Here is a 144179-nt window from a genome sequence, read left to right on the forward strand (position 1 = left end):
CATGGGCTTGGAGGAGCTGGCGTTGATGCCCGCCTAGGGCGTCGCATGGGCTTGGAGGAGCTGGCGTTGATGCCCGCCTAGGGCGTCGCATGGGCTTGGAGGAGCTGGCGTTGATGCCCGCCTAGGGCGCCGCATGGGCTTGGAGGAGCTGGCGTTGATGCTGCCCTGGGGGCGCCGCTTGGGCTAGGAGGAGCTGGCGTTGATGCCCGCCTAGGGCGTCGCATGGGCTAGGAGGAGCTGGCGTTGATGCCCGCCTAGGGCGCCGCATGGGCTTGGAGGAGCTGGCGTTGATGCTCGACTAGGGCGTCGCATGGGCTTGGAGGCGCTGGCGTTGATGCCCGCCTAGGGCGCCGCATGGGCTTGGAGGAGCTGGCGTTGATGCCCGCCTAGGGCGTCGCATGGGCTTGGAGGAGCTGGCGTTGATGCCCGCCTAGGGCGCCGCATGGGCTTGGAGGCGCTGGCGTTGATGCCCGCTTGGGCGCCGCATGGGCTTGGAGGCGCTGGCGTTGATGCCCGCTTGGGCGCCGCATGGGCTAGGAGGCGCTGGCGTTGATGCCCGCCTAGGGCGCCGCATGGGCTAGGAGGAGCTGGCGTTGATGCCCGCCTAGGGCGCCGCTTGGGCTAGGAGGAGCTGGCGTTGATGCTTGCCTAGGGCGCCGCTTGGGCTAGGAGGTGCTGGCGTTGATGCCCGCCTAGGGCGCCGCTTGGGCTAGGAGGCGCTGGCGTTGATGCTCGCCTAGGGCGCCGCTTGGGCTAGGAGGCGTTGGCGTTGATGCCCGCCTAGGGCGCCGCATGGGCTTGGAGGAGCTGGCGTTGATGTTCGCCTAGGGCGCCGCTTGGGCTAGGAGGAGCTGGCGTTGATGCTCGCCTAGGGCGCCGCTTGGGCTAGGAGGCGCTGGCGTTGATGCTCGCCTAGGACGCCGCTTGGGCTAGGAGGCGCTGGCATTGATGCTCGCCTAGGGCGCCGCTTGGGCTAGGAGGCGCTGGCGTTGATGCCCGCCTAGGGCGCCGCATGGGCTTGGAGGAGCTGGCGTTGATGCTCGCCTAGGGCGCCGCTTGGGCTAGGAGGAGCTGGCGTTGATGCCCGCCTAGGGCGCCGCATGGGTTTGGTGCTTTTAGCAACACTCCTTAGCTGGATCATCACCCCGTAAGCTTGTTCCCACCAAAGAAAAACACGCAGGAGCAGGTATTGCAACTAAATCATCTTTATTGAATATTTATTGATCTCTACTGGTTTTTTTTTAATTGGCCAGCACCAATTAATTCACTTTACTTAGTAACTAACACATAGTCAATGATTTATAATCAATAATTCATCAATCAAATAATCAATGTCTTTAAAGTGTGAAATAACATCTTGTAATACGTCTCAACCTGCACCAACACATTCCAAGCCGTACTCAAAAGTCTCTCGGTTCCTTGGAACCCTCCGCCCTTTCACCCCCTTTCCCCTGCCCCTGACTACATGGGTGATGTCCTCATTACTTGAAATTTCTGAATGTAACACATTTTCATCATAAGCCATGTATGCAAATGCTAAATCAACCTGACAGCAGATCTGAGGCAGTCTGACAGCCTTTGGCTTGCTGGCGGTCAACCACTCCTGACACATCCAGATGCTGTGCATTTGCTTTGGAACATCAAGTGACATTTCTTAAAGAAGCTAAATAAAAAAAAAAAGTGATGTAGCCCGTCTTGACTCCACCCTGTTCATTTCTCTTATCGTTTCACTCTGCATCTAATCGTCAGAGTCAGAGTCTCCAGCAACCAGGTGAGCGTGGGCCGCATAGTTGAACGCAGTGAACCTCACGGTCAGCTCACTCCAGTTGTGGAACACTTTCTGGCTGTCCCCAAACTTCACAGTAAAGTGTTTAATGTGGAGACAAGGGCAGTCGATCCCCCGGTACAGCATCATAGAGCCCCACGTCTAGGCAAGAAAAAAAAAGACAATTATCTTTACAGGCCTTCAACAATGGTAGGTTTGGTAACCTTTCTGAGAAGCTCTTTTGAAAATGACTTGTATGGGACAACGTAATACTCAGGAAATCCCCATGAATTAATTAATCATTAAAAAAGTCAACGGCAGTATCATCCATCCATCCATCCATCCATCCATTTTCCAAACCGTTTATCCTACTGGGTCGCGGGGGGGTTCGGAGCCTATCCCGGAAGCAATGGGCAAGAGGCAGGGAACAACCCAGGATGGGGGGGCAGCCCATCGCAGGGCACACTCACACACCATTTACTCACACATGCACACCTACAGGCAATTTAGCGACTCCAATTAGCCTCAGCATGTTTTTGGACTGTGGGGGGAAACCGGAGTACCTGGAGGAAACCCCACGACGACATGGGGAGAACATGCAAACTCCGCACACATGTGACCCAGGCGGAGACTCGAACCCGGGTCCCAGAGGTGTGAGGCAACAGTGCTAACCACTGCACCACCCGCCCCCGGCAGTATCAGTTTTACCAAAATACATATAATGTTGGGGTGACGTCGATGTTTAATTATTTTATGCATCATTATATATTGAACTCAAATTGAATTCAAATTTATTCATATATGGATTTAGTCAAGGACAGTAGTGGATTCTGAGAAAACACTTCAGGTTGAAACTTACAGATCCACAGTCTTTGCAAGCGATGGCGCTGTTTGCTTCAAAGTCCAGTTGCCTTTCCCGAAGTGTTGGGTTTTTTCTGACTGTAAACAATTCCCTATAAATTCAGAGTTTGGAATTATTATGAACTGCTGTAGGTTATCTGGCTGGTGTGTTTTGTATTTTAATTTGTTCAATTCAGAGCTTTGGAGAGACTCACCTGAATTCTTCCGAAACATTCACATGGTGCATGGTTCCTATGATTTCAACATCCATCCCAGAACACACTGCTTTGCTGCAGTTTCGACAGCTGAAACTCACTTCACCAGGATCTAGATTCTGCATTAATTTTTGTTGCTTCTTTTTCTTGCGAACTTTTTTTTCCATTATTGTCTGCAGCTGAAATTCCCTTTTCTGACCAAGTAACAGGAGAATACATTTTTGTTCATCGTTAGACAAATGTGAGAGTGTAGACAATAATTTATAAATGCACGAGTACATAGTTTACATATACAGCTCTGGAAAAAATTAAGAGTCAACTTAAAAAAAAAATCTGCATTGTTAAATCCTGGTTTAACACTGGTTCTGCTGACAGAAGGCTACGCTGTGAGGCAGACTGCTTCCAGGCTCAAAGTTTCTCAGACGGCAGTACACAAGGACAAGGCGAAGCAGGAGACATCGGCAATGACCAAAAACCAGTCAAAGGGCTGAAGCAACGTTCTAATGACAGAGATGACAGTTAACTTATCCGACAGTTTCTCACGAATCATAGGACGACATCAAGTGACCTTCAAAAGGAATGGGAAACATTAAGTGCAGGTGTGAAGTGCACTGCTAGAGCAGTTCGTATCAGGGTCCTAGAAGCAGGACTGAAGTCCCATAAAGCCAGGAAGAAACCCTACATTAATGAGAAACAGAGAAGAAGAAGGCTGCAGTTTGCAAATACATATAAAACAAAAATATTATTCACAGATGGACACCCATAAATTGAGAAATGAGTGAAACAAAAAATTGTGCAGTGGTCTCTTAATTTCTTCCAGAGCTGTATAATTATACACCCAGTGGCTACTTTTGCCTCCAGAACTGCTTTAAGAATAAATGAATTGTGCATAAAAGCAAGGGTTTAGGTGAGGTTAGGGTTTAGGTTAGGTTAGGGTTAAGGTTAGGGTTTTGGTTTAGGTTAGGGTTTAGGTGAGATTTCAACACTCACAGGGACCAAATCAGCCCCAACCCCCCCTAAACACACTATCACTCCCACAATATCAGTAGGGACATGTGCCTACTGTCCAGACCCAAATCCATGCCAATGCATTCATAGAAGCCTTTCTGCACACCACTGTTGACCTGAGCTATTATCTGGTGCTTGTAGTCTTGCTATTAGCTTACTACTTCTGCACAGACCTCTCTCATTAACATAGCGGTCTTGGCCACAGAAATGTAGTTGACTTGCTGTTTTTTGTTCATCACACCATTACCTGTAAATTCTAGAAACTGCACTGTACAGACATCCCTGGAGGGTGGTTATTTTTCAGATGCTGGAACCACCACGTCTGGCACCAACAATCACATAATTTACAAAATTGCTTGGATAATGCATCATAGCCATTTTCACGCTTAACCACAGAGTAAGTGAACCTCTCAGCCTTGTCAACAAGCAGGGGTTCTAGATAAATTGGTCACTGAGTTGACATGTACACTATATAGCCAAAAATATCTCATTCTGAAACCAGGGGTATGAATATTAAGTTTGTTCATTCTTAATAACCTCTGCTCTTCTAGGAAGACTCTCCATTAGATTTTGGAACATTGCAGGAGGGATTTGTTGCCATTCAGGTTGACTCGCATGTTAGCTCATGTGACCAAACGCTTCACAGCTGAACTTCCTCCCAGATGTTTCGAGCTTCACTATCACCTCACCTACGGTTGACCAAAGCAGCTCTAGCAGGACAGAAAAGCGGCGAAGTGACTTGTCGGAAAGACGGGGTCCTATGATGGTGCCAAGCGGAACGTCTCATTTGCACAACCACCCATTCCGCTGCTAATGTTTGTTGCAGGAGATTGTCTGTCATAGGTGTGACTCAAATAAGCAATTCCACTAATTAATGGGGAGTGTCCACATACGTTTGGCTATATAATGAAACAATGTCATTCAGGATAATAAAACTCTTTTGATTCTCCTTCTGATCCAGTACCAGCTTACATACTGTGCAGTTTCAGAACATACCTTTCTCTCATATTCCGCTTGATCTATTTTCTGGATTTTCTCGATGGCTTTGCCCATCATATTCTCCCGAAACTCGTTCACAGTTTCCCGCTCAGCCACCCCAGATCCTTCAACTTGCACTACAGTGTAGCTGCTGTCCTCTGCTCTTCCACGCCCTCTGGCCTGAAGAAAATGTGAAACACAACAAACAAAATATGTAAAACCTCATAAATGACAAAATGATACCCAATTCATTGTGGTGATAAGTCGCAAAACTGAAACTGACAATCATATAATGTTGCTTTTTTTCACATTTTTGTTTATTTTGCTTTTCATATACAGTACGACCGTCTAATACTTAAGAAGAAGAAGATGATCACAGGATCTCTGTAAACCCTATTGTCTTGTGTTGATGGAAAGTCTGAAGAAACAGGAAAAAGCTTTAATGAACTTTGTTTGAAATAATATCTTCCCTATGAGATGCTGAATGGATTTGATTAATAAAGTTTCCAGTCTTCCAAATATTCCAGTTTTTGGTTAAGGTTGAAATGGGAGGTACTTGTCCTAAAGGTTTTTTCTGGCAGTACATCATTGGCTTTGTGTTAGATCACTCACCTGAATCATAGCGCCCTCATTGGTCACCAGGCAGTAACGGATGACAATATTAGACTCTGGGAAGTCCAAGCCCTCTTCGGCGACGGATGTAGCGATTAGTAAGTTGATCTCGCCTGTGTGGAACTTCGCCAAAACTTCCTTTTGCTCTTTCTGTTCAATAGAGAATAACAGTGACAAAGAAGTGAAAATAATAATGTGTTTACTTCCGTCGTTGCCTTTTGAATGTTTTACTGATTTGACTCACAGGAGTCATTGGTTTGACGATGCTCTGGTCTCCCCCTCCAATCAGGTGGCTCGCTCGTACTCCGACCTCCTCAAACTTGCTGTTCTCCTGGATCCACTGGCTCAGGGCAATGGCGCTGAGGCGCGTCTTGGTGAAAACGATGCCCCTCGCCTCTACTCTGCCAGTGAACTCCCGCAAGATGATCGTCTTCAGCTCGGCGAGAGTTTTGTTTTCGTACTCAGGGTGCTTTGCCAGCTCTTGCAGCTTTGCCTGGTTATCTTGACACAACACAAAACAAGACGACATTTAGGGCAAACAGCCGGGAATGAGTCACGTTCATGATGTCTACAAAGGGCCAAGATTCACTGGGAAACACGTGCTGCTGTTAGATGAATACCTCTGAACAACTGAAAGAGGAACCTATCCGTGTCTGTGATCTGAACGGGCACCTCTTCTGGAGCCATCTTCTTCTCAGACTCCTCACTGTAGAACTTCTCGAGGAAGCTGCAGGCATCTGACATCCGTATGGTGTTGCTCTGGTGGAGGGCCTCATTGTACTGCCGGAGGTGTGCAGCGCAAACCCGCACTTTCCGGTTTTCCTCTTTTGCCGCTGTGCGGGGGAATGACAGATCTTCAGTAGCCTGGTTTAGCACGGGAATGACTCTGCGAGCGTGAACACGAGCTACTGTGCGAATAAAATTTGTTCTTGCGACAGAGAACAGATCTGAGAGTCAAAGGGGACTGGGTAGATGGGACGCCCCCCAGGATATGATAGGTGCACACAAGAAAAACACAAACAAACAAGAACTAGAGAACTACTCCAGAACTCTCTTCTTCTACACACTTCCATAATACTGCTACCATCTTATATCATGCGAACGGAGGGGCTTTAAACCATGACCCTACCTTTTAAAGTGTGACAGGAACACTTATGAAGCCATTGCATAGATCACAACAGATCACAGATCTTCACTGCATTATATACCCACCATTCTGCTCTTTCTGGACCACCCACTGCTCATAGTTCTGTGTACCCAGCTCACAGGAGGGGTCCAGGTTGGCATGTGTGTGGATGGCATTCATGATGCCTTTAATGACATCACCAAAGGGGTCCTGAAATGCACAGGGACAGGGCTCTCAGATACTGCACATGCATACAGTGCACCTCGCCTATCAGTGTGGAACTACAGGGCCACATAGCTATTGAGATACGAGACCCATGTGACCTTATAACCGTTCCTATCCTGGTTTAAATATGATGCAGTAGGGTGTAAATATGACATAACACTATTAAAATACCATCCATCCCAGTTCTGCTACATTTTTACCGTAGAGGCATTAGAAGTACCACAGAAGAATGATGGGAAATAAAAGCTGTTGTCTAATGTGAACCTTGTAGTTAGATGCAGGCGGCCTTTTGGGAAGAGCCCATAGGTTTTCTTAGAGGAGGGTGCAGTCTACATTCCTGATGTCAAGATTACATCTGAGAAGATGGGAGTGAATTCCGAGGTTTTGAATACAGCCAGATGTGGATAGCGGCAGTGACCAGCGAAATGTAAACACTGCCGTGGGTGTAGATACCTCTTTCCTTTCTGCAGCGGTCGCAATCCTCTTGTATGGCTCCTTCCTGTGTTCTCCCAGGGAGCTGGTCATGATTCGGAATGCGTCCAAATTGGCACATATCTGTCGAGAAATGGAGTGCGTGAGAAACACTCTCGCGCTAAGCTAGTGGACCATGGATGGTGCCCCATCTTTACTTCCCCAACAGATCTATGCATCCACTGCTTCTGGCATCATGCTGGTCCTTAGAAACTGTCAGATGTTAGTCAGCTGCTGCCACGTTTGTCCAGTTCTCTTACAGTAAGGGTGGTTATGAAACTGTTTTGGCATTAGCTTGGGAGAGGAGGGTGGAAAAAAAAGATTTAATACAAGAAGCAGTGTTGCGTAACTGCTTTTTGTTGGGTGTTTATTTAAATTGTTTTCTTGTCTCCTTCTATTTGTTATTTGTACTTTATGAACAATCTACCAACTAGACTCAAGGCCTGTATGGAGTTACTCAGCACTTAAATCCTTTAGAAGAATGTGCTAAATAAGCGATGTTCAATATTCGACACTTGGCTTCAGGGAATTGTGGGCACTGTGTGGTTTATGGCTCAGGGGAACCACAGGAGACAGGCGGAGAACCAGTAGGGGTGTGGGTTTTGCTGGGTGGAGGTAAGCAGAGTATAGACTTAATGAGACAGGAAATGAGGCTATGGGGGCAAGGGAGTGAAAGACTGAGGAGAGAAAATGGGGGAGGGAATGAGTTTGAAGGGGGATGGGGGTGGGAATGAGTGTGCAGGGGAGAAGAAGGAGTATTCACTTGGAGGATGTGCTCCACAGCTTTGTCTACGGTTTTGGCCTCCCCCACGCCGGGCGAGGCCGTGAGCCCCAGGATCTGTGGGAGGGGCATCGGGGCGTTCTGCTCCTTCACAAGCTTCTCGTTCTTGATCTTCTGCTTCAGGTAGCGGAACATGATCTGGCTGTAGACGCTGCCTTTCTGCGTGTGGTGGCACTCGTCGATCACGGCCATGGAGAAATCTGGGAAGGCAGCAAGAAGACAGCGGTGCCTGGATGGTCATAGACCCGAGGGAGTAGCTTAGAGATGCTGCAATCTGTAGCGTTAGATAACAGTTCACTTGTAGCGGAGGGACAGATGCATCGTATTAGTAGTAATGGCAGTAAAACCTCTGTGGAAAAACTCCATATCATTGCCAGCACTGGAGGAACAGGAGACAGGCTTGTCATGAAGATCTGATGCTTTCTGAGCATACTAACATTTTCTCAGTGTTTTTCACAGTTTAGAGCAAACCCACTGTACAGACTTAACTGTATAGACTCATAGCTGATTGTTAAACAATGGTTCTTCTAAAAATGTTTAGGCTCCAAATAAATAGTTATGGTTTTTAAAAAATACAAATGCCAGTTTTTTTTTTTTTTTAAAGGAGGTCTGCCTGGGCCTTTTGAACAAACTGTACCAAGCTTGATTACCCAGGGCCTTGCAAAATTTTGACAGATGTAGCATTTGGATTCATGTCATTGACAGCAGTTCTTGAAGCACAGTTTTAAAATATATATAATCACTGGAGACCATCCCTCGAAACAAGGGCAGGGAAGAATGCAAATCGAGTTTCGTTTCCTGGTAAATGTTCAAACGGCACATTTCCAAAGATCAGCCCCAGAGGCAAAGAGTGGAAAAAACAGCCAGAGCTTAAGCATTCAATCTCCTGCTTGGCCAGTGACAGTGTCTCCCATGTGAATTGCGCTGCTCTCACACTGATGACTTGAACAGAAGTGGGGTCTGAGCGTTTTAACGAACAGCACATGTTACGGCTGATGGGAATTCCACTCTGGGCTGGATACTGCCAGCACGACCAACCAACTGGGAGAACTGATGGGTTTTGACAGAAATGCAGCCCGTCAAATGTTGGGGGTGTGGGGGGAGTTCTGTCTTACGCTTTCATCTGTGTATGTGCCTTCCCCAACTTCACATGGACGTCACATTATGGATAACAGGGACAGAATTAAAGGACACCATATACAGGGTGCTCCATGACTGCTCTCAGTTTCCTTACAGAAATACTTATTCTTGCACTCAGAATACAGTGCTACAAATTTAGATTTACCTTTACCGCATTATATAAAGACCAAAACCGATGCATTGCAAGATGCATGGTGTTACTGTACCCAAATAAATGGTTTATGAATGGTTAATAATCTGGTTATTAATTGGGTTGTAACACTTTGTAAATTATTAAGACAATTTTAAACAGGTTATAACCGTTTTTTTTTTATTAATAAGTTTACCATTTACAAGTGGCAAAAAGGAGAGTTATTGTAAAGTGGTACCATATTATCTGTAATAGATTCTGAATTTCCTGAGTGCATGTAAAAGCCCGATTTTGTCCTAGAGCATATTACTGCAGCCTGATTCTCTCTCTTTCTCTCAAAAACAACATATTTCTACATGAGAAGTATCATAAAATTCCCCAAATTCCAACTCCGAGTCCTCTGGTGCAGTGGGCTGTTTCATCTTAGTCAAGGGACTTTATTCAGCCTTCTGTGTCTGATTATGTCCATCTGGGCAAGAGCAGAGTAATATAACTGAATGACTGCATTTTACAGATGATGTATATTACCTGACAGGTTAACTCCTTCATCTCTGCTCTTTTCTGCCTTTTCCAGAAAGTTCTCCAGAATTTGGGCCGTGCAGATTATGATGTCATTCTTCTTGACGATTTCGGGAAAGGATATTTTGAGCTGAGAATCTCCGCTGACCTTCTCCACGCGGTACTGGCCTTTCAGGTACTTCCCAAACTCTTTGGTGTAGTGCTGCTCCACCAGGGGTACCTATTAAGGATGGAACAGCGCTAAACAAACAAACATCCCAACAATATGTGGATAACTTTACACACCCCTGTCGTAGAGGAATACTTCTACAGATTGGCTTCCTTGCTTTGGGTGGATATGTTTTTCCATGAGGAAGATGCAGCCAGAAACGTGACTGACACACACTGCCTCCAGCATCACGATGACCGGTGGGGTCACCTTTTAAGGTAATGACTCTGTATACCTTGTTAACCAGGACGACGACTTTCCCTGGTCGCTTCTCCTGTCTGCAGCCGTCCAGATGCTCCTTGGTGATGTAAACGGCGACTCTGGTTTTACCGCTTCCCGTCGGGAGGCATACGATGATGTTCTTCCCCTCCAGGGCCGGGCGGGCGACCTCCCTCTGATATGGCCGGAGGACTATCTCGGTATCCCTGCCAGCCCCAGTCATGGCGCCACTTTCGGCGCAGTCTGCAAGGCGAGCAGGATGCCAAGTCGTGAGCGTGGTCTGCACCGGATACGCCAGGGTCTGTCGTGTCTGTCGGGTCTGTCGGGTCTGTCGTGTCTGTCGGGTCTGTCGTGTCTGTCGGGTCTGTCGTGTCTGTCGTGTCTGTCGTGTCTGTCGTGTCTGGTCAGCCTCTGATTTCACAAATAGAGTTTTGCGCCGTGAACTTTGTTTTGATGTTAAAACGACCTCCGCTATGAGGATTTCAAAGTTCAAATGCTCTAATTTACACCTGCGGGGCACAAAACCTCAGCCCTACCTGGGGTGTAGCGCCCTCCATACTAGCCTCAGCACTTCATCAGGTTTACATTTCGATGTAGCTCATTCATCCACAACAACTTGCCATTTTAGGCCGAGTTTCTGGAGTGACACCAGCAAAGTACACTGGTAACGAGTAACACAAAGCCCCCATCCCAGTCCCAGCCATGGGATTTAAATTGACTAATTTTGTGTTACAAGACCATATGAGTAACGTTTACTGGTAACACTGTAGTTACAGTTATGTAGGCGTATGGTAAAACTATGAAAAACGCCACACTGAAAACCTTTCATGAGTGCTAAAGAGAAATAAACATACTTGATCGTATGTTATTATTTGCACATTTTACAGTATATGAGCAGCAAACAATACACATTAGAGAAGGGAGGCTTTTCAGATAATATTTGGGGGATTTCAAAAGTTAGGTTGTGGTCCAGAGCTACAGTGAGATGGTGTGGAACAACAGTCACGCTGCTAAGCGAAAGGGACCATTGTGTTCCTAGTGAGAATGATGATGAGCGAAGAGACGTGAAGAGACAAGAGCAGGAAAGCATGTAGACACACTGACACAGACACACTCAGCTTTGTAATTGTATCTTTGTGGGGACTCGCCATTCATTTCTATGGGGAAAACTCTAATCCCAACATGCCGACCTTAACCGCTTCCCAGCCCTAACCTCAAAGATAAGTAAGCACACTAAACACAAGTCTTTTGGCATTTTTAGTTTTTTGATTGAATTCACAGATTTTTGTGGGGATCCGCAATGTCAAAATAAGTTATCACATTGTGGGATCCCCACAAGGTAACATAAACATAATCCACACACACACACACACACACACTGCTGCCTGCTGTACCAGTTGGAGATCTTGCGTAAAATGTGTAGTTTCAGGAGGTTAAAAGTGAGCACTTTAGCTTGCTAGCACATAATAAAATTATGTGTGATGGATAAAGACAAAGTTATTCCTGTTTATTCTGCAACAGAGGGAGGGGGGGCACTGAGGGTGGCCGATTATATAGCACATTGCAATGACAATTCTAGTTTATTGCTTTTCACAAAAGTGAAATTAAAGCTCTTGTGTTTATTAAGTTCTCTTTGTTGATATTATTAATTTACATTTCACAGTAAAACAAATGTTATAAATTTTACAATTCCGGCGGAGGGGGAGTTGGGAGACCCAATGTAGTTTTTTATTTTAATGGAGTCCCTAGAATCGCCTCTGACCACAGTGAGTATAACACAATACTTAAGGACTGGGAGAATATTTTGTAGAGAGAAAAAATAAATAAAAATGAACTTTACGGAGGACAGACGTTACTACTAATTACAGCAATTTCTTGGGTTGTAAACCAGAAAGGGGGTGCTTTCCTTTTATTCTCAGTAAAACCGAAATTAACGAGCAACCAAAATCGGAAATTTCCCGTCAGCTGGGGAGACCATCTGCTGAGTGGTGGGCTGATGCTGTGCAGTGAAACTAAAGGCCGGCGAGCAGAACATCTTAAAAGCTCAACAAATAACAGGCTGCTGTATATTGACATGGTAGTGGCATAACTGTCCCATCTCACTTATGCCGGATTTCCTTGGCAAACAGACAGGCAACCGGTTTTATCCAGTGCATCTTACTAAGGCCGACGTGACAGTGACTGAGCTGTGTTTGCAGTGGCTTATGGGCGTTATTTTAAACACATTCCGTGTTTTATTGGAGTACCTTAACCTGTAGCCAGGTCATGCTGAAACTACAGACGCTGTGGAAAACACAGAGCTCTTCGTGTTCAAATATATTTTACGGATATGCGGTCATCCTTCCTGCATTATGTTTTTCCATGGCTGCTTAAAGCTGTTTGCGTTTTTTTCCCCTATTTCTGAAAGCAAAGCCTTGAGCCGTAAACATGCGCTTCATACGTTATACGCTATAAAAATTTTGCAGATATTTCCCGTCATCACAATTCCGGCTCCAGGGAAATATCCCGTTTAAAATGTGCATGTGGCGTACAGTGTAATTATATCGGAAACTAAAAATGTGTTAAATGATAAGAAAAGCAGGGTTATTTCCATTTACATAAAATAGTTTCTTATTCTCAGTGTCTTCTTCTTGTAATTTTGCATGAAAGATGTCAGACCTACTAGTGCAAAAATTAAATTAAATACGGGCCCAGCAAATACACAAACCGACCGATTTCTTCGTTTAAACCACATATGTTTGTAATTTTGGGGACTGGCTCCACTTTTATTTTTTTTTTACCTTCAGGAGACAGATGGAAAATACTGCTGTCTGAGCGCTTTAGGGCAAACCCACAAGCGCCTACGGAGTGTTTCCACTCACTCGCCTCAAACCTCGACCAAAAGTTCACAGGTGATGAGAGAGCTTGGTCATTTCCTACATTCACTCACTAGACCCAAGAATTATATTTATGATGTCGTTAGTAAGGTTAATTATTTAGTAAACCTGCACCCGTGTTTATATGATTATTTCCGTTTCACACATTTACCGAAACACTCTTGGTTTATGTATTATTTTAGAAAATTACAACAAAACAGGTCCACTTGGGAGAAAACTATATACTAATTAATAACTAAATATCCAGACTAGGCATAAATGCAACATTACTTTCACATAAGCCCCTGCACTAGTTATCTGTATATTCTTGCTTACATTGTTATCCACTCCTTCGCCTTTCCTCATTCCTGAAGTGCACGAGCCGGTTCATCGACAGACTCCGTGCCTGACAGAATTGAATGTGCATGAGCATAGCCTACTGCCGTCCACTTCTCCATAAGTCAGAGGCCAAGGATGAACGCACGCATGCCACCCATACAAAGTATTCAAAACTGCATGTTAAAATGACATTTGCCTACCGGGTGTTCGCCGATTCGACTCATTCAAGGTCAATCCCAATGGAGACGCACTGAGGGACTCACCGCCAGAACTATAAAGGTCCGAGTCTGAAGCAAAATATATATTTCACAGTTAACTTACTGCAGGTTATTTTACATATACAACATTACACTTTGTATACAAGCTTGAACTGGTATATACTGATCGCTGAAATACATTTCCCACAGTGCCCGAAACCCAGTCCAAGTTTAGACTTCCGACTTCCTGACTGATTTTAATGTAACAAATGTAAAAAAACATATCAAAACATACGTAAAAATATAGCAATACGTAAAAATGAAATGTATTGAAAATATGTACATATTCGATCTGTAGTATATAGCCTAGCATATTACATATTTGCAGAATATTGGCTTCTACCCCGACATGCTTTTAACATATTCATCTTTTTAAGCAGTTGTTTGGAATTTCAATTTTTAATTCTTTTAATGTTTACAGAAGATATTCACAATTCATAAACTCTAAGGGGAAATCATTTTCGTCTAATTGTGAAGCAAATGACCCAACAGCACCCCCTTCTGATAGTTTAAAATATAACTTTACTTAAATATGATTTACTCGAAGGAAATAATTGCTTTTAATGAACTGCTGAAATGAAGCTAATCATGAAAAAATATGGTAATATAATTATAAAAATATATAAAAACAATTAAAAATAATTTTCTAAGCATTCCTACCTAACGAGTTCGCAGGATGGGCATCAGTAGATCCATTCAGTGTAGTGTCGCAGCTGGAGTTGTCCAAACTTGTGTTTAAAGTTTCTTCTCCATTGTTAGTGCATTCTCTTACACTCTGGTCATTATCGTTATCATTTTTCTTAAGGTCTGGCTCATGCGTCATCGCCTCAGGTTTGACATTCCCCTCACAAACGGAATCTAGAGGGCCCAAATTAATAAGTGTTCAAGAAGGAATAAAAAAAATGCCAAAATGGGTACCAAAATGCAGGCAAGGCCTTTAATACAATGCAACATTCCAATAGTACTCTTACCATTGTGATTTTCGGTGGATTCAAGTCCAGTGAGTTCGTGGACCAAATCGAAATGCTCTGTTTGTCTCAAAACATCCAAAAATGTAGAAAACCATCCAGGCGGCTTCTGCACAATTTTTCTGAGGAGTTCTCGGGCTCCTGTTCTGTTTCCATAGTTTGTACATGCTGCCATAACCTAGAACAATATACAACAGATTGGAATTGGATCATAATGCAAGCTTACTGATCACTGTTTTAAAAGTAAATGGGATAAAGTAGGCCAGTGGTTCTCAACTCGGTCCTCAGGCCCCACTGCCATGCTTGTTTTCCAGCTATCCCTGCCCTACACACTGCTGATTACCTGGATCAGGTGTGTTCAGTCGATCAGAAACTGAAAGACAGCTGGGGCAGGGATAGCAGGAAAACAAGCAGGGCAGTGGAGCCCGAGGACCAACTTTGAGAACCACTGCAGTAGGCCTATATAATATTCCATCATGAACTTTAACGCTGCTCTTTCCTTACCTTAGGCTGCCCCCATCTGGTTAACATTGTGAATTACCTTTAAACATCCATCCATCTATGTTCTACCCTTATCAAGGGGTCACTAAAAGTTAACATGTAAACCACCACCAGAGGCGCCACTAGGCTGGGACATTTTGGGCTAAAACCTCGAATTAATTCAAAGGAGCCTTGAATGATTTCTTGCTTAGCCGGATAATTTATTGGATTTAAGGTACCCCAGTTTAAATGGACTTTATCTTTGTTCATTTACATTTGGCCCAGACTGCCTTAAATCCGGCAGTTCATCCAGCTAAGTGAGAAATCTGGGGGCTATTCCATGTTATCCTACTGGACAGTTACCACGTTCGGCTTAAGATATTCAGCTAACTGGAAAATCCTGCTTTGTGGAATATCCCTCAGCATTTCTCAGTCAGTTGTATTAACTTAAGCTAGAAGTCTGGATTGTCCAATAGAAATGTTCCTTACCTAAACTATTATTGAACAATCATGACTTCTAGCTTAAGTTAACCCAGCTAATGGAGAAATCCTGCTTCGTGGAACACCCCCCAACTTCATGATACAGTCCCAGTTTGAGAACCGGGGATAAATCCCAGATGACTTAAGATCCTAGCAACACCACTTTAAACCACTGTATGCAATATACGTTAACATGTGAAGAGGATTTAGATAATGAGACCAATGTAAGTCATTTCTTTGATTTTGCCAAGTTCAACGTGTCATTGTGTCAACAAGGGTGGATCTTTTGCTTCACTTCTGTAACCAATCACAGTCTTCACTGTATGACATCCACATATTGGTCCATTTTTTTCTCATTTTCAAACTCAAGGCTTCCAGCTATTCAGTCACCAGGGGTGCCGTTAACCAGGTTGGTTAACATAAGCCAGAAGTTTTGATTGTCCAATAGGAATTATCCTTATCAAAACTTATCCTTATCCTGAGTTCCCCTGCTGCGTTAATTGGACAATCACGACTTTTAGTTTAAGTTAACCCAGCGGAGATACCCTGCATCATGTTACATCCCCTCCTTTCTGGCCTGGGGTAGTATGTGGTTCAGCAGGCTAAGCCTCTGTGCTTGTGATCTTAAGGTTATTAAGTCTTATTATTTTTGTTGTTATTATCATCATAATGAAATAAAGACACTCCCATATATTACTCCATACAGCCTTTGTAGGCAAGTATATTTCTAAATTTTGTATCAATGACATACACAATAAAACTGTTACATTATATGTGTACCTTGCTAATGCCTTAACGGAAAATACTGGTTTTAATTAACATGGTGATGTCATACATTGAAGACTCGTATTGGCTGAAAAAGGGAAACACGAGTCCCTTTCTTCCTGATCCAGGGACGAGTCGAACTTGTCAAAATCAGGGCGTGTTTATATATAACCTACATATATAGGACTTTACATACATATAGATAAACGACAATAGCAGCAAAAATAAATATCATTTTTAATAATAGTTGCACATGCATTAAACTCACAATGCAACCACACCGCGTTTTTATATTCTAAGGTAAATAATCGTAAAAAATACAAGTACTGGTTTGTTGATACATCTCATATTCAATTCCCAATATCAGAATAAACACAACAGCAAAACTAAACTGCTTCATATCGTAACCAGGCATACGCACAAACATTTCAGCGGATGTTGAAATATCAAATAATGTATTTAATTGGTTTAATTTTTATCCACTTACAATTTCCTTGTCATCTTCAGTCAAAATGTTTTGTGCAAAACTCATTGTACAGACGTCAGGTGTTTTAATCTCCTGAAGACTGGGAGCGAGGAGATCAATCAGTTTAACGCAGTAATCATTTACAGCCTCCGACGAAGCACTAGGTAGATTTTCTGTTTCCATGTACATGGCAGCATGTTGGCATCCAGCAGCATTAAGTGCGTCAGTAAGTTCTCTATACCAGCCGGGTGGCCGGGGACCTTTATGAATCGTATCGATTAAAAGGTCCACTGCTAATTGGTTGCTTTCCTTTTTCGCTTTATTTAAGATTAAATCTTTCTGATCACGCTCAATGAAAGTCAAACGATCTAAAACAGGTTCGATTTGAATCAGAGACCTAAGTCTATTACGAAAACAGTCATATATAAGCCAAAGGAATACTTCATCCGCCGAACTCTCCATTGTCGTGTTGCTGTTTTCTGCGTATAGGAGAAATGCGTATTACCATTAAAGTCTGCTCGCGAAATGAAATGATGTCCCTGCAAACATAAGCTATGCAGGCCTACAACATCATAGGCTATATAAGTTTCGGTTTTCCTTTCGTTTTAGATCCCTAACCTCACCCAAGTGTAGAAAGCAATAAAATTAGCGTGGGCTTTCCCTTACATTCAATGTAATCCATTTATTTGTTTGTTTGCTAGTCCTTACGCATAGTTTACGTAAAGTGAAATTATGTTTTTCAGTTTCCCTTGAAGATCCAAGGAAGTAGAGTCTTATTTAAAACGCAGCACGAAGGTCACATGACAGTATATATACAGTAGTCAAATCAGTGTATAAAAACACAAAATTATATAGAACTATTCCAAACATAACTATTGTCATATTAAGCAATACTAGTGCAAAATGTAACCTTAATATACAACTCAATACAGACGTTTTCAATCCCAAATGAGAATAAAATGTTACAGTTCATGCATAAAAGCCTGTTTCTATTGGATGACCCGACAATCAGTCACTGACTTCCGCTTTAAGTGATAGTTCACGTACGCGCTCGCTACACACTGGCGCTACATACTGGGTACAAGGAAGTGTAGGAAGTTGCATGCTCAGATAGCGCTCGTCTCCATATAACTGCAACTGGAGCATTTGAAAAAAGAAAAAGCTCATCTTCCATTTGATCCGATCTCCCTTAGCTGCGACAGCCGGAGCTTAAGATGGCATACCCAGGATACGGCGGAGTAAGTGCACTTTCCAGGGGACGCAAGAAGATTTCCAAGTGAAAACAAAAAACACCATATAACGTTTCGTATCAGGGAAATCGGAATTCAGGAACCGGTTTATATTTTGTACAACCGATTTACTACATTTACAATAACTGCGATCGCCGACTTCTGTAAGGATGACTGGCAAAATGATCTTTGATCGAATGCCTGCGCTACGTAAATCAATACGTATTTTACACTGCCTTTGAGAAAAGGTGTATTTGGCATTAAGCACATTGCGGTTGTACGTGTTACAGGAAGCTTTGCTTCTGTGGATAGAACACTCCGGGTTTGGCATTTGGTGCGCTTTTATGATATTAAAATCATTCCTGGGGTTGCACAGGGTTGCTAACTTACTGTTGGAAATGTTTCCTCTGGGTTATGGAAAATGGAGAGTTACTGATTTAAGCTTCTTTTAAAGATATGTTTATGCCTCTGTTGAATATATTTTTTAGCTACTCGGTAGTTAAGTAACCAGCGTTACTAACGACGGGAATAAAGACAGAATTACGTCCCCAGACTTAATCCCAACGTGTGTTTCATAAAATGAAATGTTTTTATTGTTTCCAGTGTATTACCGATTAAGGATATATATTTGTTTTCTGTTAGGAAGCATGTGTAAGGAAATTTGTATTTTTTTAGTTAATGTTGTGAAATCACAGTAGGCGTGTTTCATCAACTTGGGACAGTATGAAATATAACTGTTACTGAGGCGGGGGGGGGGGGTTATTTTAGCGAGAAGCTGTTGTGACTGTTATAGAACAGTGATTAGTGTGATTAGTTAATGGCCACTTATTTGTCTAATAAGTCATGGCTTTGGTTGGAGTTCACACTTGTAAAAACATGGCTGCATTTGTTCCTTTTTAGTATGGGGGTCCACCACCAGGTGTCCCAGTCCAAGGAATGTCTATGCCTGGAGGCCCCATGGGAGGCCCTATGGGAGGCCCCATGGGGGGGGCGGGTCCTGCTGGATTCCCTGGCTATGGTGCCTATCCTGGAAATTTTGCCCAGCCCCCTGTCAATGACCCAATGTGGAGTTATTTCAGAGCAATAGCGGGGCAGGTGAGTACTTGTCCCATTGTCTTTACAAGTAGTGTAACCTGTAATCTGCTGACATATCGTCTATTTCTGTGAAATTCTGTTTTGTTCTTATAATTCCGGTAGCTTCTCTGTACCGAAGGACAGCCGTCTTTAGCAAATGTCGGGCAAAACTGTCTAAAATCAAATGTAGTTTTGTTTTTGAAGGCATTTTCCTTGAGAAGTAGATGAGGCAAACGAGGGTATGCTGCCTGAAGGTTTGGTCTTGGGTGGTTGCTGGGAAGAACCTTGAGGAGATGTAATGTAAGACGTGCTTTCTCAGGACAGGCATCTCTCAGGCAGCTAGGATGGATTCCAAGGAGCCTCTTCGTTAGCCAGTGAAATGAAGGGAAAACAGCGCTGTCAGAAATTAGAGCGAAGCTTCAGACGTCTTTGTGGGTTAACGGAGCTGAGCAGATGTGTTTGACGTTAATTGTTAGGCATGTGTTTTTTTTTTTTGTAATTAGCAAATTTTTATGTTCTTGCCTTTTGGCCCTTTCTTTAAACATTAAGTTACTGAGGTGTTGCGTTACAGGATGGTGAAATTGATTCTGAAGAACTTCAGAGGTGCTTGACACAGACCGGGGTCAGTGGGACTTACACTCGTAAGTCACGCTTCTCAAGCTGAGTCTTTGCATGATTAAATATTATTATCAATGGTAAGGGCTGTGTGGTATATCAAATTTTTACAGTTTATAATGATGTATTATTATTGCACGTTCTATTAAAATGTTTTTAATAGACCAGCATTATTCCTTGCTGGTTGTAAATGGTGTAAGAGCTTCAGTCATTGTTGACGTTGCACAGAAACCCAAAAATCACAGGTGAAAACATTTAGCATCTCACAGGGAAGCTGATGGGCTTGGTCTCATTTAGTTTTATTTAGTTTCATTTCAGTTTTGGCTGAAGGCTAGTGCCTTAAAATGAGGATCTTTTCCAGTTAAGCATTCAGTGGTTGTTGGGCTTCTCTGTTGAGTCATTCAGCAAATGCGTTTTAGAAAAACCAAATTATTATTTTATTTTCTTTTTTAAGAAAAACTTTTTCACCTTCTGCTTTCAGAGCAATACTATAAACGGAGAAAGTCCATAGGTGGACACAGTTTATTTTACAACACTGTCTTGTCGTAGCTGCTTTATTTGATTCATGAGAGTATAGTTTATTTGTGTCTTTTTTTTTTTTTTGAATCTCCTGTTTGGAATCCAAAACATGCCTGAATAATGCAGTTTTATGTTTGCACATGGGGAAAGAAACACTGTTTGCATTTTGTTTTCACCACACTCCGTTTTAATAAGACATGACACACTTGGTTTTGACCTACAACTGCACATTTAGCCCAAGATATGTATCGAAGATATATATTATATATTAGTATTCTGCCTAAAAACGCAGAGATGGTTTTTCGGCCATATCACCCAGCCCTATTAATGGTATTTAATTTGTATGCTTAGATGTTTAATTTTTCTCCCCCTTGACCAATAGCATTTAGTTTGGAGACCTGCAGAATCATGATTGCTATGCTGGATGTATCCTTCACAATAGAAGAGTTTTGTTCTTGAGGAACTGGAGGTGAAGGCTACCAGAAGTGGGTGGGAAGTAACCTGTGTAATTTTCTGTCTTTCTCTCCAGGTACCCTAACCATGTTACAGTTGCATCCCTAATTTTTTTGTGTTACTGATCTACCTTGTTACTTAACGCTTGACAGTTGTCCCCACATAAGTTTTTAGCTGCATACTGCAATTGCAACATGCAAAGTTGACCACGGCTAAAATTGCCTATTCCTGTTTTGTCTTACAAAAATTTGGGCCCTGGATAAGGGTAGGCCAAAAAAAAATTTGAAGAACTTGAGAAGGACTCCTTGTCTGTGGACGTACTTAACTTGCATCCTCCAGGTGGATATGACTGGGAAGATGGGATTCAATGAGTTTAAAGAGCTCTTCGCCGCTCTTAATGGCTGGAAGCAGAATTTCATGATGTTTGATCAGGATCGAAGTGGCACTGTGGAGCCTCATGAGATGGCTCAGGCCGTCTCCTCCATGGGTAGGTGACCGAAGTCCTGTCCAGGTCGTTGTTTATTGATTCTGCCTTTTATACTGGCTGATAACGTGCAGTGCACTCACCTTTGTGGTTACAGGTTACAGAATAAGCCCTAATACACTGAATGGCATCATTAAGCGCTACAGTAAGGCTGGTAGGATCGCTTTTGACGATTATGTGGCCTGCTGCGTTAAGCTGCGGTCTCTCACAGGTATGGTATTCTCCTCTCCCGTTGGTTAATTGGCTGAGCGCTGGACTGAGTTCTAATACCATCCTTTCAGATGCATTTAGGAGGAGAGATGCCATGCAGCAGGGTGCTGTGAACTTCCAGTACGATGATGTAAGTAACACAGATCCCGAGTTCCCCTCCATTTAACAACTTGTCGCAAAATTCGTTCTGTCTTGCATAAATGTGCAATCGTCCTCTCTCCTTTTTTTGTTGGTTAAAGTTTCTCCAGTGCACAATCACCATCTGAATCACCTGCGGAGGAATTTGTGTGGAAGCAAGAATTGACGAAAGGGCATTTCAGGATATTTTTAGCTACTCCTTGGTTGCAGAAACAAGAGAGATTTTTCCCACACTGCAGATGCAGATTTCAGAATTTTTAAATATTGATGTATTAATAAGCACATTAATTGTAATAAATGGCTGTGTCACCACCTTGCATTATAATAACCTTGCATTTGAAAGTGTAATCTTAGGTTTAGCTTCACCGTACTAAAATTGGTTAATTGCAATGAAAATGTAAATAGCATAGTGAAGTGTGTAGTAACCTTTGGCGTTAAAAGACGGACACAGACACCTGTGTGCTAACTTTGAATATTTTTGCCCAAGACCATTTGATTTCCCTTTAATCCCAGATTAGTATCTTCCCATTTATATAGTGACGAGACAATGGAAATTGCCTATCGAGCAAGGTTACATACTGACTGACCTACTAATATACCCTAGATGTTATGCCCTGCAAAGTTTCCTGCAATTTTAGTGATGAAATTCCTACATTCTCTTTAACAAAAGCCAAATGTGTCTTTAGTGTCCTGTAACATGATCATAAAAATCAGCATAGATTTGTTCTACATCCAGGGATAGTAGTGTGGAGATTTGTGTAGGATGTAAGTAGGTAAATGCAAGTGCCAAAGTGAGTCCAGTGGTTGTGTTTACCCAGGAAATATTGCAGATGAGCATGAAAGTACAACACTTGCTGTGTGCACTCATTTAAAGGAAAGGTCTTCACGAAAACTGCATGTGTGTCAGGCACGTATGGCAAGTACTGTCATGAAATGTGTGTCTTCTGCCAACACAGGCTGCTGGGGTGTTTTTGTAGCATAATCAGTTACAGTGCTAAGAATTTTTTGCTTCAAAGTTTTTAAGCCATAAATTGACACATTTCATTTTAACAGAAGATTTCTGTGCCATTGTATTGACATTTCACTGTCTTAAGCAAATTAGTATTAAGACAAATTGCCAACAGTGTGTCGTTTCATTAAAATTGGACAATTTTTGGAGATTAATATAGGATCTTCTGTCAGATGTGCTTTGCTCTGTCCCTGTATGTTTCTTTCATTATACAAAATATTAAAAGTCCTTTGTATTTGCCAAGCTTTTATTGCTTCAATTTGTACAACTTCTATAACCTAAATCATAAACCAGCTTTATGTACACTATATGTATATTAATATCTGTAAGAGGAACATTCATCTCTGCCATAAAGCATTTTGCATTGTATAAAATATAGTGGCAAACTTTAAATGCATAAAAATAACAATGAAACAGGAGAATAAGAATTGACATCTTCCCCTCGTTAAGAGGCATGTAAGAAAGTTACATTGAGGTTTTATCAACCATGTAATATTTGCTCTCAGAAGGCTGTGAAAATAATTTAACGTAGCTTGGTTTTCAGTATAAATAGTACAGGTACCAGATGTACATTTTTTTTTGTTTTAATTACTACACAAGTTAAATTTACAGCTTTTTATATACCGCAAAGGAGAGACAAATTCTGATCAAGAAGTAACAAGAAAAAGTATAATGGGGATGTCTGAGTAAGGAGGTCAATTCAATACATTAGACAGTATTGCTCTTTGTAAAAACTGTTGTAATGAAAAGTGGGGAAAAGCAATCAAAGTCTGACTGTAATACTGGTTTAAACTCATTCTCCATAAGGTGCCTTAATTGAATTAGTGTCAATTACCAAATTTGTCTGTCCATCCATCCATCCATCCATCCATCCATCTTCAAGCTCCTTTTCCTGGTTCGGGTCATAAGGGAGTCTGGAGTCTATCCCAGGTAGCTTAAGGCACAAGACAGGGCACCATCCAAGCCTCACCTCTAGACGGCTGCAGGGCCTACACACGCAGAGCAGGGCACCATCCAAGCCCCCAACCATTGGAGGGGCCAGCAGGAAGTTATGGAACCACCATGAGATCCCAACACCTTGCTTATCAACACATTGGTTACAAAAAACCCCATTTCTCATCCCAATATAACGTACAGCAATATAAATGATTTCCAGTACTAAGAACCAAAGGTCCATTTTCAACATTATTAACCAGTAACTTCGGAAACAGACTTTTTCTTGCATTTGTTTTTTTGCAATGTCCACTGGACTGTAAGCTTCAGAACACAAGCCTGTTGATGAGAATCAGAGTTTGACACTATTAATTATGGGGGGAAAATGAAATGCCACTAATTATGTTTAAATAACAGAGCTATTTTCTTGCCTTCATATACATATTGTGCCTGATGATTTTTTAAAATTGTTTATTTGTATAAATGACGAAACATTTCACTTGAAACCCAGACCTCAACAGCCACTGCAAATTCTCTATAACGATTTTGTAAAATTTTCTCTATATTATTACTGCTACTGTTGTTGAAGATGGAAGCTCTTATAACAGTTCTTTCAATTATTATTGGATTTTATACTTGTATCAGTTCAGTAATTATGAGTTTATTATGTAACAATAATCCCAAGCTATGCACCATCCAGTTTGTATATCAAATTAAAAGTGCAGCATTTAAAATGAAACAGAAATCCATATTAAAACGCTGTGCATGTACTCTATCAAAAGGGTAAAAAATATACCCTAAATATTTAACCCTAAATTATCCATTTAGGGTAGGTATGTTGTTTTGATTGTGTAGATAAATATATTAAACTCGATAGGTGGAAAAACAATTGAAACAAATGTCTGAGAAAATGGACAAATGGAGAAACGCTTTTGATTTTGAAATATTGATGCAAAATCACATCACAAGTTGATATTATTGCTGTTAGATCAGGACATATTATTCGTATGCATTTTCCCCTTAAAGCAATCCCTAACTTTGTATAAATTTCCTGGTGTTTGAAAAGAATGAAGAGTTGCTTATACTTAAACAACTATTGTGTATGTGCGCAGTGTGACTTGATTATTGAACAATATGCTGAGCCTGTGTATGGATGTTTTGTATTTTACGCAGAACCTTAAAGCATTTTTAGTGGTGTGTTTACATTTTGCAGTCAAATTGAATGAAGACATATTGTGATACCGCAGTTTATAGTTTATCAGCTTCATGCTGTGCAGTTAGGTTTGTCTGAGTAAGCGTCATCTAAAAGGAAAATGTTATTAAACATGCATTTTTTTTTGGGACGAGTATGGTAAGGTGCCTTGTGCTGCTGGCAGTGTACATGATATATAAAGAATGTGTTCCCTTTAACTTGACTATTTGTTGAATCAAGTGTCTAGAATTGTATATATGAATGAGGCAGGTAAGGGGGTTGCAGAATTCCTTGCATATGACAATACAGTTTCCTTCTAGACCCTGAGTCAAACATCAAAGGATTTTTGTTGCGATGGAGGCGTAATGATGATCCTCAGGCCTGCTTCCCAGGAAGACCGGGATCCGACACTGGCCTGTAGAGCCCCACAGTTCCTACGGTGCTGAGCGGTGAGTCAGGCAAGGAAGGGTGTCGCTTCGAAAGAGACTGGGATTTGGACTGATGCTGGTTGAGGGAAGCTGGCCGGTTCTGCTGGCTCCTGCCGCTTCCTTCTACGTGCAGCTGGGATAGAGCCGGGAAGTTGTCTCCTGAAGCTCCCTCCATATCGTCCATACCTGATAGAGATTCTTTGGGCTTCTTCATGGACATCTCCAAGGCGTGCGATTCTGGGCCCTGAAAAACACAAACATAAGCATGGTCGTTGACACGGGCTCTACTGTGGACTACAAAATTAATTTACGATTATTACTATGAGTGTAGAAACTGTAGAGAATAAGCACACCCCCCCCCCCCCCCCCACCCATACACACACACACGCTTTTCCCAACAGTTTTTTGCTACATGTCTGTGTTTTTTTTCTGGGCAATTCCCACTTACGAGTTCCGAAAAAAATAAAAAAATCCAGGTCAGGATTTTCCATTACCCTTAAGAACCCACCGGTCCCACTTTTCAAGAATCCAGCGAGACTTGTTTAATTTCAAAATTGCAACAGCGCTAAACAGCAGTGCTGAGTGTACATGAAACACGGAAAAGCACAGAAAGAGGAATCAAGAGTGTGAAAAACAGAAACTGAAATGATAAACACAATGTGCCAAGTTGACTGACATGACACGCGTGCACAAGCTGTGAATGAGTGCAGGCGATGCAAAGTGGCTGGGCGATAGGCCCTAAAAGGACATCATGGTATTTTTACAGATTTTAACAATATCAGTATTTATTAGGATATTCCAAAATTCATACTGTATATAGAAAAGAGTCAAATATGACAGGTGATTTTGAGTTTTTTCTGATTATAATGACCAAATTGTTCTGCTAATGGTTATGAAGCATGTAACAGGTATTATGATAAATTACACCAACAACAGAGCACTAGGTATGGACCTAAATCATGACTCCTGGATGCTAAAAACACCAAGAACAGAAATGAGGAAGGTAGCTTGTCTATACTTTGACACTTGATGATGAGAAAAAGTGTAAGAGGGGGCAGGATACTGAGAAGTTGTGAAATTAACTTAAGAAAGGCCGATGCTGTTTCTTTAATAAGTTGCTATGTTGAAATTGAAGCAGACTAATGGACATTTACAAAAGCCGTGTCCTCATGCCCCTATATTCCAGACACTAATTACAGTTCTTGTGATTATGGCAATAATTAATATTTCTCACAGTCACAGCCCAGGACCTTTGCTAATTCTATCATCTTTGATACTGAATTATTATTATTTATGACAATTGAAAAAGATTTTAGGCATAATTCATTAAGCTTTAATGGTTAATGCTGTACAACCACCTTTGTCCATCGTTCATGAAAGAGAAAGAAGTGTTACAACGGTATTTGCATGTTTACATATTGTGAAGGCGATTCATAGAAGATAGCATTACGTACAAATTAAGACCAGTTTCATTCTGGTGGTAAATTTCAGTGGTGTGACATCTGGGGATATTTTAAGTGTAATTGCTAGTGTTAGTGTGTAAGAATGTTGTGTTAGTAATCAATAAATTTGACAGCGATGTCCATTCAGCCAGTTACTATGTTTATTTGAATGACAGTTGGAAGTGGAATTTTCTCAACATTGTAGCAAACTTTCGCAGTTTCATTTGTGAAATCGTGTTCTGCTATGCATTGTTCTCTATGTTTACACGAGTATTTTTACATTTTACTTCGGTTTTTTTGTTTTCCGTTTTTCGATCATTTCGTTTGTACGGCACTTTGTGACTGTTTTGTCTGCCAAGTGTTTAATAAAGAAATGTTATTTTTGCCAAACAGTTTATATTTGACAATTTATATGAACATGGTCTTTTAAAATGCAGAGCTCTGCACAACAGAAGTTTCCTTTGACAATTTAAAATGCAGTACAAAGTACAGCTTATTAACGCACCAATCTGCACGGGCTTTTTACATACGATGCCTCTTACCAACAACGGCATATTCATCGGATCCCGCTGTGCTGCTTTCCTTTAGGAGAGCTTTAGGAATGTGCTTAGATTATCACGGCACTCAATTAGCATGACTCTGTTAAATCATTACTGTCGTTTTTCTATGAATCAGGCCCTTTGAGTTGTGACGTTAAAGCTTGTCATGAAAACAAGGAGCCCAACCCTGCAACAAATAATGATTTTATTTAATTAATTTAATTTCATGGTTGATTTTCAACTTAACAAATACTGCATTATGGTTGGCTTGGTAATATAGTCACAAAACGTTATGACTTATTAATTTGGCATATTGCCGTTGAGAGGAAAGAATCATCACTACACAACGTCCTGCAATAATCCAGGTAGCGCCATGAATCCATCTCATGATCTATAGAACTGATCCCTATTCTATTTTTGAAACTTAATGGATGGAATGATGGGATTGTGTTTTCTGGAGAACAGCAGGTCAGTTTACAAATGGGTCTCTATAAAGGACATTGTATTAATATGTTTCCATTTCTGTCTTCCACAACCATTTATCCAATGCAGGGTCTTTCTGCCAGCCCCATAATATGAGGGAAGGTGCGGTACACCCTGGGCAGAATGCTAGCCTACCATAGGATGCACACATTCTAGAATTTTCAGCATAGACACGCAATATTTTGCATGTCTTGATCCAGCTGTCAGAGAGAGGAGATTAATAGTGATGAAGACAAATGTGTCAGTACACTGGATCAAGCCAACACGTGGATCCATTGTTTACTCGGTTTTGCGTGATCTGAGGGTCCTGATGACTTGTCGCCTTGAGGCCGGACAACCCTGAGCGGAAAGGAAAGCAGAATTAGCTTATGTGTTGTCTTGATAATGACTTTTACATGAGTATAGCATATTAAAATGGTGGCAGATGGACAACATATATTCACGAGGAAGACCAAAGGAAGTCAACAAAGGAAAGCAAGGATCACCTGACAGGGGTAGCAACGTGCAATGTGAGTGTAACAGCACTTACTGAATAGCACGGATAGCTTAGTGGTCAGGAAGCATAGTCTGACCTGCACCTTTAACTTTAGGAGGCACTACAGAGCTAGCGATCTCCTCTAGGACGTCCTGATTTTGCCAAGTTCAATGTGACCCTTGGTCAACAAGGGAGGGGCTTGAGTTTAACTTCTTTAACCAATCACAGTCTTCATTTTATGACATCACCACACTGGTCCTTTTTGTTCCCTCGTTTTCAAACTCAAGACTGGAGGTTTTGTGTGGCTCGGGGGGGGGGGGGGGGGGGGGGGGGTTAAGCCTCTGTGTCTGTGATCAGCAGGTTACTGGTTCAGCATTGATGTTGTTGTCATTATTATTATGAAATAAAGACACACCCATATATTGCTCTGCACAACCTTTGCAGGTAAATGATTTATTATTTTTTCTGTCTTTGACGTCCCTTTAGAAAAAGCATACACAATAGAACAGGTATTGTACCGTGCTGCTTCACAAAAAATTCTGGTTTTAATTAATGTGGTGATGTCATACAATGAAGACTGGTGATTGGTTAAAGAAGTTAAACTCAAGCCTCTCCCTTGCTGACTCAGGGACTTGTCAAACTCGGCAAAATCAGGACGTGCCTCTTCTCTAGGCATAAATGTAGCTTGTTTCAATGCCAGAATCGAGCTTAGCTCACTCCCTATGAGCGGGATCTACCGCCAGTATGTTCTTAATATTTCGTACGAGATAAGCAGAATTTTGTGCATAAAGTCATCAGGCTGTGGAAGAAGTAAATCCCAAAGAAACAGGGTCTGTTTTAAAGGTGAGAAGCAGAGCTGGAAATTAAGCTCATCCAGTGCCTGAGGGAAGTTATTCAGATGAAGGGCAAGTACAAAAAACTGAACAGTAGCCTGCTGGCTAGTAAAAAAAAAAAGTTCTGGAATGTCAGAATACATGTTTTACCAAACTAGCCCAGTTGTCTAGTAGCAAAAAAGTTTAACCCCTGGTGAGAAATATATTATTTTATATTCTGTTCTAAAATTGATAACTAGATAGTGTAGAAATGCAGATACAGATTTAATAAGTTTACATTCTGTAACATTTGTCACCTAAGCAAAGTACTTGTGGAGCCAGAACCTGGAGTGTTACAATGTAATCAATGGATGGACCAGCTTTTCTATGTCATTGATTGACAGCATTTTGCAAACCTTGAATTTATCATTTAGAGAAAAGAAGTACACTTTGATATATTTCTAATGCAAGAGACTAGTGTCAACTGTAAGTGTCAGCTTGTCACTTGTAACACCAACGGTCTTATTAAGGTTTTCACATTCACTGAAATGTCATCCAGACTCAGTTTCAAGTCTTAGATAGTATATCCACCGTATTATTGTCTTATCAGAGAAAAAAAAAAATCTGTCATCCTGTATTTTGTCTTGAACTTAGAGAATTGATATATTTCACTTCTGCGATAGATACATAGAGTTGTTTCTTCATCAGCAAATACCACATTTATGGATGATATCCCCATGACATGGGATATATGAACAGTGTGACCAAGACTGCCTCGGGGAATGTCATAGGTGCCTCTCAACATTTTCATGACTCAGCCTTTATATTGACAAACCAGTAACAGTTAAGACCGCAGACGAGAAAGTACCCCACCAGAATGGGCCATGCATCGAAGGGTTAAAAGACTGCAGAGATAACGGAGTGCTTACAGTATCTGATAAGGACGTTCCTGTTACACGTAGATGCCAACATGATTGCAGAGGAAGGGGCCGGAGGGTGCTGGACCACTCCAGGGTTTTGAAACTTGACGTTCCAGTTATGTATAGCATTATTCCACTATGTAAGCAACTAACTTGTAGTTATAGTGTAGTGAGATATATTAGTGTAGCAAGAACATATGCCAAATTGCTGAGTATGTGTAAAGTGTTAGCAGTAAATGCAGCACAGGTCTGACAGTTATTGTAAGGTCCTGCTAACATACCACGGATCTTTTGTCTGATATTCATAAATATGGTTTTAAATCCACAATGTCATCAGTTTTATGTACAGTAAAGTCATTGTTAATTATTTGCTGCGAGATTCCAAGCCAGTTCAGCGAATTTATTTTAGGGATATGTCAAGGGCTGGATCATTACCATCAACTGCACTTGAGATGTTTGCTAACTTAGAGAGCATGCTTTTTATTTTATTTGCCTGTCATACAAATGAGAGGAGAGACCTCTCATTTCGTGAGAATTTACATATGTGTAAACGTGCAAATCCATAGTGTTCTCTGCAAGGCACTCACTGGCAGCAAGCGCGATAGCTAGCTTCTCAGTATCAGGGAGGCCTGGCTCTTTGAAAACGGTCGTTATCTGCTTTCCCAAGTCAATGATCTTCTCTGATGATCTTTTTTTTTTTTACACACATCACAAGTAAAAATCAACAAAAATAATACTGGACAAAGAAAAACATAACAGTACCCAAAAAGGTAAAACAAGTTTAGAAACTTACTTTTGCTGGGCCATTCAGCAGAAATCCAGAATGTTCTTGTTTTTGGTGTTGCCAGGTGAAATTTCGGTAAGTCCTGATGGTAAGTATCCAGTCTAAGTTTGCTTGTTTGGCAAAATATGCTGGTAAAAATGTAATATTTTGGTAAAAGAACTTGAATGAAAAACAGGAGCGTTCGTGTCGAAAATTTCAAAATGGTGGAAAAAAAAAAAAAGTCAGTGGAAAAAAAAAGAAAATCTCTTTTGTAGGATTAATGCCTTTCCTGCAGCCGGTAACCCCTCCTTCCCACCCTGAACACCAATGGGTGTGGACCTGCGCTAGAATCTGGGCTGTTATGGTGGCCACGGTCTGCTCTCGGCTCTCCCAAGAAGCGTTTAAAGGCTGCACATTGATTTATATATGCTACATACAAACATTATGTTCCCTGTGATACTATGTGCCATTATGCCTTTTACTGTCACTGTTAGTGTCACATCCGTAATAGCGAATGTTGGGAGGGGGGGTCTCCTTGCACGGTGTGAGCAGAGACCCCAAACCACTCCCACGGGAGGGTCCTGATCACAGCCGGCCTGTTTCTCGAGTCCCTGGGGAATCTTGTGGTCTTGCGGCACCCAACCAAATCTGTTCGGCAGCTGTTGCCCCAGACACGCGGCTTTTTGATTTGCCCCGTGGCTGTTTCTGGGTTTTGGGTACCATCTGCCCTCGGCCTGTGTTGGGAAGCGGCTGCTTTGCATCGCTGCTTTGATGGAGGTTGGACAAAATTTCAAACGAGTCTCTTCCCTAAGGTGTGGCTGTCAGGTGCCGGGACATTACAGGTAAATCAACTTTGCTCGTGCGCAAAGATGCACCTCAAATGGGATTTCTCTTTTCTTACATGCAGTACCCGGTCCCTGAAGATGAACGTATTGCAAAGCTTATTTATGGTGTGTCAGCCATAATACAGAGTTTAGCAGGATAAGAGCAATATTCTTTTTTTTTCTATCGAAATCCTATAGTGGATAAGGATTTATGAAGTTGAGATTTAACCAGAATTTAACCAGTATTTAATAGTCAGTCTATGTCGGTAATAGGTTGGCGTTCGCCCAGTCTTTGTGTTAGCCAAGCCTGTGACTGGATGGGCCTGACCTTAACCTACAATAGTCTCTCCATGGACCTGGGACTGTGGGAGAAGCTATGAGATGAAAACCCCAAATGTGCCCCTTCCCAGGATATTAACAGAAATCTATTGTAACATAAATTTTATGAAAAATATTTTATGCTCTCAGCGTCTAAGCCTCTGTGCCTGTGATCGGAAGGTCGCCAGTTCAAACCCGCCATCGGCACAGCTGTGGGCCCTTCAGCGAGGCCCTTAACCCCCCAGCTCCCAGGACACCGCAACAGGTGGCTGCCCTTCACTGCCAAGCTTGCTCTCACCTATGGAGATCATTTCCCCATGGGGATGAAGAAAGTCTAATCAAAAATGTAAATATGTGTATGCTGTGGAGCTACTGCCATGGTTATTGTTAGTTAGGAAATGAACATTCATGTCTAAGACATTAACCTGTTTATAAAATTATACTTTTAACTGCTGTCATTTTTAAAGTTTTGTTTTAAATAATCTTTTAGGACTTGGACACTAAACATCACGTGATTCCTTTCCTATTGACACAGGTCTGTAAAGAGCAAGATGCAAGATATACATGGGGAGTTAAATGAAATGCCTGATACTGGGGGGGGGGGGCAATCAATCCAATGCTTTGCAGTCACATTTTACAGTTTTTACAAATATGCACCTCGCTTTGATTTCTTGTTCAGACTATCTTGCATCCATAAACTTGATACTTTTTTTCCCCCGTCATTAAGTTTGATTTAGAGACTCCACTACCCAGTGCACCCACGTTAAGAATCCGTGCTTACGCTTGCGTGCTTACGCTTGCGTGCTTACGCTTGCGTTTCGCAGTGAACAACATTTGATCCCACATATATAATAATAATAATAATAATTAATATACTTATTTCAGACACAAGTAGCATACGTATTTAGGGGGGTCACAGGGGGGCATGCATGTTGTCATGGGGGCACTGACCCCTCCTGCCCCCACCCCGCAGAACCATCCCTGAATCAAACCCTTTCGACTTTCTCATTCAAGCATTATTGTAATTTTATATATTTAGTAGCCTGTCATAGTATGAAGTTCTATGTGACCAAAATTAAAACAGCATTAAATGGAAAAGGAAAAAGTGTTCATTTGCTGAACACTTCTAAAAGGGTGGGGGAGAATCAGTAGATCAGGGTCTCCCAAGGTACCTGCGAGGAGGCGAGGTGGCTGCTGTGTTCAGTCCGGCTGGCTGTAACAGGTGTCACCCTGATGGCGGGCCTTTGCTGCTCCACCCTGGCTGTGAGAGTACTGTAGTCAGGGGGTCCCACGGTGGACTGTCTCTGCAGGAGCTCCAGGATGGCCTGAATGTCCGACGTCATCTGGGACTCCAGCCTGCCGTGCCACATGTTCACTGATCAGTGCTACGTGCCTCGATTGAGGTGTCGTAGGACATTTTATGACAATTCTCTGTTTCGAGGAAGTACAAGAAGCTCAAGCTTTTTATGGGACCTTGGGAAGAAGCTGTTTGAGGGCAAAGAAATCGATGCATTACAATTTGTGGATCTCAAAGACACCACATTGCATGTTGTTTATATCCATAACCAGCCAAAATATTGTTAGAAACGATACACAGAATGCAAATAACTTACTGACCTAGCATTACTATTTGTTTCATAAAAAGTAAGGAGTTATTTTCACACTGCTACTCGATTCAAACTGTTCCCTAACCTGTGTCAATATCACAAATAACCACAAGGGGGAGCCAGTGCTCTAACAATTTCAATGGCTTCTCCTTCCAATGCCCTGTTCTATGATTCTGTTTTTTGGCAGATTCACTTACAACAATGCTAATTTAAAACATGTATTTTATTGTAACCCAAAGTTAAAAGTTATATATACATATAAGCAAATCCATCCATCTATCAATGCCCTGGATGGTATACCAGTCCGTCTCCAAACAGACTCTCAGAAACAGGCACTAAATGTACACCAATCAGCCACTGCATTTAAAACCACCTGCCTGATACTGTGTAGGTCCCCCTCATGCCACCAAACCAGCTCTGGTCCATCAAGGCATGGAATGGACTCCACGAGACCTCTGAAGGTGTCCTCTGGTATCTGACATCAAGACGTTAGCAGCAGATCCTTTATGTCCCATAAGATGTGAGGTGGGGCCTCCATGGATCGGACTGGTTTGTCCAGCACAGCATGTTTGTTCAGTCGGATTGAGATCCGGGGAATTTGGAGCCCAAGTCAACACCTTGAACTCCTTTTCATGTTCCTCAAACCATTCCTGAAGAATTGCCACTGCTACTGAGGAATACCGTTTCCATGAACAAGTGAGCATAGTCTACAACAGTGTTTAGGTAGGTGGTACGTGTCAGAGTAACATCCACATGAATGCCAGGACACAAGGTTTCCCAGTAGAACATCGCCCAGAGCATCACACTGCCTCCGTCAGCTTGCCTTCTTCCCATAGTGCATCCTGGTGCCATCTCCTCCCCAGGTAAACGACACACCTGCACCCGGTCATCCACATGATGTGACAGAACATGTGAGTCATCACATCAGGCCACCTTCTTCCATTGCTCTATGGTCCAGTTCTAGCACATGCCCAGCAAGCAGTGATGCGCTGTACGTCCTGTAACCTTTCTATCATAGCCAACATAAACCTTTCCTGTGATTAGCTCTACAGATTCTCTCCTTCGGGATTGGACCAGACAGCCAGCTTTCGCTCCCCATGTGCATCAGTGAGCCTTGGGCGTCCATGACCCTGCTGGTTCACCAGTTGGCCTTCCATGGACCACTTTTGGTAGGTACTGAGCACCACGTATCGGAAATACCTCACAAGACCTGCCACTTTTCTTCATCACAATTTGGCCTTCGTCAAAGTCGCTCAGATCCTTACGATTGCCCACATTTCCTGCTTTCGACATATCAACTTCAAAAACTGGCTGTTCCCTGGCCTAATACATAGTGATACTCTTGACATGTGCCACGGTCAGGATAATCAATGCTGTCCACTTCACCTGTTACTGCTTTTAATGTTATAGCTGATCGGTGTAAACTGGGGAATATATAAGAAAATACGCCATCATGTTAGCATTGTAGCCACTTGATCTCGGTAACTGACCTCTTTGCGTTCTTCATGTTTGCTTTCTGTTTTCTCGCCGGCATACAATCCAGTGATTTACGTTCTACGCCGGGCCACAGATTGAGCTTTGGGCCATGATTTAGTTTGCTGTGACAGAGGCACTAAAACAAGCAGGCAGGAACAGCCCCACCCCAGACTGCGGACGGCGGAGGAGCTGGCCGGGCGAGCAATTACCGCGGTGCCGTTTTTACCATCGCCGGCCATTATTCCTCCGGAGGTGACAAATAAAAGGGGACACGTTGCTAAATGGAGCCACTGCGGGCAGCCTCCAGCCTCTGCCGGAGAAAATGGGTGCATTTGGTCAGAGACGGTGGAGGGGGAGGGGGAGGGGGATGCAACTGGAACGTCAAGACCCTGCACGAGTCCGGCACCCTCCAGCCTCTTCCACTGCAATCACGTTGGCTAAAAATACCACCAGGCATCCCGTCACGAATCTACCGTTACATGAGCACTCAGCTGATTTCACAAAAAAAAAAAGAAAATTATATTTGATGAGCTGGTAAATATTAACTATGAAGAAAGTACTCTGTTGTTGTAATTGTCCATCCATCTTTTATGACCACAGTGAAAGAATAAAATATTCTATGGTACAAAGAAGAACTGCCACACGAGCAACAAGATTGTATTAATCCCAGAATTCCTCTGGTTCAAACAGGAGAAGGAGGAGCAGGCACGCACCTGTTCAGGTGCTCCTGCAGGAGGTCCAGTCGGTGCTCCACTTCCCCGTACGTGATGTCGCTCTCTGTCTCGTCCATGCCCTTTGAATCTTGGGATTGCCCCAACTCATCAATACGGCCCATCAGCCTCTCGCAAGCCCATTCTTCACCACGACGATCTTCTGCAAGAGTGAGGTGGAGTCACAGAAAAACTCTTTGCATACAGGCTGATTCGTGACCAAACAAGATGCCACAGCAATGGAGAGCGATTAATCTTCCCCTGTCAGCTTTATGTATTAGTCAGCCGACGGTAATTCGTTAAATTTTGCGCTGCCGTGTAATCTCAGTGGTCCCACGGACAGACCAGAGTCGTTATCTCTGCCAAACACCTGTAAACACTCGCTGCACGATGACCAATGGGATGAATTGTCCCCCTGCTGGTGACTGATGGCTCACTGCATGGCTTGTTTGTGGTGCCAAGAAATACAAAAATTTAAACAGCTGAAGTTAGTGCTAATCACACAATAGCTAGCGGCATGGAGTTCCCTGGGTACACTTAGATATTCACAGAACTTGTAGATCAGAGGACAAATACCAATTTCTTACAACTGCTTGTTAATTGAAAAGTTACTACACACCAAGTGCCTACAAAGTTACAGTACAAAAAGCAAGGTTAGGCATTTCAGGTCCCGAGGATACAAATTCAGACCAAGATTTCGTTTCTACTAACCAGCTGAGGATAATGAATCAGGGCCACAGAGTCCTCACTTGGTTGGTAAAAATTAAATCTTGATCGGAATTTGTAGCCCCTGGACCTGAAATGCCCACCACTGTGTACAAGATTGGTGCATGCAATAATGTAATGAGATATTAGTTATGTTTCAGAATCTTATATATACTCACACAACAGCATTCAACTAATGATGCTTTGATGATGCATTTACAGTTATGTAGAAAATAATTGTCCTGAGTCCTGGACGAAATGTGTGTGATTTTTTTTCTTTTAGATAACAGAATAATAGCATCATAGGGAGGGGCTTTTAGGCATGATTTAAGCAAGCAATTTCTTCGATGTATGAATACTGCACACAAAAAAAAAGAAAACGCAAGTGGAGTTGAACTGGGCAGCTCCTGTCACGGGGACTCTACTCTGAGGGTATTTACAAACGCGCTTAAATGACAAGATGGCATAAGTATTTTTAGGTCTTCCCCACATGCTTCTAGTCAAGGTGATTCGTTCTTCTGAAGACCTATTTATACTGCAGCAGCTAATTGTTCTGCTCAAGTTCTGTCCTGGAGTGCACGCACTGGAGGGCACGCACTGGAGTGCACGCACTGGAGGGCACGCACGCACAAGCGGCACGCTAAAAGCTGCTTAGGGACACCACACCAGCATGTGCTTGGGCTGTGGGAGGAAACACGGGTGATCATGGGAAACACACAAGCTTCATGTACACAGAGCAGGGTGCGGGATCCGAACCTACAACCCTGTCCCAGTGCATGTAATGTACAGATGAAATGAGCATATTAATAGTATGACACTAGATTTACAGGACAGATTTGGTCAGCATAAGCAGGTACAGCACTGCTTCTCGTAAAACACAATGACCACCATACGATGTGCTATTTCCCTTGCTTGTAGGTCGCTTTGGACAAGAGCATCTGCTAAATATGTAAATGTACTCATTTTAATATCCACTAATTCTGTTTTGAAAGGGGTCAAAAGATTTTGCAGCATGTACTCTGTCTTTTGGGAACAGGTTGTACTTCTCCACTGCAAAGGTAGTTCTGTACTTTGCTGCCATCGGAGGGCCGCTGCTTGTTAGTGGTGATGCAACATTAACGTTCCCAGATAAGATGGAATTGGGACAGACATCAGGGGCGATTTTGATGCAGGGGGCAAAATGGCAGATTCTCTTAAAGCCTCTGAAAGGAGTGTGCGGTGACTTAAGCTTTCGTAAGAGCTGATTCCGCCGAGGATTCTGCATGCACATGTTTCGTTTTACCGTGCGATGCCGGGGATTCTGCCGCGGATTAACGGCGGGTTTGATCTGTCCGATGGCTCCCACTACTGAGGTTTGTGATCCCGCATGCAGAGACCGGCTTCATCTCAGTCAGTCGGCGAACTCTGCAGTCTTTGCTGGGTTTTTGGGACTTGGTGTTAAATATATTTACTGCAAGATGAAGTCTGTAGAGCGTCTCAGTGGATAGGGAATTGGCTTCGAGCCTGCAGAGTTGGTGGGTTGAATTCTGCCCTCAGCTGGGTGTGTGTGGATTATGTTTATATTACATTGTTGCGAACAAATGTCCCCCACAATATAATAAAAGCCTGTAATTCTGACATGGAGGGGATCATTTTTCAGGTCCCCACAAAGATCTGTGCATGCAATCAAAAAACTAAAAATCCCAAAAGTCCTGTGTTTTGTTTGGCTACTTATGGTCAAGGTTAGGGCTGAGTAAGCATTAAGGTTATGTTGGGATTAGAGTTTTCCCCATAGATATGAATGGAGAGTCCCCACAAGGATATGACTACTAACCTGTGTGTGTGTATATATATACTGTATATACACACATACACACACATTACATGTTCTCTCAGATCATTTGATTTTCCTCCCAAGGTCCAAAAGCATTATGCTGAGTGCATTGATGTCTCTAAAATTACCCTTGGTGTGTGAATGAGTGCCCTCTGACGGACTGGCATGCCATCCAAGGTGTGCCCAGCCTAGTACCCTGTGGTTCCAGGGACAGGGTTCCAGGCTCACAGCAACCCTGTATTAGATAAACAGGTACGGCAGATCAATGGGTAACATCTTCAGCTAGACTAGGAGCTTTTGTCCTGCATGTTTCATTTCTATTGGATGTAGATGTCTGAGAATCATATAATGATGTAATAATACTGTTGTTGATCCAGATGTTGAGGTAGACAACAAACGTTACCCTTGATTGTCAAGAAACAAGTGTCCATTTTGTGTTCAACATGGGAAATTGAGTTTGAGTATAAACGGGAACTAGATACCTTTGCATAACTGACTCGGCTCCAGATGGTGCTTTGCATGGATGTCAGTGGTGTACTTCAGGTCCGGACTCAGGCTCTGGTCCCGTACTAAAGGGTAGCCCTGGATCCCGGTACACAGAGGCCTCTGCTCCACCTCCTCCTGGCCGATGTCTCCTCTTTCCTCGGAGTCCCTCCTTGGGTAGAAGTACTGCCCTGCACTGGCCTCCCTCAGTCCATCTTTGTTTCCTCCTAAGGAATGACAGCCAGCATGTGTGTGGATGAGCCTCACCACTCGTGACTAAGCGTTGAGCCAATCATTCTCAATCCATTGCTCCCCCCGAATTCAGGCATTCTAAGTTTGATCTGTGTCACCAGTCAAACATCAACTTTTCCCAGGGTTGCCGAATCTCTCACACGTTTGGCATGACACTCACGCTTCCACACCCTCACGCTCGTGCAAGAAATCTTACAGCAAATCTATATTATTCTATTATAATACTAAAATTGGCTACATGAAAGGCGGTGGGGTACCTTGCAAACCCTACACACTATTTACAAGGGAATAAAACTGCTGCATACATTTAAATGCATTCTGCAGACTTGTCTCTAACTGAAAATCTCACTCCAACCAGCTGACCGAAGTTGGCAGTTCTGAGTCTTACTCATCTCAGAACTGATGAGTCCCAAATTGCCTTGGTTGCCACGAATATGGGTAGCTTTTGAAAAAAATAAATAAATCAGCATTTGTACTTAAATATGTTCACAGTAGTGTTATGTACACGTAGTGACAGAGTTGTGCAGTAACAGCAGCCCCAGAATTGTAACTGAATGCCGATGCCAATTTCTCCCTGAGCACAGTTGCGGCAAGCATTCCTGATCGCAGCTGAAATCTTAGTCACATCAACAATTGCTCCGCAGTGGCAGAACTTGATCGGCATGGTTCCACTGCACATAGCGCATGCTGGGATGTTTTCTTTTTTTCCCTGCTCACAAGTGTCCCTTACAGATCAATGAATGCTAGCTGCTAGCATACAGCTAGCCACTATAATGCAACAGAGAGGACCGAACAGTTAATGTCTTCAGGGTTAACTCTCACATATATTTCTGTTTCACCTTCCTTGCGTAAATAAAGCTTGTGCGGGTCTTTCTGACAAACTAGTCTTATGTACAACTGTGAACCTGAATGAAAATGGGACAACAAAAAGGGTTCGGTTCTACAATGCAAAATTAATAATTTACATTCTTATCTAAGAATGACAGACGATTTCTGAGCAATTGTGTCAATATGGCTCCAATGTGTCATGAAGGCAAACTCAAGATGGATTGTCACCTACCATGCGAAGGCTTTTGCTTAAAGGAAATATTTCTTCTGAATCTGACACTGTCCCCATCCGACTCACTGCTCTGTGAAAAATTAGCCTGCCAAACAACCGTTAACGTGTAAGTCAAAGACCCAGAAACACACTAGGGCATCAATCTTCTGTCAAAATATAATTTAAATGTTGCAAACCAAGTGCAATTGAGTATCGTTGTTTACTTACATATATTTTTATTTAGGTTGACTGAGGTTATGCTCTCCATTAGAGTATTATTCACTATAATCAAAATATAATATCAATCTCTTTAGATTAAACACATTGCAGTACCTGTATTCTGTTTTGGTTCACTGGGTTCATCACTGTGTGTATGTCTAACAAGTTAAATGATATCACTGGATGTTTTCCTTATACCATAATATATTGTATATACCTGACCCACATCCAAATCAATACAAGATGGAAATAATAGATATTTCATGATATTACTGTATTATTATAACTGCAAATAATTTTCCCTTTCAAGAACTTATGATCATGATTTGATTTGTCTGGGTTTCACATTAAGAAAGGAGCATTTCAGTTTTATGATTTTGGTGTCGGAAGCAACAATGTGGATGCCCACCCAGGTAAGATGATACCTTAGCCGGTTCGTCCCTCAGGTTGAATGTGAGCTCCAGATTGGTCAGGTAGTGGTCTGAAAACTCTGGATACATGTCCAGCACTTCCAGGAGGTCTTCCCTCTGGATGGTGTGCATGTCACAGTAACTCAGTGCCCTGACATCTGCATTGGACTTCCCAGGTTTAGTGTACTGGTGGATCATTTCTCCGAAGATGTCGTTCTTTCCTGGAAGGTGGGGAGAGGGAAATGTCAGGCTGGTTGGTCAGCTTCCCCATCTGTGAATGGTATAACATAAGCTTTATTGATCCCAGGGGGAAATTGTTTCACATACAGCAGCAAGACGGGCAAAGTGCAAAACAAAACAAAACAAAACAAAACAAAACAAAACAAAACAAAACAAAACAAAACAAAACAAAACAAAACAAAACAAAACAAAACACAAGATAGTATACATATTGGAGACAAGTGAACATAGTCCAAATAAGTTTAAAAAGTATACAATACACAAACATAACATGCTGAAATAGAATATTAAGTAAATAAAAAGATACAAATAAAAAATAAACAAAAAGTATATGTATAATAATTAAAAAAACAGTTGGTCATTAGTAGTACTGTATGCGGTTGTTAGCGGTGTGGTTTGGGCTGTCAGGTTCTCCAGTGATTTATTATTTAAACAGACCCATGCCTATCTTTCTTACTATTTATTTCAGAGAAAGGAACTGATAAATAAAGGATGAATAATGGTCTTCGCTAAACCTTTACAGAAAACTCGACGAGGCGGCATTCAGCCGTGCCACAGATCTCTCATTTAAAGAAGGCCGTTTGAGGGACTTTTCACTGACACCAGGTCAGGGGAAATGTCACGTCCCGAGCTGCAATCTCCATCTGAATGGTGCCGGCGGAGCTGGGTGCTACCGCAGCTGCAGGTGTCCCCCACAATGTGCCCCCCCTCCACCAAGAAGTGACACAGAGGACCCAAAAAAGAGCACGAGTTCCAGTATGAAAGCAGCCACACAAAATGCACCAGGGCTTCAGATGTGATTCCTTCATGGGGAGCAGACTGGTGCTACGTGGTTAAAGGGCTATTTCAAGTTTTATGTTAAAATTAGACAACGATGTGAGAGGAGAGAAGATGGATGGATGGATGAATGGATCGATGGATGGATGGATGGGTGGGTGGCTGGATGGATGGATGGGTGGCTGAATGGATGGATAGGTGGCTGGATGGATGGGTGGATGGGTGACGCCTTTGGTGGGTGGCTGGACGGATGGGTGGCTGGATGGATGGGTGGCTCCTCTGATGGATGGATAGATGGATGGGTGGCTCCTTTGATAGATGGATGGATGGATGGATGGATGGGTGGCTGGATGGATGGGTGGATGGATGGATGGGTGGCTCCTTTGATGGATGGATGGATGGATGGGTGGCTCCTTTGATGGATGGATGAATAGATGGATGGGTAATGATGCTTTATTTACCAATATATGCAAATATTTGAAAAAGTATGAGTACAGGTACATTGGAATGCTTCGTTGCATATATCCCATCTTGCTCTCCTTTGAGACATAGACGTGTAAATAGCCCAATACCAACCCTAACCCTAACCTTAGAGCTAACTTTAATAGCCCCTCTACTCATCTGGAATCATTCACTAAGGATATATAATCATGGTTTGATTCTGTGGCGTGGTGAGACCTGTAGGGATGATGATATGAACTTCGGCAGCAAGTGCAAAGACCACGGGGATTTTCTCATGAACATTTTAATCAAAAGACTTTTTCTTAACCACAGTCATGGTATTCAAAGTATTGTCTAGACAGTCCATCCATTTATTTTCTGTATGCACTTGCCCGATTCAGGGTCATGGGAGTTCAGAGCCTGCAAACACAAGGCAGGGTAACCCAGGATAGGACACCGACCAATCACAGACCATTCACACCTGCAAGAACGTTGGTAACACCAATTAATATCAGCATGATTTTGGACTAGGGTATCCAGCAGAAACCCTACGATGACATGGGGAGAACATGCAAACGCCCTAGGCTTGGTGCCACAGTGGAGACTCGAACCCTGGTCACAGAGATATCAGGCTACAGTGCTAATCACTGCTCCACCACACCCCACCCTGGCCTTTTCCCTAATCAAACAGACACAAACGTGTGTTCACCCAGACACGTTTGCCCAAATGCAGGCAGGTTCGCTTTTGAGAGCGAAAAGGCTGATTTGTACGTTTGCCTTAATCACCACCCATTTTTATCCCAAGGGTGCTGACAAAATCCCCCGGCCTGCTCTCCAGTCCCCGATTCTCATTAATCCCTTTCACCCATCACAAAGAATAAGTTTCTTGCCAGAGATTTTAAAAAAGCAGCCATAATTTATGATTGACTTCATGAATCAAATCAGATTAATTACCACGCATTACCAGTATTCCGGGTGAGCCATTATCTGCCATCTGAACCTCTGCCTCGGCCTGGCTGGCTGGCCTGCTCTTATTTTGTGACGGATGGACCTTTCAGACAAGGCTTAGCCTGTTTCACCTCCTATGATGCTCACTGGTAGGGAAAGTATCCCCTAATTAAATATGGGGGGGCGTGGTCACCAACACTGGCAGGTGACCACCTTCTCACCAAGGGCTGACAGCCATGCAAAAATGACTCTTGACTCAACAATCCTTCCCTCCCTATTTCTCTTTTTATCAGCTTATGTATTCATTCATCTTCTAATCAATCATCCAGCACAGGCTCATGCATCTGTTTGTTTATCCATCCATCCATACATACATACATATACATATAAATTCAATGCCATACCTACATGCAGCATAGTTTCTCACAGTAATTTCTTTAGACCCTGTCCCCCAAGAAACAAACAATTACCATCAGATTGCCTGTTTTGCTCTGCCCCAGTAAAAAAAAAAAAGGTGTTTAAATGGTACCTAAAAATAAATCTAAAAAATCTAAATGCAGGATGGAGGTAAGAAGCGCTTATATCATATCCCCCTCCCCTCCCCACTCCACCCCCTACCGCAGAGCCAGTACCCAAGCATCTGGGAGACTGTGCAGAACTCAGGGATTATTATGATACGTGAGCTGTCACATGACTGCTATGACCTTATTTGGCACCTGATTTCAGGGCTGCTCCTATGTGTTAATGTGTGAACTGAGTTGACACGCTGTCAAAGAAATAATGGAACTGATCTTAGTTTGCGGGTAAAGAATGTTATACTCAGAACTAGTAATTTAACAGCATGAAACAAGTGGGAAACATCATTCTTAAAAATGCATAAAATATTAGTGTGTGTGAGAAAAATGTTGATTGATGTATTAGTAAAAGGTCTGAGACCTACCTTTCCAGTATTTTTCTATTGTCTTGGTGCCCAGATATTTCTCTTTAAATTTCATCCCTCCCTTGCGCTTTTCCTAAACCTGTTTTCTACTCCTGTCCTCAAATAAATCCCCAATTCCTTTCCCAGTGTGCACTGTCCCACCTAGAGAGAGTCTTATGTCTGGAATACACCAAGCCAATTTTCGGCTTTTAGAAACCGCTGGTGAGAGTCGGCAACTGCCTGAGGCATCCGTGCGTGTGGCACGGTTGGTCTCTGTTTGGTGCTGTTTTAGACGATTGATCCTGTTGAATTGGCATCCAAGCTAGCTGGTGAATCTGAGCTCTCTGATGGGCTACATGTCAACCATCACCCCTAGTCATGCTGGTGTGTTCCAGCACAAATTTTGAAAATTGATGGGAATTGATGGCAGCTGAACATTTGTCAGTTTTGGTCAGTTTTGCTGTCAGCTTGTTGGATTCCAGGCTTTACAAATCCTCCTCTGACTACACCTGTACCTGAACTTCGAGCATGAACAATATCACAGGTTTTCACTCTTCCTCTCCCCCTAAATCCACAGCCATCTCTGCGCATTTCAGCTACTAACCACAAGCCAAACCAGTGCTAATCTACACCAAAAATGAATTATAATTCCCACTTTAATAAAAACCCTGGCTCCAGCCCATGATATTGCTATTAAAGGTGCTTTGGCGAGTTCCGCTATGTGAAGATCCACACTTACACAATGGAAACAAAGCATCCACCTACACAGAACATTCCAGGCCTTAACTGGTGGTTTTCTCAGCATCTCACTAAAGTTACACTTTCTAGTAAAAATTAATGAGAAGAAAAGAAGTCATAATTTATCTATAAAACAATGTACTATTACAGTATAATACAATGTAATAATCTGTATAATCATCTAAACAAATAGCCAAAGTCAAACGCTTTTGTCCAATGAAACACATACAGTAGGTGAGTCAAATAGCACATTGTAAACATACATGCTGTCAAGGAGTCAACTAGGCATGAGATTCCAATGAAGGTCAGCTAGACTGAGGTTCCATTGAATTCCAAGCTACAAGTGTAAGCAATACTGGAGCAGGAGCTACACAATAACATCTAACAAAGCCGGAAATTAATAAAATTATTCAATAGCCAGAAGTGCAACAAAAGAACCCTAATTCAGCGACATCCACTCAGTATCAGGCCAGCAAGGAGGATGGTGAACAATCCTCACCCAGTATCGCCACCACAACGTCGTCCTTCAGGATCTCGATGGAGCCACGGGACATGAAGTAGAGCGCAGTGAGGACGTCACCGCTGTGGACCAGTGTGTCTCCAGGGGGGGAGTGGGTGGTCTTAAACTTCATGGCCAGGGCCCGAAGGCAGCCCTTGGTGGCCCCCCGGAAGGCTTTGCAGTTCTCTAGCAGGTTCTGGTGGAGGTGGAGGCAGATGTCTGCCTGGAGGCATTCTGGGAAACCTTTTAGGACCTGAGCAGAAAACACAGTTGCACTGTAGCTACAGTGAGACACGTGTTCTTGTTGTAGGGTAGAGTTTCCCAACTCGGTCCTCAGGGACCCCCAGACAATCCATGTATTTGCTCCCTCCCTTAGCTGGGAGGACTATCTGGGGGTCCCCAAGTCTGGGCTCGGAAATACTTGTTGTAGGGGACACTACCTGTCACATACTGCGCCAAAGGAATAGCTCATGTGGCCTGTTTATGTGAGCCACAAAACAAGCATCAAAGGAGGCCTCAAACTTCAATATTCAGTCAAAAAAGGTCAGATTGTAATTCTGCTTGGAGCTGCTTGCATCCTGTCTTTCATTTGTTAATCATGCTTTTTATGTTTGAGACGTAGCACAAATCAATACCTCCTTCAAGGCGAAGGGGTCTGACAATTCTGTGACAATAATTCTCAGCATATAATTAATATCGTAATAACGGATTGGCATTTTCAGAATGCATTTCGGAGGAAGTCACCTCCATTCCCATTCCCGGACTACTTTTAATTCTAAGAACCCACAGTAAATTTGTAGCTGATCAATTAGCAAAATTTCTGGCTTTGAAAACAATACCCAGGTTATGGTAATATCAGATTGTCATAACCTAGTTTCAGTTATGCTTCAGTGAAATACTAAATGGTAGCTTTTCTCATGAGGTCAGATTTTGTAAGACCTTGAGATCTTGGGGTGTCCCTCTGCTCCAGCCAACAAGCATATTGCTATGAAAATAACTCTATTGACTGGACACTGTTCCCCAAATGCGACACGATTTGTTGTAATACTTTGATATCTTTGATAGCTTCAGTAACACTATAACAAGTCAAACTCAGTAACACACTTAACAATTAAATAATTGCTGCTACATGTTTTGTGTAACTGATAAATAACTGCAGCGGAGCATGCTTTTATCATTTTGAGATTAAAAAACATTTTCCAGAAGTTAATGTCAATTAATAAAATGCAAGACTACTTACTATACATCCATACTTACAATATCAGTGCAAAGAGTAGCCTTACTAGAAATGAGGCTTTTCTATGGCTTTGAGCAAGTGTACTTTTGATTGGTACAGCTGTGTATATGAAAATTTATATTTTGTATTAAAGTATATTATATATATAATAATAATAAAAGTATATAATAGCTACCTTCGGGAAAATGTTATATTAATACACAAACCATCGGGGTAAATGATTGGAATTTTAAAGGAGAAGAATACACCCATATCCACCATTTACTCTGAATAAACTTAGGCAGGGCTTGCATGCATGACGCACAGCAGAGGTGCTAAAAATTACAGATGATAGGGTTTCAGACTCAGAATTTGCAGAAATAACCAAGCTTTCAAGTGAAACAAGATGCATTAGTCTTGTAATTCAAACCCACAAATATGGATGCAAATAACCTGCTGAGCATGAAAATGAGACTTGCTCTTTGGAGATGGGTACTGAGATATTTTAAAAGGAAAGGTCTGCTTTTGGTGAGTTCAGACGCCTCTTAGATGCATGCCAAATTAAGTGGAGGGCTACTGAATTCAGGCACATTTGTTTGGTCTCTGATGCAGTAGCAAAATATGTAGTTCGCCTGCAAGGTTGGCCTTGTGCAGCCAGCCAGCCTGTGACATATGCAGATGGCTCTCAGCTCAGAGCAGGTCCCTAATTAGAAGGCACATGCATGCCTTTGAAAGTTCAGTATTCACACATTGGGAGGAAAAAGAAAACTATGATGATTAGGAGCACAGCTGGCACATGGCCCAGACAAACCTGGCATGTGCTGGGGGCACTAGACCACTAGGGGTACCCCGGGAGCAAATGTAGTTTTTACTGGGTGCTTTGGGAAAAGGCATTTATATTCATGAGAGAAGTTACCCGATTGGCTAACAAACTCTGCGTAAGGCATTCACTGGCCAATCAGATAGTGCTTCACCATGAATATTAATGAGTCTCCCTGAACCACCCTGTATAGCAAAAATTGTGATAATTTTGCACACCTTATGCCGCCATCTTGGTGCATTGTTAGTCATTATAATGGAATACTGTGACCGCATGAATGCAAACAAGTCGAATACAACTTTATTGTCACACCAATCACATTCAGTACTCTGCATACTGTGATGCAAAATAACATTATATAAAAGCAAAATAAATAAAACAAAATACAACTATATAAAGAGAAAACGGATATTATTGGATGTGACCCATACACATTGAAAGCAAAATGCTTGTGAGCAGTGCGCTGTGAAGACAGCATTAATTATCTGCTGGTTTTTCAGATATTGTGAGTAACCCTAAAACAAAGTATTCACATGTATAAATCTCATACTTATTCATCATATATTATTATTTATTGCTATCTTATTTTTGTCATAAAGTTATGCAATTACATTGCTCTTTGCTGTATTGTTAACATTACGATGTTATGTAAGTTGCCATTGTTATTACAACAATTCTGGTATGACTGTACATAAGGTAAGTGTTATAAAGGTAAATTGCTGATCAATTAATTTCATCCCTATACTGTATGTGGGACTTTCATTTAGCTGAAGGGACTGCAAATTGATTTTTTTTGTGTTCCTCCCTTGATGCATATGATACTGTCATACTCTTCACACTGCAGTGTCCCAATTTTAAAGTTATCGTTACGATTTCTAAAGTGATCTCCATAAACTTGAGATCTGCTTTTAAGATGTTGTGTAACCATCTCGCTAGATAAATCTTAATCTCCCCTCTCTGGATCGCTTTTATAAATGATTTTGTGTACAATTTTGGGAATCCTAAAGGATCTGTTAAATTTGTCGAGAGCATTGTTGTTGTTGCAGCCGACACAACTGGCGATGACAAACTCAGCTAAACAGCACAGATCGTACACCAGAGTTCCCCAGTTCAGGCCCTGGAGATATCCCTGCTGAAACACACCTACTAAACCTGGCAATTAGCTGGTGGCTGAATAAGGTGTGTCTGAGCAGAGGAATCAGGACCGGAACTGGGGAACCCTGCTGTACACAAAAGCTGTGTCCCAATTCAGAGGCTGCATCCTTTGAAGAACACGGTCAGTGTAGCTTTTGTAGGCTCCACCCTTCTAAAGATCCACGCAGTGAATACTGGGATAGGGTGAGCCGCAAAGGAACCATCAGGTGGATGCTTCGCGGCCAGGGAAAAGAAGGACGCATTTCTAGGCCGCATTGTTGCACTGCTGTCTTGCTTTTGGTCTACGAATGCAAAGGCTGCAGCCTCAGAAATGGGACTCAGCCACAGATTCTCGTGCATCAGGCAGGAAACTATGCACCAACATGGCGGATGATGGCCTTTGCATAGTGTGGGTGCTACAGTGTGATGTCACCTGCAACCCTCCGTTTCTTGGTTGGGAGGGGGTGGCACTTGTTCATTTTTGCCAGGGGCACTTGATTGGCATGTGCCAGCCCTTATTAGGAGCTGCTAAGTTGAACTGTATTCCAGGATTAGTACATTTCTGGAAAAACAAACAAGCACTCCCTTCATGGACAAACATTGTCATATAAAAAACCCTGTTCTCCCGTGTACACTGATGAAAGTAATCTACTGAAGATTATCTCTGTCATATATTTCGATATGAAAAAAGCCGAAGGCTGAACAGGGGACTGCTCTTGTCTGCTAAGACATGCTTGGCCGGCGAGATGTTTTATAAACAATTAGGAGGGATGCCTGGATCATCAAAAATAGAGGTGATTTCTTATTCGATTTCCTAAAATGGCAATCAGTTTCATTCTCACATATATACCTCCTGCTCTTACCCGAATGGTGAAGTCATTCCGTTCAAAATGAAGCAGACAGGGAAAAGACAAGTTTGTTATAAGAACAGTGAATTTAAGCATATGGCAATCAGCTTGGGAAATAGATGGTGTTGACATTTTTAGGCGAGAAAATGAAGAACTCGCTATGTTGTGGTATTCGGGAAAGTAGCTGTGAATATTAAATGCTCAGAGGAGTGAAGGGAAAAAGAAAATTCCAGGCTCAGTTAAGATCCACGGGGCTCTCAGTCGTGGAGAGGAGAGTGGATCACCAGGTGGCCATGGCAGAGGGCGGCGCGTACCATGTTCATGTCGATGCCGTTGGTGTAGGTCCAGGCGTGCTGGAAGTACTCCTCCAGCCGCTGGCGTAGGGGGTTGGGGATCTGGTGGAAGCGGATGAACTCCCGAACCCGCAGCATCTGCGTGTGGTAGCGCGCCGTGCCCGAGTACAGCCGCTGGATGATGGCCGACACGTTGCCGAAGATGCTGGCGTACATGAGGGCTGCAGAGAAACAGGACAGGGTGGGTGTGGGGGGGGGCATGGAGGGTTTCAGGTGCCATCCCAGTGACAGGAATGACTTTTAAGGTAGATTGCCACCTGCTGTGGCTGACTGCAATCAAGGTGATTAGCACTGCCTATAATTAACAGGTGTGTGAATCTGGCACCGGCTCGAGGTGAAGGTTTGCATTTAGGACAACGGGGGCGACGCAGTAGCTGCGAAACTCAACACGCCACCAAAATGTTGCATTTTTTTCCATCAAAATTATTGCCCTGATATAGTAAGTTGATATTAGGTAAGTGCTGGAGACAATTGTAATAATTAAATTCAGCTATTGACTGGGTAGCCTTTGATCTCCAGAGTTTGGTTGGAGCCTTGCGTGTATGGAGCCTGTGTTTTGTTTTTTAATTTGGCAGATACTTTTATCCAGTGCTTATCATGCAAATCAGAAGGTGCCGGAATACAAAGAGGCCGACACAGGTCCCTGAATATGTACAAAACACGGTGCTGAAAACATGCTATGCATTTTTAAGAATAAATCTAAACTAATGAAGAACTAAAAGTGCATGAAAATTGGTTTGTAAATACATATTAATTATTATTGTTTCTAACTTATTGTTTTTTTAACTAGAGAGTTGGCATATCAGCGCAAATAGGTTCCGGATTGCAGACCTTCCGACGATGGGTACAGTACGCAAACCCAGAACCACTCATCGTTTCGTTTGTATAGTTTTTCCCCAGCTACTCCTCTTTAGGAAAACTTGTGTCTCAAAAACGCCCTTAGTTTGCGCGGCGGTGAGTGTTACCATGTACCCTATCATGGGCTGGCACCCCATCCAGGACATCCTCTGCCTTGAGCCCATATTTCCTAAGATAGGCTCCAGACTCACTGAGACTCTGTATTTGATATCAGGTGGGTGGATGGATGTTTCATAACCGATTTAAAATCCGCACCAAATGTAAAATGAGACCAAACAATGGCAAGAGTAAAAGAAGAACGTTGCGAAATGCTCATTCTTTTATTCATATCCAAAGGAGGAAAAAAAGCCTGCAAACCAGACTCACAGCCAATCAGCATGACGCAGATGGAGAAGATCTTCTCAGAGTTGGTGTTGGGCGAGACGTTGCCAAAGCCGACACTGGTGAGGCTGCTGAAGGTGAAGTAGAGGGCCGTCACGTACTTGTCCTTGATGGAGGGCCCGGAGCTGGGGTCGCTGTAGTTGTAGTTCTTCCCGATGGACACGCCCAGGTTATCCAGCCAGCCGATCTTGTGCTCCAGGTAAGGCTTCTCCACATTGCCGATGGCGTACCAGATGCAGGCCAGCCAGTGGGCGATGAGGGCGAAGATGCACATGAGCAGCATGAGAACGGCGGCTCCGTACTCCGAGTAGCGGTCAAGTTTCCGGGCCACGCGGACCAGCCGTAGCAGACGGGCCGTCTTCAGCAGCCCAATCAAAGTGGTCGTCTGGAAACACAGAGGCAGGCAGGGCAGAAGACTTAGGGATCAACGAGGATTTAGTAAACCTGCAAATTTAACACACTGTAGCCAACGGCAGAAAGGCACCTAAAAATTATCCTCTGCGTATCTAATGGACACCGGGGAACACACAGCGGTTAAAAATATAACTAAAGGAAATATAATCCCTGCAAAAGAGATTCGGACGTAAGATTATCTTAGAAGAGGTAGAAGATTAAGAAAGATTATCTTACCGGAAAAAAAATAATAAAATCCTGCACTTTTATCGCCCCAAAACAATCAACCTTTGAGCGAAACCCAAAGCGCTGAAACTGTCTTGCCCACTGTAATGAATGTGGTGTTTCCCTCGAGATGCCGAAGCTCCCATTATGTCAGCAGGACTGCTGCTCAATGACGACTCCAAACGAAATACCGTGCGGTGATCAGCACCATTCAGAGACCATTCGCTTCACACAGACGAAGAAGCCTCAGAAATCTGCACATAAAAATCTATATAAAATTCCATCTATAAAATGTAATAAAATTATGACAAAATAGACGAAGATGGGTGGCTTAGTGTAGAGCCGTTTTCTCCCTCCCCCTAACACCAGGGCTTCCAATCACACCCCCACTATGCCTGTGTGTCATCAATGTGTGCAATGGGTCACTCAGTCCAGTGTGACCTCTTTGTTTACAACGCATGTGTAGTAACATAAAATCAGAGCAGCTGCAAGTATTTGCTCAGGCTTCCTTCGTTCATACAGCGGATTCCTCATTATGTCGGCTATAAATAACTCCTGACATATACAGGAAATGATACTGATGGAAGCAGCATCTTGCATAGATGAACATTGGAGGTATTTAAACAGAGTTTCCATAGTTCTCACTACAGCAGCGTCATACTGTACAGTACGGTTGGGCAAAGCTGACACCCATAACTTATCGACATGATACAGATACCTACTATTGTATGAGGTCTGATGGTCTTTGCCTGTTTTCCACTGCACAGGGCACATTATGACCCATAAGCAGGGATGGACATAACTGGTACCCATTCACCTTTAAAAACGATACGTGCGACAATCGATTGTTTGTGAAAAGGCAAACGCATACGTGTTCTATGTGCGTTTGCGCTGTTACGACAAGAAAATACCATGTATTTTACCCTGCATACGGCAAATGAAATAGAGGTGAATTCGTACTTGCGAACTGTAGTTATGTCAATCCCTGCTCCCATCATTATTCTTGGTTAGGTATATAACCAGCTTATAGTGTAAAATTTGACTTTGGGTTATCCACAGAGGATTTATTTTGCGTTTCTTATCCTATATCCCTGGTAATATTGGCAGGTGACCTCCTACTCAAGCTCCCATATGGTAAAATATAGTTCCCTTCTGTTTTCTGAGATCCCAGCTGTGCCCTGATAAATGTAAATGTGAATTAATTACCCTGGCTGGTGGAGATGAATACATGCTATTTTCTCAGAATGGTTCGATCAATAAAATGAACAGATAATCCTCACCAATTAATTATTAACAGTGAAGGGAAATAGCCTTCCTGAAAATAAATGGTTATGCCAGGCCTAGCATGTTATATTACCTGCAGTGAGCACATAAATTACTGTAGATCTTGGGAAATGCTCTGTTTGTTTATGAATAAGAAACGTCAGGATGTAGTGAACAAATTAAATATGTCGTTGGCTGACATGTCTGCAGGTTGGGGTTTGAATTCCAGCTGTTCTCTTTGGACGCATGGAGTTTGCATGTATCTCCATGACATGTTTGCTTCCCATATGTATCTGAGTTCCTCTCCTGCAGTCAGGCTAATTGGCACATCCAAATTTCCCATAGCATGGAAGTAGGAGTGGCTGATTATGTAATACAGTGTCTCAAAGATTGTGAATAAAATATGGGTACTCTCTCAATCTCCCACATCTTAAGCGATGCTAATATCTATCTAATATCACCACAGCTACTCTTCAGAGGGTGAGAAGCCACTGAGTTCAGGATCCTTCAGATGCCCCAAAATTCCAAATTAGCGTTGGGCGAAATGTGACCCATCACCACGAAATGAGTCTTCTGGGTGAAATTCTACCAGTGCGACTTAAGACTCATTTCGTGGCGACAGGTCACGTATGAGGGTTTAGAAAGCGCAGGATTAGCGCATGCTAATGGCAAGTGGGTTGAGCCAGTTGGCAGCTAAGACCACAGAATACATCCGGTCTACCGTGGCCTTCGGAGTCTTATCTGACCAGTCTCCACTCCAAAGCAGATATACTCTCCCTAATAAACTGATTCCTGATTTTAAAGTTCACACATGGTCGGCAGTGAGGGGTGTTTTTTAAATCTAAAATATTTAAATGGGACATTAAGAATAAAATCCATGTACAAGCTGTAAGGATGCTATTCATTCGACGTAATAGCCTGAGTCTATTAAACCCATAAACAAGGATGGCACTTAAAAAGAATGTAACAACTAGGAACTTTCATATACACAGCTGCAAATCAGACTAATTAATTCTTATATCATGCAAATGTGTGATTTTAAGTAGCGTTTGAATTTTATTTGAATAATTCTCACCCTGTATCATGATGCAGCAGATCTAGTACTTTTTTGTTTTCATAAAATGATTAAAATGTTGGTTACATAACTGATTATAAATGAAAGAACACGAGTGTTTGATACAATACTTAATGGACACTGCATAAGAGGTTATGGATTGTTGGATGGAATACTTACAGAGGATTTATTTTTTTACATTCAACTAGAACTTTTTCACCTTTTTTATTCCCCCTGAAGTCCATAGTTTTCATGATGCAAGGCCTTAGTCCACATTCAAGGCAACACTTTGGCGTAAATTACAGGGGTAGGGGGTTTGGGGGGGGGGGGGGGCTCTAAAATATAATCAATATTGACTAATACAACCCAATCCCCCATAATCATGCCTACCCCTAAGTTGGTGGAGACCGAACCCCCCCCCCCCCCCCATGACATTTTAGGCACAGTTCATGAGAAACCAGTCAGCGTCACCAGCGTCAATCCCTGTGGCCTTATTGCTGCTTTGCAAGCATCAGATGTGAGCTGTGCAAACACTGTCTCCCATTTAAAAAGCACTGGCTGACTGTAATTCAGAGACTGCGACTGGGTGATTGTGCTACTGGTCCAAACAAAGGAACGATGAGAAAACTCCTCCTGAAAAATGCTAATCAAACAAATAAAAAAAAAAACTGCACAACAAGAAAGGGAAATTAACTGATTTATAACCCTGGCTGCTCGGCGCTTTGCCTTTGCAGAAGGTAATTGAGAAATAGCAAGACAACCAGAACCACCCCCAAAGACAAAGTAAACTGAAGCAGCCGTTTATGCTCCAATGTCACTTGTCTAATATAGTGTCACAGTGGGCCTGGAGCCTATCACAGGAAGAAAGACAGGGCAGCTCCCTGGGCAGAGTGCCAATCCACTGCCAAGGAACACATGCAATGGGATTTAACAATTTAGAAATGTCAGGTTGCCAAACTGCATGTCACTGGGCTGTGGGAGGACACCCACACGAACACAAGGAGGGTATGTAAACAGAGCCAGGAACCGCTACTGCTGGAGGTCACAGTGCTACATACCGGTTCACCCTGAAAGAGCAGTGTTTCTTAATCCGGTCCTTGAAGAAGCACAGACAGTCCGATTTTGCTCTCTCCCAGCTCCTGGTAGGGAGCAAAAATGTGCACTGTCTGGCAGGGAGCTGGGAGGGTGCAAAAATGTGCACTGTCTGGCAGGGAGCTGGGAGGGAGGAAAAACGTGGACCGGCTGTGGTGCCCCGAGGACTGGAAACGTTGCATTAGAGAAAAACACTTTGGTGTCAGCTTACTTCATCAGACCCAGATCCGAATATGAGCAAGTCGAAGGGGATGGCGGCAACCATGTCGATCAGGAACCAGCCCTTGAAGTAGTGGACGGCGATCTTCCCCGCGTGGCTCACCACCTCGTCGTTGAGGTTGACGTAGGTGGTGCGGAAGTTGATCAGGATGTCTATGATGAACATGATGTCCACTATGAGGTCCACCAGGTTCAGCGGGTTGCAGGCGTAGCCGCACTCGCGCCGCTTCTGCTCCTCCTGGTCATTGAGGAGGAAGGCGGCGGAGTAGGGCGTGAAGATGGCCGTGTAGATGACCAGCAGCAGGATGAGCCAATCCCACACGGCCTTGAAGGGGCTGTAGTGGAGTATGGTCAACCTCTCGATACGTGGCGTGTGTAATTTATATTCGGGCAACACGTCTGCACCCAGTGACAGCACCTATAACGACAGAAGAGGTAGTTTTAAGCATGTGCACCGGGGTGAAAATAACAAATTACTACTACTCTCATTACTGAAACCGTCTTTTTCTTTTTTACAGAATTTGTACTTACGCAGTTTAAATTCTTTTTTCAAGAGTACATATGAAGTGCTCTGACAGCACTTTTACTCTTTATTTATATAAATGTGTCCGGTGTCTGCTATTGTCCCAATTCAAGGGGTTTCCCAATTTATTTTTATAAGTTCATGTTGTGCCGTCTTTACAACAATTTATCTTGCCAATGTCAAAACGTTTGTTCGAAAGCTTCACATCACCTAACAGAGCAACTATTACACTTCTTACATCCGGTGCTTCGTATTGTATCCTTTGGTAAAGTATCACACTGTAGAATTTTAAAAATAATGCCCTCTGAATGTTGCATTTTTCCCCATTAAGACCCATTGAAAAACAATGTCTGACTTGCCATATTCACAGCAACTTATCTGGGCAAAATCAAAACATCTGTTTGTCTGATACTGGGTACTCCAGTGTCACCCCCCCACACACACACACAGTCCAAAAATATGCTAAGGTATAGTAGAGCTACAAAACTGGCCATAGGTCAGTGGTCCTTGTGACGGGTCGGCACCAGGACTGCCGCGATTAGTCGACGTAGCCGATGACATCGATGCTGAAAATACGTCAACATCAATATTTTAAATCGACGCCATCTTTTTTTTATTTTAATGAGAACCATTATGATTTATAAAACCCTTCAAATTATCACAAAACGAAAAGGTGCCAAGTTCAGTGGCAATACTACAGAAGCACCGGCGCCGTGCAGAAGTGCCTGAAGAGAAAACACACAGGCACTATTCTGGACGGCCAGAATAAGCACAACCACCACAGGTGTTGTCTATCCATTTTTATTAGATTACCATTAACACAGAGCTTTTTAAAATTCTTTGTCCTTGTAGCGGCTAAATACACTCATTATTAAAGCCATAATGTTGCCAGCTACCTTAATATCTCCATTGAATAAGTGTTCGAGAAAATGTTTTGGAAAAAATCTGGCCTTCCTCTACGTGGATTGATGGTGCCAGTGTGTGTTTATGTGCATTGGGCTAGTTGGGTCCAGTGTTGTTATCGTAAATTAAAACTGAAATAAGAATGGACACTAAACTAAAGATAATTATTCGTGAACTGAAATAAAAAAAAAAAACGTCGGACATCGGCAAAAGCAGCGCCACTCCTACATTGTTTTGCCTTGTTTATCCACAATATCTCCTTTTAAAAGACGTTGTTGCTGAGCTCTCCCTTTCTTCATTTATCTCTTCCATGATTTACCAAAGCAACTGCATGTGGCCAGTTCCGCTTACCGAATTTAATAAACATAAGGATACGCCAAATTTATACAGAGTATTAACTTTTGGGCAACACAATACACATCTCATTAATATTTTAGGCATACTACTAATTTGCTTATTGAATTTTGGGCAAAGATAATGTACGTATAGTGTCTTTTATGTAAACCCCTGCAATAACATATACAGTAGTTTGTTGTTGTTAAAATACACCTTAAATTTATCGGTCTATTTGGTTTTCTCAATAACATTGTCAATAGATTAATCCATATAAAAATAGTCATTAGTGACAGCTCTAATTGACACCTCATTGTGGGTTATTCCATGCCTTGTGACCATAGCTATTGAGTAAGTGTAATAGTCATCATATCAGATGATATTAAGCTTCTGAAGAGATGTTTTGATTTTGCCCAGATAAACTGATGTGAATATGTCATTGTTTTTCAATGGGTCTTAATGGGAAAAGAATGCCAGCTTCAGATGGCATTACGTTTAAAATTCTACAGCTTCAGTCTCTGGACATTGTAAATGTAATACTTGATGTATCACATGGGTTTACGCTTTTGAAAGATGTTTTAACATAGACCAAATAAGAAGCAAACCTCAAGCTTGTGCTACGAACGTTATACACTGAGTAAAGCTCCCAGTCAATGATACCAACACTTATCTAGATTACACATGTAATTTTATTTGCAGTCTAATTTTAGCCAACTTGGATAGCTATCTTGGTCATTTATCGTAGGCTACCACTGTTATTACTAGTCTGTTATAACCGTGCTTCTTTGTGTGACATACCTACTATGTTAACTTGTAAAACTGCAGTATAATGTTAGCTTTAGTTCGCTTTAATAAAATCTCTCCCAGTTTCATCGACACCCCAGAGGATTTAAAATTAATGTAATGTAGACAAAAGCTAAGGGAGACACCCTAGACAGGATGCACTGTAGATTTTATATACCACAGTGCTAACACATTTACATGGGTATTGAGTAATAATTCTGGACACCTTATTGACTGACTTATGATGTTTAATATTGTTATCTGGGTGAGAACATTTTTATGCTTTATGCTTTTTTGAAGATGGTGATTCTCATGCGGTTATTTTGCCATAGTGATTAAGTTAAACAGCGTATATAGCTGCTCACCCTTTGTGGTCTCCCACATGTGAACAGAACTTGTTGCATCTGCCCGGTGGCACTTACGGGCAGGGTACTTCCGATCACAAACTCCCCCTGCGGGCACAATATTACCGGTGGAATCAAAGTGAAGGATGGAAAAACTGTAAAATTAATCATGTGGCATAGTGCCAAGCCTTCCATGTTGCAACTATTCATTATTCACTGGCTGATGATTTGTGGGCAAATTAATAGAAGTAACTGAAGAGGAAAGTTCTTCATTATGACATTGTACCTGCATCTTCGTGTTTAACTTATGATTATGCACAAGACAACATTACTGTAGCTTAATAACCTAAATATCAAATATTGAAAATATTCATGCGATAGACCATATGTCTCTTGACTGCCTTTCTTAACTATAGCCGATTAAACTATGTGCATTTTGTTGAGCTTGCATGCATCGGTGTGCATTGGTGCTTTTTTATAGTCTGCAGTCCCGGGGGGGATTTCGCCTGTCATTGTTTGACTGATGATAATCCCCTCTTATAGGACAACCAAGCGGTCAAAGCAGGAGGTGATGAGGAGGTGGATAGATGCCAGTAGCAGCTAGAATGGGATGTGTGACGTGTTTGCGTTATTTGGGGCCATGGATTTGGGACAGCTTTCAAGGAGCATGCATTTGCAACACTACTGGGAATGTTGTCGCCTACTGATGCATATTGTCTTGGGGACGGCTGTATCCTGAAGCTAAAGAACACTAAAATAAAATACATACTTGCATTTACTAATACACCCATAGTAATGTGATTTGAGTGATATGAGGGATTATTAATAGTAACTAGAGGTGGATGGAAAACATCTTCTGTATGGCAGGATTTTTAAATACCTGATGTCTGCAAATGTTTGCAAAACCAGGGTGCGTCGTGTACCAGTCTGACTAGAGCAAAACAACTTGATACAACTCACTTGATACGGCACTTCTAGAGCAAATCACGTAAAGGAGTTCAGTGAATATGGGAAGCTAACGGACTTGGCGAAGACAGAAAAAGCAAATCCAATGACCAGACAACATGTAGTGCAGGGGATACTTGAGCGATACCAGAGGTACAGCAACAATAGAGAGAAATCCAAAGGAATCGCAGCCAAAATAATGGAATTCATTGCTGTAGATAATCAGCTGTTTTCTGTTGTTGAAGACACTGGATTATGCTATTTGGTGTCACACATCGAGCCAGATTATATTTTTCCCAGTAGGAAATACTTTTTGATTATAAATGGCTTGTTTAAAGGGGCCATATTATGCCCTTTTTCACTGTTTGTAATTTTATTTTAAGGGTTTACTTAATTACATAAATTACATAAATTTACATGCTTCAATGTCCTAACAGCACATTTTTCTATAATAATAATATTGTATCTCTATCCACTCTGTCTATAACTGCCTTAAACATGCTTTAAGCCCCACCCCCAATGAGCTCAGTTTGCTCTGAATGGTCAGCTTTCCTGATTGGTCAGCTTGACCTATGTGTTCCACCCCTGTCTTGTAGTCTGCAGACAGATCCTTGCAGGTAGATGGCCAATAAGGATTGTGTTATGAGGTGACCTCATCATGTTAGCATATTAGAGAAGAGTGGTTTCTGTGGTGAGAGTTACTTCCTATAGGCTTCAGAAATGTTGATCGGTCCATCTCTAATAGTCACCAAATTTGTAACCAAATAGTAACCTGGCAATTTTCCGGAGGCACTGCAAAATTGTGATCATTAGGGCGATAGGTGGCATGCTGGTTAAATATTTGTATATAACAAACCGTTTAAGGAATTTAATATCTCGATAACTGCATTATTCCAGGAAGTAAATAATATCCTTTAGCATGTAAGCATAGTCAAGGAAAGGCTACACATTTAAATCATTTCTCTTGAAGAGGGCAAAATTTAGCAACTCTTTGTCATTAAGGCGTGTATTGTCTTCAGGTTAGATCGCTTGTCTGCTTGCAGCGTGCTTTTTTCTGAACGTGTTAGTTTACAGCTAAAATTATCCCAGGTTTTCTGGAATCCCACAACGGTGGTATTCGCCTGGATTTAATGAGCTCTGCAAACGGGCCGTGAAAAGAAGCCCTTTAGCTTATAAATAGCACATCGAACACCGTCAGCGCCATGTATTGCTGTGCACAGAGGAATACGGCAATTTCCTCTGACTTGGCAGTTAGTCGACCGTGCATATTTGATATCCGGTGGAAGTTACTCGGAAGTCTGATACGCTTGCTTTTCCAAAGAATGGATAAACGTATAAAATTGAAGAAGAGTTATCGACTATTGTGATACAATCCTTGTGCCCTGAACAAAGACTGATAATATCAGAAGGATTAGACACAAAGATAGATAATATATCTGCTTGTGTTAAGCAGGGGAGGAGGAAGACTGATGTCTGAATGGATCTATTGTCAAAACTTTATTACACTTTCATGCATTGATGGAGAGCTTGGGAATGACTTTTACATATGGAAATAACGAATGTACGGTAAAGCTTAAAAAAAATAGCATTGAATTACTTAAAAAAACACATCATTATGATCAACATACAAAACTGTGAAAATGAAGGAAGACATTTGTTTTATTTTAGCTGGATGGGAATAAGATTTGTGTTCATAAATTTACTCAAGAAGCAGTAAATAAATTCAATTTTTAACCATAGCTCTGAAATAGTGACATCTGCACACTGCTCTTACTCCAGAGGAAATCAAATATATTTTTACTTAGGGCTTTTTAGAATTTAATGGAAGCCCAAATGTGCACATTTATTAAAATAATGTTTTTGTTGTTCACCTGGGAATTAAATGGAGAGTTTAAAAGCAGAGTTTATATTTCTAATTTAAACTAGATTTAAGGATAAAGATTAAATATTTTTCAATTGATTTCCTATTCTGAAATAAATATGACTGCAAATTTTTAAAATCATAAACTGGGGGTATCTGCGGGGTGGTTTGGGGGACTATGTCAGTGGAGTGAATCTTTCCCAGCTGAGCCACATCACAACAAACAAACGATGATGACTGTGATCCACAGGAAATCCGCCAACGACAAGCTGTCAGCCCATCCTACCTGTGTGACTTTCTCTGTAACATTGTGCGTTCGGTCCTTGATCTTTGGTGCAATTATGGTTTTCTCCGATGTTGGAGGGGAAGCTGTCATCTTTCTCTCGTTGTTCGCTTCGGAGAAGTTGAGCGTAATAAGTGGGATTTTGTTGATGGTGCTGTACTTATTGAGGTTGGAATCTGAAGTAGAGCCTAGTAGGTTTGATTTTATATGGTTGAATGGACCTAGACATGTAAAACAGACAAATATGCAATCCAGCAAATTATTCAGTGCCACCGAATATAACCATACGATTCTTTGTTTTGAACGGCTAAACACTGAAAGCGATGTCGGTCTATGTTTGCATGTATGATTTCTAACTCGCTTACATTTATCATCTGAGAAGATTCATTGCTAAAATGGTCCTAATATGTCAGAATCAGAATCAATGTCTGTATGATAAATTAGTAAGACTTTGGATGATTTTAGCTGTTCTTTCTTATTCTGAAGTTCATCTATTTGGTTCCAGCAAGAAACAAAAAACCTGTAGATACCATAATGCATCCATTGTTCACTGTTAGAATCCAGACACCAACTGCACAGCAACTTTGAGAGATTTGTGGCTGTTGTGAAGCACGTGTGCATTTTCTACGAAGAAAAAAATTCTATGGCACTATGTAAATCATTTTTACACAGTATCACCACATACTGTGATTTTAAGTATAAGCGAAGGTGAGGTTTTGACAGCAGCTGACTGGCACATAATCTCTGCTGTAATACATCTTAATGGAGAAGCTAGTCTAGATCGGAAGTGGGAGGAAGATCCATGTAATTTCCCTCATTGAGTCACAGTGACTTCAGCTGCTTCTTTGGTAGATGGTAAGGTAAGTTTGCATGGCAGAGAATCTCAGTACATGACATGAAACAAAGAAGGGATTTCATTGTTTGTGTTCATGCCTTATGCCGGATGACAGAGCCACAAAACTCACACTCGTTCATCTCCAGTACCACCGACAAAAAAAAAAAAAAATTCAAACTTTCACAAATCTAGAGATAAACACAGCGAGCCTTTAATGGGTACCTTCTTTATCTGAGATGGTTGACACTAAAGGTAAAATGCTACATGCAGGGAGTTATTTCCCAGGCATGCATGCATGGCACGCTGTTACCTTTGAGATTATGACCATCGTCTGATGAGCATCCTTGTAATCGTGAAAGGAGCAAAGGGTGAAGAAGAAATGAATTTCCAACAGGGGCAATGAAAGATTTTTTTATGCCATGTAAATGTACAAGACTATGATCCCCCTGGACAGCAGGTATAACAGTGCAGTGCATTATGGGTGGTAATTACTCTCTGCAATTAACAGATTAATAACATCAACAGGGCTGTGCTATAGACTATTAAGGTTTTATGCTATATTAAGAACTTAAGTCACATAGTCACTATGGGTTATAAAATGCGCTTATTTAGAAAGTGTTAAAATGGGTACCTTCACTTGGATGACGGTCCCTGAACATACTCTTGGTGCTGGAACCGAAGCCCTCGATGTCCTGGACGGAGGACGCTCGTCTCATGCTGTAGAGACTGTCCCGCAGTGTGCCTTGGGCTAGGAAGGTGATGGCCTGGGGCTGGTCAGGGTATAATCGGTCCCACTGCCACTTTGGAGAGGAGTGATCTAGGGGTCCTGAGACATTGACGGGCGTCAGGCACCGGCTTGAGCTGATGAGGGCCCTAGTGTCGTCCACTTCAGAGGGGCTGCAGCTCTCTTTGGTGGGGGACTTCAAGTCCCTCATTGTAATGGATTCGTCGCTCCGTTTGGGGAGATCTATCATCACAGCATCCGGATCCTCCTGAGGAAGCGACTGCTTGCTGCTGCCCAGTAGGTTCAAGGCTGGCAGTCGTAACCGGAAAAATCTTCCCTTTTCTATGGAGAAGAGGAGGAAACTTTTAACCCCCCCGTATTCCTCATTATGGGGGTGTCATGAAAGCAAAATGATCAATTGATCGCATGCCACTTGGATAACATGATTGACGAAATCTGAAAACCGCCAAAATGGAAACAGTCGAATCTATTGTGCACCATATGGAAAATGCTGAACCGTGGAATGCTTGGAAGGACTACCAGAAGGAGACCATCACTCTCCAAATGCATTCCCATCCCATAAATGATTTGGAGAGCTACTGGATGTATTTGAGACATAAGTAGAATTTCATGTGATAAATATTATACTGGGGCGGCATGGTGGTGCAGTGGTTAGCACTGCTGCCTTGCACCTCTGGGACCTGGGTTCGAGTCTCTGCCTGGGTCACATGTGTGTGGAGTTTGCATGTTCTCCCCATGTTGTCGTGGGGTTTCCTCCGGGTACTCCAGTTTCCCCCCACAGTCCAAAAACATGCTGAGGCTAATTGGCGTCGCTGAATTGTGCATGTGTGAGTGAATGGTGTGCGAGTGTGCCCTGCGATGGGCTGGCCCCCCATCCTGGGTTGTTCCCTGCCTCGTGCCCATTGCTTCCGGGATAGGCTCCGGACCCCCCGCGACCCAATAGGATAAGCGGTTTGGAAAATGAATGAATGGATGGATGGATGGATAAATATTATACTGTTTTGCCAATTTGCAATAATAGTACCTGGATAACTCTTAATCATTGAAAGAACAATGAATTGACTCCTGGGTAATACCAGAAAAATTTAGCGAACAGTAGAGCATCTGCTTATGAGCTGAAGTTAAACAGAGAGCGAGTTGCACCAAGACGGCAATCCTAAACATACAAGTAAATCTATAAAAGAGTTTCTGAGGCAGAAGCAATGTAATGCTTTGGACTGGCCAAGACAAAGCGCCAAGCTCAGCCTGTCTAAAGTGTTGTGGGATGACCTGAAGAAAGGAAATCTCAGTTAGTTAGAGCGGTTCTCCGAAGAAGAAAGGGCCAAAATACCTACAAATCAATGGGCACTATTGATTAACAGGAAGAGGATATTTGTTTGAGGTCATTACTGCTAAAGGCGCTGCTGACAATTGCTCAGTGTAAGAAGTTATTGCACGTTTGTGTACCAATGCTATGAGGTGAGATCAGATCATGTTCAGGTTAAATAATGCAGGCATGCAAATTATTATGAAGGGTTGGCAAAATTTATATTACTGCTTTACACATATATTTTAAAATAGGATGGCTTTTTATTATTTGCATTTGTATTATTTAAATGGACGAAGTCAATTACTCTCCCTGCTTGCATAAATAGCTTGTACGATACAATCTATCATTTAAAACTCTTTTTAGTGGCTTCACTGTCTTATTTTCAGTTTATCTCGTTCTCTCAATACTGTGTTTGCCTGCTGAACTTAATTAGAAGGTCCCACAGTGTTATTTTCGTATGACTTGATCAAACAAATCTGACGTTCGGTCGGTATTTTTTTTCCCCTCTTTGAAGTCTGTTGAATAATTTATTTAGATGACATTTGCTAAAAGTTTATTGACTGAATGCTACATGAATGCTTGCCCATCTTGGACAAATATTATAGGGCAAAGCAATTTGTGCTATAAAATAATACTCCCCCTGAGTGTCTGGTATGTGGTAAAACATACATTTTTGGTGTGTACAAAGGTATAAAAAGGACAATGTGCTAATTATCCTTGGGGGATAGTACTGTCTATTCAGACCATCATGAATGCAATTTAGCTATATTTATACTGGATCTTTGCAGCTAAGATGGAAAAATAATTATTCAATTTCAGATCAATTACTTCTTAATACGGCAGGACTGTATCCTCTCTCTTGCATTACGCATTTCCTTCCTGCTGTAGACTTGGGTGTTTGCAGCTTCTGCGTTCTCCCTCTATGTGTGTAGGTTTAGATGAAACGGTATCCTCGTTACTGTCTGTGTCTGTTCTCTGTGATATTCTGATCCTGTTTGGAGGGATCCCTGTTTCATGGCCTATGCTTCCTGGGATCGGCTCCAGGATCACTGCAGACACACACTGGATTAGCACTGGGACAAATGTTTCTTTATATTAGTGTTGCAGCAACTAATAAAAATAAAAAACAGCTGACAACTAATTTAGTCGTTGCTTGCATTTTTACAGGTTGCTGCGTAAATTGGGTACGATGACGTCGCCACTCGGCAACGCTGAAGTTAAGGCTAGGTCATACTTCACTTTACCGCGTGCTGTTACTCTTGTGTACGTACTCCATTTGTCTGTGGACGCAGATGGTCGTGCGCATGTCTGCAGCAAGGGCAGACGCATTGCACCGAACAAATACTGTAGTGAAATGTGTAAACTTTTTGAATAGTTTTAAAGTTGCGCTTTCCACAGTATTTTGAAATCTTGCCAAAAAAATAAGCTGTGCCCCCTCCCTGTCCTGGCCAATTTTATTGCCAAGACTTCAAAATCGCATAACAGCGTTGCTTTTGAAACTGCTGCACACCGCTGTATGAAGTATAATTGTCGGCAAGCTTATTATGGAGGGGACAGTTGGTCTTTGTTTGTATGCCACTTTGTCATGCTAAACTGAGATTCTGTTATATTACAGCTTTGACTTAAAAACATCTTTTTATTTATTTTTTTAAAGCATTTGCACTTTTGTTTAAACTCTGTGTTTTGGCCCAACTAATTGACACTAAAAACAAGCCTGTTTTGTTTGTTTTTTGGTTTTCTGTACTGTTATTGGTTGTCAGTGCTTTCCTGGTTTTTTATTTCAGGTGTTTCCTTGCCTTTTGCTCCTTGTCCCTTGTTTGCTCAATTTTCCGTGTTTAACATTTAGTGTTTGTTAATTTTCCCTCGTCTCCAAGTGCTGTTTAGCTGTAATATGCCACACCTGTTCCTTGTAAGGCCCTGAATCTTTGTGAGTGATTAAATGGTTATTATTCTCTCCTATCCTGCATTGTATTGTTAGTAGGGCTGTCAAATGATTAAAAATTTTAATCAAATTAATCAAAGCCTAAAAATTAATTAATTGTGATTAATCGCAACTCTAAATATATCATGTGTGTAAAAATCGGGACAGATAGTGGTTTTTAACACACTTGTTTGTTTTATTTATTATTAATTGTGAGTACGAGCAGTACAAGCAGAACAGGGCTTCAAATAATTCAAATAATTGGCACGTCCTGGGCCAGCGGCTCCTGCTTGCGCCCCAGTGACACCTGCTCTGCGTTCAGCTCTGCTGTGTTTGCTGGACTGTGCTTGAAATGGCCAACAATTTTGCGGCATTTGGCCAGTGCAGTGACAAAGCCACTGTCTGTGAGGCTCACTGTGATGCATCTCTGTAGAATGTGCGCGGTACACGGCATGTGATTGAATGGCATGATGCGAGCCGCGGCGATCATATAGCGCGCACTGTCCGTGCCTACTGTTGTCACCTTCTCCTCAATGCTCCAATTGCGAGCAACAGTCTGGAACTGCTCTGCACAAGCCTCCGCAAAGTGACGCTCTTCCGTTTTCATTATAGTCAGCGCAAAGGATGTCAGACCCCAGGCTTCAGTGATTAAATGCGCAGTAACTCCCAGGTAATTGTCATTACTCACTGTTGTCCAGTGGTCTCCTGTCAGAGCCACGCATTCCGTGTGAACTAAAGCCTCTTCTTTTTTCTTTTTCTCTGTTTCATACAGTTCGTGGATTCGAATAGTTATTGTGCTTCTCGCTGGGGGCTTGTAGGACGCGTCCTGAGATGCAACCTTTAAAACATCCGCGAAACCCTTGTCCTCCACAATGCTTAGCGGTCTACAGTCCTTTGCTATCCATTTAGCTATATTGTCGGTCAGTTTGTCCAAAGAAGACTTACTGAGTGGCCTGCGTTCACTCAGAGTGGTCTGACGCAGGCCGGGTGAAGCTGCTGCCCCGACAAACGCGTGTTTGGCATTAAGGTGGTATTTTAAGCTCGAATATGAACGGTGAAATTGAAAGTCTTTACTGCAGTGAGTGCAAATTACAACGTGTTTGTTTATTGTCCCGTCTGTGTTCTTCTTGTATTTAAATTCCCCATCCAGAAGGCCATCCTGTTCCTGCTTCTCCATTTTCAGTGGCGCGGTAAACAAAACAATTGGAATTATGGGAGCGACTCATCTTCGCTTATAGTTAAATATTCTAACGTAATTAATTCCAAAATTTAATTATCGCAATTAACGCGTTAATTTCGACAGCCCTAATTGTTAGCTATATATTTAAGTACCTCTTCTTGTTCTGTTCTTTGAGAGTTCATTGTAGTTGAATGTGGTTGTAGCTACATCCTGTCTGTTTGTCGCACTGTTCTGGTGCTTAGTCCTGTTCCCTATGTTGCACATCTTGCTGGCTTTAGCAGATGCCAGGAGAACTTTACCTGCCTGACTGCGTTGTGCCAACTATAAAGTAGCCAGGCCCCATAGTTCCAATGAAGAGAACTCTTAATGTTTCAGCACACCAATACATTTTGGACAATTCTATCCTTCCAACTTCGGGGGAACAGTTTGGGGAAGGACCTTTTCTGTTCCTGCATGACTGTGTCCCAGTGCGCAAAGCAAGGTCCATACATGGTTGGGTAAGTTTGGTGTGGAAGAACTTGATTGGCCTGCACAGAGACCTGACCTCAGCCCCCCTGAACACCTTTGGGATGAACTGGAACGGAGATTCCCAGCCAGGCCTTTACATCTTACATCAGTGCCTGGCCTCACAAATGCTCTTCAGGATGCCAACTCCATATTGATGCCTAAGGATTTAACGAGACGTCATTAACGTGCCTGCAAATGTACAGTAATGGCCAGGTGTCCCCATACTTTTGTCCATATAGCGCAGTTTACCATAAAAGAGAGGTAAAATAATCACATCCTATCCATAGTTCACATCTGGCTAATACTTATGAATAATGTGCCTCGCTTTCGACAATAGAATGAGCTTAAAAAAATGAATGCAAGTGTAAATCTATGATGCAAAGGTTTTGTCATACTTTGGGGCTGCCTTGCAGCCCGGATAGGTGGATATCATTGAAGGATTAAGGAACAATTACTATGTGTTGTGACACATCACTCACATAACCATCATTAATTTTTTTTGCAATTTGTACCACAGCAGGTCTTCTGTTGGTTTGTGCTAGACGAGCCAGCATTAGTTTACATCTTGCATCAACAAGTCATGGACACCCAAAAGCCTGACAGTAGATTGTGGTTTTTACCGTTTCTCAGGTGATCTGGCTATAACAATTTGGCTCTTATCAAAGTCACTCAGATCTTTAACCCTGCCCTCTTCTGCATTGAACAAGTGAAATACGGGTAGCAAATGTTAGCATGCATCTAATAAATGTCTTGCCATGTGTTGCTTTTACGAGGTGAAGTCATGTTGGGCTATCGAAGCTATCTAAGCACCCTCTGTCTCATGCTCTTGCCTCTTTAATTCATATGGGCAACAAAAACTGGGTGATCTGCCAGGATAAGAACGGCGCATTCATTACTGGAGACAAAAAAAAAAGATGAAAAAAAAACGCACAGCTCTCGCAGCTGTCAGGCGAAAACTTGAAACCCCGTGATACAGGAATGACATCTGTTGTGAAACACAGTATCACTCTGTAAGCGTGAATGCCCGACAGGCTATTAATTTCAAGCGGAAAGTCTTTCGTTTTCACCTGTGGTGCTCCCAACACGATAAGTTAGCGAGCAAACGAGTCTGGCAGCCGGATGGCAGTCACTAATCTGCTATCCAGCCCCTATTTCAGCACTGCTAACAGGAGCCAACCAGAAAGCCTGATTAGTGACAGTTATTCCCGCAAACCCCAACCTAACAGCATGACCCACCGTGTTTCCAAAATGACGGTTTGGCATTTTTATTCCCCCCTTGCAGCATGTGCGGCTACTCAGCGGCTGCTAATTGTGTTACATTTGCAAGATAAAAGGGCGCTCCAGAATAAACAGTCATTTGGCCAATTTGGTCTTTGCCGCCATTTTTCCATCTGCCTTTCTGTTGTTTATTGTCTGGAGTTTTCATTTGTCGGTGCTACAGGTCCTGTGGCCGTCATTGGCTGATGCTATTATTGCTTGCTAATGTCACCGTACGCTGACAGTCTGCTACATATGACAACTCCGGATTTGAGGCGCATACTGTACCACGCCACACCAACACCCACAGTGGGTCAAGGGAACATCTCTGCACATGCACCTTTGCGCAACACCAGTCACATGAGCGTAGATTGATTTAATTTGCATAGATTTTCCGCCATTTTTGTGCAATTTCTTCTGCAACACAAGTGCAAAAATTTCCTTTCATACTTGCATGTACATTCATAGCACTACCATCACACCCATGACGTGTTTAATTTTATATCCAAAAACAAACAAAAAAAAAATCAGCATTCATTTCCGACAAACGTATTCATTTTTCATTTCCATACAGCAGCTATCAATCCCTCTGCTGTAAGTCAGTAAGAAATCAGCATGAAAACAGCTATATAAATAACCCACTTTAATTAAACACATTAAATAAAGGCATGAAATGTACCAGTGTGAATGAAGCACAGCGAAACCCAGAGCTTTTCTTAGCTTCACTGGTGTATATAAATGAAATAAATGAGCTTCCTTATCTTGTCATGTAAAGTAGGTCCAGTGATGTGGCTCCCCTAGCATATAGCATTACTCTCTCTCAGCCCTTTTGTATGCTGGTATCTCCAGGCACAATGAAATGAGATTTTTTTTTTTTTTTAATTGGACGACAGTTTCTGCAGGAATCACTAAACCATACGCATTAAATGTATGCAAAATATGGATACAATTGCTAATTAATTCAAATACATCACAATAAAATGAATAAACCTGAGCTTGCCTTTGAATGGTATGTGTGGGGAGCTCAGTCTATGTAGTTACAGCCATTTTTGCTTGTTGGTGTCACGCAGAATATATATTTTTCCATGCATCGTCTATGGGGGACCTGCTAGGTTTTCTTTGGTTTAGGGCAAGGGACTGATCACTTGTCTGTTGTATTGAACTGTGGTTAAGCTCATTTTTTTTATTTGTGCATTAGTGGTTGGTTTATAAATCATGGCAATTACTGCTTCTGTGGCTGCGGATTTACCATGTGCATTTGTTGGCAGACAGACACGGGTCCAACTAGACTTGTGTAGATTTGGGCTTGGTTAATGAACCATAGCTAGAATCACCTAAATTGGTCGTTACAACCAGTTGAGGCTGCCCATATGCCAGAGTATAAAGATTATAGGATGTGGGAGAAGAGCAGAGCAGAGCATTCCTGGGGGGGGGATTTTTTTTTTATTGCTGCTGCTGATCTCAAGAGACTTGGCAGTTTTAGGCGTTTTGGTGCCAATGTGCTGAAAATTCCTGCTGAGGGACGAATGACAAACCATAGGAGGGCCTAAGGGAAGCTGAAGCAGCATTTCAGAGACTCTGCCTACGACCTGCTTTTCTGGTTACTCGGGTCACCTGGACGGACGCTGCGTCACGGGTGGCCGACTGCGCTTGCTAAGTATAGAGTTGTCTGAAAAGTTATGCTAGGATTTAGAAGTTTCCTTTTATTTTAGAGGTTTGCACACTGGGACCATTTGGACGGACCAGCCGACACCCAATGGAACGGCCAGATCCAGTCCCCGCTGGAGATGGAGCTGGTTGGACCCTGATATTTTGACGTCGCCCTCAAAACGATGATGATATTTATTTCCCTGTTTTTCCTGGTTTTGTGTTGTGTTGACCTGCTGTTCGTTTGGCACCTCAGACTGCAGTAGAGCCAAGTTTCTGTTGGGACGTCAAATAGTATTATTTTGGGCTTCCTGAATTTTTATTTTTCATGATCTTTTAGTCCAGGGTTCCTGGTCTAAGTCTGGTCCTGGACATCTACTATCTGGTAGGTTTTCTATCCTTCCTGGCTTCTGACCACAGCTGTTCTTGGATAAATACCAGGGGACCCGTGTTTTAGACAGTTCGGTATTAATTGTGTTGTTGTTTTAAAGTTCTTATTACTTATTTCATATTTAAATTTCTAATTACTCTGTGCAGCAACTTTGGTTTCAAAATATCTCTGTCCTGATCACATCTTCCATCCATGCATTTTCCAAACCGCTTATCCTACTGGGTGGCAGGGGGTTCGGAGCCTATCCCGGAAGCAATGGGCACGAGGCAGGGAACAACCCAGGACGGGGGGCCAGCCCATCGCAGGGCACACTCACACACCATTCACTCACACATGCACAACTATGGGCAATTTAGCAATTAGCCTCAGCATGTTTTTGGACTGTGGGGGGAAAACGGAGTACCCGGCGGAAACTCCACGATGACATGGGGAGAACATGCAAACTCCACACACATGTAACCCAGGCGGAGACTTGAACCCGGGTCCCAGAGGTGTGAGGCAACAGTGCTAACCACTGCACCACCATGCCGCCCCCTGGCCACATCTTCTACAGTATAATTCTGAGGCATAAGAAATTAACGAATAACACTTACTGCCCAGGAACAACAAGAAGAAAAATCGGTACGTTATATAACAAAGAGAGTTTTTATGTTGGTGGGTCTTCTGGTTGTGTTGTGGGATCTGTACTTATTAGGATGGGGATTGGACACACATACCAAACTGTGTAGTTTGAACTATGGTCAAATACTCGGTGCCAATAACTGAATTGTTGCTGGAGCAAAACAGGCACTAGACCTCGAGTGGGTAAACGTGACTTGATGTGGATGGCGACTTTCGGTATTTTTTTCAGGGGTTGCTGGTTATGGCAGACCGAGTGGGAAGGTGCAGAGTGTTTGAGCGCCAAATCCAAGCACGTTTGGAGACCAGATAGTGCTTGTGATTATGTTCTAGGTGTGTGTTTTTTCATAATAAGATGAAGCCGGGTATTTGGTGGAATATTACATAAGGTGGATGATAGTGAAACCATGACTTTGAAATTTATATCCAGGACTAAGGGTTTTTTTTTTTATCATTAGTGACAATTCGATCAGGGCTCTTACAAAAAAGACTTGAGTATAATAAAGACAACATATGACTTAAAGTTAAGACTGCTTGAAGTAGTTTTGCTTTGCTGCCATTTTCATTATCCATTATAATTTCACATGAATCATTTAAATTGATAAATTATTCCCAGCATAATTATATTTTGAGTAATAGCCGCATGCGTCAAATCATAAAGAATTATAGTATAAAAGAATGTAAAGATAATCATAAATAATTTCCTTGCATATATGTGTTTAATAATGTCAAGATGTAACATGATAAGTCTTGAATTACCCAGATCCTGTCAGACAGGTTTTCGGACTTATTCAGGTCACTATTTATTATTTGCAGGTGATAAAAGTTTTTTTCCTCACTCATGCTATTGAATAACTATTTTTGCCCTAATATTTCTGTATAAGGCTTCATGATTTAAGACTTGTTTGGATGTGCCAAGTGAGGGTCTGTACTTCTCAAATGCTGTCCTTTCCAAGCTATTAATCCCCTTTTTAACAGGGAACACTCATCTTGGCTGGATGAGCGGAGTAAGATGCACTTTGGGAAATCTGGACACCCCTGATATCAACTTCCACTGTCTGCTGTGGATTTATTTACTGTTACAGTGACATTCTAGTCATCCGTACTTCTGGCTTTAAGCAACAGGTGAAAATAAGACTCAATATGGAAATAGGGAGAGGAGTTCTGGGCTGGCTACTCACTGTGGTCAGATTTGGGTGGAGATGTTTGTCCTAGCTTCTCCAGAGAGTCGCTGCTTCCCTCGTCCAGCATGTAATCGAAATTTAGGATGAACATCATCACCACACCTTCCTCGTTCTTCACCGGGATTATGTGAGTGCTGCACAGGAAGTCGGATCCTGCAAGAAGATACATGCAGATTACAGCGGCAGCTCACGCCCTGCACAAAAGGAAACAGTGACATAGCTTTGTCATTTCCTATGCGTTTGTTACAGGAAATATCTTCAAACAGCTTCATTAGCCTTACTGGAGAGCTGTGAACCTTATGAAAAGCTGCCTCTCATTTGAGGTGCAGCGATTTGAATTCAGAGCACCGAAAACATCTGGTTGTTTGTGGTGCACAGTGTTTAGTGAAGTTCAGGTAAAAATGGATGTTCACAAAGTGCCCTAGTACCCCCAATACTCATAAACACTGACAGCTATTAGGAAGAGTAAAACACTTATAATTTAACTATTTAAAGGTTATACTTTACTGCTTACTCGTGCTTGTCCTTAATTACTACTTCCATTTATTGAAAATGTCCAGTATGGTGAAGTATTAGTATGTAATATATTGTAGCTATGCTTAAATACATTATAGCCATAATATTTTGTATTGCAGGTCTTTCTAAGTGAGTGTATGTATGTGTTGCACCTGGATGTACTTCAAGCCCAGCTGCACCTATCCAGTTAAATACATCGCTGTAAAACTCAACGTGCAATAACGCTTTGTGGCAAATTAAAACCAGAACATTTAGCACTCGAGAATACTGCTCACAAATCGTTATATCCGAATACCGCTCAGTGTCATGTTAAAAAACAACTCAGACAAGAACAAATCGTTTAGCCTCAGGCATGCCTGGAAGCTGAGTGTTCATGCTGTTCAAAATGCCAAAAATATATAGCAGTATCCCCTAAAAACATTCTGTGTTCCTCAGTCAAGACATCAACATTAAGCCTAATGCTAACAATCATCTTGATTTGAAAACTGATATGAGAGTTCAACTCTTACCTGTGTTTTATTAATGATCGCACACCATGTATAACTACGCACCAGACCCATAAAGTAGGAAAAACATCTATATTATGCATTTCAACTTAAGACTTCACTGATCTTTAGATGAATGCTTTAGACGCTTGTTGTCAAAACCACTTATAGCTTAATAGCCAGACCAAAGCAGCAGAGGGCAACCAGCCAGAATGTTTTAGAGCGAGTGAGTGGTATGAGTTTAGTATCTATCAAGAACAATAACAACAATGCTACAAAGAAACACAATGCATTTCTCTGTAACAGAGACAATCAATTTTTTTGCCTGCTACACGAAGAACTACAGCTACCTATGTAATACATTGGAAGCAATAAAACAGTATTTTTGTTTTTATTAGGTTTAGCTAAGATAAGTGCTATTATTATAATTATGTTATTGTTATTGTTGTTTGCTATTAGATGCAGTCAAGTCATTGTGGACTCCTATTTGACCATATATGGGCATTTCTCCAAAATATCTTGTCTTCCATCTGACTCTCCTGGCTCCCCAATGGCACTACTTATATGACAAGGAAATTAGTGCAGCAATTTGTTTGTGATTCTATAATTAAAAAGAGAATATTCATAACTTTTTTTTTAGTTTTTTTCATAACTTCATGTGCAAGGAGCTGATTATAGCAACGTGAAATAATGCTTGTTTGCTCATTAAGCTGCTCTTACGCAGATAAAGCAGAAGGAGAAGTGATTGGAAGAGAAAAAAAAACCACATGGGTCTGTCCATCAGTCACCTGGATTGCAGTGTTATGTGCCCTGTCCTACATGCGAGAAAAACTCTCATGTGACGTAGATGATTTCTCAGGACTGTATCACATCCTACTACCTTAGCTCTGCCGTTTGATGGAAGGAGGGCTCTCAGACCAGAGCTGGAAAATTTGGCCTACACCATTATGGAACCAAAGCAGCCTCTTACAGTTAAGACCAGGTACTTAGAGGGGAGAAATATGCCTCAGAGATTCATATCTTTCTGAAAATAACTACTACTTAGAATTTTAGAATCTTAGATGTTTCTTGCATCAAAAGATCCACAAATAGGCCTCTTCGGGTTCGATGAACTGTCCTTGCTTGGTGATCTGGCTGCAGCTTTTGGGTACTGACCTTTCAATGATGCAATATGGCCACAACATGAGGATGTGCAGGCATTTAGTACTACAACAAGTGTAGCTTAGCTGTCACACCTGAGAGCCGGAATTAAAGCTCATGTATGGGGGAGAATTCTCCTCCATAATCTATTGTTATTCCTCAGAGTAACGCTGCCTTCGAGACAAAGTTCTAGCGATATCAGTGAGTCCACGGCACTAAAGATAAGATGGGTATTATGCAGCCATGAAATATACAGAACATATTTCTGGGTAGAGAAGGAGAGTAAGTAAAGTCAGGATATCCATCTTGCGTGATTTATCCAGTCCAGGGTTGAGGTTCGCCTCAGGCTCATCCCAAGAAGCAAGTCAGGGGACACCCTGGACAGGATGCCATTATTATGAAACAAAAGTCTGCAATCTACATTCATAACACATTCTCTTCACAATGTACTTAGAATCTCGGGAGTGCTTCCTTATTTATTTTTCTCGGTTTTCCATAAAAAAATGATGTGACCCCTTTGTTCCCCTTCAGGGAGAACATTTATGCGTAAGAAGGGAATGGAATAAAAGTCTCCCAGCCCCTCACATGCAAATTTCCCCTTTCCCCCCCACCAAGGACACATATTAACAGTGCTCATAAGTGGCTTCTCACATCCAGATTGGCAGCTGCATTAATTAGCAGAATGCTTCCCATTGGACTATATATAACAAGCAAGTGGCAGACTTTATGTGGAAAAACTACTGGGGTTGTCCTTTAATTTCTGGAATGTTCTGCAATTAGCCAACATGACACTATCCCCAAAAGACGTCCGGTCGTCTTTGCCCTTTGAGCCGCGTGTTTATGTGCGCATGTGTGTTTACTAGTCCTCACTAGTTTCACGTTCATTCCAGTGACTCGACGTTTTCCAGATGTGAGCCTGCCCTAACCCAGCGTGCAGCGTTGCGGAGGAACCGCCGCAGGTGACTATGCAGGGCTGTCGTGTCTCTAAATCCTCCCCCACTGGCCGTGTGGCTGGGCGAGCAGCATGGCGTCAGATAAGCCGTTTGGCTCCAAATTCTGGATTTCAAGCACTATTCTGCTTATCTTCATTGGTGGAGATAAAAATAGATACAGTATATTTTAAATTAACTAAAAGTGCAGTAGGAATTTCAATGTGTTCAATTAAGTGAAACATTTATTTAAATGAACTGTAACATTTATAAGTGAAGTATTTGGTTATTATATAACAGTGAAAATTATAACGGGTTTTGGTCAGAACTGGCTTTAAATTACTTCACACCCTGTGACCCTGTTCTGGGCTAGTGGCTGGGAAAGGAATAGATGAATTCTTAGTTGATTTCCCAATTTCCTGCCCTTGTAAGAAACTTTTGATGATCAGATTAGATATACTAGTTTATCACTTATAGTAAACCGAAATGGACCACCTGCTGCAGGTTACAGAGCAGGTTCCCAGTGCAGAGAGAAAAGAAGGTCGCTATATTATTATGGCCTGACTGGGTTTAATCAAGCCCAGCATTTTCTTACAAGGTCTTGGAAACGGAGATGCAAATAATACAGTATTATGCTATTACTTACATATTAATTAACCACAAACTAGGTCTAAGTTACATACTGATCTCATGTTAATTCATAATTAATGAATCTTGACACTTATCTCAAGCACTATATTTGTTATTATATCTATTAATTCTGTAAACCTGTGTGAACTACTGAAAGGAACTATTCATATATAACACAAGTGAAATACTGATCTGTTCATCATTAATGAATCATGGCATCTATTATCTCAAGTAGCAACCATATTTGTTCATAATTTGTACTTTGTACTTGAGTTGTGCATAAGTGTTTTTTCCCCGTGAAATAAACTGTTTTCTTCCTGAAATAATAGGTTTGGATTATCTTGCATGAACACTAAGGGTGGTTTCTCAGTGGCCATTTCAAGTACATTTTAGCATCATAGTTGAATGTAGGAGTGAAATTTCAAAACAGCCTTAGAGATACTTGTCGAGAAAGAGCAGTATTTTCTGCAGATGTTTTATAACATTCTACAGTCTCTCTTAACCTGCAATGCGAAACAGCTAATTTCACATAGCTTTAAATATGATTTGAATCATATAAGATTTGTGTAACTCATATAACTAATATTTATAAAGCATAAATAAAGAACCCATAACAGACAGGAAATGAAAGATTGTTTGCAGACTGTTGCAGTTGTGCAGTGTATTCTTTGGGGATGCCTTTCATTGAGCTAGAATAAAGTGTACAGTTAAAAGTTAAAACTCAAAATCTAGTTATCAGCAAATATGAACATCAGATTTTCTGAGCCTTTCTGTTTCTACGAATTGCACCGAATTCATGAATCGAAGCAAATTCACCAGCAAAGGGCCCATCAGTGATGCGTGATACTCAAAAAGCTCCGGCGCGGTCCTGCCAATTTACAAGCGAATCCCAGAGAGCTGGATGTCGCACAACTGGGATGTTCCCCTCACTGGCCCCCTTCACTGCTAGCCAGCACCCTTGCGGCAGCTGTGCACATCTAGGCTGAAGTTTTGCCGATTGAGGCAATTAGAAACCTGTTTCCAGCTAGAATGTGACCACCGGTCAATACGTCCACTCTGAGGCTCGAAGTAAAGCAGTCACTCAGACTGCTTATTCCTGCATTGGATCGTTTAACATGAATAAATAAACACAATCCTCTTCAATAGAGAATGAATTAAGAAGCATGAAGAGTAAACTCGAAATGAAGCAAAAGTGAAGTGGTTTCTCTGAATTGCTCATAGTTTATGATTATGTGCGAGCGCGTGCCCTGTAACGGACCAGCATCTCATCCACCCTCATGCCTCATGCTTCCTGGGATAGGCTGCAAGCGTACCGCAGCTCTGTAATGGATAGGGAGATATGGAAGATGCTGATGAAACAAAACTATTTATATATATGAACAGATATACATAGTGTATGTCCCTCTTTCCAAATGTAATTGATTAGGCTGATCCCAATGCGGCTCTAAACTGTTGATCTTCCTGAAATCGAAACGGCCAACAAGTTGCAGAGTTGAGACTGCAGACGTTAAATGTCAGTCGGGTGATCTGGAGCGCTGCGCCATTAAGATGATGTGCCGCGGTGCAGTACCTCCAGTGAAAAGGCTTGCAGAGGGAAAATCTAATTAGTCTGAAAATGAATTTGGTCTTGCCGTCAGAGGATAGCCTTTGCAAATGTCGCTCGCAAAGCGATTTCCGTTTCATCCTGCCGAAGCCGCACGTGACGACAGGGTGGGTGTCAGGCGAAGAGGGACGGCTGTTATTTGAGGACAAACCGGTCTGATCTACTGACCCACCTTCGACGCGTCAGAATCGGAACAGCATCTACGGGCATCGGACTAGAAACAGTCTAAAACCATCCGTAAATCCATCCATTGTCCATTCATCTCTTCGTCCATCCATCAATCATTCGATTTATCCTACGCACGGTCATGGTGAGGCTATTCCAGGAAGCACAGAGCACAAGGGCCTAGACATAATGGAAACCCATCATAGGCTACACACTGATTCACCTAACCGCACGGGAGGAAACCGGAGGGAACCTAAGCCACATGGGAAGGACATGTAAACTTCACAGACACAGAGTCAGGGGAGGGATTGGAGCCTGCAGCCCTAAAGATATGATATGATTGTTAACAGAGCCCAGTCCAGAAATACACGGCAATACATTTTTCAAAGGTAGTTGCTGTAGTGGTGTTTTATATGAAAATATTTTTAATGACGTTTTTTTCCTCTGCTTGCAATTTGTTTTTTATCAGATGACTACAAATTGTGTTGCAGTATTGGCACGAGTTGTGTTTGTCCTTCTCTCTCTCTCTGACATCTAGGGAGGAACCACAACTGAGAGAATCTTGCTGTAATCTTGTATTCTATATTTGTCCTTAGTGTGACTGGAAATATACAGCAGTGTTACTTAACCCAGTCCTCAGGAACCCCCAGACGGTCCACGTTTTTGCTCCCTGCCAGATGGTCCATGCTTTTGCTCCATACCAGCTCCTGGTAAACGTGGACTATTTGGAGGTCACCAAGGATCAGATTGAGAGTCACTGATATAGAGAGCTGATGCTGGTTCGCAGTTTTTAAGCACTGGTTTCTTCTTGTCACAAAAATATGTTTGAATAATAAACGTTGGCGCGAGACTATGATATGTCTATAAAGTATGAGAGCTTAGTGAAACCTCTCCTGAAATGACCACAATATTTGCAGCAACCATCCAATACCACCATGAATTTTTTCACTCAACCACTACCCCGCCTTGTTTGGCTAATCAATACCCCATTGAATTATTTAACAAATCAAGTTAATTGATTATTTTACCTGGTGGAGAAAATGAACAAATACATAAAATATGAGGTGTCGGTAGACGGGGCAGGAAGCAAAAGCACACTTTACTCAGCTTTCCGACAGGATATGAGTAACTTTTTGGAAAACTTCTTGTTTATTTTTATTGCGTTACTGTTAATTTGCATATCTTATAATGTTAAATTGTGTTTTTTTTATGGGCAAACACGCAATTACTACCAAGATACATAGCCTTAAACATTTTCATTGACTGCCTAAGACCTTTGCACAGTCCTGTACACACACTTGGCATCCCGGCAATCCTGGCCATTCCTTGCTTTTCTGTGAATGTCACATCTCCCAAGCCCGCAGATGCAGGCGTTATTGATTTTACATTTTTTCTGCCTGACTCTGTTGCCTAATAGACGGGCTGGTGCTTTCGGGAGACCGCAATCCCTGGCTGCTAGCAGGCAGTGGAGCTTTATGGAAACACGACCCCCCACCCCCCCCGATTGCTGTTTACATTGAAAAGTATTGCTCTTTTGGACAATTTTCGGGCAATTGCCTCAGTTAGTGCCGAGGTTCTGGTAAGTACCATCAGCTGGCGACAGTTGTGTATCGATCAACACTGTAAAAGCTTTATGCATATTGTTTTTAGCTTCAGGTTTAAGATGTGGATCACACTCAAGTATTAATGCACTGTGTCATAACTTACAGTGAAAACTGCATTTTTTACACACCACATATTCTTGCCAAATCTATTCTATATTTATCCTTAGTGTTATTGGCCAACTTTGGTCATGCTTAGTTATTTAATTAAAAGTCCATCCATCCATCCATCCATCTTCCAAACCACTTATCCTACTGGGTCACGGGGGGTCCGGAGCCTATCCCAGAAGCAATGGGCATGAGACAGGGAACAACCCAGGATGGGGGGCCAGCCCATCACAGGGCACACTTACACACCATTCACTCACACACGCACACCTACGGGCAATTTAGCAAGTCCAATTAGCCTCAGCATGTCTTTGGACTGTGGGGGGACACCGGAGTACCCGGAGGAAACCCCACGACGACATGGGGAGAACATGCAAACTCCACACACATGTGACCCAGGCGGAGACTCGAACCCGGGTCCCAGAGGTGTGAGGCAACAGTGCTAAGCACTGCACCACCATGCCGCCCCTTAATTGAAAGTCTTTCAGTTTAAATATCATTTGATTTAGTCTTATGGCTAACATTGTTCCATCGGATGTCTGATGGTGCAGTGGATTTAATTACCATACATCGGAAGTGTTTGGTTTGTGAAATTCATGTGAAAAAGTTACACATCCCTGCAGTCTATTAACCATGTGACATACCTACAATCTCTGTTGCTTACACACCTTTGTTTGATTTGCACAAAAATGCACAAAAATGCTGCTGAATTCTTGCGATTAATGGAGCACAATTTATATTCTGAGTTAAATGAGAAAGTTTGGAAATGGGAGAGGAAGCAGTTATGTCGTTATTAAACATAAAATGTGCAAACAAAACTATCCCAGGACAGCAGTGGAAATGGAAATTAAAACACAACTATTTATGGATCATAAATATCTCTTCAATCAATATGTGAAAAATCCAGACAGCTTGGGGGAGAAAATGAATAATTAAAAATATATAACAAATCCACCCCGTCTTAGAAAAAAAAAATCTGATGCCAGCCCATAATCCATAGCAATAAAACTGGAACCAGTAAGATGCCTTTCCCAGTTAGTAAAGCTCAGGTCCTAATGGAATACGCATTTTACGCATTTTACGGACTCTCAGTATTGAGATGAAAATTACTGTCTCCAACATCCCTTATTCATAGTTAAAAATTTATAGGATATTTGATACAATGTATCTCATCAAGCTGCTCATGTGATACAGTTGTCTTGCATAGTCACTCTCAGGGGAAGCCTTGTAAGTGTTTTTTTTTTAATTATTTTTAATGAATACCTGAATTATGTTAAGCTATACGAAATGATTTCCTCAGTCTGCTATGGGGTTGCTTGGCATGGTGGCTAGCAGTGTTGCCTCACATCTCTGGCTTTGCAGGGTCAAATCTTGCCTCGGGCTTTGTTTGTGTAGGAAATTCCTATGTTGTCTTGGTGTGCTGTGGGTTCCCTTCTGCAGACTAAAATCATGTGGTTCGGTGGAGCCGGTAATGCCGAGTTGCTGGTAGGATGTGTGTCCTATGACATGCTGACATCAATCCGGGGTGTAGTCGGGTCCAGGCTCCCCACAGCTGTGTACTGGATAAGTGATAGGATGTTGGGTGAGTGATGCTTCAGGACAAACTTTAAATAGCACCAGTGACAATAAGGTATATGCTCCATTGCTGCTTTATCTATATAAATTTAGAATATGACTCTATTATATGTCAGAGTTTAAACAAAGTTTTCTATGTGAAAGTATAATCATACTTATATATTATTACATTTTATTAAATGATTTTTTTCTCATTTCAAGATTATGGGCCAGCTTAAAAGTTTATTCATAGATATTTACACATATTTATTTAGTGGATGCATTTGTCCAAAATTACTATATTAGCGGAAGGTTTTGGGTCAGAGCGCAGGGTCCACCAGCATCCAGTGCCCCTGGAGCAGGCAGGGCTAAGGACCTTGCTCAAGGGCAATATAATTACTATGCTGGCCACAGGATGCAAACCCATGACCTTCCGGACACAGGAAGAAACTTATAACCATCATAAGCTACTACCCACATACAGACGCCAGTCAAAGTTCAACTGCCCATAGATTCCAGAATATGTAAACAACACGGAGGGTCAGGTTTTTGTTCAAGGGTAAAAACTGGCAGTGAGGTTTCTTAACTCATGGTACGTGGGATCATCCTGTACTATATGTTACCATCTATTTTAACCTGATCCGGCTAAAGAACCAACCGCAAGGGGGTTAACCTGCTGACTTAGAGAGTATTAGTATCAAATTTGTCCTACTACTATGTCAAAGTTCATGTAATATAAGTACTGTAGAATAGTTAGGGAAATCCCATTTATCCACTTTCCATATGCATTTATTCATTTATTCATTCATTCCATCGCTTATCCACAACAGGGTTGCATTGAGCATCTTTTCCCGGAAACATAATGGACATGATCTAAGAGAAACTTTGATGGGAAACTCTTTGGTCCGCTGACCAAAGTGGACAATGTGAATAACATTTATGGCTGGAACTCTGCCTTAAAAATGCAGGGCAAGATCTCAAATCAAAACTTGTTAGATAGCAGGGGGTGGAGGGTTAGAAAGAGTGGAGATCTTCAAAGGTTTTGGATCCGTTTGAAGCAGCTTAACGTAACCTCTTCTTGTTTTTGTCAGAATGATTGGATATGCACAATGAGGCGCATATTAAATGGTCTAGCTGGGTGTGTGGTGTGTCCTGCAGGTGTTTAATTGAGTACAGATGGTTGGCATTGTTTCCGAATCGGTGCATGCTTCAGCAGATGAACTGTAGCATGTTCACATACCATCCTGGTGTGAATTTTATTTTGAAGGATTGGTCAATTTTATGCATTATACTGCCTCAGGGTTCGGGGGGGGGGGGGGGGGGCTGCTTACTGCCTGTTATATATTGCAAATTGTTTCTTTTTTCATCCGTAGAGCAAAAAATAGCTTTAAATACTCTCCGATTTGTGACAGGCATTGCCGAAACAAAAAAAAAAACACTGCACACATATTGTATCCTCAACCTTGAGGTAAAGACTTAATGTCATTGTGGTACTGAGAGAGATTCCTGCTGTTTTGCCTTCAGGCTGTGTGAGCGGCTCACTGAAGTTTTTAGTTTCCTTCAGTGTGACTGTTGATATTACTGAGCAGTAAATCTACAGTAAGGTCGTAAATTAAGGTCTTATTAATGGCAGTGGTGGAAAAAAAGGACATCTATATTATGGATTTATTAGAAGATCACATTTTTATAGGACATTTTGTTGATCATCACTGACTTGGAGGCTCGCTTTAGGGATCATAAAGAAAAACAATAAATATGCTGATTTATAGCTGTATAAATGGATATGGAGTTTGCATTCCCCTTCACTAGGATTGTGAGTTCATGAAGCGAGGCGAATGTGCAACTTCTCTGGCTGCGGCAGATGAAGAAATGAGAGGATTTCAGCCTGATGCCTGGCGTGCAGGGCGACTGACAACAGACCAAGATGAGTAATATAAATAAAAGCAGGACAGGTGACCATCATCGGCGAGCTATAATAAGAACGTTCACTGTGAAATGGTGGGGTTTTTCTGAGAGAGTACTTTCATATATTCTAAAAATATCTCTCCCCGCTGCCGACTTCCTGAGGCAGCCGGACATGTCAATCAGGGGGAGGCTGCACAGCTGGACAAGGGACCGGGGGCACCAGAGCAGGGGGCAGATGTCTTGGGGGGGCACTTCTGGCTGGATGTCTCCAGGCCACACAACCCTTGGTTGACTCATTAAACCTGCTGAGACAGACACTGTGCCTTCCATCAATTTTTAATTGGAGAATTATTAAATCTGACTATTGGCTGGCATTCAGTAAAGGCTTCCTTTCACTGTGATATCGCAAATTGTTTCTTTTACTAGATGTGTTGCAATATTCAGGGTTATACAATAGGGCTGTGACAGGGTCAGACCTACATTCTGCAGAATACTTCATCCGCTGCTTCTATATTGCATGAGCAATCGATTGATCAAACCCTGCCCTTTGAGGGAACCATTCTGCTGCTAAGAAGCTACCATTAACCAGAACAGACTATAATTCTTCCTACTTATATAGCCACAACCAGGGCAATTCAAGTTAAATAGTCTGTATTAGAGTACAAAATGATGACCCAATCTGGGTTTCGAACCAGCAGCATGCTGTTCATACCCCTACCCACTATTAAAACTGCTGACATTGTTCGCTGACCTACTCTATCGTCACACCTGGGAACGTGTAAATGTTTTCTTCCGACTGAAACTTGTTCAAATGTGATCAGATCGCCAGCATAACCAAAGCAAAGTCGAACAAACAAACAAATAAATAAAAACAAACAAAACACAAGCAAGAAGATCAAACAGACCTGTCCCGTAGGTCCTACACGGTAAATACTCAATCAAACTGAGAAGATACAAGGTGAGCAGTGGTGCTGAGTAGCACAGCGTAAAGTCGTGGCTAGCTGTGTAATGCTAAGACAATTTGCAGTTTGGCACTAATATATTTTAATCAAGATGCTTCAGTTCGATCTCCTATCCAGTTATATATAATTAAGATCGTAGACCTAATGACATCCGATGGGCAACTAACCAATGCAGTTAATTTATTAGAAGGACAGTAATAATGACCGAGAGGCATATCCTCTCTGGCTGAACCTGAAAAAGCAGTTATGTAGGATTAATAAAGTAATTTTACTTTTTTTTTTTCTTCGGTGATATATTCTTATGGCGTTCAGGAGTTACAATGCTAAGAATATTCACGACTGAGTCATTAAGAGAGCGTCCAGGAGCCAGTAAAGGGGCTTTTACTCATACTGTGGCATTAACATCGCTAAACCACAGTCATAACATTACCATCATTTTCCAAGTAGGCTGAAGCTAAAACAATAAATGAATGAATATAACAAAGCATTTTAGTATGCAAATGACAAGGGTTTGTATGGCACAAAAATTTCTGTGAAACAGTAAATGACTCGGTCTTGTATTACGTCGTACAATGGTATCGTATTATGGTACCCAAATGGAATTTCCCATTTTCGAGATTAATCACTCATACATGGCGCCTTGGGGTTAGCTTTGTCAGATAAAACTCAAAAAATTGCTTTAGGTGTGACTTTCCTGCGAATAGCCTTCGGAATGATCCAATTTGGACACTGTAAGCAATCTCGTAATTATGGATCTGTACTATAGCAACTACCAGAAGAGCTTTGTTGGTGGTGTCACCTTTTCTGAGGGGGTGGGGGGTAACTTCCATGATTGAATATGATTCTATATTTGCTGCCTGGACTCCGTTACTGTGGTGATGTTACACCAAACCCCTGATAATTACACAGTGAATCTGTGTAAATTATAAGTGGGAAGCACCGCGGAGGGCGGTAGCCAAGCGATAATTGACATGTGGCCACAGATTATGTGCAAAAACACTATTTGTATTTATTTCCCTCACACACAAAGGATTTGGAAATAAACATTTGTTTAGAAATCAGAAACACTGGATTATTTGGTATGCACTATGTCCTTCTACCAGATCTACATTATTCTGTTAAATTTAAAGTCAGACCCTGTGACCTGAATGCATCTGCAAATGACCAATGCAGAGTTTATAAGGTCCCCTTTCAGATGAATAAACAGACTCCTGGATAAACCACAGGGACAAAGGAAACAAACCTAATTTTGCAGGTCTTTCTGCAAACTCCATGCAACTACTTGGAGTCCTTTGCGGTTGGTTGTTGTTTATTTCCTGAAAGAAATATTAAAGTGCCACTTGTTTATGTTAGGAAGGAATAGGATTGAATTAAGGCAAAGTAACACCTCATTATAAGGAGCATATGTCAGGCAGTGCTGTGTTAGCATTGTAACCCCTCAATCTGCAAAAACGAAAAAACACAGCCTAAAATAGATCAAAGATTTTATTGTCAGCTCAGTTTGCCAATAACCATCATGGCAAGATCTGTTCTGAATTATAACACAATATCTATGCAGTTACATCTATCCATGGCAGCTTATCTAGTACATGACCAAGCACAGGCAGAACAAGCAGATTCCATATACAGAGTGATTTGGGGAATTGGAAACCCCTTATTTTTGGTGATGTGGGGCAATAGATCTACTGAGAAACGGCTACACATATTTGTGTTCAAGCGCCAAAAGTTTATGTTTCCTACGAACACTTTAAGCAACGGAAGATTTTCACAGCTTTGGGAATGATGTGTGATGTAAGCCTATTGGTGGTCCTTGACTGTTCTTTTGCATCATCTGAAAATAGAAAGTTTCTTACATTGAAATTTTCAGAAGACTTGTGAACTTGAAAGAACATAGTTAATATTTCAGACAGGTCATCCTGTTTCAGAAAGATGGATCAGTCAGAAAGAAACATCTAGTTGAGGTTTAAGTAAAATATAAATGTTCAGAGAAAAAATATGTCCTTGGCGAGTTTTTTTTTTTGTTACCTAAGGCTGGTGCTTCATAAAGAGAAAGACTGTCAAATGGAGGTCTATGAAGAAAAGCTGTATTTAAAAACTTGCCTCTATGAAAGACAACTGCAATTAAAAACTTCTCTTGTGTCTTTCTTTTGGTATAAATTCGCAGAACAGATGCCTTTCACAAACCAAGTACTTGTCTTATAATTTCTATAATACTAGATGTAATGGATAAATAATCATGTATATAGAAATATATATACATTTTGACACAAACATGCACAAATGCATGAGCGCGCACACACACACACACACACACACATATTAAATAGTCCAAATTGTGGAAGACATGGACTATAGTAAGCAATGAAGTATAATGATACAAGTTGTCTTTGTGTGACCTGCCAACCAGGACATGCACGACACACTGACACCTTGCACGTGCCCTAATCCTAGCTGTCAACACGACAGTGGGTTCACACAATAGAGAAGATCCTCTTTCAGATTCTACACACTAATACCATATGGCTCCTCTTTTATCAGGATTTACCAGCAGCCTCAGTCAGACTCACAGTGCAAACTCCATGCACAGGCTGAAATGGCTTCATGTTTTCAGTTGAATTTACCTCCTAAAAAGTTTTCCCCTGACCCCTTCTGAAGTCTTACAGTCATTACCAATAGACAGTCAGCAAATTACCTTATGTATAATTATGATTTCTTTTACATGATTATTAAATATTAAATTAAATGAAAACAAAAACCTTTACCTTAATTTACCTAAAAGATGTGCATCTTAATAATGCTGACTCATTCCATCAAAAATTATAGCATCTAATATAACGTCCCACTGCAATTCTTGAATTTCCCTTCAAAAAAGCAAAAAGTACTGGTTACTTTGGTACACCATGTCTGCAAAAGGGGGTAATATTTCAGTGATGAGCCAACTTAGGATGCTGCCGTGACTCAGAGGTGGAAATCCCATGAAACTCCTGTGTACCTGATACTACTGCGCCAACATTGGTTATTTAATATTAATCAGGTGACCTCAACCATGGCACAGTCCCTCCAGGGTAACCCTACTGCCTCATGACTCCCGGGTCGAGGCTTAAAATCCTGCCACCACTCTGTATATGGAATTTGCCTGTTCTCCAGTAGGTGTCTTTAAATTGCCCATGGTGTCTATATATGTCCTGTGATGGACTGACATCCCGTTCAGGGTGTACGCTCCAGCATCCGTCTATAGTGTGTGGGGTGCAGAAATATTGTTTTTATGTTTTGGCATTATATTATCATACTTCATCATTAGATAATCATAATTAATCCAGTGGGGATATCTTATAGGACTGTCTGTACGGTGAGTATCGCTGTCGGGTATTAATTCACTCGTGTATTAATGTGTCCCTGCTGAGGATGTTTGCTATGTTCCCAAATCGCAAAGTGACATTTTCTCTAATCTTCCAACTTCCCTCAGTGGATCTTTCCCATCTCCAGTACTCCACAGCACATGCAAACTGTTGCAAAAAAAAATGCATTAAGATAAATAAGATTCCAGCTGCTGGTTACTTTACAGTGAGGGAGCGATGCGCTGATACCGTGACACTGGAAAGTGGCTGAGTCAGCTACACCATATAATGCGCCATACTGTTGGTACTGACTGTTTCCCACGTGCTTCCTGTGGCCAGCTTTTGACATTTCCCCGGCAGGCAGTCAAAACATAAGAGCACAAGAAACCCTCAGCGCGAGAAATCCAGACTCTCTTACATCGAATCTCCTCATTGGATCCTCTAACAAAATTATATGTCAGCAACAGAGCTAATTTTTCCCTAAAACAAAATTACTGACATTAAAATAGGGCACACTGAGCACTCAAAGAAGTGGTTTTTTTTCCATGTTTTCCAACCATATGGGAGAAACCATAAATGCAGCCATCAGCTCCTGGATACCTGTGACATCGATGTGGTATCGATGTTGGAGAGGCAGACATACTGATGAATTGATGCATGTGGGAGAGATGTTTATTTTTAGATACTGCCTGTTCACCTTGTGTCTACCTTCCTCCTGAGTGTATCTCTCCGGGATAGATTCAGTGAACTTCACCTGCCCTATGAATTAGAGTCACCTCTGAAAGTATATGAGATGATGAATAGCAGAGAGTAGCTCAGACAGAGTGACTTGAATTTGCTGAACTCCCTTTCCCGCCTTTGAATGCTGTGCAATTTTTAGATCAGTTACTGGTGGATATGATGTCACGACAGTCGAAAACAGCATGCAAGATGTTTAAAATTAAACCTCATAATCCACAATCCAGAAAAAAATTACTTGTCTCAATCAAATTTGCCGAATTCATTCCATCCATTATCCAGTATAGGGTCGCAGTGAGCCTGGAGCCTGTTCTAGGGATTGTAGGGCACGAAACAGGGGACACCCTGAATGGGATGCCAATCCAACACAGGGCTCTCTCTCTCTCTCTCTCTCTCTCTCTCACACACACACATACATACACATAGTTACTCACTACAAAGCTACTACTGCACCTAGAATACTCAGAGGACTCGCCTAATTCAAATTTTCACATCTTTGTCAATAAATATACTGTATACAATAATTCCTGCCTCAGTATTTTACTGTGGAATTCCTAATAGATTTACGGGGGATTAGAAGAAGAGTCATCTGACTGTCTTTTAACTTGAGGATTAAAAATATCAATCCCCATGCTAGTCCTGAAGCTGCGCTGAGATGGGCCTGTCCCGCGATATGCATAGGGAATACCACAGGCCTGAGTGCGGACGGATTCAATTACAGGCTCTGGGATTGCACTGAAATTACACCAAGGATCCTGGATCTCATAGAAAAAAAAAAAAACAGTTGGATCTGACCATTTTTACAAATTGCCCGGATTCAGAGAAATGCGACTCACTGCAGAGGTGAGAAGTTTGTGCGCCTAATCTGCTCAATCATAAAACAGCGGTTCTGCTATAGTGTAGTTTAACGCATCATTAGAAATAATGCCCCCCCCCCCCCCCGCGCCCAATTCAGCAAGGTACACAATGGACTCCCCCAGAGGGTCAAAGCTTTAATGTTCTAACCTGTTATGCTCCATTGACAAATCTGCTCTTTCAGACTCCATACTATGTAAGACAATATTACTATATAATCAAGAGAAATCCTGCATGAACAAAAGGAAAGACATAGAAATTCGACACATGCATAGAGCAGGGGATTCAAGCTTACGAGACTGCAAGGTAAAAGGTAACTGTGCTAACAAACTACCAACTACCATATAGCAGTTCTGGTTTGTAACTATATTGTAGTAAATGAGGTGTGACAGAGACACCCCTGGTAGAGTGCCTGAGATAAGGGAGGATCGTCTCCATGTCAAGGCTCTCCAGGCCTCCTTCCCCTGACCTCATATGCCCCCCCGTCCCCGTCTCAAGCGATTTGTTTCGGGAGTCGCGTTTATAATGTTACGCCTGAGCTATCAAGCTGGTGGGTTTGACATTCAGCTTGCGGCCATGTGTCGCGTGTCCAACCTTGAACTCAGTAATCATCCACTTCCATCTTTTAAGCTCATTTTTCAGTATTTGATATTTTGATTACAGCCAAACGATGCTCCAGTGAGGTGCCGTGCTTATTTGCTGTTCAAATTGCATGAAAACAAAGCAAGATATTTCTTTTATCTCCGGATTTGCATTAAAAACAAAAAATAAACTGTGGCGCCTGCCAAAGTCATCACCCCCCCCCCCCAAAAACAAACAAACAAATAAATAAATAACTAAATAAATAAATAAAAATTGAATTTCAGCTGTCGTTTAGGGGGATATAAATTACTGTAATATAATGTGTGATGATCTCTTTTGAACTTGGTGATGCTATACTCTTGCAGTTTCCACTGATGATGCCCCCAACGTCCTGTAATGAGTGTCGCATCTTCTAGGCAGAGACATCAAAGTGAGAGGTCCCTGCTGTACGACACCATTGATTAAATCCGCACTGTTGCACCCCCCTAAACAATGAAAACGCCGTAGCTGTTTCACCCTGTACATGTCTAATAGACACTGTCTGCATTATCCTCAGTCACTGACAAGTTGGACGTGCAGCAGGAGAACCCAGGTGCAGCAGGAGAAGGGGAAGCATTAGATCGGCAGCTGAAAAGCAACATTTTTACGTCATACGCTTTATTTGTCGTTCTTTAAATTTTCTGATTAAATATTTCCTTCCTATATCTTAGTTTGACCCACAAAGAGTTTGATGATGCATTTCAAAAACATGGTAAATCACCAGCGTTGATTTTGATGGTTCTATCCAGCCATCCTCTAAGTGCTTATCTTGCTCAGACTTATACTTGCTAATAACTTGCTCATATTGTCAAAAACTTCATGGTAGAAGTCTAGGGTTCGCCCAGGATGGGCTGCCAGTCTATCATAGAAAGCCTACTCACATGTACACACTATCATACGTTATGGGCAATTCTTTGGGGTCTCTAAGACCCCTAACTGCATGCCAGAGGTGGAATTCAAACCCCCCCAGCCTTTAGGTCTGTAAGGCAACAATACTTCCTCCTGAGTCCCTCTGCCACTCTAGGTCATTAACTGTTGAGTAATTACCAAAGCTCTATTTTTACTAATGCTAGGTAACGTCCATGTTCCCAAAAGCAAGTCCACGTTGCGCCCCGGTCTGACATTGGTTCAGTGCTCCATGGTGTACCTCTTCTAAATTTACAGGCTTTGCAAAGTGACCCACACGGTTTTTTTCCCCTGATTTGCTTGGAGTAATTGAGGTTAAGTAGCTCATTCAAGGATACAACGGCCAGGCTTCTCCTGAGACTTGAGCCAGCAAAGTTTAGGTAACGAATCCTCACCCAAAACCACTTCTCTACTTCTGTCCCTTCAAAACGGTGTGGAGTTCTAGACACTGCAATGGAGTTGTTTCAGATTAAGGAAAACATCTCACCGCTTGTGGGTGTTTGCACCGTAAACTGTGATCCGAAGGATGCTTCACAGAAACTAAATCTCTTACTGGCTTGGATTTACAGAAACACGACTGAAGCAAAAGTCGATATGCTTATATTTCTTGCCTTATCAGATTACCGTTGTACTAAACATCACCATGTTTGTTTGATTGTAGTTATTGCTGTAGTTATAGTTATTTCGGATTATCCCAGAGGCCACAAACTCCTCCCTCCCTGCCACAGATTTACCCCAGGCTTACCGTCCTTGCGATGGTATGTGATTTGCACTTTTCTCTCCTCAGAGTCCAGCAGGGCCTGAGTCACCTGGGCGACCGCGTGCCTCTTGGTCAGCTCGCCGTGGAGGAAGTCGCAGACGCATGGCTTTTGTATGACGTCCGACCTGGAGAAGCCCGTCATCTCACAGAAGCTATCGTTACAGTAGATGATGGCACAGTTCTCCACTTTGGCGTTGGCTATGACGAACCTCTTGTCTAAAATAAAGCAATATGTATTTCATTAAGGTTTCCCTTCCATTTTTAAGGGACAGATTCCCTGAGATCATTCCCGAGGGGCTTTTGAACTGCCCTTTATGATTCACACCTTCAATGTGTGTGTTTATCTTCCACATAGGCCTACAAATAAAACCACAGGCGGGCAAATCATATAATTTACAATTACAATTTTCTTTTTAAAAATACTTTAACTTTTGTGTACGTAAAAAAAAATGAGAAGCGACTAAAATTAAGATTTGACATCTCAACTTGTTATCCATAATGACGATAATGCATAACGTGTGAAAAAAAATAAAACTCCGCCTTTATCTTTCTAAATAACTGAATATGTAGCGTAAATAAGTAAATATGTGTTCAGGTTCGTTTTAGAATGCAGTGCTCAATTAGTATGTAATTGATATCCTGATAAATAAATGCGGTGGATTTCTCAATGACTGCAGTCGGCAATGTTTATTTCTCGCAGTTAATACTTATTCACGAACTGCCTTTTCTCGGACGTTCTTACGAATTCGTCGATCTCTATCTCTAGATAGTTGCATCATAATGTTAGTCAGAAAACATATGTTGAAGTTCAAGTTAAATATCGTTTCTGTTCTCCTAATGAGCATCTCACTTAAAATATTTTTGTAAGTTGCCTCGACACTCTAACGTTGCCATTGATTTCCATATTCCACTTTTTTTAAAGGCAGAAACACATTGTAAAGCCTTCTTAAAACATGCATCGTATCCTGCTGTATACTTTATAGCTTAAGTGTGCCATAGAGGGGTATGAACGCACAGTACTTACTTTGTCCCTCGAATTTCCGTATAATAATACCCAGAAACGTGTTCTGAGGCGCGACATGACCTCTCCGAACAGGCATGATTAAAAAATATCTTCAGCCGCTTGAGTGTAAACCCGTTTTAACTGTGATCTCTTAAGTTACAGCCGATGTAGCTTGATGAGCTCCCGGTTGTCACAAACCATCCTCGGCGCACGCAAATCTCCCACTTCGTGTGACCTTTCTCTTTTTATTTAGCTGCGCTCCCGAAAGTCAGCGCACTGCAAAGCCCAAGGCGACGCCGAAATAAGGAATCGGGGGAGAGAAGGTGTAGTAAGATTTTGCTTGACGAACATCTCAGATCGCCCTGAAAGGAGGGATGCGATCCTGCCTCTCGCAGTTACGAGCGTGTTCGCAGGCTACGGAAGACTGATGCTGATCTGTCGTGGGGAGTGACGTTACCCCTCGGGGGTTTAGTACGCGGCAGTCAGTGGAGGCTCTTTAGCCGAGGTTAAGCAGTTCGAAAAGGAACATGTGTATGATGTTTTATAAATGTGTTTGCGGAATTTATGCAGGTAACAGCCGCAAGGCAAACAGCACGTGGATTTACTTCCCGAGCCGTATAGAACATGAAAAGAAAATGATTTCAAAGATAATAATAGTAATAATAATAATACCGGTTTAGTGTGAAGCTTTTAAGTGTATTATATTATGAAAACGGATATCAACAAGCTCTTTTGGAGTCATCGGTTCCCGCGTTATATTTGTTACTTGTCCATGGTTCTGAAGTTTTCTGTTTGTCGTAAAGGCTCATATAAATAACTCCATCCCCGCTCCAACGTGTTTCACTCTTTTCTTTTGCAAATACAAGCAAATTAGGGGACTGTAGTTTTAAATCTGGATGAACCTTTTCTTCCCAGTCGGTAGGCAAATTTACAGTACAGGCTTGGCAGCCAAATGAGATTCCGAGCGCCTTGTATACAACTCGCTTGGAGGCGAGTCTGGCAGCAGACAGACTGTAAAATGCAAATGCCTGTCCATCGACAAGACCCCTGGTCTGTTTGGAAACATCGGTGTTATTATTTCTTTTAGAGAATAATTTTGCATCACGGAATATCTGCATCTTTTACATCCGTTTTAGTGGCTACTGTGTTAAAAATAGTTTTATGTTTTTCCCACAATCATACAAATGACTCCGCCAGTTTGTATTTTTCAAACTGGCAGCTTCACAGAACAGTGGTAAAAAATTATAGTCGCTCTGATGCGGGAAAACGGACCTTTCCACTAATGATGACGTTTATGAATAGAGCGCAAATATGCCACGTGACGCACTATCTTACTGCACAGCTCGAAACTGGAGGTGCTACACTGTTGCAATGTTATAATTCATATTGGAATTTGACTAATGAGTGTCATACCAAATGCTTTGTGTAAAAATGCACATAGGTACAAAGTCAATGCCATGCATTATAACAATATTTCCATCACATTTGGTTCACAATAGTATACACTACACAAAATAAATGTTTTGCTAAAATTACTTATATAAACACATCTAATACACCCCCCCCCATCAACCATCAGCTCTCTTCTGGAAATCCAATGTTGTCTTTTTTCCTTTCTTTTATAAAGGGCAACCCTGTAAGAATAAATATGTCCTTGAGAATGAATATGATTATACTCCGCTATGACAATACTACTAAAGATGGGATTCTGCTTGGAAGTTAACTTGATAACATGGCTATTAATATTTATTAAAAACAACTATAATAAATGTTAGTAACACATTATATGTTTATTATGCATTATGAAGTTTTTTTGAAGCTCATCTATAATGCACTATAGATACCTTTATAATGCAGTACAAATCAGCCTTAATTCTTATACCGACCATTATAATGCATTATGAAGTTGTCTATGGTGCATTCTAGATAAGAACTTCATTGGACTTATGAATAAACATAATGATATTTTTGACTCAATAGAAAATGCTATAATGCTTTATTGATTCTTATACCAACCATTATAATGCATTACGAACGTATCTATAATGCCTTATAGATCACAGCTTCAAGTAAAGTGTTACCACATTTTTTTTTTAAGAAAATTGTGTTGCAGAACTGAACTTCATATAAATTCGTCAAACAGCTAGTGGAAAACATTTAAGAAATGTTAAATGAATGGACAGTGTGTGTATGTTTGTGTGTGTGTGGACAATGCATGAGGTGGCAGAGACATTACTACCATGCCATGGATAGGGGAACAGTACATAAACAAGGAAGAAGAACACAGCTACCCTGCTGTGGACTGACATGCAGGGTTTACCCCAGTCTTGTTCTCTGTGCTCTCTGGGGTCAGTCTCAGCACAGCAAACCTGACCAGGATAAATGGTTAGAAGATGGATGGAGGCATAGGTGCACAAAGCTGGGTAGAAACCTTCCTACTCAAACAGCCTCTTCTGTTGCCTGTATACAGGCATCATATATGAATTTTGTTATGGATATTTCCAGAAACGGCAGCTGATGACATCACTAGATCAGATCGCCTAAGGGGAGAGTCGTTGACCTCTGAATGAGGTTCTCGACCTAAATTGTTCCAATAAATTGCCTTGTAAAGTGGCAGAGTGAAAAGCAGTAATCTGTGCAAGTTAAATGGCACGAGAGGCTGATGTTCAAAGGCCGGAGTTGATTTCAGAGAAGGCAACAATAAAACGACAATCACACTTTGTGAGACTCTGATCGCATATGTTTCCAGGGATCCCACACGAAACGCTGCATCTATTTTTACATTTTCACTTTCAGGCAGCTTCTGGCATTTTGTTCGGAACATCTTGTCCAATTAGGAAATGCAGGAAAACGTTGGGCTGCTTTAAACAAAATAAACCTGCAGACTCACCTGAAGACGCGAGTGATTCTGTCACAGCTGCAGGGTTTGATTTCATGAATCGCATTTTGACTGAAACATTTGATTTATTCAAACATCAGTGGATAGTTGGTGTCTTGCCTGTTAGCACTGAACAAACGCTGAGCATTTGTGAATGGGCCCAATTATATCTATTCATGAATGCATATGGTCCACTTCTGGCTTATGTACAACGAACATATTTCTCAATCGATAAGACAGCTAAAGATACATACACACCAGGGTCTTTCCTCCAGCCTGTTAGTGCATTTAGTTTTTTAGTATTATATGTATTTATTATATTTTTGTATAAAACTTGGGCTATTCTCTAGTGTCCCATCTTAGATATATGCTTGTTAACTGTGGATTACAGGGATTCCATTCTATTGGCCATGACAGGATCTTTTTGGTGATCAGGATAAGTCAGCATTTTCTGACCCGGTTCTCAGGGACCCACATACGGTCCACATTTTTGCTCCCTACCAGAAGCTGGGAGGGAGCAAAAACCTGGACTGTCTTTGGGTCCTTGAGGACCGGATTGGGAAACATTGATGAAGACCCATTCAACCTTGATGCTCAGTCCTGCGAGGTTACTAGACAGGAGCACAGATGAACATTGCCTTCGGTCCAGGCCTTGTGGTTAAACCAAGAACCCAAGATCTGAATGATTCTTATTGATATCTCATTAAAATAACCAATTTTCTCAATAATTTTAATTATCACACTAATAAGTGCTTCTTTAGGGAGCCGGGAGGGAGCAAAAACATGGACCATCTGTGGGTCCCCGAGAACCGGGTCTGGAAACAGCAGGATAAGTTCTTTTTAGCTGACGAAGACCACTTTTTTTCAGGGAAGCAAGGCAAATACATACCCACATATAACACATACATATAGTGTATATGCACGCTTATATATTTTGATTTTAAAAAATCATGTTATATCTGGAGTATATATAATTCAGGCAGTATGGTAGATGAGTCGTTGGTACTGGTAGCCTGACACCTGTGCTGCAGCAGTTTGGTTTTGTCGGTGTCTTAAAACTCCCTACACTGTGTTCTTTGTGACAGCCAGACGTCACTCCCATAGTGTCCCATAGTTCAGTGCTTCTCAGAATAGGTTTCAGGCTCACCTTTACTGAATAAGGTATCATGGAAGAGGGATGTTGTATAATTTCTGCACCCATAATTTAATTAAGTTCCTGAAAAACCGTTTGGGGAAAAAAAAAAAAAAAAACAATTTGGGTGTCATTTCCCAAGCTGCGCTGGTGTGTGTGTGTGGGGGGGCAGAAACACGAGACGCCAGTGTGTCAGTGTTATCTGGGGCTCAATCCTGGATTAAGCAGCCATGTAGCGTGAATAAAAATGGCTCTTTTTAATAAGCTGAGTATCCATGACAAGATTAATTAAATAGATAAGGTCTTTTAGCGGCGCGTGCGAAAATGAAATCCGTGAGCACACGCCTTGAGATAATACACTGTGTGATTAATTTACTAAAACTGTACATGTGTGTGTGTGTTTTTTATACACTCACACAGCATTAAATAAACATGCCGTCGTCAGCTGCAAACTCGTGTCGGACTGAAACTGACCCATAATCCAAGATGTGTTTGCATGGAGCGATTTTTGACATGCATGCATAATCAGATTGCAGGGGATGGGATGGCAGGAAAGAAAAACCCCTCAAGTAGGGGTATGTTTTGTGTGTTGTGGTTTTTCCAAAACCAAGTAAACTTTGTAAGCCAGAAATTCGCTTAATATGCCTCCAGTCATCTGTTTTTGTCTCGTCTCCTGTTTGGGTCACTGACTCAGTTGACTCGTCTTATGTCTAAATCTTCTCTATGGATTTTTACTAGTGGGGTCAGAAAAGTAGCTCCGGTTTCCCTCCACAGTCCAAAAACATGCTGAGGCTAATTGGACTTGCTAAATTGCCTGTAGGAGTGAATGGTGTGTGAGTGGATGGTGTGTGAGTGAATGGTGTGTGAGTGTGCCCTGTGATGGGCTGGCCCCCCATCCTGGGTTGTTCCCTGCCTCGTGCCCATTGCTTCCGGGATAGGCTCCGGACCCCCCGTGACCCAGAAGGATAAGCGGTTTGGAAAATGGATGGATGGATGGATGGGTCAGAAAAGTATGTTTCCCAAGCTGCAATACTGGCCATATACAGTACCAGTCAAAAGTTTAGACACATCTACTCATATAAAGGTTTATTTGTACTATTTTCTACATTTTAGAATAATTCTAAAATAACATATATGGAATTATGCACTGACTGGAAAAGTGTTAAGAACAAATGCTGGGAGGGCGGTAAGTTGGGACTCAGAAGGTTGCTGGTTCAAATCACATACTCAGCAGAATTATGCCACTACTGATCCCCTGAGTAAGGCCCTTAACCCCAAATTACTCCAGGGACAGGCTGATCCTACTGTACATTCTCCTCTAAGCCAGCTTCATGAGTTGGCCTCCTGGGATGTTCCCACATACTTATTGGCCATTTTTGTTTATTATCTGCTCAAACTTTTCCTAAACCATCTGTACTGGTTTTAGGTCAGGAGGCCAGGTCATGTGATACTCCATCACTTGCCTTTATATGTCGCTTGACGTGTCCAAACTTTTGACTACTGCTGTATATACATTTGTTCACTTTCTCCAATCACTCCCGTCACAGACAATGCAATGGCTGCTGTGTCACCTGACCAGCTTGATACTTTGGACTTCCCTTGCTGGCCCCTGGAGGATGGGCTCCTCATGGTTCCTCCCAAGGCTTCTTCCTTCTGTGGAGATTATTCTGGCCACTGTCGCCTCCAGCTGGCTCACTGAGGGCATTGGGCAGGGACCATGTAAAGCACTTTGAGACCATGTAAAATGTTGTGAAAATGTGTTGTATAAATAAATTTAATTGAATTCAATTGAATCGAATAAAAAAAAATACAGGAGGACTGTCTACCTTTGCCATGAGGTGATTTGTTTTGCGTCGCTTCATGTATCTGCATGGTAGGGGGGAGCAGCCAGCTTTTCTGGAAGGTGGAAATTACCAGAAAGTCATTCCTGCATTTAAAAGCCTGTCGTTTCTCCTCAGAGAGGCCCTGTCTAGAAGCCACAGTAAGAGTAAACTGGGCTGGAAGTGGCTCGCAGCTGAAAGTCAGCCGAGTTAATCTAAAGTTCGAGAGACGCCTCTTTGAGGCCTGTTACTTTGCTACCCTGTATTCATCTGACGTTTTTCATCACAGAGGAACCTTGATAAGGACCTATTTATTTATTTCCCCCTTCATGCATTAAATGACGCTCCGCATTGGCTATAAAAAGGCCGGCCTGGTGGTGGCGCCGATCCCCATCCCGCCCCAGTCACACCTCGGCGAGGCAGAAGCAGTGGATTCAGAGATATTCACATTCCACTGACAGCTCCTGAAATACAATCAGCGTTTTACATGTCAGCTTCTGGCACATAATTAGCCCTTAATGCTCTCCACCTGCTCCATCTGGGAGTTAATGTTTAAGATGTATGTTTTTTTGACAACTGCTCCTCCTGTGAGACACCCCTGAGGATTAGGCTCACAAAAGGGCAACGTTAAAAGCTTTATCAATACATCACCTTCATTTGGCCCTTTCAGCCACGCAGCCAAGGCTTACTCCCTGCATAATCGACATCCCGATTTGGATGCCCTCCCCAGGTGAACCGTCCTGTCATCGTATTTTGCAGTGCGGATCCCGCTGATCAGGTGCACCCAGCATGATGTCAGCCCCCTGTAGTCAAGGAGGCGAGGAGTTTTTAGCTATGCTAGCTAGTCATATCTATTTCTGGAAGCTTGTGTAGGTGGCTATACATATAACTGTGGCTATTTTAACTGTTGAGCCAATAAATATAAACGAAAATAATGCAAACGATAACGAGAATAATTACGGTAAACTTCGTGATCGTATGTTAATACTAAAGAAAAATCGAATATCAGAAACATCAGAAATTATATCCTATATAGGATAAGATGATATCTAAAAGGAAAGAAGGCTGGACTGATGTTACATTTATTGATTGACATTAACTGGAAAATTCTACTGCACTGTTCTCGACCAGCATGCTTAGCTGAGACCCTGCAATGTGCTCTCTGCTTCCGGGGACAGGCTCCAGGCTCGCTGTGAAGCCCACCACCCGTTGTGGTGCTCTGGAGCAGCTTCAGGAGGTCTGCAGAAGCATTTTGTGAATGACAAAATTTCGGTATAATCATCCAGCTTACGTAATCTCCCTCTCGCCTCCTGTTGGAGCCTGGAGCCTGTTGGCGACCTTTGTTTAAGAAAAGCTAACACTCTGATATACTGGATAAGCAGTCTAGGTGGGTGGGTGGGGGAATAGACGGGTGCAAAAAGTGAGGAATAGTGTAAGACAGAAATTGACTAAAATTCTACGCCACAACAACACATGCTGTTTGAACCTGGTAGAGTTGTATGTTTTAAGGTACATATTGAAATTATTATGCTGCTATTGTAGGGGTGGGGACAGGTGCATCGGGGGACAAGAGGAACAACCACGGCACAAATAAAGGACAAAACATTAGGGATGACTTTTTAAAGAGTTTCATGCCTTGTGTTTCAACCTCAAGCCACTCGCTCACTGTACAAAATGTATTTAAAAAATTCCTCACACTTCTGATTTAAATAAATTTCCCTGTCGTCTAAGTACCAGAAGTTCAGCAACTGATGTTGTTTTGCTTGGAACTAAAGCTGTGTACTGTCTTTCTGAGTTTAGGACGCTCGTATTGTAGGTTTTTCGTTTTGCTGCTGCAGTAATGTATTCTATTGTCAGCAGTGATTGACTGTTGCACGTCCTGTTACACATCTTTTTGTCAGCCCACTGGTTGGTCTCTTTATCTTATGGAAACAGTTAGAGTGTGACATTGAATCCTGATGTTTCAGAGGCCTGTGTCAGCTTTCTTAGCTGCGGACACCACCCTCTGCAATTAGCATGCGATGTTGTAGGGAGGTGATCCCTTTCCATGTCCATGTCCACTGCCAGCCTTGGCCTCTTGAATAACCAAGCGGTACGGATTGCAGTGTAAATTGTTCCATTCAGCCCCAGCTGGGGGGGGGGGGGGGGGGATGGGGGTCACACCAAAGAATAAGGTGGCAGCTCCCAACTCTGAGCTCTGTACATGAAGCACGGCTTGTTCAGAAGGACGATCCCTGATTTTGCACAGCCCCCTCACCCTGGAAAAGACCCAACTGGATCACATGAATTAGTCAGCATTATAGAACTCTCTGCCATTGCTAATGACTTATTATTTGGGCGACGAGTTCCTAAGACTGATTAGGGCTCATTGTGATTAAAGACAATAGAAAACGTCCTAATAGTCCTGGCAGTGATGTACACTGGGACTGTAACAAAACTGATAGCAAAACAATACCAGCAAATGAAGACAGGCTCCTAATTTGTCAAAGGGTTACAGATACCCAGGCCTTTCCTGCTCACGTTTTTCCATTTGTTTTAAGGGTGATAAGCTTGTCGCCTTCCCATCTCTGGTGTCTTTAGGGATGGGGAGGAGGGGGGGTTGTATCACATAGGGCCACGGATTGCGAGAACGTTATGCGGGCATGAGAAAGGCCGGATAGGCTCCCACCGTCTCCATTAAGCACTAGCGATGTCTTCTGTCACTGTCAGCGCTCAGCTTAACAAGCTGGGAGTGGGGGGGGGGGGGGGGGGGGGGGTCGCCCGAGCGCCGGCCAGCCGAGATCCGTCTCTCGGTTCGCTGCACTGAGCAAGTGGAAAGAATGAGTGGGCATCTCAGGTTGAGAATGAGAAGTCCAGCATAGTAGAGCACACTGGTAAATGTGAAAAAAGAGGACAGTGTGAGAAAATGCAGGGTACACCGACAGCCTTACCCACACTCCATTCTGCATCATAACTTTGCAACCTTTCGCACGTCAACCTATCAAATACAGTCAATCGAAAATCATAGGATATGACCAAATACTATCCGACTTCCCAGAATTCTCTCTACAGCACCACTCCTCATTCAGTGACCGAGTTCCATTACAATGACCAGATCATTAAGCGAAATGGTTACTAAGTGAAAATCACGGTAGCCTAGTGATGGGCGTGACTTTTCCTCAGCCTTCCATACCCAATCTTTTTTATCCTTCGTAAAGTCATAAAGTGAATAATGCTTGGGTGAATGCTCGGGTCGCAGTGCTGACTCACACTTCCGAGGATGGGGGTGTGGAATCCGGTCTCCTGTGAGTGTAGGGTTTGCGTGTTCACCGCTAGTCACTCAATTCCCCCCCCCAGCTACTCGGGTTTCCCTGTGCAGTCTACAGACATGCATTCAGGCTAATGGGTGCTTCTAAGTTGCCTGTACCGATAATATACCAATAATACAAAAGATATAACTCATTAATTGAAAGGCGTAATAATGGGGGTGATAACTAAATATAGGTTCAATTTTGTGGTCTCCTCAAAAATGGTCTGCATTGAAATTTAGATTCGTTTAAAAATTGTATTAAAAAATGTATTATCTATATCTGAGGACATTAGTGCAGATGGGAATTGGTGTGAAATTGCCGTCTACACAGTGCTGGTTCGGCTGTTTGTACAACAGCATATATATATAAATGCAGAAGGTGGCTATAACGGCAGTTCATTCCCTGCTTTTGCCAAACCTCTCCCAGAGCTCAATGGGCTGATTACCTCATCCTCTCTAGCCGGTCAAACTGATCAGATGTAACCATGGAAACCAGCCTGTCCCCCTAGATCCTATGCCTGTTTTTTTCCCATCATGTGGACGCCTTGTCTGAGTTACATATACTCCCACTGACACGTGTCACGTGTGTCAGGGTTCAGATTTGGCCTAGTATAAGGCAGACAGGGGAATTTGCCCTAAGTTACTGAGTATTTCATCTCCGATTTCGCCATCTCCACTGTCAATGAGCGTCTGTGTAACTGGCATTTTCAATAACCTGCAAGACAAGAAGATTTAACTACCCTAATGCCTCATTCATGGAAATAGTTCTTCCTTGAGTATTGTGTTTGTCAGCAGCCATACCACCTGCGGTTCAGACTAGCAATCCACCTGAAGTTAAGCCGGTTTGAGATTCACCAGTGCTTGGATGATAGACCAGCTAGGACAGCTGGTTTTCTGCTGGAAGAGGTGTTGGTGTGGCAGGTTAGCCCATCCTGCGGTCAGTGTGGATCTCAATGCCCCAGTGGGGTAACGGGGAAACTGTCCTATACTGTGAATATGGCGCCATTCTTCGGATGAGACGTAAAACCAAGGTCCTGATTCTCTGAGGTCATAAAAGATCCCTGGGAATCTTCTGACAGGGTAGGGGTGGTACCTTGACCACTGTGGCCCAATCACAGCTGGCCTCCTAATCATCTCCTATGTCTAATTGGTGAATTCCCTCCTGCCCCTTAGCTTGTGCGGTGAGTATACTGGCACAGGACGGCTGCCGTTGCATCATCCAGGTGGGTGATACACAGTGATGGTGCTCGAAGTGGCTCCCCATTGGTTCTCTAAAGAACTTTGGGTGTTTGGAAAAGTTCCATATAAATGTAGAATTCATTCATTCATTCATTCATTCCTACTAGTAGACTCATGCTAGTTCCATTCTCATTGTCGACAGCACCTACCGTAAATGGGAGTGTTCTGTGCACGAACTGTGGGTGTATGAAAACTTCCTGGAGGATTGCCCAAGGATGTATTATACTGACTAAAAATTGCTTATAGCAAAATCAATTGTTAATAAACAATTGTTTTTTTTGAGTACCCCCAGTCTCCAGTGTTACTGAACTTCCATTACTAAAAATATAATTAACTTGTTATAATTAATTATAAAATGCAAATGAACACTTTCAGTGTGAATTTAACACCACCAGAGTTGTTTTATTTATTGGCAGAGCAATTTTAGGATGGTATTAAATGTTTTTTTTTTTTTTAGCTATTTTTGCTATAGTGAATAATACATGTATGACACGGTGGCTCCTTGGGTCGCAGTGCTGACTCACTTTGTTTAATTATAGCAAAATCAATTGTTAATTAACTATTGCTTTTTAAGTACCCCCAGTCTCAGTGTTACTGAACTGAAAAATTATACTAAAATAAATTAAGCAACAATTATAAAATCATTAAATGCAAATTAAGGCTTTCCGTGTGAATTTAACACCATCAGAGTTGACTGCTGCGTTATTATTATTCCTTGATTCAATGAGAGGTCCAAGTAGCCAATTCTTTAAACATCCGCATCTCCTACTTACACACATATACGCTTTAGAAATGAAGGTCAATATTTGGAATGAACTGAAAGAATTCAATATGATTTTCTGCAATTCTAAAGATGGAATTCTATCAGTGCCTCGTACCTGTTGCCCATACTTCCAGGAATAGGCTTCATACTCGCCATGACCCTGAAATTGATAAGTAGTTTTGGAAGCTGAATAGATGGATGGATGAATTCTTCACCTATAGAATTCTGCATGTGCTGTGCGGGTGCCTACAAACTCACTGCAGTGCTTTCACGATTCTTAGCGGGTGACAGTTGCCCCAAAAGAATATGGCTGATAATCGCAGGGTAGAAAACGGAGTAGATAGTGATGGTGGAGAGTGATTCGGTATCCTCAGGTAACAGCAACGTTCCCAACAGGCAGGCTTGATGTTGGGTGTTGAAGCATTAGGAGGCGACATGACAAAAGGATATGCGCTTGCATGAAAGAAGACACAGATGAAATACATTCTGGACTTTGGGTATTTCCACAGGTGATTGAGTTGGGTATCAGACATACTATGCTTGTGTTTTTTTAAATCCTACTAACTTTTATCCTGATGTATATCCTTGGTATAAACATGAAGGGCAAGCAGACTCATTTACACGGCTTTATGGAGAAGCCCATATCAGAATGTTTTGTGCACTCTGCATTCAAAATTCAAATTAAGCCTGTTTAATTATTTATTGAGTGCCGCATAAAGCAAAAAAAAAGTAAAAATAGCCTCGTCACAATGACATTTTTAGCTGTTTAGCTGATGCCTTTATGCACGGCGACTGACAGTTTGACATGTTTATAGACGCATTACGTGCAATTCAGGTTAAGTACTTTGCTCAAGTGAACAACAGACAGTTATTGGTTGCACTACATGCTCTTCTGCAAGAAAGTGAGGCTGTTCATCATTTGTCTTAAGAGCTTATCTGACGCTAATGTCCCATCACAAGTGCACTGTATTCCTATCAATTTAGTGCATTTTATATCCCTGGATGTCATGTGATTGTGTGGCTGTTGAATGAATAGGAAAAACAGAAATGGAACTTTTCTATCCATCCATCCATTTTCCAAACCACTTATCCTACTGGGTCGCGGGGGGTCCGGAGCCTATCCCGGAAGATACGGGCATGAGGCAGGGAACAAGCCAGGATGGGGGGCCAGCCCATCTCAGGGCACATTCACACCCCATTCACTCATGCATGCAGTCCTACGGGCAATTTAGCAAGTCCAATTAGCCTCAGTATGTTTTTGGACTGTGGGGGGAAACCGGAGCACCTGGAGGAAACCCCACGACGACATGAGGAGAACATGCAAACTCCGCACACATGTGACCCAGGCGGAGACTCGAACCCGGGTCCCAAAGGTGTGAGGCGACAGTGCTAACCACTGCACCACCCCTGGAACTTTCCTATCCTCACCATAATCATTATTATTATTATTATTATTATTATTATTATTATTATTATTATTATTATTATTATTATTATTATTATTATTCCTTCCAGAATTATATGTTTCTTTATGTCATACCACCACCTGCATTGAAAGAAATAATTTCTAATACTTTTAGTACTTAAGCAAATAAAGATTCCATTTCTGATTTTGATTGTGAATGATCAGGATCCCAGTAAAGGGCCTTTTGCCTGTCCCAGTCAGCACAGGACAAACACTCAGGATAGAATATCGGCCCAACACACAATCACATGCTATGGGCAATATTGGGCTGTGGAAAGCAACGTGAGAAGGACATGCAAAACAGTATCGCTATTGTTATTGTTGCTGTTCTGTAGGACTTACACCGGTGTTTCTATTTTTCCAGTTTTATGGCACGACTATTGGATATCAGTGTTAATATTGCCCCCTGGTGGGCATTAGTTTGTAAGACATGAAAAAAAACACATTTCAACCACACAATCATACAAAAAATATAGATACCAATATAACTGCAGAGTAATTTGCAGGACGGGCATCGACTCGTCTTGTGTGCCCACATTAATCATACATCATAGATACACTCAAGTCATAATAAATGACTAGTTGTGCATTTTCCTTTAATCAAGGTGACCTACATAAATCACAATAAACCACAGTGATTTGTGTAGCTCTGTCTTCAAGGTGTATGTTTCGTGCAATAATTGGGTCAGTGAATATATTTAAAGTGAGGAAACTTTACAGCAAGTCTATGCGTAAATGGAGTTTCCTAATTACCCCACTTGTTCACATCTGCCGGAGAGCCTGAGCCAGTCTCAGCACTTTGTGAATGTCACTCATTTTTCAGGCGGCCCTGTCTCAGTGCTTAGCTCATGAAATTTAATCCGTGTTTTGGTGAGAAAAGCTGTTGTGCCCAGGAGAGCCAAATTGCCCAGTGGCCTCAGTGACCTCGACAGATCCATTCCATTATTGCAGGAATGAGCACACTGGGGCAAATAGCCCAAATCCCCCTTTTAGATGCTACAAGCTAACGGGAAGACGCATGTAAACTCAGGGAAATGGCTGGTCCCACTGCGAGCGGCAGGATAATGGACCGTTAACGCGTCCTTGAATGGAATCCAGGAGAACGAAGCCGCTCCACCCTTCGTTAACCCAGAAGAAACGATTTGGATTTAAATGGCGTCAAGTACATTTTCATGTTTTATGAAGAAGAAAAGCAAACAATTATTTGTTTAAACTGACAAGGAGGAAAAATGTTTGCTCTTTAAATTATCTCACACTGCGTGTGCTGGTTTTGAGGAAGGTTAAGCAGGAGACTACGAATGATATTTAATTATAGCGTAACATTATTGTACAGCACAATAATTTTATTGAACGTTTAATCGTAGATATCTTTATTGCTTTTGATAATATATACATATGTGCTTCTATGCATATGACCCCATATAAGTGGCAGATAATGGATGGATGTATGTGTTGTATATGTATATCTATATGTGTATGTATGTACTGTAATTGTGTTGGTGCTGATAAATTGCTGATACCTGCTGTTGGATGCTTTCAATGTGATCAAAGTGGTAGATAGTTCAATTATTAAACTTACACAGTTAAACTTACCTGTCGTTTGGCTGAGAAGACATTACCAAAGAAATGTTTTACAAAGGTAGGATGGAACTGTGGGCTTGAAGGCTTATTATTTTCAACTTTTTTCTATACTGGGTGATGTACTAGTATGTTTACAACGCTACAAATGGCTTTGCATGTTCTAGTGTCTGAGAAGCAGTGCGGCCTCAAAACCCTTCTGGTTCGAATGACCTTGACTGGCAATGGTCCGCATGCAATTCTATGGCCGTGGAACAGAGCTGATATGGACAAAGAGGGTGACTGGTGGGTTTGCCTGCTCCAGGTGAAAAATACACAGGGTCCTGCCAGCAGTTTGAGCTGAACCAACAAAGGGTTAATCAATGTAGACCAGTTTCCCAATCCGGTCCTCAGGGACCCACAGTCGGTCCATGTTTTTGCTTCTTCCGAGCTCCCTGTCACATTTTTGCTGCCTACTAGAAGCTGAGTGGGAGCAAAAACGTGGACTCTCTGTGGGTCCCCAAGGACCGGATTGGGAAACACTAATATAGACAACAATGTCACGGGCTTTAGGTCTTTACTATGCCAGTCAGTGTGTGTGTGCTCACTGTCAGTCACACAGCTCCAAGACCCATTCAACCTTGATGCTCAGTCCTGCGAGGTTACTAGACAGGAGCACAGATGAACATTGCCTTCAGTCCAGGCTTTGTGGTTAAACCAAGAACCCAAGATCTGAATGATTCTTATTGGTATCTCATTAAAATAACCAATTTTCTCAATAATTTTAATTATCACACTAATAAATCCTGCTTAATTGTTTTACTTTGTAATTCATATAATTTTAGCTAATGCCCTACTACAATTTTAGCAAACTGAAGGCTTATACATTGTTATACAACAATTCCACAAGTTTTTTTATTATTATTTTTGTTCAGTGTGCCTCCCACAATAAAGAACCTTACTGCAGTTCCTACGCACAGCCTAACACCCACTGTTAAGTACCTATACCAAGATAAATGGGAAGGAATTAGAGGAGGCCCCAGAGATTTGCTGTTGCCCGCAGGGCGAAGTCTGGGCTCCTGGCTGGACTCATAAGCACGCTCTGCGTCTTGGGAGTTGATGGATGCTGCTTCCATAAGGAGCTGATGGATAAACTTGCCATCCTGTTGAAGTTTGTGTAGAAGAGTGGGCTTTCGAAGGTTATTAATGATTAGCAGTTAGCTGGGATTGCTGCTAATCTGTTATTCACACCTTATGGTTTGGATTACAGATTCGAAAAATGATTGAAAATGATCACCTTTACATTCATGTTACATTCATGCGGATTTATGAAGACTGATTGAAAGTTGATGAAGCAGGTATATAACACACAATCATCCATCCATCCATAAGCACTTATCCAATGGACAGAGCACAAAGCAGAGGACAGGCAATAATTTTTATTTTAAAAAACAATCTTTTAATTTTAAATTAACTAAAATTATTTAATATGTATTAGAATGGGGTGTGGTTGAGCCCTACAATGACCTAATGCTCTATCCAGGGTGGTTCCCTGCCTTGCATCTGTAGCCTCTGGAATAGGCTTTGGACCCCCTCAAGACTGAACAGGACAAGCGGATACAGAAGATGGATGATGGATGGATGGATGACATAAATTGTGATCTGAATTACCAACATCCACATTCTGCTATATCCAGCATATTTACATTGGCATTGGGTATATACAAATATTCAGTTCAGTCACTAGTGTGGAGGTTTCATTTTCACAGTGTGGGGTTTTCCCCCTTTAGTTTACCTACACATCAGTCTCCGGACAGGCTGGGTCTCTGAATGAACGTGAGGCAAGCAGTCCACTCTGACACGAAAAGGGCGACACGCTTTCGGCCATGGACGTTAAGTAACAGCACATCATCCTGGTTCCTCATGGACGGTGCCGGGTGGGAGCGCCATCCGGAGACGCTTTCACAGCGGCTGTCACTGGATGACGATTACTGACCCTCAGGCCAGCCTTGAGCAGAGGGCCATTTCGCTGCAGGGTTCCTTTGGACATATCTCACAGGGTGGGGATTCTCCCGCAAACGCCATGTTCGGCCGGCGTAACAGACAAGATATTAATATCAGCGCACGAATGGAGAAGACGCATAAAACTGGGCTTGTGGACCACGAGTGCTAAATGAAAAGTAAGGCATTGAAAACATCATTCCGGGAAATGATATTAACTCACTTAGCCTCAAGTTAATGTAGCTCTTAAAAGCAGATCGGGGAAATCAAGCCGCCCTGCCGTGGGCTGGCGTCCCATCCAGGGTGCCCTCTGCTGCCTGGGATAGGCACCTGGATTGTTTCGCAACTGTGTACTGGGGAAGTGATTGGAGGATGGATGGATGGATGGATGGAAATGAGAACAGGAAATGCCTCGTGTGCATTGACTAAAATAGAAAATGAAAATAAGCTGGTACCATTTGTCCATCCATCTTCCAAACCAATACCAGGTTATGGTGACTGCAGAGAGACACTCGAGACCTTTTGGTGAAAACATGCCACTGTAACTATAACAGATGTAAGAATTTACCCATAGTGCCTGATCATCTTGGCAATGACTTGGAAGGTCTCCTCCGGTACCCAGCACTAATTTGGGCATCTTTCACCATTTTTCAGGCAAGTATTACACTAAACCATAAGATTTTTTGGTGACATGTATGTGCCAAGTTAGCTGTAACATACAATTCCCGCCATTTGTAATGGCATCCTTGGTAAAAGGCTCTGATAAAATTTATCCACTTGAACTTACCTTCAAAATATCAACAGACATATTACCTTTGATTGGAACACGATAATTACATTCTTACCTTAAAACAAAAACATTTTTTCAATATGTGTGCCACAATTATTGGCACCCCTAGAAAGTCCAGCTCTGTCCTCGTTTTATAAACCACATTGTCCATTAAAAACCTGCCTGTTCGCTGCACTTGGGTTTCTAGCTGAAATTGTTACCCTCTTACTATGTTTGTCTTGCAATTCATGGACTTCTTCCACATTTTGTTACAACCATATATTAAACCTAATTTTTCATATTTTATGGTGTGTAATTGTTATGAAAAAACATAAAGCTTTTGGGTGTAAAAGGTGAAATACTACACCTTCGGGATGTAAACTGCTAGAAACTAATAGAATTCAAAGTGCATTTTCATGGAAATAGTACAGCAAAGGTTTTGCCCGGAAATGCTGTAGGTCCTTCTCTTTCAGGTGGTATAAGACCTTTGAATTTTGGGAAATTTGATAGATCAGTCCTGTCAAACTTCACTCATATATCAAAAAACCACGTATTTCAAAGGGCATTTTCTTGAAAATGATGCAGTAAATGTTTAAGCAAATTTTGTCTGGAAATAGTCTAGGACTTTGCCTTTTAGATAATATAAGACTTGTTTTTTTGCATTACGGGAAAGTAAGAATTGCATTATACTTTATATTAATACCGTAAAGTTATGTCTATGCGTGCACCACATAATTCAAGCGCGGACGGTTTGACCGCGCATCGGCAAGGCGCGCATAGGTTGACTGCGGCAATAAATGGGATGCACTTACAATAGCAGTATAACAGGGGTTCTGCGGAGTTACGCCACGAACTGAAGGGATGCCCGCGGCGGGGGATTTGAGATTTAGATTGCATTTCATAAAAATTTATACTAGCAATACTGTATTCCTGTGGATTGGTTTTGCATGCACCGTGACCTCCGTCTAATCTGGGACCCGTTTCAGGCAATCCTCTACACGCTGCGCATTTCCAATGCTGCGGATAAAGAGCAATAAACGCTACAGACGGCGAGATCGCCCTGTCTGCCGTCTTTACATGGCTAAGTTTATAAAGTAAACCGCTCTCATCCATGAGAGGTTCTTCCATGGGGAGGGAGAGTGAGATTTAATTCTTTCTTTTTTTGCATTTAAATCCCAGCGGCGGCACCGGGCAGAGCTCGGATTTCCGTCTGCGTGACCCATCTAATAGGAAGGGAAAGACCCGGACGCTGTACTTTCGGCGATTTGACACGGAGAAGCGAGTTGCTGTGTAGCGATGAATCTGGGGAAGGAGGGTGGGGGTGATGCGTAGCGGATACGATGAGGTCCATTCCCTGACTAAATTGTTGTATAAACCTCTTAGATGCTGAACACAGGATCGAAGCCCTCTGAGTCCCACAAAGATCGTTAACCTGTAAATAATATCCCATATTGATGCCATGGTAGAGATTGCCGTTATATATCCTGTTACTCAATCGTGAACATTCTGGGCAGCACTTTATAACGCTTTACGATGATTTGTGAAACCCTCACCCTTTGTGTCACTTTACCTTTAAACGATAAACATTTAACTGATTATTTGCCATTTACGCGATCGATGATCACAGAGCACGTCGCCGCTATTTCAGCCTTACGTGGTTCAGGGTCCAAATCTCATCTATGTGAATACTTCACCTTCTCGGTATGTCTCCGCTGTGTACCTCGGAGACCAAAGACATGAAGTTCGACGTACTGGTGTTTATAAACGGCTGGTATTATATGTGCATGTGTATGTGCCCTGTGATGGGCTGGAATCCTATCTCGGTGTATCCCTACCTTGTGCCCTGAGCTCCAGATCCCCATGACGAGGACAAATGGTTGCAAAATGGGTGAGACTGATCAATGTCGGGGTTCATTTGGTTGAAATATTGCACAGAAATTAAAAGCAATAATCATATGACAGCCCTTTTGTTAAAGAGGAGTCGGCTTACCATCACTTATCTCTCATTGCACACGTTGATTTCATATCACAAATGAAAAAGGGTCACCCATTCAGAGGACAAATCATTAGGAAACAGGTTCTAGAAGAAATTATAGAGAAATTGTGTATTTACTGTCGGTGTAGAGGATGTAGCCACTGAGAGATCAGGTTCGATGATAGAGAATTGTAGTAACCAAGGTGACGAATCACCATTGAGGGATAACGGGGCTGGAATGCAGGTCCCAGTAAAGACTGGACAACCAAGATGTATTGTGCAGACATTTGCTGCAGATTTCGGTAAAAGAAAAAAAAAAAAAACTAAAGAAAAACACTGCACCCCCAAGTAGGTCTATATAATTAAGACTCTCGGTACTAAATTAAATTAGATTTCTGAGTGAAACAAGATGATTATATCATTTATATTGACGTTTGGAGGAATTCTGTTTTAGTGCTCTGGTTGTCTATAGCATAATGACAGGTCTTCGTCATTAACTTACCAAACTTATGGATGTTGTCCTACAGTATTTGAGTTATATATACATATGTATGTAAGTGTCAATGTATATCAACAAACTCCATTAATATATACATTTATATATTTTATACACACACGCACACACACACACACACACACACACACATATATATCAGTGCACGGGATTTGTCATTGGCACTGTAGTCCTGTAGTCGGCGCTGTGCTTTGCATACCCACTAAATAGCTGCTGCGCAGGCAGCTGGCTGCAAGCCGGAGAACAGGCATGTTCACTTAACCTGTCTTTTGAAGTAAATCACAGATTACACTGCTACACGCTCACATGATTAGTCATGAATAGATTACGGTGCATAGTTGTTGTATGGCTGTCAAATAACTTTACAGTCTATTCAGCTCCTGGATAAATAGAAGTGTGTTTATTTGCTTAGCCATCAGGGGTGGCACTTGTGTTTAAGGATTAAAGACATGTCTTTCTCCCCCCGACTGGAACCGCACCAGTGTGGCGCTACCTCGTACCGCCAGCAGGGGGCGCAATTGGCCATGCGATAAGGCGCATGGTCTCTACAGATGAACCACGATGCAATTAACGTATCTCGCTTGTCCAGACAATATACACAGTAATAAAACTGTGCATATCTAGATTTTTATGCCCACGATCATTACTCTAAATTAAAACGAACATTATATCGTTTTACTCCCAATATTGTTAATGCTCATCACAGTTCATTTAAAATTTTTGAAATAAAATAAGCATAGTAAACGACGATAATACAGGTACGCCCGTGCCGAATATTAAATTATCGGAATTTATAAGATATATAAATGATAATTTTTATAGAATATTTTTAGTAAATGCTCATATTTTACTTTTGTCAGTAAGTTATAAAAAATGTATAGCTAATGAAATATGAATGACCAAGGAAGTAAAAAGGTGTAACAAGTGGGAATGCATAATGCATAAACAGTTAAAAAAAATGTAAATGCAGTTCTTTAATATGAAATATATTTCTGGTAGGTAAACAAAACAAATAAAAAAAAAACTACATACACCAAGCTTTTATCAACTTGGTTATATATACTTAATGCCATTAATGGCTGTTTTATGCAAAAATGTCATCATCATGCCACACTTGCCCTACTTCCCATTCTCTCACATCCTCTTCACACCTCTAATGGCACCTAGAATCCAGGTTCCAGCCTGTAATCATTCCTAGGTTACTATCTCCCAGTTCCCTTCCAGTTATAATCATAGATGCGGTGGATCTCCTGTGAGAGATCCTTTACGGCCTCTGGGATCGACTGGTCACAGACATCAAATTACTGTAACTGTGAGCAGCTGGCGATGGTTTGCAGTAGAAAATGTGGAGATGCAGGTACGTATGCATTTATAATGCAGCAGTCAACTCGGTTCTCCGTGTTTCAGGGTTATTCATCTCATTACACATTCCACCTTATTTTTTTCAGTTTTGTTTAGTGATTTATAGTTTTATTCAATTAATGTTTGAACAAGTCAGTGTGGCCCAAAAAAAGTGTTTTAGAATAGAGAACGGTGTCCACTATAGACTGGTGTTTCTGATAGGCCCTATCAAAACTTCTCTGTGTATGAATGTGAAACACAAATCTCTCTTTTTAATTTTTGCATATCCTTAATCACTTACTTTAGCCGTCAAAACACGCAGAATTAAGTTCTCCTAGGACAGTTTTGAAAGGGTCCAGAAAGCCATAATATTCTTCGGACTAAAGGAGACAAAAGGTGCTGTGTGGCGGCATAAATTAGAAGGGAGCATATTGTGCCCCGGCGTTGGCGGAAATCTGCCCCGAGAGCGACCTCTTCCAGACCGCCAGGCCTGTGTGACTTGTATGAACCAGTTGCGATTCACCAGGCGTGACCGAGGCTTAGATTACCATAGTCAGATGAGAGAGTAGAGTCGTGCTTAGAAGGTCCATGGGTCAGCTGGTCAGCTGGGGACAGGTGGGCTTGAGAGAACAGCTCCTGAAATCTGAACCATGCCCCCCCCCCCCCCCCCACCCCAACTGCCACCGGTTCCCCCTTTCCCACATGACACGAGTTCCCCTTTTAGTGGCCACTAGATGGCAGTGAGAATCAAAGAAATGCCACATGACACAGAGTACCCTTACGTTGCCAGCTGGAGACCTTAAGGCTAAGGCGCTCCTAAAGAAAACCTATGATCTTCTTTCCACATAATTAGTCAGAGGATAAATTAAAGTGTTCTTAATAGAGGTGGTAAATGATAATATTTTAATACCTCCTTAAAATACATTCACTCTTGTAATAGATACTGCAGTCTTTAAAGAGGGAAATGTCACCAAATCTACCATTCATATAATTTGAATTATAAATCAGAGAAGAGCAGACTATGTTCTAAGTTAATGAATATTTAAAGAGTGGAGTTTACAGATCAGCATATTCACAATAGTAGAATACTAATTTCCTTCTCTGTTTCTGATAAGAGGTTAAACAGAACGCTAACTGCATAATTTATTTCCATTTCATTTTTTACCTTTGATAATCTTTTTTTTTTTGTTGCTTGACTTCCGCGTATTATACTTTTATCAAAAAAGCACGATTCCCACTGAAAAATTAATGTATAGCAAGATGCTGAATGCAAATGAGGTGGCACGTAGGTGCCTTTATTTTACATTAGAATAGAGTGCTTGAGACTTTCACCCCCCAATACACCCAACTCGCATATTCAGCATACCAAGTGAGACACAGTAGGGCGCATGGTTAAAATATTCATTTTCGGCCCGCTCGGAAAACTTTTGAGGAATCGCCCGCAAGACGCGAGATGTTTCCGGAAAGCAGGTTGTTTGGGAGAAGGGGAGCAGGAGAAGGAGATGCGGCGGGAGGGAGATCGGAGGAGGAGTTTACGTTCGGCCCGGCGTTCCGCCGGTCATGGTTACGGTCTGGGCGTGCGTCTTGGATTTTTATTCCGTCCGTGATCGCTTGTTGCTGGAGAAAATCCGAGAGCAGGTGAGCTCACTCTTAAAGGAAGGGCAGGGGAGCGGTATGGGAAATCAATACCATGTAAATTATTAAGGATGCTGGATGTGCCGGCCTCCCACTGTCATGCTCCAGGCCGCGGCTCTGAAGGCTGCCGGGCGGACGCCGCTGCTGCCGCCGCTGCTCTCCTTCCCTCTCTAACACTCATTAGTAGCCCGGGTGCTAGGCTACCCTGTTAGTGGGGAAGGTAGGGATCACAGCGGGGAAGTGATAGAGCAGGATCTTCACATCCCAGTTCTGCCTCCACGCCGGCCTTGTCCAGCCTTTCCCTGGAAGCTCATTAGCACGTGCACTGATGCATAAGAGCCAGTCATTAGCTATGTCCCCCCTCCCCCTCCCAATTTCTATCCCCCGACACTGCGTCTGATCGAGGAGACTAACCGCGGGTTTAAGAGACGCGAAGCCGGGGCGGTTCTGCTGGGCCTTTATGACCGGGACTGGCACACTGGCGTGTGAGCAGGACCTGGAGACGGTCTTCTTCCTTGTTCTTTGGCTTGTTTTAGGTGGTGGTTGTGTTTGTGGTGGGACGGGGTGGGGGGGGGGGGGGGTGTTTATCTTGGCTGGCAGAGAGATCCTCCCCTCAGCTCCTATCCTCTGACATAGTCCTGAGTGAATAAGATCTCAGACTCTGTCTTCTTCTGGGCTGGTGGGTGAATAAGATCTCGTGTGTGCAGCTCTGCCCAGCAGCGGGATGAGAGCTGGTCCAGGGGGCCTCCAGAGGACCCCCCCCCTCCCATTCCACCTGATCCTCTTCCTCACATTATCTCGCCCCCCTTCGCTCCTTTACGCCCAGCCCATCCCTCCCTGAGCCGCCTGATGAATGCTTTCCTGTTCTACCCGTGAACTTCCGCCACTTCCTACACGCTAATAACGGGCAATGCCGCCGTTCCCGTGCCCACTGCCCCTGCCACCAGTGAAATGAGGTTTTCTCATTTATTTAAGGCAATTAACTACAAAGCTGTCCCACTAGTCTTGCAACACTGACCTTTTCCAGCGTGTTGTGTGTTTGGATCCTCTTCTAATTAATATCGTTGTGGAAAAGTGGAATCGGGTCTTGTTTCAATTGAACTGCGACACGGCTTGTTTTTGCCGCAAACTGATGAATAGTGATGACCTCACGGGGATGATATGTGCAACTTGGGATGGAGGAAGGATCTTATAGACATGTTTAAAACAGCAAGGACTGTCATATTGGCTTTTTTGTCACCCTGATGTAATTTTTGTGTTTCTGGGGGTTATCCCTGTTTACAGGTTAGGGGTTTATGCTAGATCTAGTCTAGTTTCTGATATTAAACTGAGTTTTTGAAAGCAAGCAGTGTGTGATTGAATCGACGTTGAAAGTAATCTATTCGTCTGCGGACGCTTATCCCTTATGGGGACATGGTGACACTGGAATGTGACACCGGAGGTAGAGTTTTGGGGTGACAATCCTAGGCTAGTTGTGAAGACACCGAATCACCTAACTGCATGTTTTGGAGGGAAACCATGCAGACCTGGGGAGAACATGCAGACCTGGGGAGAACATGCAAACAGAGGGGAGTGGGACTCGGGGCCCAGGGCCTGCAGGTGCGAGTCGTCATTTTTCTGCCTCCGTGCTGCCAAGATAAGAAACGGAACATTAATTCACTCTTGGGCACAGCAGTTACCCAGAAATTGTGCAACCACGTTGCATTATTAAACCCAGTTTTTTTTTTCTTCCACACATTACTCCCTTTGACTTCCCCGCCGACCCGAGATCGCGACGCCGCCGCAGAAAGCCGGAGGTTGGGATTTACGGATCAGCCGCCTTGCCCGCGCCCCATCGATCCGGCCCCCCGTCCTGTGGTGTTGCGTTACCACGCACTCACGCCTGCTGCCGGGACGCCTCAAAGGAGGGAGAGAGCGATGATGAAACTCACTCGCATGGTCTTGAAACCGTCGACGGCGTTCTGACAAGTGACAGACGAACCTCTGTGTTTTACTCTCCTCTCCCTGGCAGAATCTTTTGAATGTTCTATCATTAAGGGATGCAATTTGAAATGTTATACACCAAACCTGTTAAAAACCACAGAAGTACGTGCTTTTTTTTCTTTCCCACCGATGAAGACGCTTGTCTGGCCATCTTAATGACATGTTGTTGTCCAGAGTCCACCGCTGTACCCTCAGCTGAAAGTGGGGGGAGAAAAAAATCTTGTTATTTTATAGCAGCAACAACAGAAACACTTCAGATTTTAATTGGGGGCTTGACTGAGTCTGTATTGCAGAGCCTCTGGCAGAGTTTAGTTAATATGCTGTGACGTTTAGCAGGCAGGAAAGGAAGATCCGTTCGCTTTTGTAAAAGTTTACCGGAACAAATTGCGCTGGCTTAATGTACCAGACTCTGGTAACACCTAATTATTGCAGGTCCATAACTCACACGGGGCTCCCGCTGGCCGAATCCGGAGCTGATTGTCTTTGGCCGCATCAGTCCAGGCCCTCGTTAAACCCGGAGCCAGACACGTCCTCGCTCGCCACCGCCATCGCTGCAGACTGCTGGCAATTAGTCGAGACGCGAGGGTGTGGAGGATTGGCAAGATGGGAGGAGGGGGCCAGGAGAGCCTGGTCCTCGCGCAGCAGCCTGTAACACCGTTATGGTGTTTGTTAACCAATCGCCCCCCCACCCCCCGCGATTCACTCCTGCAAACAGAAAACATGATTTACGTGACGTCAATCGATTGGGCCGGGAGACTTTCGGTGACGCTGACTCGCGGTTCCAGCAGCCGCTCTTTATCGGTTTAACTTGACACTAATGTATTTTTATTCCTGTTTAACCCAGGCGGTGATGAATCTTTCACTAGGGTGGGGGCTAGCCGGCCTTAATTTGTCTGGGCAGTCGTGCCGACACACGGAGACCAATGTGATCGGCCGCCGTAAACCACGATGGCCGATCAGTCTCCCTCCTCCTGAAGGGCCTTTTATCTAACGCATGTCATGTCTGCCACCACCACAGGAATCGGCAATTTGCATCCCTCTGCTGAGAGGGACTGAGGGGAGCGGTGTGGCTGGGCATGTGCGGGCCTGCGCATGGGGAGCGGTGTGGCTGGGCGTGTGCGGGCCTGCGCATGGGGAGCGGTGTGGCTGGGCATGTGAGGGCCTGCGCATGGGGAGTGGTGTGGCTGGGCGTGTGCGGACCTGCGCATGGGGAGCGGTGTGGCTGGGCGTGTGCGGGCCTGCGCATGGGGAGAGGTGTGGCTGGGCGTGTGCGGGCCTGCGCATGGGGAGCGGTGTGGCTGGGCGTGTGCGGGCCTGCGCATGGGGAGCGGTGTGGCTGGGCGTGTGCGGGCCTGCGCATGGGGAGCGGTGTGGCTGGGCGTGTGCGGGCCTGCGCATGGGGAGCGGCGTGGCTGGGCGTGTGCGGGCCTGCGCATGGGGAGAGGTGTGGCTGGGCGTGTGCGGGCCTGCGCATGGGGAGCGGTGTGGCTGGGCGTGTGGGGGCCGGCGCATGGGGAGCGGTGTGGCTGGGCGTGTGCGGGCCTGCGCATGGGGAGAGGTGTGGCTGGGCGTGTGCGGACCTGCGCATGGGGAGAGGTGTGGCTGGGCGTGTGCGGACCTGCGCATGGGGAGAGGTGTGGCTGGGCGTGTGCGGACCTGCGCATGGGGAGAGGTGTGGCTGGGCGTGTGCGGACCTGCGCATGGGGAGAGGTGTGGCTGGGCGTGTGCGGGCCTGCGCATGGGGAGCGGTGTGGCTGGGCGTGTGCGGACCTGCGCATGGGGAGCGGTGTGGCTGGGCGTGTGCGGGCCTGCGCATGGGGAGAGGTGTGGCTGGGTGTGTGAGGGCCTGCGCATGGGGAGCGGTGTGGCTGGGCGTGTGCGGACCTGCGCATGGGGAGCGGTGTGGCTGGGCGTGTGCGGGCCTGCGCATGGGGAGAGGTGTGGCTGGGCGTGTGCGGGCCTGCGCATGGGGAGCGGTGTGGCTGGGCGTGTGCGGACCTGCGCATGGGGAGCGGTGTGGCTGGGCGTGTGCGGGCCTGCGCATGGGGAGCGGTGTGGCTGGGCGTGTGCGGGCCTGCGCATGGGGAGCGGTGTGGCTGGGCGTGTGCGGGCCTGCGCATGGGGAGCGGTGTGGCTGGGCGTGTGCGGGCTTGCGCATGGGGAGCGGTGTGGCTGGGCGTGTGCGGGCCTGCGCATGGGGAGCGGTGTGGCTGGGCATGTGCGGGCCTGCGCATGGGGAGCGGTGTGGCTGGGCGTGTGCGGGCCTGCGCATGGGGAGCGGTGTGGCTGGGCGTGTGCGGGCCTGCGCATGGGGAGCGGTGTGGCTGGGCGTGTGCGGGCCTGCGCATGGGGAGCGGTGTGGCTGGGCGTGTGCGGGCCTGCGCATGGGGAGCGGTGTGGCTGGGCGTGTGCGGGCCTGCGCATGGGGAGCGGTGTGGCCCGCACACACCCAGCCACACCGCTGAGCCCGAAATCACCACAGATCAAACTCTATTCACAAAGGGAGAGAGAACATCCTGCCATAACCTGTACTGTGGGATGTATTCTAATCCATTACCTTGGTTGTGGAACAAACACCTGTGACAAGGGCTGGGGGAGGAGGGTCCCGGGCAGGGCAGGGTATCATATTCGAACCCAGAGGTTGCTACTCTGTGCTGCTAACAAAACTGATGTGGATGGTGCTGAGAGCTGGCAGCTCATCAGAAAACAGTGTGACTGAGTAACAGTCATCTGTCAAGGCCTTTTTAAACAGATTTTTTTCCCCTGTAGTATGTGGAATATGCTCATTCTATACTGTACACACTTAAATAAGTTTCTATGCATCAACTGGATCTCTTTCCCTTCACAACGGGTGAGTGTAGCGATTTCCCATCGGTGACAGTACAGCGGACACAGACTGTCCACAGGTTTGTTGCACGACGGTGGGTCTTCAGTGTTCTTCTGTAGAAAGGCTGTGGTGTCTGTCAGATCCCTCTGTGTCCTGCCTAAATAACAGCTTGTCCGGGAAAAAGCGAGAGGCGGCCTTTACTACGTCTCCTTGCCACCATGTAACACGGGAAAACCTGCAGGTACTTTGATCTAACCACATGTCAGACAAAGAAGCTCCCATCCCGGGGTTTAGACGCATTGCTAAAAATAGACCGGGCTTTGTTGTGAGGAAAATTTGGGTGGTAAAGAGTAGAAGTGTTTCGTGCAACTGTAAGGGGATACTGAGGCTCATGATGAACACCGGCTGCATGCTAATTAGCTGAGATAAACTGAAAGATAAATCACTCCCCCCCCCCCACAACTCGCCAACTGTTCACACACAACAGCATCCTGGGTTCTTAATCATAGTAAATTGCAATCGCAAAAAATGGTGACGCTAAAAATAAAAGAAAACAAATACAACATTACGCTGCACATCCAACACCTATGCCTATGCCATCCAACACCTATGACTTTTTTTGTGCGATCTCGGGAAAAATGGTTTGCTAATGTGGGGCAGTTAATTGTAAACACACGCTTCTTAGACTATGCTTAATTTTACCGAAACATCTGGCTGAGGTATATAAATGCAAAGAAAATGCATGTATACGCAGATATATACTGACAGAAGAGCACGATGGCACTAATGCATGGCATCCCTACTATATAATTTAGCTAATGCGTTTCCCCCTGCTCCCGAAAACACTTGCACATTTTCCAAATTTGCCGTCATAATCTCCATGACAGAAGACATTAATTATGGCTGTCAGTTGATTGCTGCCTCCTCACAACATCTCTGATTAAAATTTCACACGTTACAATGACGGGCCGCAGTGCTACAAGCTGTGAAATTTACTCAGCAGTCAGTGGCTCTGGATTTTTTATTCTTGAGAGATTCGCGGAGCATTAAAAGAAAAAAAAAAAGTTGACTTATGATCCACGACAGCCGAATCAAATCCTTAAGTGCTCGAGAAAAGGCTTTAATTACATGCAAATGGTAATATATCTTAACAACATATTCATTAAAATGTTTCGTAAATGGAGGGAACAACAAAGCAATAAGTTCTCTCCTGATACGTTGGTTCAAATTTCATATTTGAGAAGTTTAATTAAGCAATAGATTATGTTTTGAAGGGAATGTTCAATTTAATGAATCCCCTGAGTAGACTGATAAACACTAAAATAGAATCAAAGCATTCATCTCTTTAATGGATGTGAAAATTAAGAATGTAAATGGTTCTGAGTATTTCTTTTCAAAGCTCATGGGAATGTTTGCTAGATAAAGATGGCATTCATGTAACCTGCATTATACATGTATTTTAAACAGCAGGGATGCTATTTTAGGTGTTGTTTTGACATCGTTAAGGACGCCGTGGTGTTTACCAGTGGTACGAAATGTCCTTGTTTACCAGCACACTTTCCGAAGAGTCATTTTCACAAGGCCTACCCTGTGATGTCCTTTTCAGAACATGCACCCGAATGCCAATCTGTGCACGGTGACCTCTGGGGATCCTTAACTGCATGGATGAGGGTCAGCAGCACATGGCCATTTGTGGTTAAGGCTCCCTCGCTGACCAGCACCAGCAGCCTTCACTTTCCATGTCGGTCCATTATCCCAAGGCCGAAAAAACCCAAGCCACATTCGAGGAACCTCACCGATAAAGACCGAACGGGTTTTCAGAATTCCACACACAAGCCAACTCGGCTTGGCCCGTGAACCCCTTTGTCAAACAGTACAAAGGACCCCAATGGGTCCAAAAACACAATGTGGTGGGGGGTTTGGGGGGGGGATGTCGAACATCCGCTCCTATAGCTTGTAGTGTTTGTTTATGTCCTGCAATGTTCACTTTATTGTGGATTCCGCCAAGGCCACACGGCACCTGCTGCGCTCAGCGCGAGGAGATGCTCACGCCGACCGAGTGAAGGCCAGTTCCTATCAATCACTATTTCAAGGATCAGTCAGTGGCCATCAGAACAGCTTTGCCTTTGTAGGAGGAAGTAGCTTGTGACTGGCTTTTTTTTTTGCTTTTTTTAGCGAAACGTGCTAAGCTACGCTATGTTGTCCAGTTCAGGCCTAGTCTGGACAGTGGTCCATCATGCCGACGGCTTATTTTCACGGCTGCTCTTCTTTGCGAACGGTCTGTGGACCGCTGTGCGTTTGTTGTTTTTTTGCGCGTACGTTAATTTGTCAGTCTGACGCACTTTGCGTGCATGCGGACCTGCAAGCATTAGAGCGAAGTCGAAGGCTGAAAAACGGAATATTCCGGAATTTTTTTGGCGATTTTTTTTTTCTCAAGCATGCCAGAGACAGGATCCTAACTGAGGAAAAAAAAAACCGTAGGGAGAAGCACTGTCCTGCCGCAGCCAAAGAAGCTCAGATACGGTACATACACGCGCAAAAGCACTCACAACATATTGATTTTTTTGTGTCTGTGGACGCGAGACCCAACACTGTCTGTTTACATGATATCAGATAAACAGTGCAGTTAACTACAAACCGCCCACCCCCCTCTTCCCTGTTCCATTCGCCACTCTGCCCTTTTTACGTCTCTGTCCCTGACCCGTTCGCGGCTCTAATTTCCCCAGTCAGAGTCGGATCAGGGCTGTGGGCCGTCAGCTTCATTACGGACAATGTCTGAAATCACCCCGGATACTTTCCTGCGCGCTTCTGCACAGTGGCCACAGCACCTCATCATCATATAAATTTCACAGCCATGATTGTGGTTGCAGGTGGAAATACATTAAGAGACTGAAACCGTTACTGACATCGGGCCGCGGGACTTTTATCGATTTGCGCTAAATTTCTTTAAACATTCTCAGGCATGCAGCCCCAAATTGAGGCTCTGTCTTTCCCGCATCGGTCATATTCCTCCTACACAAATGACTATATATAAACAACAATGGAAGGCCAGTTAGATTTGGCACTGGAAGGTACCAAAAAACAACTTTTGGATCCCTGATGGGACATTTGCTGCTTTGCCCCTCAACACAGCTCAAGATGGTTCTGATATGTGTGCTTCAGTAGGAACAGATTAAATGTAAAATGTGACATATAGTATGTAAACCATCATATGTCAATAATTAGACAAGAAAAACTGATGAAGAAATATTATTTAACCATTGTTTTTATGGTCCACATTGTCAGAGAGTAAACTAATTACAGAAAGTGTTTTGTATGAGTGATGAAAAGTGCTAAATCAGTGTGGAGAAAGTGCTTTTTGCGGTCATCAATGGGAATACACTATCCTGAACTTGTCTTGAGCACAAGTTGATTGATTTACTGCGGGAGTTATACCTCTCAGCGACTCAATTGTTCTGGAACTGATCCGTAACGTCTCTGTGTCAGGGAGGCATTCTGTGATTTTGCTCAGATCTCTGTCCCTTTGCTGTGGATGCACAAAGAATAGATCTGAGCCTACAAGCAAGCAAAGAGGGAACGAATGAAGCACTTGGGTAACTGTACCAAATATCACCGGAAAGCAGTAAGCAGAAGCACGCTAAAACGGCACCAGGTTTTTCATTCTGAAATGTTATGTTTTGGGGGGAAAGCATCAGTTTTGTTGTCAGTATTATTGCCTTCTCTCGATGGCTACTTCTCATCACCTTGGGTCCCTGGTGCAGTTCTGATGACTTGTATAAAGGAGAGGCGTGAGTGATTTATGTTTCAGAACAAAATGAGGGTGTCTGCATGTGAAGCTGGAACTCAGTGTGAGAAATAACAGAATGGAGCTCTATAACAAGGGGAGTACTCGTACCTGGTACTGAAAAACAAGGGGAGTACTCGTACCTGGTACTGAATAACAAGGGGAGTACTCGTACCTGGTACTGATTAACAAGGGGAGTACTCGTACCTGGTACTGAATAACAAAGGGAGTACTCGTACCTGGTACTGAATAACAAGGGGAGTACTTGTACCTGGTACTGATTAACAAGAGGAGTACTTGTACCTGGTACTGAATAACAAGGGGAGTACTCGTACCTGGTACTGATTAACAAGGGGAGTACTCGTACCTGGTACTGAATAACAAAGGGAGTACTCGTACCTGGTACTGAATAACAAGGGGAGTACTTGTACCTGGTACTGATTAACAAGAGGAGTACTTGTACCTGGTACTGAATAACAAGGGGAGTACCAGCACCTGTTTTTCCCCACTTCAGCCATTGGTGTCATTACCCACCCATCGTCTAACTGATGCCTATTGCAGGCAGTACAGGCTCACCATGAAACTACAAGATACTAGCCCTTGGGTAGTACAAAGCAGTATAAAGTATATAAGCATCACAGAGCATATACTCCACCATACCGTTTAAAGACAGCAGTTAGCTGAACTCCATGTCTTTGGAACGTAGGAGAAAAGCTGCATAGCATGAGGAGAACATAGAAACAGGGATTGATTCAAACCCTTAACCATGAAGGTGGACCACAACAGTGCTACTCACTGAGTAATTGTGCCAGTCTGTTATGAAAAGTTTTATATTTATATATTCCAGGCAATTCATCCATCCATTTTCCAAACCGCTTATCCTACTGGGTTGCGGGGGGTCCGGAGCCTATCCCGGAAGCAATGGGCACGAGGCAGGGAACAACCCTGGATGGGGGGCCAGCCCATCGCAGGGCACACTCACACACCATTCACACACACACATTCCTACGGGCAGTATGGCAAGTCCAATTAGCCTCAGCATGTTTTTGGACTGTGGGGGGAAACCGGAGTACCCGGAGGAAACCCCCACGACGACATGGGGAGAACATGCAAACTCCACACACATGTGACCCAGGCGGAGACTCGAACCCGGGTCCCAGAGGTGTGAGACAACAGTGCTAACCACTACACCACCATGCCGCCCCAGCCAGGCAATTCAATGCCACTTTAATTCCAGCCATCTAATCAGCTTTAGAATGCACAACATCACAATGATCCCATACTAATAACGGCTTAAGAATTCAAGTGTCTGCTGAATTAAAGCTCATTAATTGTGCGCCGTAATTGAAAGGGATGCAAAGGCACGTGTAGATCTTGGCATTATTTGCAGGCATGAGGTTAGTCTGGTGGCTCAGCATGTATAGATTAGCACTGCCACCTGGCCCCCTGGAGCGCGGGTTCGAATTCAGCCCCGTGTGTGCGTGCCTGCTGCGTACTTCGCTTTTCTTCCCTCGCTCTGCAGAAATGAAATGGTGACTCTGAATTGCCCTTGGCGGTGTAGGGCCTGTGTGTGCAGTGAACTTGTGCTCCGCGTTCCCCAGGACAGCGGCCGGACTACTGGAAGACGAATTGGATACGCGTTGTTTTTGGAAATAAATAGATGGATGGAAAAGCAGACCGTCCATCTTCTTCTGTAATGGACAGGGGGCCAGAAGCACTGCGGCTTCCGTTGTGGTCAGTGTGGATTATGATGGGGCTCTTTTCTCTCCTCCTCCTAGGGGAAAGAGGGATTATATCTAAAATGCTCCCCTCCCCAACTGTGGGCTGCTGATGCAGGGCACGGATCCCGCAGCCCCCTCCCACTCGCAACCCATGCCCCAGGCGGAGTGAACGGAATCCAAAGAGGCGCTGGGGACTGAATTAATTGTGCGTCACGCTTGCGGTACGTTGGGGGCGTCTCGCTGGCGTGGTGCAGGGCACCCGGCCTGCATCGCCTGAGTGGCCCACTGCTCCCCGCGGAGCCCTCCTTAGCGGCACCAAGAGGGGGCATGTTTGTGCAGCACTGGGGGGTCCATCTGGCAGCGGTATGAGCCTCTGGAGTCGACGTGGCGGTTCGCCAAGGAGGGTCTCGACGTAAGAACTATCTCCATTGAGGACATTAAATCCTTTCTGCTAAGATCTGGCTATTTGCCTGTATCACAAACATCCCTCAGTCTCTGTCCATCCAAATATGTGACAAAAACTATCCAAACCAATGAATAATTACATTTTACTTGCTGAAATATGAACTTCCTTCCCATCTAGGGTGTCCTCTGCCCTGTGCTTCCTGGGATAGGCTCCAGGCCCACTGGGATCCAGTACTGGGAAAGCAGTTATGGAAGATGGATGGATAGATTTTTAAATATGCAAAGAAGAAAGTACGGGTTCTATCTGGCGTACCAAAGCCCTCTTGATGAAGAGTCCCAGAAGGCAGTTCATCATTCTGTTTGGTCTGTTAGCACTGAGCACGGCTCTCACCAAGCAGGTGCTGTATTTGTCTTCCCAGCAATAACTTTTCACAGTCTTGCAGATAGACTGAGATGCTGAGGTTTTTAATTTTTTTTTTTAGACTCTTAAAGGTACACTCTCCAAATTGAATGATGCTTTATTTGCACAAGTACAACTACGCTGGAATGCTGCTTTTCACATATCCTGCCTTGCTCTCTTTTGAAGCTCACGCACAGCTGAGAATGAAGCTTGGGGTCCAAGCGCAGGGTCAGGCCATTTATCCAGCATTGTTGAAAGGTCAAGGGCCTCGCTCAAGAGCCCGACTGAGATGTGGCTATTCTGCCGAAGCTGGGGCTTGAACCGACGACCTTCTGACCACAGACACAGAGGGCTAACCCACCAAGCAGCACACCAGCCCGCAAGGAGGCTCGTGGTGGTATCAGAGCCCTAGATGACTAGTGACTTATAAAGGGGGGGGGGGGGGGCAGAATTCTCAGATACTGCGTCAGTCACATGATAACGTCGGTGTCACAGACAAGCCAGCTGAGACTGGCAGGCGTTGGCGATTAGCCTCAGGTGTCATGCAGAAGGACAGAGACGTGATGTGTGTCACTGCTCCCCCCCCCCCCCCAGGTAGACGGCCGCGAGGCCTCCTCCCTTCGTCACGTATTCACCATCCCACATTCCTGGGGAGAGAACTAGACCGGCTCCACTTAAAGAGGCCGAGTGACGTTACACCTTCTCATGGCAAAACAGCAGATGTCATGTATCGTACCGGCAGTAAAAAGGGTCCTATTCAGGCTGCTGCCCTGCCTTCGTCAGATTGGGCCCAGACAAATCGTGAACCTGCACTGCACATGACTCAAAGTTGCAGAATGATTCTTCGGGTTTTATGTGGTCTGTGCTCATCACCTTTTTTTGCAATGAAATGGAAAAGCAAACCACACTATTTGGTTCTTTAGTTTTGTCTATACTGTACATTGAACTGTTTCTGCTAAGTATCTTACTAAGATTGGCCTGTACTCCATGTTTGGTAGCAAACCACAACCAGTTATGGTATGTCTGTGCATCCTGCCGATAGAGTGTTTAGAGTTCTGAAGTCATTATCAGCTGGCAAAATTTCAAAGGCTGAAGGTTAATCGATTTATTACTTCTGTGTTCTAAAACTGTGCTTTCGATGGATCAGACAAAAATCTTGGTTTCTATTTGTTGATGATCAGAAAAGAAATCAACTCATTTTGTAATGCGGTTGGGAAGCGATCCCCCGCCTATCGCGGAAATTACGTTCCAGACCCATCAGCGATAGGTGAAAATCCACGACATAGAAAGACCATATAAACATTTTTTTTTTTTGTAATTTAAGCCTTAAAATACCCCTTCCACAATCTTTAAACACATGTAAACTTATTAAAACACACTTTGTAAACGTATGATATGTGGATGTCAGGCTAAGGCTATGATTAACATAATAATAATAATATGTAATGTATATGTATATATATATATATATATATATATACACACTGCAGAGAACTGTGATTCATCAGAGAAAAATCTGCGATATAGCGGGGGCGCGATAGCTGAACCGCGATACAGCGGGCGATCCCTGTATACATGGATTTGCTTAAAAGTGAGTCTTTGCCTTTCATTTACTTCTACATAGCATCCATCCATCTATCCATCCATCTATATTCCTGCTGTTTATCCTTATCAGGCTCATGAGGGACCTGAAGACTATCCCAGACAACATAGGGCACAAGACTGGGGTAGGATTAGGGTCTAAAGTCACACAAACACTATGGACAATGCTGTCTGGGCACCAGCTCCATAGCTACTGACTTAGCTATATATACCATGGACCGGTGGACAACACAGGCTGTGAAACAAATATATATCTCATCGTCGATATCATCGATAATCAACGTGCCAGCTGTTATTATGTTTTTAATCTTCTTTTACACTCCTCTCTGCTCCCAGACCAAGAGCGTGTTTACTGCCTTATTGGCTTGGTTTTCATAATGACAGGAGGGAGTCTGGGTATTTTTCCTGATAAGGATGTAATGAATGCGGAGCGCAGTTCCCAACGTCTTGCTCAATAAGCATCAGTGCGCGCGGAATTTTATGTCCGAAATAATGAACAACTGTCCCAGGAGTGCCACTTTTACAACTTTTAAAAATTGCATTTAAAGGTTGTTCATTTGTAATATGCAGTGCTATATAAATTGCATGGTCAACCAAATGGAACTGAATGTAATTAAGACCTACACAAGGTTAATTTGGTCGGTAATGTTATTAAATAAGTAAATGGAAATAGTTTCTTTTCTAAACAGCAATTCATTAAACTACAGATACTGGAATAAAGTACTATGAAATTATACCAAGCATATACACATTAGCAGTCATTAGCAATAGCTTCAAGTATCTGTCTTTGCAAAGCGGCGGAATAATGGCACAAGGTGATATTTGAAGCCAAATATCATTAATCATCATTTTTGTAACCTTTTAACAAAACCTAATATTTGCTGCGCTTGTCTACACATCCCCACTTTTCCCCTGGTTATTTAGTCAAGGACTTTAAATTTGGAGACACAATTTAAATAGCAGGGGACAGTCTGGAGATAAACATTTCTCCAGGGGATGCTTGCCAATGAAGCTGTTACAAGGAAGAAATCCAGAGATGACTTTAAAAAATGTGTTATTTCCGCCATATTTTACAATACTAATTTGTGTTTCCCTTCTTCTTTTAAAGGATAATGGACGCTTATTAAAAAAAATATATCAAGGCTGTTTTTAAGTGATCTTTAGAAATGTGGTCTAGTAAGAATCTGAATTGTCACCCGTGTGTTAATGGCTGAAGGTAAAATACAAGCGACACAGAAATGTCTGAAAGCCCCCCCCCCACCCCCCCACACTCTACTATACCATTAATAAAGCCTCAATAAAAAATATCCTTTGTCCAGTGTTGTAGTACTCAGGTCCAGGTCTTGAGCTCCAGACCACTTTTTCACTTAGTAGGGGTGCGTTTCCTGAACACCCCCCTGTTAGCAGCGTATATAGTTGGACTCATTAGCTATGTAAGTTGCTACCGTAGTTAGTAGCTGTGCTTCTGGGAAACACACCCTCGGTCTGGTATTGGGAGTGAAAGCATTTCTACTCTAGATCTGGGTCTAGAGTGTCTTGGCAAAGACTCATAATATTAAAACGAGATGCAAGACTCTTTCTCCGACTCCACTCAAAATGATACAGTTTAAAAATAAAATACTGTTAATAAAATACAATTCATCTGTTATTTACATCCGTTGTATTGGCTATATACCGCAGTTATTTTATTTATCTTTGAAAAAACTGGAAATCCCTTCAGAACAGACGTTAGTATTAATCTTTATTAGCTTTGGCTGCATTAATCACAAAAGCGGTTTTCTCACTTGCAGCTTGCTCACTTTACTGTACAGCAAGCTGTAAACTACTCAGTCCAATGGATATTGTTAGAATCGCAATGAGCGTGATCACCATTTAGGTTTCTCGCTGTTGCGAGTTATGCAGGTGTTATGTTAAAAGCTGTTTTATGACATTTCTTTCATTGATTTGCCTTATCTTTACTGTACATTATCAGCTTTGTATGTATAACGTCCTGCTTGTATACATACCGTAAATCATTTCTCTTTCTTTATTTTTCATTCTAAAACAGTGAATGCTGGTCATGCTGTTCTACATCTCAAATAAACAGCCAGGTTAAATAATGAAAACTCACCTTGACTTATTAGTAATAGAACTCACACAGACACACATCTTTCATCCTGGAATCTGATTAGTTGTGGCATGGTGTTGGATATTTGTGACTAGATACTGTTTGAGATCAAATGACGAGGGTGATGATAATATTAAATAAGTATAATTAAAGCTATGATTTACATTTTTCTTCTGGTCTCGGCCTCCACTTGGTCTAGACCCTCCCAAAGTCTCGGTCATGACTCGGTCTCGACCCCCCCAAAGTCTCGGTCTTTACTCGGTCTCGCCCCCACCAAAGTCTTGGTTTCAACCACCCCTAAGTCTCGGTCTTGGGTCGCTATCAACCCCCTAAAAGTCTTGGTCTTGAGTCGGTCTTGACCCCACCAAAGTCTTGGTCTTGACTCTGATCATTCAAGGTCTTGATCTACAGAATTGGACGTGTTATAGGTGGTTTCTTCTCCCTCACTACCTTCGTCAAAGGCCAGAAAACCTCCAAGATTTAGAAGGACTGACACTTTATTGGTACTATAAACATGATTTTGTGACTCTAAAGTCAAGATGTAGGGATGGTGGCCTGTTTTTTATGAACCTAAAACTGCCCGACCCTCCTCACCTTTTCAGTGAAAAATTGCTCTTCAAACAGTGCAATAAAATTACTAAACACATGGAAATTAGTGACCTAATTTGTAATATAAACATGACTGAAGACTGGCTTATATACACTGCAGCTGGTATACATGTTGGCCTTCCTCTATTTATAGATTTACTCTTTAAACTGATCCTCAACGCTTATTTCCATTTTTCTGGGAGGAACTTTCTGGGCATGCAGTTTATCCATCCGTCCATCCATCCATCCATCCATCCATCCATCCATCCATCCATCCATCAATCCATCCATCAATCCATCCATCCATCCATCCATCCATCATCTAACCGGCTTTCCTGGTCAGGGTCATGGGAGTGGTCTGGGGCTGATCCTAGGCAGTGAAGGGCAAGAGGCTGGAGCACACCCTTGAAAGACACTTAAACATTTGCATAATGTTTAAATATTTTATTATGCTAGCAGTAAAGGGCTGTTTACAGTGAAAATGCCCAAGAAATTAAGAGGAAAATACATCAGCACAGGTAAAAACACATGTCAATGTTGCCCAGCAAATGAAGAATATATATATATATATATATATATATATATATATATATATATATATATATATATATATATATATATATATATATATACTGTGTATATTTTCACTGTTTCCCCCATAAGGAATGGGTGTTTGAGCCATCGTTATTTTCAATATACTGATTGTTCTTGAATTTAATGATAATTGCACAAGATTGTAAATTATTGATGCTTATTATCGCATGGAATAATTAAGCCAGCTGAAGTGTTTTTTTTAATAATAACAAAAAAATCTTTGTTGTAGCGATTGAGATGCAATTATACCTTATTGCGGGACTTCCTGTATAATGAGCTGTCCTGTTGACTGGGCGTCCGCTGATTGGTTACCAACTTCCTGCATTTAAACTCCAACAAATTGGGCCAGTTACCTTCCAGGCGAGGCGCCGGGCACAATTATGAGGTAATCGCAGTTATCCTATCTTCTGAGATACATCGAGTTCCATTTTGTTTCCTAATTTTATTAATAAATGATCTATGCAGATTTTTTTTTCACTCGACTAATGAGAAAGCACATATTACATTATTCAGCCACTATAATTTAGATAATTTGTACAAGAAAGATTAATTTGTGTTTGCCTGAAAAATAAAGTACTGTTATGTTTTTATCTATCTATCTATCTATCTATCTATCTATCTATCTATCTATCTATCTATCTATCTATCTATCTATCTATCTGTCTGTCCTTCTGTCTCTTAGTAATATTTGTACTTTAGCGTATAGTGTGTAATGCAGGCCTGTTATAATTTAAGTTAATTAATTAAACTGAATATTGTTAAACATATTTATAATGCCGTAATGTATACGTACACATTCAATGCATTGAATTCCTCTTATTCAGATACCTAAACAAATCAACAATCAACAAACAAGAATTAGCGATGAGGATGAATCACTTCCAACACTTAATATTAAAATTTTATTTCATTTTTCCCCATTGCACACTCGTTCCACTTAGTGGAAATACGTAAAAAAATGCGTATATAAATAAATAAGAAAATCAGATTTAGTTCAGGTGCAAGTGTGCCGTGTAAGCTAATTATCAATCCTGGGGGGAGGGGGGACCGGTCATTGTCTACAACTATTTATGCTCTAGAGACTATTATAACTTGTGGAGTGGGCTGTCTTGGGGGGTTCCCGGGGGAGCCTGCCACGCAACCCCCGGAATAGCTGACACAAATTAGGAAGCCCAACTCTGCCCGGACGGCGCACAGCGCAATACCATATTAACTGTTATGGGAGCTAATACATAAATGCTTTAGGATTCTGGTCATGCCAAGAATAGCAATGAAAAGGACAACGAGACAATAGCCTCGGACCGGACTGTGACAGGCTAATTATTGTGCCTTCATTGTAAAATCTCTTTACATAGATCATCTGGAAAGCGTAATTAAAAATGCATTATAGATTATTTTTATTGAGGCAATTAAATTAAAAAGCAAAAAAAGTAATTAAGCGCCTAGGTAATAATAATAATAATAATGTTGGTCAACAGCATTTATTTGAGGAAGGGACTGTTTGGTTTCATTGTAATGCTGCGTGCATTTGTACCGATGGTACCGTCGTTTGATAGATGTGTCACACAGGAGCTTCAAATGAAAGCCAATTAAGTTTATAATGTCAAACTTTAAACAGAAATTAGTTACAGTATTATTATGTGAAAGCTAATTGCAGGCAAAAGCGCTGTGATGATTTACATCAATGGGCTATTTTGGCATATTAAGCATTTGAATACTCTCACAATTTGCGCCACCCTGCTTCCTAATTACGTTTAAAGGGTTGTCTTATCGGTACTTTAAGAGTACTTTGGATTATCGGCTTCTGGGGCTAGGCAGGGTAAGGCTAAACTGTGTGGGTTTTTTTTCTTTGCTTTTCTCCCCTTTCAACGACGTGCGACTGCATCCTGCACAAAGAGAAAAGGAAGAGATAATTTTCTCAGGTTAAACTCCACAATCGCTTTGTTAAAAAGGCAGAATGAACCACTGCATTATTGTGTTCCTGCTTTGTATTCAAAACCAGGCCAGCAGTGGGGGGGGGGGCGCCATTCAAATCCACTTGACTCTGAGAGCAGCCGATCTCTCCTGCAAACACATACATGTGGCTGACACATCAACCACATTGATCCTCCGATTGTGGCAGGTAACTGAATTCAGATGATATGTTAATCCTGGCGGGAGACGCGCTGGCCCTTTTTAGCATATCTAGCAATTTTCCTCCTCGGCCTTATTGTTATTCTACCCGCATAGTTCAAAACAGTACAATAGTAATGTAATTGTCGAGTAGAAAAAAATATATAAATTTGCATTGTCTTTTAAGGTCAGATATAGGGTGTGATGGAAAAAAATAACCCCTGTCAACATATGTGAAGGTTTCTGTATGCTAAATTAAGCGTTCAGCCTGTCTAACAACCAAGTGAAAATATTATTTATACAATGTAGTATAGTACAATTATATTCTATTAATGAATTTAATTATATTGATTTGCTCTGTCATTAACATCAATGACTTCAATTAATAGGGGTTTAATTCAGGACGAGAAATGATTGCAAACAGTACTAATACTGAAAACGGCAGTAACTCTATGTGCGCGACAAAGAGTCCTTCCAGTGTAAATTTATATTCTGCGGACATCGGTCGCCTGGAGCTAAACTGTCTACAACAGCAATGAAAGCCTTATCCACAGGTGTACAATCAGCAACATAAGTAATAGTGCCTTTATCCCGAAGTCGAGATCATCTTAAAGGTGCCGGACATCGACACTGGTTCTCAGCTTTAGCTAAAGAAAACAAACAAACAAAAAAAAACTGTAAACCTTTTTATAATCTTTTGTGAACTTTTATTTTTCTAGCGGCAAAAGAAACTAAAGAATTCAGAATGTAACAATTAGCTGTGAAATTATTATTTGCAGATGAATGACATTGAAAGCAAATTATATATGCTATACTGTCACACACACACACACACACACACACACACACACACACACACACACACACACACTTAAGTAATACATAGAATTTAAAATAGGCCCTATACATTTTAATTGTGCACCATATAAGTGTTTCTTCGTAAAGTACTGTTTCCTAATGCTTTGTGTCCATTGTTTTACATTGCTGTGTGGTACATATGTAATTATGTCATTATGCTGTGAGTGTATTGGACATAATTGATGAGTCCATACTGCATGCATAGTACTACTGATGAAGCTAGAAAAGTCGTCCTGGAAGCCAGTGTTTTCAGGCGACCTGGGGGGTAGGCAGGCGTGTCCAGCAGAGTTGGAATTTTACAGATGAGAGGTGCCCCCCCCACCCCACGCCACATTCCCTGTGTCTACTGAGATTTAGCATCCATGCATTAAATCACGAGCTTCTCCCTGCATTCTGCGTCCTGGGCTAAAGCAGCAGGTCGACGCATCAGCAGACCTCAGGCTAACCTGAAACTAACCGTAATGCCGCTAGCAATGGCAAGCGAGGTGCCCGCATGCCTCATGCCTTTGTGCAGGAGTGGACCGGATACCACTGGCATGGTGCGTGACTTCCCTCCCTCGCGTGAGCTGGAGTCCGCTCTGCTCCCGCGTCGCCTCGGCTCTGCCCTGACCGCTCGCGGTTTCGCCGACTTCCTCCTGTCATTGAGGCTGTAGACAGCAGAGGGCAGCTTGAATACATAAATACGCAGCCGGCTGCTGCTCGTGTCCGGGAGTCGCCACTGGGCTCCACTCGCTTCATGGCCGTCGGATTAAGAGAAACTCTCAGTCCCTTTTTTTTTTTTTTTGCAAGAAATGAAGGCCTCCATGTCCTTGTCACAGATAAGCGAGGAGAAGCAAATATATTGTGCAGGGGCTTAGCAGGTAGCGCTGTCGTCTTGTACCTCCAGGGTTGTGGGTGTGATTCCTATCCCCGGCTCGCCGCGTGTGGAGTTTGCGTGTTCACCCCGTGTTTGCGTGGGTTTCCTAATGCAATCCAAAAATATACAGCTTTGGTGAATTGCCCAGAGTGTCTGTGCCCTGTGATGGACTGGCATCCCATCCCAGTAGTTTGCCATCTCATTCTCAGTGCTTCCTGGGATAGACTCCAGGCTCACTGTGACCCCGTATTGGATAAGTGGTTATGGAAGATGGATGGATGGATGAAGTTTTAGTTACCATTTTAGCTATTAAAAATATCCTAACAGGCCCAAAGAAAAACAGGCTGCTAATTCGGCAGTTTAGGAAATAAAGAAAGGTGGTGGGGGGGGACCAGATGAGGAATGACCTAATTTAGCTTATCAGTCAAGGGATGCATTTAAGTGGCTATATACTGCAATGGAGCATCAGCCTGTGATACAGCACCGGAACAGGGTGTTGTTTGTTCCACTCTATTCAACACTCAGGAAGCAGCATGCCCCCCCCCCCCCATGGCTGAGCAGGGAACCCCCCCCCTCCCCCATCCCAGCCTACTGCCCCCAGAGAGCGCCGCAATGGATCTGCTGCCGCATGCACCCTCTCCGTCACTGTCGCATGCATGGCCCTCTGCCCCCCCCCCCCCCCCGAGGTGGGGGGGCCCAACCAGAGGCCTAGATTATCCTCCTCAGGAATCCCTCCTCTTTAAATACACAGGGCAGAGGAGGCTGAGGAAGTGGCAATCATTTGTCTGGGGGTTGGACCCCCCACGTGGCTCTCCCATGCACTCCAGCTCGGTACCAAACCCAAACCATTTGAACAGCATGGATGTTAAAACCATTGGCTTTATGCTTGTTGTGGAAAGACAAACAATTAATATCTCTGTGAACAATTCACCAGTCATTACAATCATGCTGTTTTAGACAATATATCTTTACCGATCAGGTCTCTCACCTCCCCCTGCTTTACGAAATGCAAGAAAAAAAGGCGATTCTTCTGTTTATCAGTCATCTGTCTTGTAACCCATTTACAGTAACACTGCATCACATGCAAATCGCTGGTGCTGCTCTTGGGGTACAACGTTTTCTTTCCCTGAGTTGCATGGATGCCTGAATTACGATGTTTAACTAGCCTTAAAGTGGGCAAAATGGCATTGCCTATAAGCTACAGCTGTATATTTAATGAAAATCAATAAGCTAAAGATACTGATCATAAATCACACAATAGCGATTAGCGCTAATTCAAACTAGCTACCTTATATGATGTAAATCAGTATTTAGTATTATATGTATTAATTAAGCCATGTATAACATTTTATATTTTATTTAAATATTATATAAGTATATATATATATATATATATATATATATATATATATATGAAGTACAGTCAATCCCAATTAAAAAGCGAAAACACCCAAACACAACTCCTCAAAGGTCAGAAGTCAATGAAAAAGAATGAGCATTCCTTCTATTAATTATTCCCATAGAATCATCCAAATTGGTTAACCCCCGTGATTTTTAATCAACAGCCTGCCCTCTGCTTTTCTCTTTCAATAGCAGAGCTTCTCATCAGGGCAGACTGGTCAATTGAATTTTGACTCTGAACCAAGCCTGGCAAAAAAAAAGGTAAAAGGCTGTTTTTTGTTTAATTGGACTTGGAAGTAATTGCTGATATTAAGGTCTTAACGGAGGCACAATTGATTTGATAGCTCCACCATTTATTACTCCAGGGGGCGGCGACAGGGGCGGCACGCAGATTACAGCGCGTTCGGTGGCGGGGGGTGTTTGCCTCTCGCTGGGGGAAAGGCGTCCACGTGTGAACCCCTCAGTCAGGAAAGTGGGCAAACAGGTGATGGGATAAATCTTAATTACGAACGCCACCCGTGCTAGATAGAGACAACTGACTTCCTCATTAGCATTCAGCTGAAAAACGCCGGTGAATTTGCATATGGCCGAGTGTCTGAAAGGTAGATGGAGAGAGTGCGGCGCGCGGGGGGGTGGTGTGATTGGAGAGAATTAAAAAAATAAAATAAACTCACTTATGGCGACAATTTTACACACAGACATGTCCATGAACGGTGAATAAACAAAGGGCGACAAACCAAGTTTTTTATTTACAAATCGACTTGCCGACGTGTAATCGCTTCCGAGAGGAGCTTTGTGTTGATCGTTCTAGGAAAGGCGCTATATACAGAACGAATCTCATTGGACTGGATTGAACATAACTGGAAAAATTGTGCATGCAAATGAGGAGGCTGTTATATATGCCTACTGATAGTTCAAATTCATATATATCTTGAATAAATGACTAAGATTGCGTATTTACGTGGAATGGTGTATTTTATCTTGTATGTGGAGCATAGGAGAGAATTTGATATTGGGGGATAGGACTTAATCATTTAAATACAAAGTTCTGTGTACTTGGGGGGGCGGTGGGGGGGGGGGGGGGGGACTGGGTGAATCCAAATTAAACATTGGGTGGACACGTGCCGGGGGGGTTCCTATGGCCCAGGTCCTCTGCTATAAATGAAAATCGAAACACCTGATAATGGCAAGCACCTACACATGTATACATATCACATGTCCTGTCCAATAAAGTGCATTGTCCATGCTGTGCTTCGGAGAACAAACACAGCTTTCAATGTCAACCTGTAATAAAACCTGCCAGGGAGTAATACTCACAGAGATTGTTTTATAGGGGGAGATAAAGCTGAAGGTGCGATTTGATTAGAAGACAAATTCATAACATGTATTTGCAGTCGCTTAAAATGAACAAGCAATGTAAAATGTAAAGGAACGAAGCCTACACCTCCAATTCAAGCTGATTAGACTTTAAATAAATTGACCTAAAAATTTAGACCACTAGTTAGACACACGTACGAAGTCTTTGCCAAGACATGTTTTTTTTCACTGCTTAAACGGGCTGGATATATTCACAATCTAAATACGTACTTATTAAGTTCTCAGACTTTAATTTTAAAGGATTTTATAATTAACAGGAAAGTCAAAGCTTTTATATGTCACATTTATTGTAATATTATATCTGCAAAATTCAGCGGTGGAGCGGAATGATGTGAGTTTCATAGCTTGTATGATAAGAGGCTTATGCACTGGGAATCTCAATGTAGATCATCGGACAAACGTCTTCGGTGGCCACTCGTGAAATTGCTTTCAGTGCCTTACACGGGACTTAGTTAAAAGATATCTTTGAACGGGAAGCAGTTTTATGTGTCACAAAAGAAGGGGCTGATCCAAATGAACTTAATTCCCCTCTGTTTAATGAACGCTTAACTTCACTATATTGTCGGGACGCTCTTACCTAAAATCACGTACACAGCCGTAGTAGAAAAAAGGAAAATCCAAGGATATGGGGAAACTTTTGGTTTTTGGAGGAGCTAATAGCAAACTTCCAGGCGGTTCTCCTCTTTTAATACAGAATATGAATAATTATACAGCTGTTTGTGTCTGCCCTTCAGTAGGGATTGCTCATTCCCATAAATATTGACAGTGTTGCGGCGGTAAGGATTAATGCAGTAACCTCGCAGTTCGTATAAGGAAGCTGAGGAGCTGTGGATGACTGAGAAACTAAAGCTTAGACGCCGGAAAAAATTTACTTTTTCGGGACCACAAAGTCCTGCCAGATGCCACAGATGACTGCGCAAGCAAAATGAAAATGAAAACACACCTTTGGGAAGACAAAAAATAAGGTCGCATATACAGAGACATGCCAATATCGGCCGATGTTATGAGGAATGTTAGAAAGCTATACATTTTTAATCATCATATTCATTCTTATATCAAAATTTGGAATGAATTTTGTTCATGCCTAACCTAGGTGTGCTAGCTGTGGCCTTTTGGTGCTACAGAGGGGGACACTGTGCTGTCAAGCAACGAAACAAAAATAACATAATGAATTCTGGACTAAAGTAAAGAAACAAAAAAAGTCGTCTGAGGACGCATCTGTGTTGATCACCCCTAGAAGGTGCCACAAACGTAGGAATTTCCCGGAATAAACAGATACATTACTTATGCGGCTTCAATATCATATTCCGTGTGTTTGAGTGAGAGAAGGACACAGCGAGCGGACATCCCACTTGGCGGTCTGGCCCCTCGGTGTCGTCTGCGAGTATTAGTTGTCGCCGCCTTGGAACCAGCGTGACCTCGGCTTTGCCGAACTTTCCCAACTTAAAACTTTGGAGAAGCTGTCCTTTTTCGCAAAGAAATTGAGTTGAATCCAAAGCTACGATCAGTCAGTACTTTTACATGCACAGCTATGTCGAGCTGCTGTCCTTGTCCCAGTATACATGAACGGGAGGGGAATCGATTTTTTGATCGAAGTATGTTCGACTCAGCTACAATAAGTGGCGAAACGGCTCCCCTCAGCTTCTTAGTATTGCGCTTTTTCTGGTTCACCTATTACGTCACAGACGTAAAAATAAGTCACGGGCTTTAATTGCGATCTGGGCGGAAGAACGTAAACAACAAGATCAGGATCGCATAACAAGAAATAAAGTATTTTGAACAATATACTATGACAGCACAGTATTGGAATCTTTTCAAATATTGCAATGGGATTTTGTTGTAATAAATACTGCTTTATCGATTTAAACAGCAAAGATGAAAATAATTATCGTTTCGGAGAACACGTGCAGCGCTCATGCAAAAGCAGCGGAGGTAAACTTTAAACTGATTTTTAAACATATAGCCTACTAGATAATCTTGAAAAGGGATACTATTTAAAACGGCAAAAATTGCTTTTATATATATTCCTAAATATTCCTATATATATATATATATATATATATATATATATATATATATATATATATATATATATATATTGCTTTTTCTTTGCTTTTTCCCTATGTTTTAGCGAGACTTAAACTCGATCCCTGCAGTATATCAGTACCAAATTGAAGGTAAGAAAAATCCTGATCTTAATGTATCTGACTAGAGATGTAAGAATTGAATGTGCATAACATGCGATGTTGGTACTAATATCGCACCTCGTCTGGGGTTGTGATGTCATTCAGTGCCGGTATCAGTTTTTATGCCAGTGGAAAACGAGCACCTTGAAATACCGTACTTGTGGTACCTTCTTGAAGTACCAAAAGTACGGTATCTGGTGTGGTGGACAAGCGCCCTTTAGTTGAATGGTGAATTGGACAGCTGAACGTCCTCTGGCACTTGAAGCTTTTGTGTTCCATCTACCAAGACCCGGGAACTGTGGAGAGCATGTCCAGGGTACCTAGGTTTCAGTTTCAGTCCAAGTGAACGTTTGCATACCAGAGTAAATCAACTCCCAACTCCCAACTCCCACCCCCATCTGGGTGTCCTAATCCGACTAAGAGAAATTTGATTTAGTATGATTTCAGGTGGACTCACATGTTTACATGTACTTCAAAAGTTCGGTTTTTTACTAAGGCAATAATTAAATTGTCTTAGTGTGTGTGTAAACGTACTGACTCAGTGTGAGGCTGGAGATAATCAGAGGCGTCAGTTCTGTTTCGGACAATTAGAGCCCGGATGACGTCCTACAACACAATGAGGGCAAATGTGATTAAAGCGTCAGACTCCTTGAGTTGCTACCGGAAAAGGGAATGATAAAAAAAATGACCAAACATGTTCTGAATAGATGTAGTTGTTAAGTGCACTGATGGCATCTGAGATTCTGAATACGCCTCTAGCTGCAAGTATGATTTATAGAAGGGATACAGACGTTAATATAGATTTCATGCAACTCGTTCGCAAATATGACGTTTCGTTAAAGAATCTAATAGGCTGTTTGGTGAACGGTTTGGCCGTAAATTCTGGGATCTTTGCAGTACTATCGTCACCTGTAAAGCCATTTTGAGTGAGGCTACTTTTAGGCTTGAGGTCTGTACCAAATGCATCATAAATTTAAGTTATATGAAGTTCTCAGAGGCTATGCATGGCAATTTTAAGCCATTTTATTTTATATTATCACAGCTCTTTGGAAGGACATGGATTCTTTTCATGGATAACCAGATATTTAGCATTTCATTTGCTGTGATGTGTGTATTTAGTTAAGTGAATAAACATGATATGATGAGATCTTATGATCTATGACCAAGATGTGTTAAACATGATATCTTCAACATATTATTACTTATAGATCTAAATTAAGAATTTAATATAATTCCCATACATTTAGACCAACTGTGTGGTCTTAACTAAAACTAACAAAAGCAACTGCACAGGACTTGTGATGGTAGGAACATTATGAGTGATTTTGAGGGAGTTCTTCATAACTCTCCGGAATTTTCATTGATGGATCCTTAGAAAAGACCAGTAAGAGCAAAATGAAATCTGCAGCGAGCGCAAGGAGGCGTGTGATTTCACTGGACCATAGATGGCACGAGAGTCACTTGTTATAAAATGTCAGCCTCATCGGGATGCTGCAGAAACTGCAGAAGCTGGATTTCAGCCTTGTGTGAAACATTCTCGGCGTCATGGCAATAGGCGATTTCCTCGAGCTAGAGCACCCGGAGAGAGTGGTTCGTCTCGCCGTCCTGCACGCCACGCGGGCACACGCACGCGCCGCCAGAGGTCAAAGCTGTCACTCCGAGGGCACTCTCACATCTCAGCTTGCTCCGTCTGAGGCAGGAGTGCCCCCTCTGCTCGACCAGATGTTTCCAATCAGTCGGCCTTCTCCCATTGTGCTAGCGCGCTGCTGGTTCGGGGTGGGCTTATAAAATGCCCATCCTAAACGACAGTGCCTAGCAGAATGATTTCCAGCTACTGAATGAGAGAGCCAGAACGAGGGGCACATGTGCCCATTATGACACGTGCGTCTAAATGCTTTTGAAATGCTTTGTTTTTATTGGCCATGTGACTAAAATTCCACCACACTCTTGATCTGATGCTTTTGTATAAAATGTTACAATAGTGGCATGGTGGCCACATACATTCATGAGTGGGATATACGTTGCGCATAAAATCCATTCTTTTATCTTTTATATTAAAAGAGACCAAATATCACTTTTGTGTGCTCTTCATAGTGGTCATAGTGGTCTATTAACCAAGGATAATGTGTTACACATGTACTTGTTTTATTCGTTAATGACATCAAATGCTAGCTATGTTACTGTCACCAAGGATTTTGATTTTATTGATGACATTTATTATGAAAAAATATTTGCTCTAAGGTTTTTTTCAATAACAGGGACTTTTCATCTGAGTATTAAATATAGGAACCTATACTCTATTACATACGACATTTTAATAAAGCATACTGCATGCGGTATATTTCAGCATTAATGCATTTAGTATTTATAGAAAAATAGAAATGATATATGTGTATATAACCTTTAGGGTACTTTTAAAAATAACGAGGAATAAGCCAATCAGAGTATGTATTCATAATAATTTTAGGTTATGGATTATATAACACAAACTGTTCATCTTAATTCTTTTAATGGTCCAGCAGGGGTGGTCAAGACTGCACAGGAAGTTTCACATCAGACTTCCTGATCCAACAGCCATTCCGACGTCTATTAAACGTGACGGCTGGCATTATTCAATTCCTTGTGCTCACACCTCGAGGAGCAAAAAAGGATCATCAAATTGATTTGATGATGGGTAAATTGTGAGACAAGGCGTGCTTCAATCATCCCATGCAAATGAGTCCAATTTAGCATCTTGTATTCAGCTGGAAACCATTGCTAAATGATCAGGCTGGCCAGTCACAGATATTAAAATGAATTATATCTAATCTGAATTTTAGTCACGCCACATTAACTAATAGAAAGTTATTAACATTTCAAGAGAGGGAGAAAAAAAAAAATCTTTTGCCTGCAAAATTAACAGTGGCTGAGCTGACCTGTAAGCCAGGCTGCCTGATCACTGTAATGACAGTGTAATGACATATTTACATTAAAATCTCTGCCGCTAATATGGGATTCAGAATTGGACGTTAAGTCAAGGATTATTTAGTCTGGCCTCCTGGCCTCTCGCAGAGTATTTTTCTACTTCAATACAAGCCAGAAACTTCTCATATTATGACTATTTATGTGGACAGTCTCCACAGTCTTCCCCTCTTTGCGCTTTACTGCACTTCTTTGTATCTTTCATCTTTTCCTCTTCCATCCATCCCTCCCTCCCCACCTCCCCCTCTTCTGCTTTAGTCATTAAAAGTAATTATTTCACTTCAGGGGTGTCAAAATTTGGCACGTTGGTTGTACTCTGAGGAACTTCACAGGATGAATACAATCTCTAGCTCTTCAGGAATGGAGGGTAATATATATATATATATATATATATATATATATATATATATATATATATATATATATATATATATATATATATATAATAATTTATTTATTTGTACCCCCCCCCCCCTCTTCCTTTGCCTGAAATTTACACTTTGAAAAACAGAGTGATTTTTATTTTTTAGTATTTTAAATATTCTACTTTTATTCTCCTTTTCTTTGGTCCCCTTCCTTGGATTCTTTCTTTTTATCTACCCAGCTATTTCAAGTTCAAGGACTGTAAGCATAGCCTTTGTTTCTCGGATTCATTTAAATTTTTTTTTTTTTGTTTTCTGATTCATTCTCTCAGATATGATTTTCTGAAGTGCCGTGTTAAAGCGAGAGAATGAAACAAAGCGTTGTTCTGTTTTAAGTGAGGCCTGAAGAGCCGGTGTCACAAAGGCAGGCAGCGATCTGCTTCACTGCTGAAAGCCGGTAAACTCTCGCGCACCCGGTCCGTGAACGTCACGCCAGCTCACAGTGTGATTCCGTTTTTTTTTTTTTTTCACTCAAACGTAACGAAACTTTATTTTAGATCAGAATGCATCTCTGTCCAAGGAGACATATACAGTGGTACTTCAGAACTCTAACTTAATCCGTTCAGAACTCGGGTTCGAATCCTAAAAAGTTTGAGTTATGATCGAATTTTCCCCATAAGAAATAATGGGGAAACAATTAATAGGTTCCCGGTGCCCCCAAAAATGACACCTAAATATGTTTTTGTTAGCATTTAAACACAAAATGAACAGGATAAAACGAGAAGAGCATGTCTTTTTTTAATGGGTTCCAAAACGATAAAGAATGTACGCCAAACACCACCCTTGTCCTGCCCCGACTGTCCGCTCCCTCCGTGTGCCATGCCACCTCGTTAACCTCGTGTGGAATCCCCGCGTGATCAGCTGTTTCTGGTTGTTGTCATTAGTCCTTCAGTTTGTTACCCCAGTCTGGTCATTGTAACGTCATAGTGTTGTTCTGCCTGTTCTCAACTAAACCCGATGTTTCCCGATCACTTGAGTCCCGTCCCTGCTTCCCCGGTCCCGGCTCAGCAGATCGTGACAACCCCAAGCCATGCCCCAACACTAGACTATGCCATGCGGTCCATTGTTTGTTTTTATTATTACGCTGTATTCGTTAATTTGTTCGTAAATCGCAAACTTTTAGGTTGTAACATTTGTACAACTATTGCATAACGTTTTGGTGAGCAATGGCTACCAAAATGATATAAAGTACAGTGTATTACCTGATATAGTGTATTCAATAAGAAAAAGCACTATCACCAACAAACGATGCTACCACAGCGAATGCAAGGCTGAGACTGAAGCGTTACCCTTTGTTTCTCGAAGGGGCCAGCTGCAGATGATTGTAGAGTGGAGATCCACCGGAAATACGTCACTCAACAGGAAACACGTGATCTCAACTCTATGTTAC

The 144179-nt window shown here is 42.5% G+C and overlaps 3 protein-coding genes and 1 long non-coding RNA gene across 4 annotated transcripts; 2 read left to right on the top strand and 2 right to left on the bottom strand.

Moving 5' to 3' along the window:
• Positions 1-1189: 1189 nt before the first annotated feature.
• Positions 1190-17772, bottom strand: ifih1 (interferon induced with helicase C domain 1). The gene is made up of 16 exons (XM_048991003.1): positions 16869-17772; positions 14660-14834; positions 14349-14546; positions 13632-13718; positions 10254-10480; positions 9820-10030; positions 8004-8221; positions 7223-7324; positions 6631-6754; positions 6039-6251; positions 5663-5919; positions 5419-5568; positions 4825-4986; positions 2821-3014; positions 2625-2718; positions 1190-1927 (listed from the first exon to the last, which is right to left on the bottom strand). The coding sequence occupies exons 1-16, from the start codon at positions 17307-17309 to the stop codon at positions 1739-1741; spliced, it is 3042 nt and encodes a 1013-aa protein (XP_048846960.1). The 5' UTR covers positions 17310-17772; the 3' UTR covers positions 1190-1738.
• A 136-nt stretch (positions 17773-17908) lies between these two features.
• Positions 17909-22821, top strand: gca (grancalcin). The gene is made up of 8 exons (XM_048991117.1): positions 17909-18085; positions 18977-19171; positions 19722-19791; positions 20667-20710; positions 21077-21224; positions 21319-21432; positions 21503-21561; positions 21671-22821. The coding sequence occupies exons 1-8, from the start codon at positions 18062-18064 to the stop codon at positions 21695-21697; spliced, it is 681 nt and encodes a 226-aa protein (XP_048847074.1). The 5' UTR covers positions 17909-18061; the 3' UTR covers positions 21698-22821.
• LOC125717665 (potassium voltage-gated channel subfamily H member 7-like) lies at positions 22808-92635 on the bottom strand. Its single transcript, XM_048990880.1, has 18 exons — positions 92249-92635; positions 91210-91440; positions 72406-72561; positions 62281-62715; positions 60818-61035; positions 57747-57833; positions 54832-55257; positions 50579-50978; positions 49316-49515; positions 44984-45236; positions 40437-40642; positions 39814-39898; positions 38501-38728; positions 35504-35663; positions 32880-33063; positions 30596-30668; positions 27879-27934; positions 22808-25375 (listed from the first exon to the last, which is right to left on the bottom strand). Exons 1-18 carry the CDS (start codon positions 92322-92324, stop codon positions 25079-25081), a joined length of 3771 nt encoding a protein of 1256 aa, XP_048846837.1. The 5' UTR covers positions 92325-92635; the 3' UTR covers positions 22808-25078.
• Positions 28760-35512, top strand: LOC125717860 (uncharacterized). Its single transcript, XR_007384658.1, has 3 exons — positions 28760-28913; positions 34359-34483; positions 34858-35512. It is a non-coding gene; the product is annotated as an uncharacterized LOC125717860 (long non-coding RNA).
• Positions 92636-144179: the final 51544 nt, after the last annotated feature.

Source organism: Brienomyrus brachyistius, chromosome 1, assembly GCF_023856365.1.
Source record: "Brienomyrus brachyistius isolate T26 chromosome 1, BBRACH_0.4, whole genome shotgun sequence".
In the NCBI taxonomy this organism is placed as follows: Eukaryota; Metazoa; Chordata; class Actinopteri; order Osteoglossiformes; family Mormyridae; genus Brienomyrus; species Brienomyrus brachyistius.

Excerpts from the sequence above, each read along its gene's own strand:
- LOC125717665 (XM_048990880.1), bottom strand. The coding sequence starts at position 92,324 with ATGCCTGTTCGGAGAGGTCATGTCGCGCCTCAGAACACGTTTCTGGGT. Across the intron at positions 45,237-49,315 it reads ACGGCATCGACATGAACATG|GTCCTAAAAGGTTTCCCAGA; the intron begins GTACGCGCCGCC and ends TTTTCTGCTCAG. Across the intron at positions 27,935-30,595 it reads TGCTGAATGGCCCAGCAAAA|GGTTGTCCGGCCTCAAGGCG; the intron begins GTAAGTTTCTAA and ends CTTTCCGCTCAG.
- gca (XM_048991117.1), top strand. The coding sequence starts at position 18,062 with ATGGCATACCCAGGATACGGCGGA. Across the intron at positions 18,086-18,976 it reads CATACCCAGGATACGGCGGA|TATGGGGGTCCACCACCAGG; the intron begins GTAAGTGCACTT and ends GTTCCTTTTTAG. Across the intron at positions 19,172-19,721 it reads TCAGAGCAATAGCGGGGCAG|GATGGTGAAATTGATTCTGA; the intron begins GTGAGTACTTGT and ends GTTGCGTTACAG.
- ifih1 (XM_048991003.1), bottom strand. The coding sequence starts at position 17,309 with ATGGAGAGTTCGGCGGATGAAGTATTCCTTTGGCTTATATATGACTGT. Across the intron at positions 6,252-6,630 it reads GGTCCAGAAAGAGCAGAATG|CGGCAAAAGAGGAAAACCGG; the intron begins GTGGGTATATAA and ends TCCCCCGCACAG. Across the intron at positions 3,015-4,824 it reads AAGCGGAATATGAGAGAAAG|AAAAGGGAATTTCAGCTGCA; the intron begins GTATGTTCTGAA and ends TTACTTGGTCAG.